This window comes from Quercus lobata, chromosome 1 (assembly GCF_001633185.2).
Source record: "Quercus lobata isolate SW786 chromosome 1, ValleyOak3.0 Primary Assembly, whole genome shotgun sequence".
NCBI lineage: Eukaryota > Viridiplantae > Streptophyta > Magnoliopsida > Fagales > Fagaceae > Quercus > Quercus lobata.
The window spans coordinates 33,274,697-33,390,045 of NC_044904.1; the positions used below are offsets into that span (position 1 = coordinate 33,274,697).

The 115,349-nt window shown below is 34.8% G+C and overlaps 3 protein-coding genes across 5 annotated transcripts; 1 reads left to right on the forward strand and 2 right to left on the reverse strand.

The window, feature by feature from the left end:
• Positions 1 to 13,921: 13,921 nt before the first annotated feature.
• On the forward strand, positions 13,922 to 20,198 carry LOC115987856 (methyl-CpG-binding domain-containing protein 7-like). The gene is made up of 7 exons (XM_031111467.1): positions 13,922 to 14,202; positions 16,044 to 16,172; positions 17,354 to 17,467; positions 18,536 to 18,652; positions 18,746 to 18,880; positions 18,968 to 19,191; positions 19,913 to 20,198. The coding sequence occupies exons 1-6, from the start codon at positions 14,014 to 14,016 to the stop codon at positions 19,175 to 19,177; spliced, it is 894 nt and encodes a 297-aa protein (XP_030967327.1). The 5' UTR covers positions 13,922 to 14,013; the 3' UTR covers positions 19,178 to 19,191; positions 19,913 to 20,198.
• A 3,857-nt stretch (positions 20,199 to 24,055) lies between these two features.
• Positions 24,056 to 31,084, reverse strand: LOC115987836 (protein ALP1-like). 3 transcript variants are annotated; one of them, XM_031111443.1, is made up of 3 exons: positions 30,650 to 31,084; positions 30,376 to 30,546; positions 24,056 to 25,444 (listed from the first exon to the last, which is right to left on the reverse strand). In XM_031111443.1, the coding sequence occupies exons 2-3, from the start codon at positions 30,503 to 30,505 to the stop codon at positions 24,399 to 24,401; spliced, it is 1,176 nt and encodes a 391-aa protein (XP_030967303.1). In that variant the 5' UTR covers positions 30,506 to 30,546; positions 30,650 to 31,084; the 3' UTR covers positions 24,056 to 24,398. The 3 variants fall into 3 exon arrangements, with proteins under 3 accessions (XP_030967303.1, XP_030967316.1, XP_030967310.1); XM_031111456.1 differs by having other exon boundaries at positions 30,376 to 30,549; XM_031111450.1 differs by having other exon boundaries at positions 30,638 to 31,084.
• A 34,154-nt stretch (positions 31,085 to 65,238) lies between these two features.
• LOC115987868 (protein UPSTREAM OF FLC) lies at positions 65,239 to 69,653 on the reverse strand. The gene is made up of 4 exons (XM_031111475.1): positions 69,272 to 69,653; positions 68,759 to 68,828; positions 67,732 to 68,673; positions 65,239 to 66,260 (listed from the first exon to the last, which is right to left on the reverse strand). Exons 1-4 carry the CDS (start codon positions 69,501 to 69,503, stop codon positions 66,089 to 66,091), a joined length of 1,416 nt encoding a protein of 471 aa, XP_030967335.1. The 5' UTR covers positions 69,504 to 69,653; the 3' UTR covers positions 65,239 to 66,088.
• Positions 69,654 to 115,349: the final 45,696 nt, after the last annotated feature.

The following is a 115,349-nucleotide window of genomic DNA, read 5'->3' on the forward strand; positions in this document are numbered from 1 at the left end:
ACTGGATTAATTGTATTCAGGCTACAATCATGGTAAAGATTGTTGTTTTCAGTCATGTTAAGTAAGTAACAAAGAGAATATTAAAAAAAAAAGTAAGTAACAAAAAGATTTGAGTAAATGAAACTCATTAATGTAAACCTAAAATTTGAAGAACTCATAAAAAGGTCTGTAAAGTTGATTATTAAAATTTTAGAATTGTTCATTTAAATTTATTTCGAACGTGAGTTGAGATCAAGTTCATCAACAAATTATATTATATGTTCAAGTTTGTTTTATTTTCTTATCAAACAAGCTCAAGGTTGGTTGTGGGTTCCAGTTAACTCAATTAGTAAAATCTCTTATGGTTAAATAAGAGATCTCGGGTTTAATCTCCGTCCACACCAAAAACAGATCGGTATCTTAATCTAATGATAAAGAGTTATCATTAGGATCAGTGTCTTGGTTGAAACTCTTTCTAAAAAAAAAAATTAAAAAAAAAAAGAAAAAAGGCTCTGTTAGGAACCTAGTGGTTCCTAATGGGGATGGATAGAAATTGTAGGGGAATTGTAGGAAAATTGACTTAATTCAAGGTAGTCACCTTCCATAGAGAAATTTTAAGAGAGAGAGAGAGAGAAAATGCACTAAGCAATGAGTATTCTTCAATGATATCTAATGTTGAATTACAATCAAGTATTTATAGGAGACTAGCTCTAATGTCATTGACCCACATGGCTCAAGATAATTGGCTAGTTAATTCAACATGTGTTCTATGAATTAAGCCATGTGTTAAATGAGCCACATGTGCTCAAATCCTAACTAACACTTCATAATCTCAACTAACTAGCTAACTACTTAACTAAAAGGATTACACCAATTATTTCATATTATTAACATTTCCCTCCCCTTGAAAACACCTTGCCCACAAGGTGTTGTTATGAAATAACACCTTCATGAGGGGAAACCAGCCACTAACCCAATACTCTAAAGTATCTTGAACATTGAACACACCAACTACTTCCAAGCACCTTGTCACAACCCATAACTTGAGCAAGTAGATTCCATCATTAACTAAATCAGCAAAAGAGCACCAAGAAATCTTTATGTCATGGCCTTTCTTGCTATCAAATATCAAGTCTCTGACCATAAACTTCCAAACAAATGACCACCCATGCAACTCACATGGGTAAGGAGATGATTGTCCACAAACTGCAAATAATGCAATAAATGGATCTAGCTGATCACATTTTCCAGAAGCTGATATTGAGGATAGAGAGAATTTCTTGAGAGCGATTCCTATATCTTCACAACCTTTAAGATCCCAACTCACACCCAAGTCTTTATAAAAATTATGATCAGCTCGATTATGGAACCCATCATTTATCCCACCGCAACCACCATGAAAAGAATTATCTAGTTCAAATTCAATTGCATTGCCACCAATGTTTGTGGTTGTTAATTTCATGCCTTCATTCTTGATTACATGAGCAGCCCCATTTATTCAAGTATGAGTTTGGCCACAATCAAACACCATTGGATCACTCGTATTCACACCAACAACAACAACTTCATGCGATGTAGATTCTTAGATCATCATCACCTTCTTTGTTGGTTCTTTGGACTTAACTTCAAGGACAACGTGTATATGGATATCATCATCCACTTTAACACAAAAATCAATGTTTCGGCTTGTAACAACAACAGTAGATTCTTGGAACTTAATTTGTTCTTCGAGTTCCATCGAATCAAGAGATTGTAACTCCTCTTCTGTCATGTTCTCAAGATCCTCTTGCAATCTTGAGAGCTCTTCTTTCATGACCTTTTTAGATTCAACCAAGACCTTGACCTTTTCTGAAATATCCTTGACATGCTTTGAAACTTTGTTTACCATTTGCTGTATTTCTTTCAAAAGTTTTCTCCTGTCACCATTGCTCGTCTCAAGATTGACAGCTTTGATATCACTTGTTAGTGGTTCCTAATAGGGATAGATAGAAATTGTAGGGGAATTGATGAGAATTGTATGAAAATTGACTTAATTCAAAGTAGTCACCCTTCATAGAGAAATATTAGAGAGAGAGAGAGAGAGAGAGAGAGAGAGAGAGAGAGAGAGAGAGAGAGAGAGAGAGAGAGAATGCACTAAGCAATGAGTATTCTTCAATGATATCTAATGTTGAATTACAATCAAGTATTTATAGGAGACTAGCTCTAATGTCATTGTCCCACATGACTTAAGATAATTGGCTAGTTAATTGAACATGTGTTTTATGAATTAAGCCGTGTGTTAAATGAGCTACATGTGCTCAAATTCTAACTAACACTTCCTAATCTCAACTAACTAGCTAACTACCTAATTAAAGGGATTACAACAATTATTTCATACTCCTAACATTATGTTATGATCTTAGTGTCTCACATTAGTTAAGTGTAAGCTTAACCATGTGTTTATAAGCTCTTGGACACCCTTCCCTTGTAAACCGATTTTCTAGGGTGAGTTCTACCCATGAGTTTGTAACATTTGGTATCAGAGTCAATCATCACCTCGATTAATCGAGCATAGCTCACTGAGTATGGGATCAAATGAGTTGCGATTTTGTGGTCAGATCCTGGAAGGGGCAACCTAGAGGCTAATTTAAAATTACTGATATTTGAGTGGAGCCACTAAAAAGAGAAAGGGCTACCAATGGGTCAATGTTGCTAGAGTGAGCCGTCGTGGACGTCGGCTGCGGAGCGTGGTGATATGTTATGATCTTAGTGTCCCACATTGGTTAAGTGTAAGCTTAACTATGTGTTTATAAACTCTAGAGCACCCTTCCCTTATAAGCCGGTTTTCAAGGGTGAGTTCTATTCATGGGTTTGTAACAAGCTCGAGGTTGGTTTCTCAAAAAAAAAAAAAAAAGCTCAAGGTTCTAGTTTGTTCACAAGTTACCTTTTTTTTAGAACATGATTCACAAGTCACTTGATTAACTTGGTTCAAACACCATCTCTCCATTACCCACTATTTATTTTTTTTTTGCTGAGAACCTACTATCTATCTTATCTATATAAAAAAAAGTTACTTTAATTATTAACTTTTTCTTTCCATATATAGTAATTAATATGAAAAATAAAATTTTAATCCATTCACAAATCTATACTAATAATTAAAAAATAAGTTATAGTTTTATATTGTTTGAGTTAATTAGATAAAATGATTTTCGCTTGTAAACTTATAAAAATTCCATTTACCAGCTTTGTATGGTTAAAAATTATATTTAATCTTTTGATATAAATGGACTATTTATATTATTAGTAAATTACAAATAAAAATTTAATATCTTATGAACTTGTCTACAAAGTTACACAATCCAATATCAAATCAACATGTTTATATTTTTATAAATGTATACATTCAAATGTATAATACTTAAATTGGGCCTTGTACTGGTGAGCTTGTTCACAAAGATGTTATTTTGTTTGAGCTTAACTCATTTATATTAGTTGAGCTTAAATTTGGGGCTTAAGCTTGGCTCCTTTTCTAAGAACATAAACAATTTCTTTACCCAAGTTGGGTCTGAATGTTTATAATAAGCTTAGTTTATTTATAGTCTTACTCAGAAATACATTTTTAATGACTATACTAAAATATGCCTAAAGCTGACTACAGGAAGGAGATGACTTCAATCATTCATTCTTGATTTGAATGTATACATAGGGGGGAAAGGATAAAATTGATGATGCCAAAATCTTCAATAAGTCACTAGTCTAAATCTTGAGATATGCCAAAAAGGGAAGAGCTATTGAAGTGACAACCATGGTGTGCCCCAATAGGGGAGCCTTCGATACTTAAGTTAGCATTTATGTATTTTTTTTTAAAGAAGTGATACGTCTACAATATTTTCATAATACTTTCACAACAAATTCTAAGTGGCAGATTGTTATGGGTTTTTAATTTGAATCCATCATTGAAATGACTTTCTTACTCACTAATAACAGCCTGTAACAACTTAACACATGATTTGTTGTAAAAATATTATGGAAGTAACATTTATCTTTTAATTTTCTTATGGAGATAGAAGTTTTAGGGATTTTTTTTCCTACCTATTTGTAGTTACCCTTTCTCAATGTATAGGAGTGGTGGTGTAAACAATTGCCTTGATTGGAGCCATTATCTTCATTATGGCCATAATGGGCCATGATGAGGGGAATAATGGCCTCCATTATGGATTCAATAAGAATTTCCTTAATCGTGAGTTGTGAGTGAGATTTTAGGCAATAAATTACTCCTAATCTCAGGAGTTGCTTGGATTTTCTCATACCTATTAAAAAAAACCTCACATTTCTTTAAATGAAAAAAAAAAAAAAAAAAAAAAAAAAAAAAAAAAAACTCTCACATATTACTTTTGCTCATATATACAGCCTATGATATTCAACACTATATGGGTTCCAGTTAGTTCAATTAGTAAAGTCTTTGATGGTTGTATAAGAGATCTGGGGTTCAATCCTCGCCTATACCAAAAACTGATTGGTGTCTTGCCTCCCACACCCCACAAGCATCTATACTTGTGGAGTGAATATTGCTCCAAGGATTTTTAGCTTTATTAATATTAATATGCGTATTTGTGATGACAATAAATTGACATAATCCTCAGTTCTCAAATCTATAATTACGTTATTAAAATTCATATAAAAAAAATTTAATATTAGTAATTGTATATATATATTTTTTTGTGTGGCTGAATCCTCAAATAAATTAATTTCGAAATGACAACAACGTTATGTACCTCCAGTAAAAGTTGTACTGCTACTATTTAGTCATGCGTTTCTAATTTATTTATAGTTTATACCATTAAGCTTGACCCACTGATAGAGATGGGAAGAGAAACTAGGCCCATTTGGTAGAGTTATTAAACAACTCATTTTCAGTTTTTAAGCAACATTATACACTTTTTCGTCCGTACGTATTTCAAAAAATTACAAATAACATTATTCAAACTCCTCTACCAAACGGACCCTAAAATGTCCAAAAGCTCATGTGTGACAATTTAGCTAATGATGCATCTTTAATCTTTATTTTATGACATCAAGCATGAGCCAACTGAGAGATAGGAATATAAGAAATATAAAATCTCCATTATACTAATGACAGACCAACAACACCACCTAAAGATGCGACTTAATAGTAGAAGTCTTTATCCTAACACTCAAAGATGATGGTACACATGCAATTATCCATTACCATTAAGTGACATGGGATTGATGAGTCCACATACCGGAGATCTCATTTTTTATTTAGTAAAAAAAATAAAAAATAATGACCGACCAACAACAGTATCGTTAGGTACCAACTTTCACCTATCAATAATCATGGCGGTTAAAGGACTATATTTCCTCATGAGAGTCGTGTGCTGCTTGTGCTAGACACGCATGGCGGCTTGAAACAACATATTTGATTTTTTTTTTTTTTTTTTAACTCTAAAGAGTAGTGTTTGTTGTCTGCTGAAACAGGCTTAAGTTGATATTATTTTAGTCAATTCTTCCCCACGATCTCTGTACGTACCTTGGTCTCAAAACATTTTGTTTCACATTATAAAGTCCTGTGTAAACCCTTGCGCACACGGTGATTTTTTTTTTTTTTTTTTTTTTTTTTTGAGAAATCTTGCGCACACGGTAATGTTAACAAAAATTGAATCCAATGAAGTCAAACAAGTACCAAGTTTTATATATAGTTCCTCTTTCTCATATATGTCACATATGATCCAACCGTACATTGCAACCGTAAGCAGTGATGCTCGATCAGCTTAATTGAGGCATGCCCCTTCGTGCAAGGTAGTTGACATGGTCTAGTTTCTTACTAAGCACTTCGTTGAACGCAGATATATAGAGATATATTAGTCAATTTAATCACACACCTTACCATGTACTTGCTTGGTTCTAGAATTTATATTTCTGCGGTAACATGCAGAAGTTACGAGAATTCAGACAGGATTGAAATCCCGCATTGTGCAATTGTATTAATATTCGGATTAGAATTTAGAAGTTAAAAAGTTGACTTTATATATATATATATATATATATATTTTTTTTTTTTTTGAGAAAGAATTTTAACTTATGATGTCCGATCTTGATGATAGTTTTTTGTCATCAGATCAAGATATCAATCGATTTTTGGTGTAGGTGAAGATTGAACCACTTATCTCTTATTTAACATTCAGAAACTTTACCAGTTGAGCTAACTGGAACCCACAATTGCATGAGATCTAAATCTAAAAATCTTGACGGCCCCAAAAATTGAGAGTAAAGTTTTAAAATTCTGATTATTCTAATTTCTATTTTGGAACTAAATATTTTTTATATATATATTCTATACTATTAATAATAACAAGATTCCTGGCTTGGTTTTCAACTTTTTGCATATTAAAATACCCTCACACAAATTCTTAAACTCTCTAAAATATCTCTATCATTTATTTAAATAATTTTGAATTAAAAAACACAAACTAGTTAAAAGAGTAATTTAGTTTTCCTAAATTTTAGGTTTTTTTATTTTATTTATCTTCTCGATTCAACCTAAAACTTAGGACACTATCTCTGTCTCATTTTTAAATATTATTCCACATTTTCTTATCACTTTCTTTAAAAAACAAAATACACACGATTATTTATATATCACTTTTAAATATTATAACACTAAACCAAAAAAACAAAAAAAGAAAATTATTGCACTTGCGAAGTGCCATTGATGAGTCTAGTGTGTGTGTGTTGAAAATACTTTTCCCAACCACCACACATTTTTGGTGCGATGGTCACTCCACAAGTATAAGTGTTTATGAGGTGTGAGGGGCAAGAGTCAGGGTTCAAGTCTTTAGGAGGGAGCTTCACACACATATACACTTAGATTAAGGTAGAGTAAAATTTTTATCTTGTGTATATATATATATATATATAATTTCCCAAATTTTTTTTTTTTGAGAATGTACTTTCCCCAAATTAAATGAATATAATATGTTTATATATTATCCCCTTAAAACCAAATATTAAGGAATTCAATATTATTATTATTAAAAATAAAAATTATCAATTAGCTCATATACCCGATATTAATTGGTACAACATTGTGGATTGAGATTTGGCGTAGGTCTATTTAACAATGTAGTAACACTTTCATGGTTGAGACTGAAATTTAAGAAGTTCATTTTTAATCTTAACATTTGGATGAAAAAAAAATTAACCTATTAACTTTTTTAACTTGTTAACTTTTCTCTCTCACATCAAAATGGTAATTCCCATATGTTTTGCCTAGTATTTTTTTTTTTAATTTTTTTTTTTTTAATTTTTATGCAAGATAGAATTTCTACTATAGCCTAATCTAAGTGTATATGTATGTGAAACTCTCTCTTGGAGACTTGAACCCCAGCCCTTACCCCCCACACCCCACAAGTACTTATACTTGTGGAGTGACCATCGCACCAAGGGTGTGACTCGTATATAAATTGATATTGAACGATACCACTCCATATTTTAACAACACCGATAGGATTGACGAAATTGTCTACAGACGAGATAAGCCTTACTGACAAGACCATCCCCCAGTGAAGGGCCTAACCCCTACTCATGTCACTGACGAAGACAGCTAGATCATTCAATGCCACCAATAACGCCTCGGACGGTTATAGGACCAACTGTACAGACCGTTGAAAGCACATTAAAAGCTCCATTACAAGGCAGGAGGCGTTACCAAAAGAAGACATTAACATCACAATGCCAAGCACAACGGCTAGAATCCAGAGCAACATATATAAAGCTCCCTACACTGCCACCACAAGGTACAAAGAACACATAGATACTCTAAAACAATAGCGATTGCCATTTTACTGTTTTGTTTCATTTTACAATATACTCTCCCGTTCTGACTTTGGCATCGGAGGCGCTGTAGCAGGCACCACACCGGTGACCATCGTTACGGAAGCAGTCCCGTCAACTTCACAAGCATCCAGGTGAGGATTTGGATCCATCTGGGCACGTTCGATTCGATTGACGAAGTCGCGCTTCATCAAAGGCAAAACATGGAATTTTCTTATACTGATTTTGGTAACAATTTGAAAAATATCAATGGAACCGAGTACAAAACAATATTTAAAAGATTGATCTTACCCAAGCCAACAAAAACACTCCTAGTTCTAGGCAGATGTTCTTGTACCCAAGCTCTCTATTCCTACTATGAACCAGTTGCACTAGCCGATATTCTTCAATAGCTTTCCATAAGTTGAGATGCCAACCAAATCCAATCTATTGGAAACTTCAAGGCCACTTGAAGGTTTGGGATAGTTTTTGTGATTTCCTAGTCCAATTCAAGACACACAAAATAAAAAAGAGTGTTTGATTTGGGTCTCCCCTCAATGGTTTGACAATTTGGAGAGGGTGAAAGTATGGAAGCTACAAGGGATTCGGCCCAATAGGAATTGGGTAGTCTTAGCCTCCTCTCTAATTTTTTAGGGTTTAATTTTGTAGATATAAGTGTCACAAAAGAGACTTGATTGGATAAAGGAGTAGCAGAGAAAAAATGAAATTTGTTCTCGCCAATGAAAAACTAACTCAAGCCAATTTCAAGCAAGTTTCAGGAAAAAATTTCTATGTAATTGGGTTTCAAAGTATGTTGAACTCACCTGAAATTTCTGCTTGACATGAGAATTTTTATTTCAATGAAGAACCAGTATCAAAACTAAGTATCTACTAATCCCTAAGAAACAGAGCACCAATGCAAGAAACAATAAAATTACAACTTAATTGCTAATTAGGTACATCATGGATTCATGATATGATGATACACCCACCTCATCTTCTAGTTTGAGAGCAAAGCAGGGAGAACCCCTATTTACACCAGTCATCACTGATTTTTATTTTATTATATTTTTGTTAATAAAAGGTTTTTTTTTTAGTAAATAGTAATACTTATTAGAACACACACGAAAATAGTAATAATAGTGTTTTAAACCGGATTTATAATACATTACATAATCAGAATACAACTACAAAAGGGTTTAACCTTTGTAGTTGTAGACTGTGGTTATAAACAGCAAACACTAGACACACACAACCAATGTGGGATAAACATCCCTATATTTTTTTTGAGTAAACAGTAATACTTATTAGAACACACACAAAAATATTAATAATAATGTTTTAAACCGAGTTTATAATACATTATATAAGCAAAGTACAACTACAAAATTATCTAACTTTTGTAGTTGTAGACTGAGGTTATAATTGTTAATAAAAGATTAATTATTAAAATATAGATACCATTTCTAATGTTTGAATTCATATAATGTATTATCAAGACTTTTTAAAAATATTCAATTTGATCTCTAACCACAAACGACACTCACATCATGACTATTTACCCAAAATACTAAACCAAACGGGCACTAAACAGTGGCGGCTTCAGGAATTTTGTCCTGGGTGTTCCTGGACAAACTGGAACAGTAACCTACCCTATTCCACTTTGAAAAAATTTCGGGTCATTTCGGTCATTTAGGGTGTTTCGGGACATTTCGGTAAATACTGGCCGAAATTCAAGATTTGGCCGGCATGAAGTTTGTGCTTAAAAAAAAAATGTTCTTAAAACCAAAACAAATTTGTATTCTGTACACTGAAAAACCTCAAAAGGAAAAAAAAAAAAAATGAAATGAACAAAGATACTTGTGGGGCCCAACAATTCGTGGACCAGGCCCATTTGCCCTTAGAGAGTCCGAGGGCCCAATCCGAGGAGAGCTGTGGCCCAAGCTCCATGACGCAGAGCACAGACCAATTTTGGGAGGCAGCCGAGGACAGTCTAGTCCTCGGCAGGCCCATAATCCGCCCAGAATAAAGGGATAAATTCGTAAGGAAATCCAAAATACCTTGGGGCGATTACCCTAAATACCCTTCTGGATAAGGCCCAATGCCTGACAGAACCGTACTCTGCAGCTTTATCAAGTCATCCCCAACAATTCCGGGATTAGACTGATGGGACCAATGTCAGTATTTGTAAAGACTGACCCTACACGTGGACGAAGGACATCGAATGCACGCTAGTATAAAAGGAGAAGTAAGTGAATCTAGTAAGGGGGGGGAGGAAAAAGAAAGACTTCATGAATAAGATCGCCGGAACGATCCATGCACAGAACGGAGAAGGTCCTCCGTTGGACAGCCGGAAAGGATCACAAGGGTCCTCGGATCAAGTTCGAGGAGCCCATTCTCAGAAGTGGCAGCATGGCGGGGCTTTAAACGTTTAGGCCCAGTCCATTTTCCACAGGGACCTTTCTGAAATCCAGACCGGACCATCGCCCCGTGACCAAGTCCAAGCTTTTCAAGCCCACTCTCTACAAATCGTATTGTGAGGGATCTCTCCCGCGTGAACCCAAAAATGTCACTGGGCCGCGCAGGAATTGTGTCCTTACAATACTTATACAATAAACTATAAGTTCATTTGAAATATTAATAAAATTATTAATTATTGTTATTTAGTTGTTTCATTAGTTTGTTTGTCTTTTATAAACTATAATTTATTGTATTGTTGTTTCATAAATTATAAAATTATTAATTGTTGTTTATCCTAACATAATTTAATTTGTTTGTCTTTGTTAATGTATTATTTAATTAAATTATTAATTATTGGTGTTTAGTTGCTTCATTAAATTTTTTTTAATATCTCACCCCACACCACACGAACCCATGACCCCATCTACCCCCCACTCAACAGACAAGATTCACACAAGAGGAGCCAATCAAATAAATTCACAAATCACAATAAAGACAAACTCACCAACACCAATTGACCAACACAGTGACACACCAATGGATAAAGTCAAAAAAAAAAAGGGGGGCAAATAAATTGAATAATTATAAAGACTTAAAGACTAAAGAGAGAGAATCAGACTTAAAGACTAAAGACTTGAATAATTATAAGAGCTCTCTCTCAGATCACAGTGGCACAGTCCACACTCAATAGCAAAACCCAAAGATTAAGAGAGAAAAAGAGAGAGAAGTAAAGTGTAAAATACCTTGAGGGAGGCCTGACGGGCAGCGCCGCAGGCTGCGGCAGCATGTCGAGGCGTCAGAGGTGAGGAAGGATTCGAGGCCAAGCGTCGGCGTCGCAAGCTCTAATCCGATCGGACCAATCTCCGATCTTCGATGCCCGATCCAAGCTCAGTTGCTCGAGTTTCAGGTGGAGGCGCCGTTGCTGTGTCGCGCCTATGTGCTTGATGATGAGGTTTCAGGCGGAGGCATAAGGCATTGTTGAGGTTTTTTTTCTTTAGGTGGTTTTTGATTTTAGGTTTCTGATTTTAATCGGCGGACGTGTATTCGTATTGGGTTTTGGTTGGTTGGTTGGTTTTTTTTTTTTTTTGAGAATACGTTTGGGTTAGACCTGTTGGGTATTTAGTTAATAATGTATTTTGATTTAAAAATTTGGTTGGGGGGTTTTGTTTAGGATTGATGTTGGGCTTTTATTTTTGGGCTTGCTTGTAACAAATTTTTTTTTTTTTTTTTTTTTTTTTAAGATTTTAGTTCAAAATTTGTTTGGCATAAAAATTTTGAGGGTGTTCTTGATTTTGCTTGAGGGTGTTCCTATTTTTATTTTATGGGTAAACAAATAATAAAATTTAAATTATTATATATAATTTTTTTTTTTTAGGTTAGGGTGTACCTGGGAACATCCTGAACCCAACGTGGCGCCGCCACTGGCACTAAACCCAGGAACACCCTGACCCCAATGTGGCGTCGCCACTGGCACTAAACCAAACTTCAGGAGTAATTTTTGTATTTTACTCTAAAAAAATCAAATATATTTCTTAAAATCTTTTTTTTTAATTATTATATTGATCACCATTCCTTTATTTGAAAAATACGTTTAGAGGGTATAAATGAAGGCTTTTATATCATCTATATATATATATATATATATATATATATAACTGAAGCTTTTGAAACTTCCATAATTTTCCACGTCAGCACAATATTAAAAAAATAATAATAAAACAAAAAAAAATAAAACTAAACTTGATAAAGGGTGAAACTCTATCTCTTTAACAAATCCAACTTAAACTAAAACTCTTCATTATCATTATCATTAGGACTCTCTCTTATACATATAAAGCAAAGTAGTCCGAGTCCCACTCTCTCAACCTCTCCATTGTTTCCCTGCGGAAAACATGAGGAAAAAACAAATTATATATATAATATTGATTTGTTTACCTATGACAGCCATAAGGATTGTGCGGAAAAAAAAAAAAAAAAAAAGGCTCAGGAAACATGATAAGAAGAAGTTTCTTCACACTTCACTTGGTCTTTAAGTCAAATTTGTTAAGTCGGCATCAACTACAATGACAGCGGCCACAAAAAACTGGACTTGGAGCTCACTGATTGATGCACACCGTGTTGTCTTCACCGATTGTAATGGGTTTCTCACTTTCTCTTTCTCTTATGGAAATTTTTTTTTTTTTTTTTTTTTTTTTTTGTACAAAGAGGTTTCTCACTTTCTCTTTCTCTGATGAGTGGTAAAAATATTATAAAATAATAAAATTTTACCACACGTACATTGTCTGCCACACTTTGGTTTTGGTGTTTTTCTTTTTATCATTTCCTCTCTCTCACTCTCTCATATTGTGTTTGTAAAACTTTGTAATTTGTATGATGTTAGTAAAAAACAATCAATTATATTAAATATATATTTACTCTAAACATAGAACAATTTGTATCTAAACATTAAAATAGCATGAATTTCTTATTAAAATAAAAAAGCTTCAATTCAATCTTGGAGTCCAATTAATTCCTTTTGATTACATTGTAAAACATATAAAAACAAAAGTTGTCATAAAAATAAATTTTTCTCGTAATGTTAATATGATTATTTATAATCTTTTTAGTATTATGAGGTTTGAATACTCACTTAAACTTATTTATGTGCCTTGGATAAATTTTTAATAAATATTATGAGTTATTTTATTTTTGCTTTATTTTTTAAATTATTTAATTATTAATTGGTTTGACCGATGGCACCACACGAAAACCCTCTATGTCCTTTCTTTTGTTTCTACAAACTCTTTGTCTTCTAGGTATGTAAATTTCTCTTCGTAGCTTTTCTTTCTTTTGTCTTTTATATTTTTACTTTTATAGCCCATGTGTTTGTTTGTGTTCTTTCTTTCATATTGTTAAATGATCATGGTGATGAGTTTTGTTCATATTAATTTCAGAGATTATTTCATTAGCTATTTCTTGGCTTATATATATATATATATATTATAAATTATAACTTTGTAATATGTAATTATATTAAAAATTTTGTATTTATATATTTCTCTCTTATTCACTTTAAAAAAAAAATCTTTTTGATATTTTTATTAATTGATATTTTTTATTTAGCAACTGAATTTTTTATATTGAGGTTAGGAATTTGTGAGATTGAAATCCTACTTTGCAATCAAAGAAGAAGAAAAAATTAATTGTTTAAATATTCTTACAAAAATCAACGAAAGTTATGTTTGCAAAACATTCATATACATCTTAGAAAAATAAATTAAAAATTGTGCTCACTTAACGTTCATTCCCAAAAAAGTTACAATATTTGCCGGATAGTACTTAAAGAGTTAAAATATTTGCTAGATAGAACTTAATTTATTATATAAAATTTTATAAAATAATTATATAAAATAATTTGTATATTATTAATGTTACCTCATGTTTCTAAGTATACTATGCATTTATGATATGATGATTGTTGTAAATAAACCGAAATTAAATAATATTTCATATACTTAATAGTTTATGCACGGGTCAGCAACTAGTATTTTATTAAATTTAATCTTTTTTATTAAGGAGGACAGTGGTGAAAACGACACCGTTTGAACACCCGAAATCACAGTTTTTCGTGGAGACTCGAATTAACATATAGTATCAGTGACACACTTTACTCACACGCACACTGACGCTCTCGTAGTCTCGTGTTATTATTACTTTTTAGAAGAGACGGAAACGGTGATAGCCACGCCAGGGCAGCTAAAGTGACAGCATTCCCCCAAAATGAGGGGCAAATCGTCACCGTCGACGCCGACTCCACTGCAAATGCTGAGCCCACCCGAATCAGAATCAGATACTACCAAAAGGGAATTGCAGATTGCCTCCACGTCACCCTTCAGACTTCCCGATGATTGGTTCGTTGAGTTTAAGACCCGTCGCAATAACACCGCCTCCCCTGGCCGTGTCGACAAGGTACTCTCTCTCTCTTTCCCAATCGCATTTATTTATTTATTTTTATTAATGTAGGGTTTATTTAGCTTTGTGCTTGTTGGAATTGCCTGCCATTGTTAATGATGTATGCATGGTACGATTACATGCATATTGATTGAGTGTATTTGGGATATTTTAGGGTTTAGGGTTTTAGCTAATGTTAATTTCTTGGTTCATATTGTTAGATCCTTTTGCTGATTTTAATTGAACAATGAATGGAAATTTTGTTATTGAATAGAAGCAATGCTGGTCAAAGCGTGCGCATACGTAGGGTCTCAATTAGAGCGCAAAGTGCAAGCGCGCGTCTGATTGAAGTAAAAGTGCACATTTTTCAGATATAAAATTTAATAACTTAACATACAGTAAAAGTTTATATCAAAACTCAAAATCTGTATTTTTTTTTACCTGTTAGGTAAGTGCAATTGTATGATGTTTTCAAGTCGAATTTTACTTAACATATTTCAATTCTTAAAATATTTATAGTTAATTGAAAACACTTAACAATGTATAATAATCTACTTATAGAAAGTTTAAACATAAATATTTTATATAATTCTCTCTTGCTTAAAAATGATAGTTATATCAAATGATGTATATGGTTCAATCAAGATACATCTAAAAATCGTAGACCAAAAGGCACAAGAGTAGTAAATTAGTCTTGTTTGTGTCCTTTGACATGTAATTAAAAAATTGTTTATGAAATACACCACCTGAAGAATAGTGGTTGTATGGTAAATTATGGTCCATGTCATTTCTTTCAAGATGAAGCAATTAATTTTAATGATTTGTATCTTTTTTAGCAATAAAATAAGCAAGTGCACCCAGGCGTGCTTTGTACTTCTTCAAAAAGTGCCAAAAAGCGTGCTTCATAAAATGAGCTTTTCTTGGGCCAAGCGAAGCGCTCAAACCTTGCGGCTTTGAGCTTTGAGCTTTAAGCAAGCCTAAGTGCGCTTTTAGCAATGTTGAATAGAAGTTTACCATATATAAGACTTAAGAGCCCAATTGCTCGTAGATCTTTTTATTTTTAAAATTTTAATGAAAGCACAAGAGATATAAATACTGGTTGAAGTTGTTGTTGTGTGTGTTATTTGTATAAAATCTAACAGTACTCATCGTTAGCTCAACTGGTACTTCCTTCTCTCATAATTATGGGATGGAAGTGAAGTCGTAGGTTCAAGACCCTTTGGGTGCGTGGTAATTGTAACTTTTTTATTTTTTATTTTATTTTTTATGATAAGTAATTGTAATTTATTAAAATTGGAAAAGCATATACAGGAAGAGATTTGAAAAATAGAAAGAAACAAAAGAAAGAAAGGAAAGCTAAAAGATTAGTGATACAAGTGCAAAGTGTCTAAAAACTCCATCAGAGAAAACGTTGAGATGGTGGAAGAGTGTGTCGCCCATTTGAAGAGAGTTAGTAAGTGTAACTTACCAATAATAAAAATCTAACATACTCCTGATATTCTAGTTGTTATTTTCTTTCAAAACAACTTTTAAGACCCATATTGTTTGAACAAGGCATCAGCTGTGATGACAGTTCTTCTGCCATATATCATATGGTGTTATTTTCTAGCTGCCTGCAATGATATAGAAACTGCAGATATCATGACAACCTAAATCTGCATGCGTTTTTTTTTTTTTTCCTCTCTCTCTCTCTCTAAAATGAGATTTTTGCAACTCTGGTCATTGTTATTATCCCCCTCCCCTGGCCCATCCCATCCCTTGGGATAGGAATGTGTCTCTTAATTTTGAAAGTTGAATATTAGGGCTGTTTCTTTGGAAGTTCTTTAACTAAAATTGATAACGCGTCTGATATTGCGCAGTATTATCATGAGCCTGGGACTGGACGGATGTTTCGTTCTCTGATAGCTGTTAAGAGATATCTAACAGAAGAGAATCAATATACACCTACACCTACACCTGAGACAGTGAAAGCAGGAAATGAAAATACTGTGAGTTCTAAAAGTTACTTTACTTAGCAGATATGGATAAACAAGGATTCTATTAATAAAGGACCTTAAATTTTGTTGATTTTTTGCTTTGTGGATATTGTGGGTTTTTATTTTTTGAACTTTTGGTTGAAACTTGCTCACTCCAGATAAAAAAATATCACTATTGTAAATGCAGGAAATGTACATGCTCATCTTTCTATCCAGGAAAAACAAAACTATATTTGATCATTAGTTTAGCATATAAAGTACATGATGATGGGGCTTTACTTTTTTTGTTTCTGGTAACATGCTCTTAAGTATATTACAAGCCAAGGGAATTGTTGGTGAAAAAAGATTGTTTTTTGATAATTATATGACTTACACACCCATACAAGATTGAAAATTTGAATTCATGCTTCACCCCTTTCTTAGGGAGGGAGAGGAGATGCCTCCTACTTTTTCTTAAATCTGTAACCCGCTCTTGTGCTATACTAATTACTAAATTTTACTTGAGCTATTTAGTGTAGTGGTGTAGGCAGGGAATTTGTTTGAAAGGGCAGGATGGCTTGAGGGGTCTATCGTGATCATAAACCATAATAAACTTGTGACTCACCATAGAATGAGTTTCATTCAATACATCTAATATGTTGATATGTAACTTGATTTGATGTTTCTAAGCACTGGACCCATTTTTCCAAAATATAGTCCGAAGCAACTAACTTTCCCTTTTATCTTGTTTCTTTCTTCTTTTGCCATGGAAGGTAACACAAATTAATTATTTGGCCCATTTAAATGGTCTCTTGTGATGTGATGCCCTTGCTTTGAAAGATGGTCCCTAGATTAGGCCTTAGGGTTTGACCCATTTTAATATGATTATAAAGTAAGTCCGTTCATGTTATGCATTTGAATTTCTACTGTTAAGCTTAATGGCTAGAACTGGGGAGCATAATTGAAGGGCATGAACTCTAAAACAGATTAAAATTATTCGAACATTAACCAACTGGGTCCCTTTCAATCCCTAGGCACCCATAGCAGTTAGGTGTGAGAGACCAGCAAGTTCAAACATTCTTTAAGTCAGATAGATTATTATTATTATTTTTTTTTGGGGGGGGGGGGGGGGAACGATTGGTAAAAAAAGAAAGGCTTAAAGTGCCCAAATTATGAAGGTAAATTCCTCAATAATAATGCTGAAGCTGTTGCAGATGCAAATCGTGGTCCGCACCATCAAGAGCACCTCACACTTTAAGCTGCCTGATGATTGGGTCATTGAAGAAAAGCCCCGTAGCAATGCCAACTATGCCGGTATCATTGACAAGGTACTTTTATGTATGTATTAATGCACACTTATTTATCTATAAGGTAAATGATATGCTTTATGTCTTAGCAAAATGCTTTATATATATGTTGTAATTTTGTTACTACAGAATTCTGGATATGGGTTAATTTTTGGTCACTTCACTTTTCACTGATCTTATATGACCATTTGAGGGGAATTTAGTTTGGCATTGAAAAAACTTTTGTTTGCTTAAAGTGTCTAGTGATGAAAAAAATTTGCTGGGAATATCTCAAATTATGCAAATGAATGTGAACAATTTGGATCTAGATTTGTGTCTGAATTGACTTCCATTGGACCCCAGGGAAAAAATTTGAGGTCAAAAACTGCTGTTTTGCTTACCATTGTTTTCTGTTTTCTTAAAAAAAAAATGAATGGAAGACAAGGTTTAAATACCTCTTTATTTATCCTGGGTTGTAATCTCTAGTGTCAAGTACAATGACATTGGGCTAAAGATAAGAAAGTGATGCCATTTCCGAAATTTTAAAGGCTTCCCTCAACAAAGGAATTGTCATCCCTATTTAATAAAAGAGCAAGACTTAGGTATAATACTTAGGTGCTGTTCCTTAAGTTCACCTTTTAAGATTTTGCTATGTGGGTTTTTTCTCATGGGATGGAAATGTATTTTTTAATTAAGTAGCCACATGACTCAATCTTAAGCGGGGAACGTAAGGAACAGCAACTAAGGTATTGTATCTAAGTTTTGTCCATAATAAAATATTCTTGCTAAAGATGAGTTTCTAATAAATCCTGTTCTGGGCCTTTCAATAGTTGAGGGTGGATACCATAGTTGCCTTCTTATGCTAACATGCATTGTTTATCCAATTATTTCGTATTGAACATTTATTACATGCATTCCTCCAAAATCTATGGCATATTGTACTTTTGGATGATCCATTGTCCTGAAAGGAAACTATATAAGTTTGGTTCCAGCATACCTTCCTCTTCTTGCTTGCACTCACAGGCTTCACAGCTACTTTGTCCATAATACCTTTCATTAATAGATATACTTCTTCAATCATGAAATGGAAAATGTTATCTTTTTATGCAGTATTATATTGAGCCAGGGACTGGGCAGCGGTTTCGTTCTTTAGTAGCAGTTGAGAGGTACCTAACACAAGCAAATGAAAATACAGCAACACCCAAGGCATTGAAACCAGGCAATCAGGTTAGTGTGGGTTTAGTTATTGTTACTGCTTAAACAAGAATTTATTTTCACTTCTGCAATTCATAACTGTGTCTATCTGTGCTTCTTTTCCAGACTTCACACTATTGTGGTTTACGGAAAAAAAATATTTCCAGTGATATATATTCTCTGGATGTTCTTAGCAAGGACCTAGAAGATGAAGAAGATACAGTTATGTTCAAGGCGTTGAAACTGAGCAATAGTTCAACAGTGAGTTTAAAGATTAATTATGGTAAAACAAAATTCTGTTGCCGTTGTATTATTTTATTCTGTAAAAAAAATTTGTGCCTTTTGCAGCCTTCAAAAAAAACTGCTTCTCGGAAGAAAAATAATTCTAGCAAGGGGGTTAGTACTTCTGCCAGCCCACCTGAAAAGATAAATTGGGTTCTGTCTGGTCCCGGGGGGCTTATATGGAGTGCTTTCATGGATGAGTCTATTGTTCCTGAATCTGAAAAGCAAAAATGGTCTGAGACATTCATCACAACCCTTCAAGACAGGAACTTTTAATGCACAGTTTTGAGGTATTACTGTTTTAACAGAGCTGAGTTCTCATAATGGTATAATATATCTTTTGCTATCTTTGCCTATTGTGGCATACTCCTTTACACATTCATGCGTATTGCTAATTCTTGGAAATTCGTGAAAGTTCAATAATTTGTTAACAAAATTCTTGGGGATACAATTTTTATAAACATCCTCATCCATATGAAAAGTGAGAAATCTAACTCTCAAAAGGTTAGATTTTTGCATGTCTTGTCTTCATGACAATTACTAATATGACACTTAAACTGTACTTTTCATTCAAAGAGAAACACAAAGTTAAATCTTTCTTCTTCTTCTTCTTTTTTTTTTGGGGGTGGGGGGGTTGTTGCAGAATGATTATTTTTCAACCAAAAACATGTTTATCAATGTTCAAGGGCATTTTTTTTCATAATGATGAGGCTAGTATATTACACTTACGTGGCTTAATTTTTTAAATTTGTAGCCGCTAAATGATTAAACATAAATACAATATTGTCTTGTCTTATATTTAATCTTGGTTTACCTCCCAGGGAGGGGTCCAAAGGGCCCTGCCTTTATGAGATTTGACGTCATCAGGAAAAAAAAAGTCTTATACACAGTATAAATTTTAATTATAAGCATATCTAAATAACAATCATTTTGAACTCAGATTTTAAGAAACTCATTTTTCATGGGATGACAATATCTCTTATTCCTTCAGTTATTTATTTTGTTTTGCAGTAATGACCAGCAGAGGAGGAATACAAAAATAATGCATGATGCAGGAAAGTTGGTTATCAAGTATTTGATCAGCTAGGTCCAGATTAATCTTAAGCTTAAATATCAGTGTTAATATGTGTAGATAAAATTTCTAACTATGCCAACCGTTGTATAAATTGGCTGTTTCCTTTGCTGAAGGTAGTGATAATGTTTCTGTCCATCTCAAAGATAATCATATGCTTGGTGTGACTTCAAACAAATTCTGAGTAAAGAAATGTTAAGCATGCCTGTCCATGGATCCATAGTAGGATTGGATGTACTATCAAAAGTAATAGCAGAGCTTCTTGTGATGAGCTTCCACTAATTCTTTTGATTCTTATTCAGTTTAACAAAAATCCTGATGGACTCGCCCAACCATTAGATAAAGCAATATATGTTTAAGCATGTGGAAAAAAAAAAAAAAAAAAAAAAATCAATTTAATGAGAGCATGCAACCCTTATCAACTTTAACCGGATTATGTATTAATTTATTCTTGATGAATTTTGAGCTGATTTCCACCAGTTGTATTGCCCAGTAACCAACTTGTTAATAAGCTCTGGTTCAAATGCTACTCCCTCGTACTACAAGAGTGGGTTGATGCAGATCAATTTTTTGAGAATTTAATGGTCTCCTGGTCTACACAATGGGCTGACTTCCCTTGGGTTCAGGCCCTTTATAGCCCAAAACTCAATGCTTTAAATCAATGGCATAACGGGTAGGGTGGCATTAAAGGAAAATTATCTTATGAGACAGTGCTATGATACATCTCTGTCTCATAGCATGTGGGATTTAAACGTGGAAGGTCTCATAAAACCGTCTCATAAGATACTCTCTCGGCATTAAATTTGGTCCAACACTTGGTGAAAGTTAGTTAATTTAGCCCATAAAATTCCTTCTTGTTGATAAGAGTGAAATGCGATCAAATTTTCTCTAATATCAAAAAACGTGGATTTTAATTTTTAAGGGAAGTGGCCTACTAAGCATTGTGTGGCCCATATGTGCAATTAATCTCTGATTAAAAATAAAAACAAAAATAACAATATATATATATATATATATATATATATATATAAAAGACTAATGGAATTAAATTTCTGTAGGGTAAATTTTAGCTAGGTCGAGCGACCACAATAAAGTAAGTGATCATGGCTTCATTCCTACCTGGTAGGAAAAAGAAAAGAAATTAAATTCTATATTTCATATAACCATTGCATAATATACTTTCTAGAGTGTGAGTATATGCTGAAATTTTTTTTGTCAAAATAAAAAAGTAGAGGATGGATTTTGATCATGAATCTCATGCAATCGGTACATGCATGTTAGAGTTATTTTACATCTAGTTGTAATGTAGGTAGTAGGACACCACCTTCACGAAGAAAACTTTCAAGATTTTGAAGGGAGTGTTCCTCTAATTTGATCCATGATCGTGATTGTGTAAACCCTGAATTGGAAAAGTTTTGTTAAAAAAAGGAATGTGCATGGGAATCTTATTCTATTTTGATTTTATATATGCATTCTGTAAGTGGAATAAATGATCTATTCCCCTCATTAATTGAAGAGAAATTACTAGAGATGATAATTTAAACCTGCCCCCATGAGTACCCTCCTAGCATAGCAAATAGGATGAGAATAGGAGTTAACTCCCACCCCCCTACCCACTTTATTTATATTTAAACAACTAAAAATATATATAATTTTATAGGTTTTTAATAAAGCATATATATGTGCTTTTAGTCTTCAAGCTTTAAATTTATGATGTTTGGTATTGTATTATTTAATTTATATTTTGATGTAGATTTAAATTGTTTATATTGTCATATTGTTATGTTTGAATTGTTTTTTGTATTTTTTAATACTTGAATTATTGTGTTGTTATACTTTGAGTTTGAGAATGTTTTGTAATGCTAGAACTTGTTTTTTTATGTTTTATGAGTTTGGATGTAACGTATGATATATTTTAAATAAAGTTTTAACAAATCATACAAAAAAATTGAGTGTGGCGGAGCGGGTACCCAGGCAGGTGAGGAAAAAACAACCGAAGCAAGTGTGGGCCAAAGTAGGGAATAGGAAGATTGTAAAAAATTTTACAATTGGCCTCTCGGGTAATGCACTCGTTTTGTGCTTTGATGCTATAATATAGCATATATAAGTCTTAGAGCACTAGCATTGAAAAATGCTAATGCCATATTTATGTTCTTTTTAGCATTTTATGGTTCAAAATGTGCTGCATCAAAGGATGCTAAACACAGGAATTGTAAAAAATTATACAATTGTGCTACAGTACAATTCTATCTTTAGAATTGTACTGTAGCACAATTGTAAAAAAAATATATATATTTTAATCAACCCATAATTTCTCTCTCCTCCCATAAATTCTGTAATCTTCTCTCTCTTCAGTCTCTCTTTCTCATCTGCTCTCTCTGTTCTCTTCATTTTCATCGGCTCATCTGCTCTTCAAGCACCGGTCACCGCTCCGTTCTCACCGTTCCGTTCTCTTCATTCTCTCAAGCACCATCTCTTTCTCATCTGCTTTTTTTTTTTTTTTTTTTTTGGCTATGACCGGGGCTTAAAAGAAGTGGTGGGTATGGCTGAGGTGAGTTGTGGGTCACGGAGATCGGAGTGGGTCATGGCGTGGGTCACGGAGATCGGAGATCGGAGTGGGTTTTTGGCTGTGACCGGTGTTTTTGGTTGTGGTTTTTGGTTGTTTTTGGCGTGGGTCAGGTGTTTTTAGTTGTGGTTTTTGGTTGTTGTTGTGGTTTTTGTGCTTAAAGGGTTGTGGGTCGTGGTTGGGTCCGGGCTTTGGGTCGTGGGTGGGTTGTGGGTCCGGTGGGTTGGGTGTGGTGGTTATGGTTTTTGGCTGTGACCAGTGTTTTTGGGGCTGGTTTTTGGTTGTTTTTGGCTTGGGTCCGGTGTTTTTGGTTTGTGAATGGGTTTGCTCCGGTGGGTTTCAAATCGGCGGTGTGGTTTCTGATGGCTTGGGTGGTGGGTGTGGTGGCCGTTGTTGGCTCTGGTTTGATGGATTGTGTGTGTGTGTGTGGCTGTGTGTGGCTTTGTTGATGGGTCTGTGTGTGTGGGGTTCTGTGAGATGAACCAATGCTAGAGGTTGAGGGAGGCTGAGGAAAAAAAAAAAAAAAAAAACGGTTGGAAAGCCTAGGAAAGTGGAACTGAAAAAAAATATTGGTTAAAAGGAAATAATAAAAAAAGATTAAAGAATAATATTTTAATAAGAATAGAGTTTTAGGATGTGGGAGGTATTGTAAAATGGGATGGTATAAGTAATAAAGTGGCTTTTTGGGATGGTATAATAGTATAGGATAGCATTTCTCAATGCTAGTGCTCTTAGAAGACTAGATACTGATGCTCTTATCCTCTTTAAAAACTAATGGTAAGAGCCGGTAAACATGATAATTATATCGGCAGAGCCCATGCTCCGTGTGTATATATATATATATATATATATATGTACACACATGTTCATTTTCTCTTTTTCTACGAGAGTACCGCAAATGACATAAAACTGAACTAAATTTCTTAAATTTGAATATTACTTCTTTTTTCTTTTTTAGGGGAGGATATTACTTCCTTGGGTTCTTTTGCTCCAAAAAAAAAAGAAAAAAGAAAAAAGAAGCCTTTATTGAACCCAATGTTCACAATTTTTAACTATGATTTTTCCTTAATGCCATAGCACAGAATATGCCTATAGACACACACACACACACATCTGATGTTCTTTTCTAAGTTGATATTTCTTTTTGTAAATCTGAGTTAGCTCAACGGTTCTTCCCTTCCCCTTCAAGCAACAATATGTATTGTCAATGAATTATCAGCCCTTTAATCATTCGTGCTTTGAGCATTGATGCTGCAACATCCAATCTGCAACTTCCAATTGAAGCTTGGTCACTACCATCAGGGCAGCGGTGAAAGTAGCTTCTGTTAAAGAAAATGGGGACAAGATTGGGCACAAGAACCATAGCCTCCCAAGTAAAATTGCTCCGGCATGGTTAATGAATTCTAATACTTCCAGGATCAAGAGCATCAACAAAAGATAAAGAAATTGAAGAAGCTTAATTGAGCCTCATTTCTGTCTAATCACGTGCACCAATAATTGAAACAGAAACATCACATTCAAAAAGATAAAGATATGAGATGGTCATAATAAAAATACATGGGGAGTGCCAAATCTCTCCAGCATATTTATTGGACACGTCCAATAATGGAGCAATTTTTTTTTTTTTTTTTTCTAATACAAAATCTCGAGCTCTCACTTTGGTTGTCTCAGCCTGTCATCTGGTTCCTTCTTGAGTCTTTGCCAGTAATGCACTGTCTTCCTTAAATAATTTACAAAAAACAAATAAAATATGAATTCAACTTTATATTTTTCAGGAGATCCTGACCCAGATGCTCCTCATAAATTACAAGACAGCAATCTTTAACCAACTAATTCAGAAATCAGAAATGGAAAGTTGATTAAGGTGGCAACCTTCCAGACAAGTAGAGAGACAGCCTATCTCTCATATGAATACCCTTTATGTCCTCAGTTCCACAAACCTGTTGGTGGTAACCTGAGTCATGGTCATGAGACAAAGGTACTTCGTCCTGCGCCTCATCTTCCATATCAATAACAATGTTATGAAGCAGGCAGCAAACAAGAATAATCCTCGGCAACCTATGTTTGTCAGGCCTCCACATCACTCCTTGAATAATTCTCCACATGTCTTTCAACCTTGCCAATGCCCTGTGCGCCACCATCTGAGTGGCATGATGCCGCCTATTGAATTCAGCTCTTGACTCAGGGAGTTCTTTCCCTTCATAGGGGATGATAAGATAGGGAAGTAAAGAATAGCCTAAATCCCCGATTATGTATTCCCTTATTTCTGATCCTTCGGGGAGCTCTAAATTTTTCCCATTCAACCTCTCTCCTTTATCACATAGTTTGCAGAAGTTTGAACTCTGAAACACTAACCAGTCCTTCATTTTTCCTGGCCATCCAGTGACTATGTCTCGAAACCTCATGTCTGGGTCTACAACTGCCTGCAACACCATGCTATGGTTCTTCTCAGGGTCAAGCCACACATTACTTGTGGGGTCTGATGCAGGCAAACACATCATGATATGGGTTGTATCGATCACACCACAGCAATTAGGAAGGCCACGTATTTTCTCAAATTTAGATTTTATTTCTGTCATTTCCATTTCAGTGGAAGGCCACTTCAAGTGGTGAAGCCCCCTCTCTTCCATGGATTCCACAAAACGCCAGGTCACTTGGGAGACAGTTGAGTGGTTCAGCCCAAATGAATCACCAATTGTCACTAGTGACTCACCAGAGCTAAGTCTTCTTAAAGCTACAGCAACTTGATCACATAAAGACAAAGGCTTGCCATTTGTAAACATATAATGTGCAGACTTAGCCATCATATCTTCCTTCACAAGTGAACATATGTAGTCAAAGGTTTTTCTGGATATCTTAAAAACAGATTCAAACCTATCTAAACCCTTTGACGGAGATTGAAGACCTGCAGTGAGGACCAAGGAAGAGAGAAATTTACTATTTTCAAACAAGCAGTGTTTAAATTTGGTTCAAATGCTCTCTGTAGAAATTAACAGTAAATCACATGCAACCAACATTGTCCTCAACTACACTTAAGAGAAGACATACGAAACATATATATACAAATAATTTTAAAATGAAGTATGCGTTTGGATTAAGATTAAAAATTAAAATTATTTCACTATTTAGCTTATTTTTGCTACTATTCATGAGCTCCATTGCATTTTTTGGACTATTCATGGGCTCCATTATACTATTTCAACTAACTTTTACCTTTATCTACAATACTTTCAGTAATAATTTTTCAGTTTCAGCAAAATAAGAAGTATCCAAACACACCCAAAGTGTACAAGTTTGTATGCTAGGTACACCAAAAGGGATTCCCAGAACTGATATTAATGTAAAATAAAACAAACAAACTGGTTGAAACTGATGTAGATAGTATAATCAATTAATGGATTAGTTCAGACATGATTTGTTTTGACTTTTAAGCATGCAAAACAACAAAAGGTGCAGACAACTAAGAAAGCATTATAAAGAAGATTGACATGGTGTGATTGTTGAGGCATGTTATAACATAATTTTTTTTCCCTCATCACTCAACAACTAAGTTGACATTCATTACAAGGTAAACTTGCAGGTATAACATTTGGCTGTTACTCTGGACTAACCAAATTTCTATAGTGAATTCATTTCAACTTATGCAAACCCAGCCCAAACTTCTCCAAAAATAAAGACATAGTTAAACATACAGGTAAGTGCCAGTTCTCATGCTAGGCTGCACATACAGGTAAGTGCCAGTTCTCATGCTAGGCTGCTCTGGGGTTAAGGGATCAATAGATGAGAAACATATATCCATCTACAAAAGTATAAAATGTGTGATGCAGGTTGAATGGGTTTCGTTTTCTTTTTCACCAAGGTGAAATTCTCCTCCATTCTAAACATTGAAGGAGAGATTTTTAAACAGCTTCTTTCAAAAGAATTCAAACTTGAAAACCATAAGGTGAAACCATGCATTCTGGCTGCTGACAACCAGTGTGGTATAATCAAGTATACCTGGGTTACTGTGAATATTCCAGTTTTTGTACATGATGAATCAAAGGGATCATTACTCAATATTATTTAAAGACTTCATGACTTTTAGAGGTACAAGTACATACCCATACAGTTCTTGGGCAGAGGATCCAAATCAGAGAACCACCTGTCTCATTATCTTTTATTTTATTTTATTTTATTTTTCTAAGTACCCACCATATTGTCCATTATCATAAAAAAGGCTCCAAATCTGTTTTGGAAGCCAGTGAAGGGATGAGAAATAATTCGATTTTCCTTGGCTCTCATTATTTGAATCACAGGTAAGGAGATGAGAAGGAAGAATGAAAGAAAAACTTTTAACATTTCAAAAATAAAATCTCAGTAATTTTCTTACAATGAGTTATGCACACCATTTCCCAGAGGGTACAATTACTTTGCATAGACAAACAAATAAATAAAAAAAGTTTAAGAAAGAGAGACATTTAAAAGAAAGTCTCTCTCCCTCATTTTCCTACCATGTTTTCCCTTTTTCTTCTACGAAGTAACATAGCAAATAAGTTTCATAACCTATATGTGCACCAACTTTAAGATTACTGGACTTGAATTATTAATGGTAAAAAACATCAAGCAATGCAGAGTAGGAGCTAGCTCATTTCTAGCATACCAAGAGATAATCTCATTTGGAACCATCAGTTAGTGTACTAACACTTACATGTATACTATATCAATTTTTTTATTCCATGTCAAATTAATTTATATAAGCTTATATTTTCCTAAAGTCTTTTAAAATTTCTCTAATTGTTCATTTGATTTCATTGATTTCTGTGCATAAATGTCACTCTGTGTGTATTCAATTGCAATAATTTTAACTCATCAACCTCATGTAGCAGTTTGCCCTATATACCTGCCATTTATGGCTCATTGAAAGTTTCAAATTTTAGAACACCACCAGTTTCTTGTCAATTACAAGCACAATCAAAAACCCATATTTATACGTTGAAGTTCTTTACAATCTTAACTTTTAGTAAATCCTTGAAGCAATTTTATAAGTTCCAAACTTATCAAAAAGGAAAAAAATACAGTATAGTGCTGCACTTGAACATTAGAGCAAAGATGTTGAATTGGTTATAGACTCAATAGAGAATTTTACTCTAGCTGAAGGTTATTGAGACCTCATCAGTGAGCAGCTAGTAACTGAATGCCAAACTGACATATTAAAATTTACAAGTCCTATAAATGTGATATACCACACAACATTCTATAATGTCTACAGCTGCTTTGTCATATTCACTCATGTTATGTATACATACGTGACACTTCTCTTCCTAGAGACTATTTTAGGTTTTATCTGAATCTACACTTAGGATTCACCTGAACTGGAATGGGATTGGGTTCTTCATGGTGTTTTTCTTTTCTTCCTTTCTTTGGTTGGAGTAATGAGCTTTTAGAGTCATCACTTATCAGAATGTAAATGGGGCACAGTGCATACTGATTTCCTATGGTTTGTAATGATGATGATGATGATGATGATGATGATGATGTGTTCTTTTTCCAAACCACTACCCAAGAAATGGTGGCAAGGAAACATATTCAAAAGAAAAATCAGGTTCTTGACAAATTAGACTAATATAATTTTGACAATTATGCTACAGACAACTTAAAATGTATATTTATCAGCACTTATCAAAAAAATGATATTTATCAGCAAATGTAAAGCATATAAAATAGTTGTTCCTAAATGCCTCTACCTGCCCTATGTGCCTAATGAATGAGCATTTTCATTGATGATACAAATCTTAAGATATGATCAGTAGGACATCTAACCGGTGAATACATATCAGAGATAAATAAATTTTGAGACTCCAACAGCATGCATGAACAAAAATACCATTATAAATATTCTTTTAAAGGCTGACGTCATAACTGCCTATAAATAAACCAACAGCTAAAATTCCAAGCAAAACAACCCAAAAATGAATAGGCCAACCACCTCTACTACAACAAACAAGGTGGCTTATTTTTGGCACCAACATTAATGAATAAGTGAAGATGAAAGGATCCTCTCAAAAAAAAAAAAAAAAAAAAGTGAAGATGAAAGGAAAAATTCTTTAGCCAGTCCTGATATCCCTTTGACCTTTGTGCATCAGAACTGAACTTCCCTCTATGAGTAAAATGTTCCATGTTAAGACACATCAATAATATTAAAGTTGTGACCTCAATGATGCCATTCTCACCATTATAAACAAATTGGCTGATCTATTGGCAACTAGAAAGGCAAATACTGCTCTATCTTCTTCATTAGAAAATCTTCAAGTAGGTCTAAGTCTTGCAATCTTTTAACTAGTTACTGACTGCCTCTTTGTTTTTGGACTTAAGATAGAATGACAAGTTTTCACAACTTTATTGTAATGATTGGATGCTTAAAGGCCTAATGGAAACTACTAATATTCCAAATCAAATTTCTGTATGATAAAAACTTCCTCTTTTTTGGAAAAGCAAAGATCTAAATTTGATGAAATATTTAATAGATCAATCCAATATGTATGATGTATTCTTGATTTCTCAACCATCACCTCAACACATGGAAGAACAGAAACCAAAAAAGAGTTTGAGGGAGCATCCTAGATCATGGTAATCATCAAAATTGTTGTATACAATGGACTACACTATTTTATAAATGCCTCATAAAATTAATCATTCATTATACCATGCTTTAGGGAACAAGACCAGAATATCACCAACAAACAACTCCTGGCTGGTATTGTTAGCAAAGACTTTCTCTTGTCTACATAAGCCATTCATTCATATTTTTTATGTTTTCCTACTCCATTGCTACAACTGCATCTTTACAAGCAGTTCCATCATTTAGTAGCAGAGTGCCTATTGATTTGCCACTGCAAGTGATGGTCATAATAATATTTACATGCAACTCAGAGGCAAAATATCTGAGAACTTTATTTTGGTTTTTGACATAAGACCTAGTAGTAGTGGTTTATCAAATTTGCTTTGAAAAAATAAACACTAAACTTATATATTACAGTGTTACACAACAATTTGATAATTTGGACACCTTTTTATTAAAGAAAAAAAAAAAAAACTTAATTTCAAACCTCCCATCACTTTGGCAGGGGATTTAATGGAAGCAGATTAAACTGAGCATGTATCTGCAGGGTATTATGTAATGACTCTCCACAAGTAACAATTCAAACTGCAATCATCCAAATATGGATTTGAGAATTTTTTTTCTTTTGCTTTTTCCTGAGCACCATATAAGGGAATTACATTTGTTTCATAGTAAAATAAGATTATTAAAATAAATAAAAAATAAAATCTCAGTTACTCTCAAATTTTCAACTGCTTGACGTATTCAAAATAAATTATATAATTTGACTCTTTTCGTAAAACCAATAAATAAACTACCTAAAATTATATGTCCTATAAAACAATAAGAACAAATAATCCAAAGGCATTCTTCAATAACAAAGATACCATGCGTGCCCATTAATATATATAATATAGCCTTATCCTTTCCCACGTTCACTAAGACAATAAAACCAGAATGTTAGGTAAAAGGGACGACCTCAAAGTCAGATTAGGGATCCTTCTTACATACCTAAATGTATCTGTGATATTTCAGCATATAACTTGTATGATAAAAAAAATAAAAAATAAAAAATAAACCCAATTGAATAAGCCAAAATTAAATTCATCCAATGAACCAAAATTTCATCAAAAAACTACATACCCATTATAACAAGAATGATCATTAAGAACAACATCAACATTTTTATAGCTGGACAAGAACAAAATAGAAACAGTAAACCAAGTAAACAAACAAACATAATCTCTAATGAGACATACCATTAATTCTCCTTGAGAACTCATCCCACCAATCTAGAGGTCCCTCCTCTGGGGACCCAGAAGCAGAAGCATTCTCTTCATGCTTCTTCTCTGTCTTTTTCCTCTTTCTGAACCCTCTAACAGGACCCATCACCAAAAACAACCCAATTGAATCAAAACCCAGAAACCTAGCTGCTTCAAAACAACCATAAAATCAGAACCAAAGAAACTGTACAAGAATCACAGAAAAAAAAAAAAAACCAAAACCCATTAGAGATATTACACTAATATGTACCACAAACACAGCAAGATCATGAAAGAATGATGACACAAGTAGTAGTGGCTCGTAACATGCATAGAAGACTGTTACTTGCAAGTGTGGTAATAGCAGGTGTGTTTGTATGTATGGGTGTTTGAACTTTGAAGCATGCAAGAAGAAAATAAAAAAGAAAGAGCTTGATAATATAGGAAGAGGAAAAAAAAATAGAGAGAGAGAAAAAAAAAAAAAACTGTGTTGCTACATATGTGGGTTGGTGATGGTTTAAGACAATGTGATAAGAGAAGTGAAAGACATAGACATTGGTACTTTTTAACACACAGAGTATCTCTTTCTCAGTTTATTTTTAGATTTCCACAGAGAGAGAAGCTCTCCCTTGCTTTTTGAGGTTTGCTAGATTTGGTTAAAGTTTTCGGCTTTCTCTCAAATTTATGAAGAAAAACAAGGAGCATCTTCTCGTGCCACAAGGATTATTATTATTATGCATTTATGCATAATAATATATATATATATATATATATATATATATAAATGTATGTGTGTACAATAATAGACTGAATAAAATTAAGGACCAGGTTAACTGAAATGACATATATACCATTATATTTTCTTTTTCTTTTAGGTTTTTCCATAAATGACAACGAGGCTGTATTTCAGTTTTACATGGTAAGAACAAATTTTCCCACCCAGGGCAAATTTGGTCATTTGAGGAAATATCATAGAACCTGTGGCTTTATTATAATTAATAAAAAAATTGATGATTATTTAGTGAGAAGGGAGAGAGAGATAAAGGGAAAAAAGAAAAGACACTGACTGGTAAAAGCCTAAAAGGAAAGAAAAGAAGTTGGGGAGAAAATTGGAAAAGTAGTTATCAAATTAAAGTTAGGGTTAATTATATTAAGTTGAACCAACTATTACAATTTTTTATTTTTTTTTTGGAGAAAAACAACTATTACAAATTTAACAGCTAATAATTGAAATCTAAGCTTTAAAAATCATACCAATTAAAACCTCCTTCAAACCTAAAAATTATCACAAAGTCAAAGCTAAAAAGTAAATGGTTTAAATTAATATGATTTTAAAATTCCATGATTTGATTTGACTAATGAAATTCCAACTCAATACAATTTGGGACTTAAGAAGATAATTTTTTATATTTATTTAAATTTTAAATTTTATTTATTTAATTTGTTATATTTGCTTGTTTAAAAACCATTCTTGCTTTTTAAGATACAAGATTGCTAATATTTTTTGTATTTAGTTTTTATTAATATCATTTATCAAGTTTTTAGGAAAATTGATTTTCAATGATTATCCGACATATTCATAACAAACTTAAAACCTTTTTTTTAAAAAATAATTTAGGGTTTCAATTGTGTTAAATTTCTAGTGCCCAATATTTTGGAGACCTTCCGTAGATGGGAAAGAATGCAAAACTGATATATTTTATCATTCTCTAATTTTGAGATTATTTTGTGTACAATTTTGGGGACATCTATTTGTTTAATGGAGGCCTTAAAACCTTTTTTTTTTTAAATTGGGACAAGTGGGGCCGAAATGGCGTGGGCCTTGAGCCGCCACTGACGAAATTACACAATTTAAGTTATAACAATCTTAAGACGTTATGGTTTAATTGAAAAACATTTAAAATTGTGAGGTTTGATTTTAAACCACCACTAAAATATATGATTAAAAATATAATTTACCATTAAGTTTGATATAATGATCTTAAAAGATTAATTTTTATTTAAAGAAAAGTAGCTGCTAAAGAAGGTAGTTTTAAGGGTTTAAAAAAAACATAATATGTTCAAAAAATTATAATTAAAAAAAAAAAAAAAAAAAAAAAAAACACTAAACTAACAGAGTATTAGTTCAGTGCATAGGCCATTGACAAATCATTTGCATAATCCTACTTTTGATTTGAATAACCTCACACATACTAATTTCACTACTCTCTTTCCATTTTTTTTTTTTTTTTTTTTGAAAGCCTTTCAAGTTTTTTTGAAAACTTTCATTCATAAAACAGTCAAGAAGATACACTGAAGAAAAACAGAGTACAAGCTACAGAAAAACAGAGCATAACAAAATAAGAAAAAAGCAACAACTTAGACCACGAACAAAGCCAAGCTTTAAACCGTTCCTTCAGCTCTCGCCATGTCTTCAATCCAAACAGGTATAGTTGAAATCCAGACCTGTTCCTCAGCAGATTGTTTTGCAAGCTGTGCAAGTTCGTGGGCTATTTTGTTGCCCTCCATACTGATATGTCTGATTCTTGCCTCCTAGAAACTTGGAAAATTTTGCAGATAGCTTTTCACAATGTGGCCAATCACACTTCTCACTTCCTTAGCCTCAATAGCTTGAATTGTCTGCAATGAGTCCCCTTCAAAAATGGTCCTTTCCAAGCCCATGTTTTTTGCTAAGATCATTCCTTGTTCCATAGCTATGGCTTATGTTTCCTCCACAGCTATTCGACCCGATAGAGGAAGACATTTTGCTGCTACCACCTTTCTTTCCCAATCTCTAATTACAACACCCACTCTAGAATGGCCATCAACAGAGGGAACAGCCCCATCTACATTTATTTTGAATAAACCCACAGGTGGTGGAGTCCATGCTTTCTCATTTCTCTGAGGACTATTTATATCCCAGCTCCTTGTTCCCTTGAACTCCTTTATCATTTGGATTGCTGTCTCCCAAATGTGATCCTCAGAAACACCATTTCCCTCATGAACAATTTGGTTTCTATTATACTAAATCATCCAGGCAACACCAAAAAAGATCTCCATGTCCCCCTGTGTTCCCTTTTCTAGCAAATATAAGGCCAAGTCCACAATCTCCATGTTGGTTTCATTCAAACAGATTGGGCATTCATCCCATTTGCTCCACACTCTTTTAGCAGCTTCACAGTAGATGATTGCATGCTCAGTTGACTCAGGTTCCCCACAACAAATAGGGCAGGTAGGATCCACTTGAATTCCCCTATTACTCATATTCAACATAGTTGGGATGGCCTTCATGCAAAGTCTCCAGGCAAAAACTCTCACTTTGGCCGGAATGTTTAAGTGCCACATCTTTTTCCAAAGTGGGGCACATACATCCCCCACTGAGGATTCACCTCTTTCATGCTTTTCTACAATTTCCTTAGCCAAAAAATAAGCACTTTTCACCGTGAAGATTCCTTTTTTATTTCCCACCCATATTAGTTGGTCCTCCTGTGGGTAGTGAGGGATTGGGATGCTTAGAATTTTCTCCACTTCAAAACCAAGAAAGACTTTATCAAGAATGTCCTTTCTCCATCTTCTAGTGTCTTGATCAATTAAGGCCGATACCATGGGGAAATCTCCAAAATCTTTCCTTGGGGAAATGACTTTATAAGTCATTGGGGTTGGTAACCATCTATCATCCCATATATGGATTGTCTTCCTATTTCCCACTCTCCATCTTGTTCCTTGCTGAAGAATCTCTATGCTCTTATGAATGTTTCTCCAAGCATAAGATGGGTTGCTGCCTATGCTTGCATTTAAAACATCCCCATTGGGAAAATACCTTGCTTTGTACATGCGCGCCATAAGCGATGTGGGATTTTCCAACATCCTCCATCCCTGCTTTGCCAACATAGCCAAATTAAAGGCATAAAGATCCCGGAACCCCATTCCCCCTTCTAACTTTGATTTGCACATTCTTCACCAGCTAACCCACGCCATTTTTTATTCTTGATTCTTCTGCCCCCACCAAAAGTTCTGCATCATCCCCTCAATATCTTCACAAAGACCTTTGGGAAGTAAAAAACACCCCATTGTGTATGTGGGGACAGCCTGAGCAACTGCTTTAATAAGGATTTCTCTTCCTCCAATTGATAACAATTTCTCTTTCCAACCGGTCATCTTTTTCCCCACTCTCTCCCTGACTTCATTGAATATTTGCTTCTTTGATCTCCCAATCATTAAAGGTAGGCTCAAGTATTTTCCTGGCTGTACATTCTGCATTGAGCCCAGCACATTCTTCACCCTTTCTCTTGTTTCTTCCTTAGTATTTTTACTAAAAAAGACCGATGACTTTTCTGTGTTTACTTTTTGGCCTGCTGCTTCCTCGTATTTGTGCGTAACTGTGCATAGCTCTCTGCTTTCTTGCTTCGATGCCTTGCAATAGATCACACTATCATCGGCAAATAAGAGATACCCAATTGTTGGGCTGCCCCTACATATAAAGATGCCTAAAATCTGCCTTCTCTTTTCTGCCTCCACAATCAAAGCCGTTAGCCCTTCTGTACATAAAAAAAACATGTAGGGAGATAAGGGATCACCCTGGCGTAGCCCCCTTGTAGGGGTAATACAACCATGGGCCTCACCATTTATGAGAACAGAATAGGAAACAGAGTTTATACAGCTCATAATCAAATTAATCCATTTATTATCAAAGCCCATTTTTGACATAATTTTTTCAAGAAAACACCATTCCACTCTGTCATAGACTTTACTCATATCTAATTTAATTTCCATATACACCTCTTTCCCATCCTTTCTTTTCTTTAGATAATGCATTATTTCAAAAGCAACCAGGACATTGTCAGTAATGAGTCTACCTGGAACAAAAGCACTTTGGCTTTCGGAAATGATGGAGGGGAGAAATGGTTTCAGCCTATTTGCAAGAATCTTTGACACAATTTTATATGAAACATTACAAAGGCTTATTGGTTGGAATTCACTTATCTTTGTTGGAATACAAAGCCTTTCAAGTTTCCACACTCATAATTGAATGCATGCATTATTTGGATGAACCGAAAAATCTTTTCCCCCTTCTAGATGATCAGGAGTGCATTTTGTTTTTGATTCTTAGAATTGCCCCAAAAATACAATGTATTATCAATACTTCATCTCCAATTAAAAATACTTTTTTTGCATCAAATTGTATGTCATCTTTTATAAATAATACCGGGTGACTGTGGTACTGGTCATAGGCTTTTTATGTTTGGACACACCTTATGTATTTATCTACCAAAAAGCACAATAAAGTGTATACATAATAGCGTTTTTCGCGTTTTCTAAAGGTACCTTATTCTTTTAAGATGATAAGAATAATTTAAAATTTGTAATCTTGAACATAGTAATTTTAAAAAAAAAAATCACCTTATAATGTTTGAAGTAGATGTTGACAGGGGCGGAGCTAGGATTTTTTGTTTGGGGGGGGGGGGGCGAATTTTGGTATTAATATATTAGTTTTAAGTCAAGATAAACTATTGTACACACACGTAAACGTACATATACAAATATAAACATTAATATTTTGATACTAGAGTAGATCATAATTTATAAATATTGTACATAAAATTAACAACTTTCAAATATATATATATATATTCGCAGGAAAAAATTGGCCTTTGCCCTTTTTAAAAAAAACAATCCAACATTTTGCCCCATTTCCAAACTAATTAGGGAAATGCCTCTCTTTTGAAACTCGATAATCTCAAAATCGAGTTATTAAAAAAAAAATTCTAGAGCCCTATAGTGGCGTTTTTAAGGAGCCTATAATGACATTTTAAGGACATATAGTGACGTTTTGTATCTCGAGCTCCTTGAACTCGAGTTATATGTAAAAGAAAGAAAAAAAATTGCATGTAACTCAACTTCATGGAGATCGAGTTACAAAATGCTACTATATGTCCTTAAAATGCCACTATATGCTCCTTAAAAACGCCACTATAGAGCTCCATAATTTTTTTTTATAACTCGATTTTGAGAAAATCGAGTTTCAAAAGAGGGGCATTTCTCTAATTAGTTTGGGAAATGAGGCAAAATGTTGGATTTTTTTTTTTGAAAGGGGCATTCGCCCATTTTCTACTATATTCGCAAGATAATTTTTTAAAGAAACTTATCATCTTTTAAACTCTAATGAGTATACAAAAGCTATATAGTTTGATATTAAATATATACAAAAAACGAATTAAAAAAAAAAAACAAAAACTACCTTATCTCTATAAGACTATAACTACTAGAGCAATTGACAAATTCTTTTGGTTTTTAAGAGAATTATTGGACCAACTCAAACATTTAGGGGGCCAACTTCTATTTTTGTAGCTAAATATTTAAAGTTTTAATACTTATACATAATATAAAATAATTTTTTTTAAATTTTGGGGGGGCCATGCTATAGCTCCGCCCTTGGATGTTGAGGTACCCTAAAATGGTTTATATATCATGGTGGACTTTTTAAGGCTCTTTGACAATGTCAAAAGAGTAAGTATTCAATATCTTCCGAGCAATGTTCCCCTCTCTCATATAATAATGGGTTCTATTAATTAAATTCATGATAAGTTTTACCATTTATGTGAAAGAATGAAGCATTGCTCCATAATATTGAATAATTTTTCATCCTAAACTTACACAAACCGTTCAAACACGAGGCAATTTATGTCATTCCAAGGCAATGATGAAGTGCTAATGCTGTGTCTATAATGTACAATTATGGACAACAACAACTGAAATAATTCTTTCAATAATAAAGAATTATCCAAAATTAAAAACTTTACTCTTACAATGTGATTGGATAGTTTGGAAGAAGAATATAGTAAAGGGTGGGGGGAAAGTGAATGGTTCCCTTCCCCTTGGGAATGGTTATCCCCCCTTTTTTGATTGTTTTAAAGTGGAATCTCATTAACACCGCACATCCTTAGTATGATGGTCTCTCTACAAGTATAAATGCTTGTGGAGTGTGGGGGGTAAGGGTTAGGATTCAAGTTTTCAGAAAGGAGTTTTACACATACATACATTTAGATTAGATTAAAGTAAAATATCTATCTTGTAAAAAAAAAAAAAAGAAGTGAAATCTCATTAAATAATTTAAATTATATTTTAATTACATTAAATTTGGTTAAGTGTCATTCAAACTATATTTATATGCTCTAATTTGGGTCAAGTGTCCTCCAATTAAAAATTCTATTATACTTCAAGCCCATTTAAAAACTAACCCAACCCATTTAAAATTAACTTTGACTTTTCTTAGCTAAATTTATTGTTGATTCAAGTATAAATTTTATGAAAACTCTCACCATATTCTAAAGGGGGAAATGGTTAATTTTTAATATATTTTTATAAATTATTTGAAACTGCAAACACTAAACAAATTAATTGTATTACACTAACAAAACTATGTATGTAAATATGTAAACAAACTCTTTTTTTTTTTTTAACTAAAATGAAACAATACAAATGAACAATTTGCATATTCTAGACAATGATATCCTTCAAAAAAAAAAATTCATAAATTTTAAAATGAACATCAATAGTAATAAACTTTAGGTACAAAGGTTTAATGCGTTGTCTAAACTATGATTATTCAAGCTATAAGGGTCATATTTTTATGTATTGACATATCCGAGATCAAAACACACTTTACAAGTATTTGAGTCTTAGTTTCTAGTGTACACTTATAAAAAAGTGGTATTATTGAAGAAACAAGACTGCTCAACAAAAGTTGAAATTGCAAATTCCAATACCTCCTCAATTCATGTTGATCTATTGAGAATTAATGAAACTTGATACCTGTCTCGATAGATCTCAACCTATTGAGCTATAGGATTTCTAATTTAGCAAGCAACATTTTATTTTAAGTGGTTATTTATTTATGGGTATGTGTAACCTAATAGGAAAGTCTGTTTAAAGGTCCATTAAGCTCCTATTTAAATAAGGTGGTAGAAACAAAAAGCTAAGGCTCTTTGAAGCTTTCATATTGAACCTTAGCCTCCAACTATTGAACTTGTGAGTTCATAAAAAGAAGAAAAAAGATGTTGTTGAGACTCTTGTGTGCCTTTGGGTTCTATACCAAGTAAAGTCTCTGGTACCAACAGTTGAAAATCTTATTAGTGTTTTGTGTGAAACTGCTGCAAAAAGTAATTACTGTGGACTTGTTGCTATGAAGAAAACCTTCAAGAAATTCTTGGAGTCATTTGGAGGTCCCGGTTGTGATTTTAGGTGTGTCATCTGTGAAGATGTTTATATATTAAAGAGTTTAGAGGTTCTAATGTGGTAGAAGGTTTCTACTGTAAATTCTTCTACTGTGACTGTAGAGTTTAAGGACAAAGGTTTTGTATTAGATTTTAAACTTCTCTTTACTATTGTAGATTGTTCTTTAGGAAGGTTTCCCCCAAGTTTTTTTTACTGTAAAACTAGTTTGTTTCATTGGGTTTTCCTGAGTCGTCATATCTTGTATTATTTACTATTCTATTGTGCATGATATTGGTTTATTTATTTAACCAATGACTATTCATAATAAATCTAATTAATAACTCGGCCTTAAAACTAATTAATTCTATTAACCGGAGTCTAAATTTCTCAACACAAATTATTAAAAGTTGGTTTCTTCTTAAAAGGCAATAATTTGTGTAAGATCGCGATTTGGCTCCCTAACCCAAATGATAAATGAACTTAGTTCCAAAAAGCCCAATACAATGAATTTGTAGAGAATGGGTTAGAAAACCGGGCTTCAATGAATCAATTAACAACTAAAATGGATTCAGATGACAAGAAAGTGTAGAAAGAGTAGTTTAAACAAAAAAAAAAAAAAACTGTCCTCGGCGAAGTCCGAAAAGATTAGTTCTTATATACTTCTCTCAAAGTTGATTAAAAGTTTAGTTCTTGATTTCTACAGTCTTTCTCTCTTGATTTTTTCTCCTCTCTTACATCAGGGGTCTCTTACATTATAAATCTCCCTCTAAACGATCTTGGCCCTCCACTTGTTGTTGTCCAAGCCACTATTTGAGTACTTGTCCCATCGAACACCCTCACAGGCCCTCTGTGAGTTGGGGCGACCAATGAAGCACTGTTCAGGGGTCTTCTCTACATAAATACGGCCAAAGAGTTAGCTACAAAGTATTCAATACGGTGGCAGCAGCTTTTTCTTAGATATTTCTCAGCTCCCACTCTATTCCATACATTCACAGTGCATATCCTTATCAATAGAACTTCCTGTTTCTATATCTGGGTAATAGAACTCACCTTCTGAGCCCTTCTTTATTTAGCTGAGGAGATACTCCTCCTTGACTTACCTCTCCCAGTTGTTACAGTCATAACTTACTAATGAAGTTCTTGGTCTTACTCCTCCCTCACTGTTGATCTATTCTTGGACCACTGTGCCTCCTCAGACAAGGCCTAAGGTCCAATATATATTTGGGCCTGTGTCCCCATAATAGCCTCTCAAAACTCTGGTTTTCCCTTCCTATCCGAGGAGAAAAGTGGGGTTTTGAAGTTTGAAAAATAAATCCCACATGTTCCTTTGATTTCTACACGTGAGAGTGTCATTTCACGTGTCCCATAACTATTCTTGATGCTTCAAAGCTCGCGATGTCTCATTAAATGCTCGCGATATCTCATTAAATGCTCCAAGCGCTCTGTTCCTCGTATCCTACGGTGAGATGTAAATGATACGACTAACATTTCTCCTTGAAATTTGAGCGGGATAACTCCCACTCAATTCCACCTTCTATATAAGGCACCTGGGGGAATCATTTTTCCTCATTTTACAAAATCTTCAAACTCTCAAGAATTCTCAAACTTTCAAGCTTTCAAGAACTTCCCACTCTCCCTACTTTCAAGAAGTTCTTGCAGTGTCACTTGTTCACTTTCCTGTAAGTTTTCGTATTTTTAGGCTCTTTTCTCCTCAGCCAGTCTCCTCGGCCCTCTATTTTTCGTTTCCTTTCCTTAAAGACTTCTTTCTTTCCCCTTTAACCTGCCTAGATGGGTAGATTTAAGCATCTTGTAGACACTCCCGCCGGTATGGAGGGTTTCAGGCCTAAGTACCACATTCTGCAGGGGGTAGCCCTGCAGTATTGTGCTCCAGACCAAATAGTCATAGATAGGAAAGAAGGGGAAGTTGTCATTCCTATGATCGCTTTCATAGAAGGAGGAATGACACTTCCCATGGGTAGGGTGACCCAAGACTACCTAATCAACCACAGGTTGTGTCCACACTAGTGCGGTCCTAACCTATTTAGGGTTTTAGGTAGTGTAAATGCTCTCAATGAGCAGATGGGCTTGGGACTCACATGGCACGACATCATTCACATGTACGGGTGCCATTCACTTGCCAACGCGGGATATTACCTCAAGTCCCGGTCCACCATTGTTAGGCTCGTATTGTGTCTTCCCATATCCAACAAGAGCATGAAGGATGATTGCTTAATCGCCTCTAAGGCATGGCATGACAGTCTTCATTGCCCAACTCAAGAGGGAGAGCTAGGTGGGGTACCCTAGGTTTAGGTCTATTTTACTTTGAAGCATGGGCAATAGCCCTGCGGCTTCACTAATCCTTCATTTTTTGCATTCCATTCACTTCTAATGGTGATTTCATTATACTGACCATTGTTTTGGTCCTCGGATGTTTTTGCAGATAAAAGGCACGTTGCTCCCAGACTTAGCCTGGTTAACGTTGTGAGTCTCAACAAGGTGCTAAGGCCCGAGATATTCATGAGTGAAGACAGGCAACTGCGAGCCGTCCACTTGTTACTTGACTTCGAGCCCTTATCCAATCTATTCCAAGACATGGGCCAAGTAATAAGAGCCAGTGATCCCAGACTAGCCCAAATAGACATTTCGGTGCCTGGCTTCTTAGCCCAAGAAAACCTACTACCCGTTGAGTTGCCTTTCCACTACTCTCCTCGTGAGGTAGCAGCCCCGAGGGAAGAAATAGCCTCCTTACGCCTATCCTTGGAGTCTGAGATTGACCAGTTTCGCCTCGAAGAAGAAGGAGAGGCGCAAGAAAGGCCTATGGAGCTTTCGGACTCCGAGGGTGAACTTGACAGATCCTCAGCGGCTCACTCTCCCAGACTTATCATTACCAGGGTGGATAGTAGCTCCGAGGAGGAGGAAGAAATGGCCTTGAACTTGAGGAAAGGCCTTAAAGACATCCTCGCCAGGAGTAACAAAGGGTCATCGTCTAAGGAGGCCCCGAAGACTCAGCTTCCCCCCAATCTTCCCCCTCCACCTCTTCCTTCCCCGCTCGGCCTGCACCCCAATCCAAACTTGCAAAGGAGAAGAGGAAAGGGAAGGACATCGAGGAGGGGGAGATTACCCGAAACAACAGAAAGTCACCAATGATAAAACGCGGGAGTCCTCAGTGGAGAGTAGGGAGGCCAAGCACTCGGCCAATGTATGCCATCCAACTTGGAACCCCAAGTTGGAATTGGATACCATGGCATTGCCCTGGAACTCCTCAATCAAGGAATTCCAGAGAGGCCATGCTTATCATGTGGCCGAGACTTCGGAGCACCCCCTCTTGCTACCTAAGGACATGGAGCCCTTGAAGAAAGTAAGGCAGCCTAAGCTTTTCTTGTCCCTGAAGAGGGATCTGGCCATGGTAAGGCCCTAGGCACACCCTACTTGTTTCTTTTCCTTCTCTTTTGTTTTGTTTTTAACATACTCCTTTGTTGCTATTGTGCAAGCTATCCAAGAAGTTTCCATGGCCGAGGAATGGGTCAATGACGCCCGAAACGAAGCCAGGGTCGAGGCCTACAGGGCCTTGGGTGCAACTGAACAAAAGAACAAGGAGCTTGATAGCAAGCTGGTTGTTGAGGAAAGGGCACGTCTGAGTGCCGAGGCAAGCTTAAAGAATGCCAAAGACTAGGCCAAGGACCAATGTAAAAAGCTTCATCTCACTGAGATAGAGCTGGCCACCCAAAGACAGCTGGTCCTGGATCTTAAAGCCTAGTTGCAGAAAGCTAAGGATGTAGCCGAGTGGCCAAGGAAGTTTCTAAGGCCGCGGAGACGGCATCTTACGAATGTGGGGTGTAGGAAACGGAGATAAGGCTGGCAGACGAGCTGGCGAAGGTGTGCAGGGATTACTACAAGGAGGTATGGGCCGAAGCGCTCAACCGAGCAGGGGTCCATGCTACCTCCAAGTGGAGGAGCGCTGAGAACATTTTTTATCCTAAGGGCATCCGAGAAGTTCTAGCGATGCTCCCTCTTCCTACTGCTCTTCCTCTCCCTCCCCTTGAATAGCTCTCCACCATCCAAGCCCTTTCCCTTGATAATGAAGTCTCAACAGGGGCGGGCAAGACCAATGATCAAAACCAGGGGACTGAGGAGCCAAGGGCAAGGAGGCTGTCAAGGGGGGTTTTCAGCCCGAGGATAAGGACAAGGGTAAGGAGGTCTAGCCACCGACCATGGCCAAGCACTCCAAGGATGCTCTCACGATTAAGGATGTGGTCTCCAAGGCTAAGGATGCTAAGTCCAAGTCCAAAGCTGGTGATATCAAATCTAGGTCAGTTAATCCCAAAGAGGACCCTCCCCAAGCAAAGGCGTAGTTATAGGATCTTTTTACTTCCCTTTTTTGTACCTTTTTCTTTTCTTTTCTTTTTTTGTTGTGGTAGTTCACCACTGTTTATAATGTACCTTCCTTTTGATCAATGAAAAGACTTCACTTTTTATTTCACCTCTGTTTATTACCTTTAATCTCTGATTGATGTAGTTATTGTGTTGCCTTCTGGTAAGACTTAGGGTTGATAACTATGCTTGGTAATTCAGATAAATTAAACACAAATAAATAGTAAAGAAAATGATCATAAATTTGTACTGAGAACCAGGCCCCTAACAGGGAAGGCTGAATCTTATGGAGATGGACAAAACGGTTAGTAGAAAAAGATCTAAGGGAACAAACATAGTCCTGGTTCTGCCCAATACTTATGAAAATAATCAAGGATATTTGTCTACCCAAAGTAGGAGGTCCAAGAGACCAAGCATAATAAAGGTTCCATTGAACACTTAGTGAGATGGATTGAAGTATTAATTTACTCAAAGTATGCGGTCCAATAGACCAAGCATGACTAAGTTTCTGTTTAATACTTAGTGAAAAGAACTGAAGTATTAATTTACCCAAAGTATGTGGTCCGAGTGACCAGGCATGACTAAGGTTCTGTTTAACATTTAATGAAATGGACTGAAGTATTAATTTACCCAAAATATACGGTCCGAGAGACCAGGCATGACTGAGATTCTGTTTAACAATTATTGAAATGGGCTAAAGTATTAATTTACCCAAAGTATGTGGTTCGAGAGATCAGGCATGACTAAGGTTCTGTTTAACACTTAGTAAAATGGACTGAAGTATTAATTTACCCAAAGTATATGGTCCAAAAGACCAGGCATGACTAAAGTTCTGTTTAATACTTAGTGAAAAGAATTGAAGTATTAATTTACTCAAAGTATGTGGTCCGAGAGACCAGACATGACTAAGGTTCTGTTTAATACTTAGTGAAAAGAAGTGAAGTATTAATTTACCTAAAGTATGTGGTTCGAGAGACCAAGCATAACTAAGGTTCTGTTTAATGTTCGAACAAGCAATGGAACGTGTAACACATAATGTAATAAACCAAAATATGGTAAAGGAAGCTTTCATTAATATTAATACCTTTTCAGGTTGCTTACATTTCACGGGCATGATACAATGCTTTCGTCTAGATCCTCAAGATAATATGCATCTATTCCAGCCACTGAAGTGATGCAATATGGCCCTTCCCAGTTAGGTCCTAACTTTCCCCAAGCTGAGTTCTTTGTAGTACCTAAAACCTTTCTTAACACCAAGTCCCCAGGTGCTAAAGGCCTTAGCTTCACGTTGGCGTCATACCCTTGTTTGAGCTTGTGCTGATAATATGCCAGTTGGACCATGGCATTTTCTCTTCGCTCTTCAATTAAGTCTAGGCTCTTTCCTAACAACCCATCATTGTTGCTTATAGTGAAAAAAATCATTCTCAGTGTTGGGGATCCGGTCTCTAGAGGAATAACAGCCTTGGCTCCATAAGTCATTGAAAAGGATGTCTCTCCTGTCGATCTATGAGGTGTGGTCCGATATGTCCAAAGGATATGCGGCAGCTCTTCCACCTATTTTCCCTTCACGTCGTCCAACCTCTTCTTGAGTCCGCCCACTATGACCTTATTAACAATCTCAGCCTGTCCATTCCCCTGTGGGTAAGTTGGGGTGGAATACCTATTCGTAATTCCCAGATCACAACAATACCTCCTGAAGGCTTTGCTATTAAATTGAAGTCCATTGCCTGAGATTAGTGTATGAGGGATCCCAAACCAAGTGACAATGTTTTTTCAGACAAATCTCTTGGCATCTATGTCTCTGTATTTGCCAATAGTTCCGCTTCAATCCACTTGGTGAAGTAATTCGTGCCGACTAATAAATATCTCTTATTCCCTGCTACCTTAGGGAAAGGTTCAACAATATCCAAGCCCCATAAAGGATTAAGGACCCGACAAAGGATTAAGGACCCCTCCTGGTTAATGGATGTTTGGGGCAAATCTTTGGTACTGGTCACACTTCTTCACATATTCTTGTGCTTCCTTTTGCATGTTCGGCCACCAATATCCCTAGGTAAGGGCTTTGTGAGATAGGGATCTGCCTCCTGTGTGGCTTCCACAAATCCCTTCATGTAACTCAAAAGTAGCTCTAATGCCTCATGGTGTATGCACAGCAAGTACGGCCAAGAGAAAAAGCATTTGTACAATTTTTGGTCATCGGACAACCAAAACCGAGGAGCCTTTCTTCGCACCTTGTTAACTTCTAAATTCTTCGCGGGCAAAATATTTTCCTTAAGGAATAGCACTATAGGGTCCATCTAGTTAGGCCCCACCCTAATTTGATGGATGTAGATCATCTCTTTCGTCACCTCCGTAGGCTTGCACAAGTCTTCAACAAGGATGACCCGAGGCAAACCCTGTGCCGAAGAGGTTGCAAGAGTGGCTAGAGAGTCAGCATGCATGTTCCCCCCCTAGGGATATGTAGCAAGCTAAATGACTCAAATCCTAACTGCAGGTAGGATTGGCAACGGGCTAGGTTTTTGCATACCCGGACCCGACCCGCGGGCCAAGACCCGCGACCCAAACTCGGCTCGATTATTAATCAGGTTTTTTTTTTTCCAAGGCCCAGACCCACCTCGTTAGGCCCCGCGAGCCCCGTTTAGCTGCTTAGGCCCAAATCTGGCCCGACCAAAATTTTTTTTAAGCCCATTAAGATTTTTTTGTATTAAGATTTTTGGCATTTGGGCCACATTATATGGTAGCCAAATCATATGTAGCCAAATCAATCCAAATCAGAGGTTAATCATAAATCAATAAATCACTTGTTAATTATACATCTATAAATCAATAAATCACTTGTTAATTATACATCTATAAATCAATAAATCATAAGTAAAATCACCAGCTAAACACAAAAATAAAATAAATCCAACAATTCCAAGAACTAAGTATCACAGGTCCAACAAGTTCAAGAAATTAAAAAGCTACAAAACAAATCCCACAAGTCTAAGAAATTAAAAAGGCTAAGAAATTACAAAATGTCTTATCCTCCACAAACCAACAAATTAAAAAGGCTAAAAAATTACAAAAGGCTAAAAAGGCTTAAAATAATTACAAACCAATAAATTAATCCAACAAGTCTAAGAAATTAAAAAGGCTACTAAATTAATACAAAATGTCTAATCATCCACAATTGTGACAACTCCCATCCTCTTCATTAGGCTCTCCATCATCAAGAATTGATTGAAGTATACAATCTCCAGACATAGTTGAAGAACCTACAACAACAATGAATTAAAAAATGGAATAAACTTCATCAAATTGTAATTAGCAAATATAAAAATAAAATTTTGATTTTATAAATAGAAATTAGACAATTGCTAATCGTTGATTTCACTCCATAACCAATTCTGAGCACACATCATTGCCTTTATAATCTTGGGATGTAGCTTACTATGGTGTGGACTTAAAAGTCTCCCACTAGTGCTAAAGATAGATTCTGAAGCAAAAGTTGTGACAGGAATGGCTAAAATATCTTTTGCAATCCTTTGTAAAGTAGGATACTTGAGACCATTACTTTTCCACCATCCCAAAATATCAAAATCTTCACTCCTCTTCAACACTCCCTCATCAATGAAATGATCAAATTCCATTCTAGCACTCCCATGTTTCTTTAAACTACTTGAACTATTGTTCACAAACAAATCAAAAGATGACATTGCCCCACTCAACCTAAACTTCATTTGTGCCACAGGGTTGAAGTACTTGCAGGAATATGAGAACTTCCTTCATTATCTACAAGGAACTCATCTATATCTCCATACTCATCAAGCAAATCATAACAAAGATTCTTAATTTTTTCAATCTCCAAATCAAAATTATCACCATAAATGTTAGGATAATAAAACTCCAATAACTTCATCTTATATCTTGGATCTAAGATAGCAGCAACAACCATAACAACACTAATATTAGCCCAATAAGAATTAAATTTAGCAAGCATGCTTTCTGCCATCATACTTATCATCATATTTGAAGACAAATTCCATTCATTCAATGCAATTTTCAACTCACACACCAAATTAAAATACATATTAGTTGTGGGGTATTTACGACTAGAGAAAAACTCAGTCACACTATGAAACAACTCCAACCTCCCACAAATATCTTTGGCTAACTCTCAATCATAATCATATGGAAAACAAGTATAAGATGTTTCACATTTAGCCAAACGCGGGAAAACATTTTTATAAATCAATGCGTAGAAAACATTAAGTAAGTTGAATTCCAGCGAGTTTTACAATCTAAGACTAACTCTTTGGTGCATTGAACACGCAATTGACATGCATTTTCTTCAAATTTCTACCTCATTTTTTGTGATCCAGTCCAATAAATCACACTATCACGAATCCTTTCAATACCATCACCAATAAGAGACAATCCATCTTGAACAATCAAATTCAAAATATGTGCAGCACACCTCATATGCAACATAGACCCACCCAACATAAGAGAACTAGTATCAAGCTTATTCAAGAGAAGTCTTATCATGGCATCATTAGTACTACAATTATCAACAGTTATTGTGGACAACTTCCTATCAATGTTCTACTCTAAAAAAAAAATCAACAAGGATTTCAGCAATGACATCTTTCGTGTATAGAGAAGGAACATAAACAAACCTAGAAAAATAATATAAATAATTATAACATAACTCAATAAACATTCAATTTAACATAACTCAATAAACATTCTAAATGTAAAGTCTTTAACATTCAATTTATAGATAAAAAAATTACATTAAAACCCAGCTTTGCAACGTCCAAGTATGATCAATAAAATGAGCGGTAATGACTATAAAACCTCTCTTTTTGTTACTTGAAGTCCACATATCAGTTGTAATTGTCATCCTACTTCCATTCTTGTCTGTCCTCTTCAAAGCTTTCTCCCTCTCATTATCATAGATTTTAAGAATGTCACTCTTCAAAGTATTTCTTGTGACAAGTTTAAACATAGGTTGAGGATCAGTCACAAATTCTCTAAACCCAATGTGGTTAACTATTGAAAGGGGATATTCATGTAGGATGACCATACGAGCAAGCTTATTCCTAACTCTAACTTGATCAAATTGGTAAGTATTCAAACTCATAGTTCCATCCACCTTATTTTGTTGTTTAATTAAGACTTGTTGTCGCATATCCCTTATATCTTTAAACTTCATCCGTGGACATCTTGCTAAATGATTACGCAAATGAGTTGTACCTTGACTAGACTCACCCAAGTAAAGTTTGTTACAATGATGGCATTGGGCTTTAAATTTTCCATCAACTTTCTTCCTTGTAAAATGAGCCCAAACATCTAAGGTAGTCTTTCTTTTTTTTTACTTGTATCCAAGTCCTCATTTGTAAGCTCTTGCTCTCCCTCTTCCTCTTTCTGTTCTTGTTCCTCTACCTCTAAGTCTTCTCCCACTAAGTCCACCATCGGGGATTTTAGATTCCTAATTGGTTCAGAAGTTTGGAAGTTAGAATCAAAACAAATTATCACAAATTTATTATTACACATACTCATTGATTAATAGGCACAATTTCATAATTACACAAATTCACAAATTCTATCAACGCAATCTTAAATAAACATGATTAACTACAAATTCAAACACTTACTCATTGTTTAATGGTGATCCTGAGGGTGAGCTGCCAAGCGACAATGGCGAGGGTGATTGTGAAAATGGCGAAGGAGACCGCATAGTTGACAAGGGACAACGTCCGGTTCTCAAGGGAGAGCCGTTTGGCGAGGAAGAACCAAATTTGTTTGTGTTTGTGTTTGTGTCTTCCATCTCCGTTTTAGGCTATGCATTCCCAACAAACACAAAAAACAATAAACAATTTCTTCCATTAAACAAACTATGTAGATATGAAGGGAAAGAACAGGGGAACAAAATGCTTTGAGACTTGAATCAAGTAAAAGATATTTGTACAAAAATTCACTACCATATTTCACACTTAGTTTCACTGATTTCAACATCCCCAATGTATTACTTATCATCAAATCCAATCCTAATTACCAAAACAAACCCAATAACACCACAAACACCTTAACCCATAAACCAAACCCTCACCCACCCAAAAGCCAAATAAACATTATTATCATCACAACAAATTCAATGAACCACCACACAATCAAAACCTTCCAACAAATTTTAATGAAACACTGAAAAAAAAAATCCAAAATTTTAAAACAAAAACCGGACATTTTGCCTCTTTATCAAATCCAAAAATCGCAATGATAGATCATACATTTTTCCTCTTTATCATCAAAGAGTGAGATCATATAAAAAATCTTTACAAATCGGACAACAGAGGAAGAGCGAGGTGTACCTGAGGTCCTGAGGAAGAGCGAGGCCGTGAGAGTGAGAGTGAGAAGGCGAGGCGTGGCGTGACTGTGTGAGTGAGGGCGTGTGCGTGAGGCAGTGATTGAGAGTGAGTGAGGGCTGTGAGAGTGTGAGGCCTCACCAACCAAATCAGACTACTTTCCAAAAACTTAGCATTGACATCAAACAGAGGATAAGAGCCATAAGCAACAACAAATTTTATTCCTTATACAACTTTTGTTTTTTCTTCTTCTAATAAGAAGCAAATCACCTGTAGTCTTTTTCTATTCACATACCAAACCAACACAAAGAACTGAAAATTGAAAAACCCAATTCACATATCGAAAAACCGAAACAAATGAGATAAGAAAAGTCTGCAAATTTTTTCTTACTCGTAACAAGATAGGCAAGCGAGACAAAGAAAATGAAGATTGAAGGAAGGAACACAACCATCCATTGATGTTTTATTAATCTGAAATTTAAATAATAAAAAAATTTATTTTTCCATTATTGAGAAAAACTCCATTAAAGCAACTATCTAGCTTAGTTATCCTACCAAAACTGAAATTTCTTTTTGCAAAAATTATAACTTCCAAAATAATATTCACAAGATCATCAAAATTCAACCAAAACTCACACACACATACAAGCGTAGAACTACTATATATAGTGAACAAGTTGGTACCTTTAATGATTTGCTACCACTTTTGCACAACCATAAACCATGAGAAGACGGTGAAGGTGTGGTGGGTCGAGAAAATGCTCGATATAGCCTCGAAGTGAGGGTGAGGAGGAGAGGGAGGCGTGACTGACTCAGTGACTGAGGGAGTGTGGGAGTAAGGGAGAGGGTGTATCGAAGTGACTAAGCTGAGGGAGAGGGAGTGTCGAACTGAGGGAGGGATGCGTGAGGGAGTATGGGAGTGAAGGTGAGGGAGTGTCGAAGTGTGGGACTGAGTTGAAATGAGGGAGAGGGAGTGTCGGACTAAGCAGGGAGGATGTTGAGTTCTGAGTTGCTGCTGAAGAGAAATGAGGGATTAAGGTTAGATTATAGGTATATAAATAGGGTATTTTTGTAATTTCAAGGTACCGGGTTTTTATCCGGGCCCGGTCTCGGGTCGAGTCTCGGGTTTTTTTGATAAAACTCGGACCCGCTTTGGGTTTTTTTTTAAAAAAAAACCCATACCCGACCCTATTTCTAATCGAACCGGGTAAAACCCGGCCCATTAGGGTCGGGCCAAGCCGGGTACCTACAAGTCGGGCAAAAATTGCCATCCCTAACTGCAAGTGCCTAACCTGATTCAAATATTCTTGCATCCTCACGTCCCTAGCTTCTAACTCCCCTCTCACTTGGCCTACGACCAACCTCGAATCTGAGAATATCTCCACTGCCTTTCCACCCATTTTTTGAACCATAGCCATCCCCACTAGTAGAGCCTCATATTCAGCCTCGTTATTGGTAGTCGAGAAACCCAGTCTCAAGAATTTCTCAATAGTGATTTTCTCAGGAGATATTAGAATTAACCCTACTCTGAATCCCCTTTGATTTACTGCACCATTAACGTACACCCTCCAAGATAATGGCTCCTGCAGTGAGACCATGCTAATTGATTTTCCATCCATGTTCTGTCTCTCAATTCTTTCTTCAGTTAGGGTTTCAGCAAACTCGGCCATCAGATCAGCAAGGACTTGACCCTTGACAGAGGTGTGAGGCATGTACTTGATGTCAAAAAGCCCCTATGATCGTACCCCACTTGGCAATCCTCCCTATGTAATCAACACTCCAAAGGAGAGATCTAAGTGGGAGTTGGGTGAGGATGACAACTATGTGTGATTGGAAGTAGTGGGGGAGCTTACGCGTAGCTTGCACCACTGCCAAAATGGCCTTCTCCAATGGTAATTAACAGACCTTGGCCTCATGTAGTGACTTGCTCACATAATAAACTGGCATCTGTACTCCACTATCAACTCGTACAAGCACTAGGCTCACTGCATGGTAAGCCACAGCAATGTAAGCAAACAAAATCTCGTCTACCTTGGGCCTGGACATGATGGGTGGCCAAGAAAGGTATTCCTTTAACTGCTAGAAGGTCAGGGTGCACTCCTTGGTCCATTCAAATCCCTTCCACTTATTTAACAACTAGAAGAAAGGCCTACACCTGTCTGCTAACCGAGAGATGAATCGGTTTAGGGCAGCAGTCATTCCTGTCAATTTTTGGACCTCTTTAGGATTCTGTGGTGGCTGTAAGTTGTTGATTGCCCTAATCTAGTTAGGATTGACTTTGATTCCGCGGTAGGTAACCATGTATACCAAGAACTTTCCTGATCCGACACTGAAAGAGCACTTAAAAGCATTAAGTCGAAGCTTGTGCCTCCTTAGGATCTCAAAGATATTCCCAAGATTGTTAATATGCTTGGATTCCTGCTTACTCTTAACCACCATGTCATCTATATAAATCTCAATGTTTTTTCCTAACCGCAACTCGAACATCTTGGTCATCATCCTCTGATAAGTAGACCCTGCGTTTTTTGGACCAAAGGGCATCACTTTGTAGTGGTAATTCCTAATAGAGGTGACAAAAGCTGTCTTCTCTTGATCATCTGAAGCTAAAGGTATTTGGTGGTATCCTTGAAAGGCATCCAAGAAGTTCATCCGAGGATGGCCCACAGTGGCACCGACCAACTGGTTTATTCAAGGCATGGGAAAAGGGTCTTTGGGGCAAGCTTTATTCAATTCTGTGAAGTCCACACATACCTGCCACTTCCCGTTCTTTTTTTTTTCACTACCATTGTGTTAGCCAACCATTCAAGGTAGAAAACTTCCTTAATAGCCCTGGCCTGTTCAAGCTTGTTCACCTCCTCATTGACAACATCAAAATGCTCTTTAGATGAGCGCCAAGATGGTTGCTTCCTAAGCAGGACAGTTGGGTTGACATTCAAATGATGGTAAATGAAGTCTGGATCCACCCCAGGAGATTCATAAGCACTCCATGCAAATACGTCAATGTTCTTCCAAAGAAACTCTATCAGCTCTTCCTTCTCTTGAGAAAGTAGCTGAGCCCAGACCTGAAAAATCTTCTACAGATCATCACCTACAACGATTCTCTGCAAGTCCTCATATTTCAGCCTCTCGGCTATCTCCTATGTAGGCAACACCGGAGTCATTGATTACTATAAGCTCCTCTCAGCAAAGGCCGAGGACTCCATTCCCGACTGGTATGTTATCGTAGTGATCAAGTACTGTCTTGCCATGAATTGGCTCCCAACCAGCTCCTCAATCTGGTCTCCAAATGGATATTTTACCTTTAAATGCAGAATTAAGGAAATGGCCCCGAAGGCGTGAAGCTAGGGTCTTGCCACAATAGCTGTGTAGGGAGAGTAGGCATCCACTACAATGAAATTCACCTCCACCACCTCTGATTCTACTTATATGGGCAATCGGATATGGCCCTTAGGAATGACAACTTTGCCGTCGAAGCTTACCAGAGGTGAATCATAAGCTGTTAAGTCCATAGGTATCAAGCCCAGCTCGTTGTATAGATTAGGGTAAATAATTTCTACCCCACTTCCTTGATCCACTATCACCTTCTTAACATCATACCCCCTATCTTGAGGGTAACCACCAGGGCATCATCGTGTGGCTGTATGGTTCCCAATTTATCCTCCTCAGAGAAACTCATTGCTGGTCGATTTTCCACTCTGGCCCTTTTCAGGTCAAGTTTCGAGTTCTCGGCAGTTAGTCGGGCTACAGACATCACCTTGGAGGGGCGAGAGCCGGTTCTCCCTAAGGCCACGAAGATGACATTAATGGTGCCTAAAGGGGGTCTTAAAGAAGCATTCCCCTGAGCCCCTGATCCCACTTGGTCTCCTTGCCCTTGGACCGATACAAAAACTGTTATAGCCTTCCATCTCTGACCAGTTGCTCCAGATGATTCCACAAGGTTCTACAGTCCTCAGTGGTATGTCCTCGTTCCTTATGGTACTGGCAATGAAAGTTTTGGTTGTGTCTTATGGGGTCTTCTCTTATCTTGTTTGGCCATTTGAAGTATGACTCATTCTTGATATTCTCCAAGACTTGATGTACTGGTTTTCGGAACACCATGTTAACCATTTGAGGAGCCGTGGGCCTAGATTACCCGGCAAAATCCCTTCGAGGTCTATTATTGTTATATCGGTCCAACCTGAAGTCCCTCATCTCCTGAGGGACAACCTTAGCCTTTCCCTTCCCTTGTTGTTGGCCTTCCTCTACCCTCTTGTACTTATCTATTCGATCCATGAACTGGTGTACACTAGTAGCAGATTTCCTAGTCAAAGACTTCCTCAAACCATGCTCGGCAGGTAAGCCGGCCTTGAAAGTTCTGATAGCCACATCGTCAAAGTCACCATCTCTCTCGTTGAACATCTCCCAGTATTTGTCTGAGTACATTTTTAGGGTTTCCCCTTCTCACATGGCCATGAATAGTAGAGAATTTAAAGGCCGAGGAACCCAATTGCATGTAATGAAACGAGATCCAAAGGCTTGAGTGAGCTCCTTAAAGGAGTCAATGGAACCTACACCTAAGCCATCAAACCACCTTATTGCCACAGACCCTAAACTAGAGGGGAACACCTTGCACATCAAGGCTTCATTGAGAAGAAACTAAAAAATGAAGTGGAGGAGCTCAAGGCAGACTCCATTGAGAAGGAGACCCATATCACTCACACCTTAAGGTGAAGGTTCAAGGGTTTACTTTGTCTATGAAGATGGCTCAGAAGGAAGCCGTTGTAGCCTTCATCAAGTCAAACGAGTTCAAGAATCTTCTAGATCATCATTATGCTGTTGGCTATGAGGACTTCCATTCTGATACCAAGGAGGCCTACTCGGAGATGGACTTTAACTCCTTAAGGATCCCCACTGCCACAGAGAGTTCCCTACTTCCGACAAGCTCTGAGGACGTCAACGTGATGGACGATGCTTCAACTGAACCTGCCTAGGACGCCATTGATGATAGCAAGGATGACCCAAAGTCCAGGGGTGATGCCCCCAGTGGTTTATCCCAGTAATCTATTTCTTTTTTAGAAAAATTTAGTTACTTCAGTTTGTTGGAAGTGCCCACTATTTTGAGATTTACTTTAAAATTCATTCAAGTACAATTTCCTCGTCCAAGTTTATGGATGTGCAAAAAATACAATAGCCTTCATTGGCTTTAAATAACTCAAGGGTTTTCGGACAATGGTCATCTACCCTTTTTACATTTCATGAATGAATATTTACTTTCATTTTCATTCTTCATTTAATGTTGAACGTGTTATATGCTTTATGTATGGACGAATTTCCTTTGTTTACATCATCCATATTATCTCTTATGGTTTTAAGTGTGGTCCGTCCACTCATGAAGGCATTTATCTTGTCTATGTTTGAATGAATTTTTCAAGTTCAACATTTTTACCATTCTTTAAATTTTACAAGTATAACTCCTCTACGAATGGTATTTTCTATTGCTAGCTTTATTCATCTGTAGATTTGACTTATAGCTTGCACTATCTCTCATTCATAGGCTAGACGGTCCTTTATTCATCTTTGAAGAAGTTTCCAGCACTTTACTCGTCCAAAGATTGGACTGTTTGGATGGTCAAATTCATCCATGGATATTTGAGTATTTTTACGTGCATGTTTTTCCTCGTCCATTGATTAGACAAATATACCTTAGGTTTTACCTCGTCCATTGATTAGACGAATATACCTTAGGTTTATTTTTCTTTGCTTCATCTTTATTTTAAGGAAAGCTTATAGACGTTACATCCCTACGTCTAGAGATTTTACTCGTCTTGGGCCTTTAGCCTTCTTGTGGATTAGTTTGAATGAAAATAACATGAAAATTAGAAATTCACACAACATTATATACATTGGGTTCCAAACTATATATACACAACATAAACACCGTCCACAAACATGGTGCATGCTTAGAAGTTAATGCCTTTAGGGAATTAAAAATACTTATGTACAAACAGACTAAGTTCATGACTTCGTCCATCACAAATTTGTCCATAGATAGTGTACAAGTTGGAAACTAATGTACTTTTAGGGAATTAAAATATTAAAACCTGTAGTACTAGCAATAAACATAAATAATATGAGTAAAGTAACACATAACTCCAACTTTGTCCACGATGATGTTCGTCCAGGCTGATCCTTTACTGATAGTATATTCTTAGATGCTCAACATTCCAGGGGTGCTCTAACCTTCGTCCATCTAGGGCTTCCAAGTAATATGATCATTGCCTTTTGCAATTGATAACCCTGTGGGGTCCTTCCCAATTAGGCCCCAGTTTTCCATGGGCCGGGTTTCTGGTTTCCAAAGAAACCCTTTTTAGGATGAGGTCTAGCCATAAGATTTTTGCATCTAGCTGTCCTCTGCTCTACATCCATCCTTACCTCGTCTATTAGATTGAGGTTAAGACAAAGTTGTTCTTCATTCTCCTTATCCTGATACTTCATCACCCTGTGGTTGGCCATGTGCACCTTTGCAATTATGACTGCCTCACTTTCATAGGCTAGTTTGAAAGGAGTTTCCCCTGTGGCGATCCTCACAGTCCTCCTGTAAGCCCATAGAACACCTAGTAGCTCGTTTGGCCATACTCCCTTTGCCCCCTCAAACCGAGTCTTGATGATTTTCAACAAGGATCGGTTTGCTACTTCTGCTTGTCCATTTGCTTATGGGTGGAGGGTGAGGAATAATGAAGAAATGGTGTAACCCTTGTGGATGAGTGCTCTTGCTCTTGAATGGTTTCCACATGCTTCTTCGTGAACTTCTCTTAATACATAATTTGCTTCGTCTGGAGCTAAACACCTTAGGTAAGGCTAAAAAAAGCCTCTTTTGTACAGCACCTCGTCTATAAGGACATACATAGTTGATTTGATCCTTAGCTTTCTGGCCTCGTCTCTTTCTTCTGGAAGCCTTCCATCCTTTAGGTAAGTTATTATCGGGGTCATCTAATTCCCTTCACCTTCTATCTGCTACACCTTTGGAAGATCTATACTAAGCATATACTGGACTTCATCAAGCTCGTCCACTGATCCATCTGCTTATGCTTCCTTTGCTAAAGTGTCTGCTTCCATATTTTCCTCCCTTAGGATTTGAAAGAAATTGGCTTCCTTAAATTCCTTAATAAGATGTTTCACCTTATTGAGGTACTTCTTCATTTGTTCTTCCTTCGCTTCACATGTTCCATTTACTTGACCTATGATCAACAGAGAGTCTCCTTGGACGACTACTGACTTTGCCTCTAAAGACTTAGCCAATTCTAACCCTTTAAGAAGGGTTTCATACTCAACTTCATTGTTGGTTGTTTGGTACCGTAGACGAGTTGCATACTTCAACTTGTCCCCTTCCAGGGATTTTAATATAACTCTTATTCCTTCTGCATATAGTGTGGACGACCCATCTACATGGACGACCCATGCCTTAGCTTCATTTCCCTCATCTAAATCATCATGGCTTGGAGTGAACTTTGCAATGACATCTGCTAGAGCTTGAGCTTTTATTGCATTCCTGGGTTGATATCTGATATCAAACTCATTAAGCTCTATAGCCCATTGGATTAGTCGTCTTGCGGCTTCCAACTTGTTCATTGCCAACTTTTCAATCATTGGATATCGTCATTTTGCCCCCCTTAGTGCTCGGCTTGTATAATACACAGGCTTCTGCACTTTCCCTTCTTCCCTGATTAATGCTAAACTTACTGCATGTGGGGATACTACTAAGTATAAATACAACTCCTTACCTGGTATGGATGGAGTTAGTAAGGGAGCTGTGGTAAGATAAACCTTAAGATCTTTGAAGGCCTTTTGGCACTCGTTCGTCCATTCAAACGTCTTCTTAAGTACTTTGAAAAATGGCAAACATTTATCAGTAGCTTTTGAAACAAACTTGTTTAGAGCTGCAACTTGTCCAATGAGGGACTGGACTTTCTTAACATTTTTTGGTGGTTCCATGTTCAATATTGCTTGGATCTTATCAAGATTCGCTTCAATTCCCCTCTGTGAAACCATGAAACCTAGGAACTTTCCTGACGAAACCCCGAAGGCATACTTACTTAGATTCAGCTTCATGTTGTATCGTTTAAGTGTGTCAAAGATCTCCTATAGGTCGTCTAGATGTTTCTTCTCATCCAAGTTCTTCACCAACATGTCATCCACATAAACTTCTACATTCCGTCCTATCTTTAGATGAAACATATGATTGACCAACCTCTAATAAGTTGCCCTCGCATTCTTCAAACCAAAGGGCATCACTTTATAACAAAATAAACCTTAACTGGTAATGAAGGATGTCTTCTCTTGATCTACCTCGCCCGTCTTTATCTGGTTATAACCTGAGAAGGCGTCCATGAAGCTTAATAATTGATGACTTACTATTAAGTCTACCAATTAGTCAATATGTGGCAACAAATAACTATCCTTGGGGCAAGCCTTGTTCAAATCAGTGAAATCTACACACATCCTCCACTTGTCATTAGCCTTCTTGACTATCACCACATTAGCTAACCAATCCAGGTAATAGACTTCCCGAATAAATTCTACTGTGGTTAACTTCTGGACCTCTTCCTTGATAGCATTATCTCGCTCAGGAGCAAAAACTCTCTTCTTTTGACGAATAGGCTTAGAAGATGGATATACATTCAAACAATGAGTAATGACACTTGGGTTAATTCCTAGTATGTCTTCATGACTCCACACGAAAATATCAATACTCTTTCTTAAGAATTGGACGAAGTCCTGCTTCGTCTTCTCCTCCATACTTATTCCAACTCTGATAAACTTCTCAGGATTATCCTCTTCCAATACTTCAATGGGCTTTGCAACAAGCCTTATTTCTTCTATATTCATCGTCTGCACATGCTCATCCATAGCCAACATGGCTAAGTAGCATTCTCTAGCGGCCAACTGATCTCTTTGTACTTGCCATATTCCATAGTCTGTTGGAAACTTGACAGATAGATGGTAGATAGATGTTACTGCCTTCCAATTGTTTAAAGTTGGTCTTCCAATGTAGCGTTATAGGAAGACAAACAATCTACGAAGGGGAAATTTACTTCTTTGGCTATCTATTATGGATACGCTTCTACCACTATAGCTAAAGTAATAGTGCTCACTGGTTGTACCTTCATTCCTCTAAATCCTACTAAGAGGGAATTCACTGGACGAAGTTAGTCTCATCCAAGCCTCATCTACTGGAAAGCAGGATAATATAGGATATTTGTTGAACTCCCATTATTTATCAACACCCTTCTAGTCATGCAATCTGCAATGAGCAAAGTTATGATGATGATTGCATCATCATGTGGATGATGAACCCTTCCAGTGTCTTCATTTGTGAAAGTAATGGCCTGCTCATCTGCCCACCTCGTCCTTAGTGATCGTCCAGAGAGTTGGATGTTCTGCACCACCTTCAAGTAGGTCTTCCTTAACTTATAAAATTGCCCTGCTGAAGTTCCTCCTACAATAACTCTTATTTCTCTAAATAGGGGCCGTGATGGCTCTTCTATCTTTCCTTTCAACTTCTTGTCCTTATGATCTCATCCAAGAAAATTTCTTAACTTTCCCTACCTGATGAGATTCTCTATCTGCTGTTTTAAGTCATAGCACCCATCTGTGTCATGCCGGTGATCCCTATGGAAGTGGCAATACTTATTTTTATTATGCTTATTGGGATCTCCCTTCATCTTCTCTGGCCACATTAAGGATGGATCATCCTTAATTTGCATAAGCACTTGATCAAGTGGAACATTCAAGGGTGTGTAATGCTGACCTCTTCCTGAAGATGAAACTGCCTTCTTGTTGTCTCTATCCTTCTTCTCTCCTGTTTGGGCCTTCTTTGAACGAGGGCCTTGTTCAGGATGATGTGGGAGGTCTGCTTCCATTCATTTTGCTCTCTTCCTCTTCTTGGCAATAATCGCATTTTCTGCATTCATGAAGTTTTGGGTTGAATGGACGAGTTCAACCATGGTTTAAGGTTCTTAATCATAAAGCTTGTGAATGAATAGGTCTGAACTAACTCCATTGTGAAAAGCTGTTAACAGCAACTTATCAACCATCTCGTCTACCGTCAAGACTTCCCTATTGAATTAAGTGATGAAGGACCGCGAGCTCTCATTATCTCCTTGCTCTATAGTCAGTAGGTTGGACGAGGAGCGTTTATGCATTTGTCCTCCAATAAAGTTTTTAACGAACACCTTACTCAATTCCTTAAAAGAACCAACAGTGTTCGGTGGTATCTTGCTAAAACATACTCATGCTGCCCCCTTAAGGGTGGTTGGGAAAGCCTTACACATTATCTCATCTAGAACTCCTTGAAGGTGTATTGTGGTCTTGAAGGTTTCAATGTGGTCACACGGGTCATGTGTTCCATCATACGAATCCAATGAAGGCATTTTGAACTTGGAAGGTAAGGGATGACTATTGATGGAAGTTAGGGGAATCGATTCGATGAACTAAATCATCTACATGATTCGTCCTTCTCATGTTCTCCCTCATCTCGTCCATAACCTTTCTCATTTGATCCATTTCCTTTTCCAAGCGTGGCACCCTACGCGATGCTGTCCCCCTTGAGTGGTTCTCGTGCTCCACATTTTCTCCTTCTTTAACTTCTTGACTCTAAGTCTGCCCTTCCACGCACCTTTCATGGCGCTGCCTTCTTTGGTTTATCACTCGAGTCAACTCTTGATTCTTACGGGTTAACTCTGCCATGGCGGCTGCCATGGACTATATTTATTGAACGAAAGGTGGTTGCATGACAGGTGTTGACTGGCAAGCATAATTGGGGTGGCTAGAAGTGTTCCCACTCTCCTAATGGCCTGGACTAGTGGCCATTGACCTTGTCCGTACCATATAGCCTTTTGTGTAAGAAAGATAAACTGTAAAATACAAATTTAACTTCCGATAAACGGTGCCAACTAATGATGCACAGAAAATCAGTAGGTTGAATGCTCCGAGGTTCAGTGGGCTAGTCATTGCTTGGAAGGCCTGAAAAGAGAGAAACACAAAATCAAAGGTGATCGAGATGAACCAGCCAAGAACCCTCCGATGCTTAAATTAGTTTTCCTCTCTAGAACTCAAGAATTCTAACTTTAGGAGTAATGGACACTTCCTTTCATTTGATGTGGATAAGTCCTTATATAGTGAGCTTTAGAGTAGTTACTTGTTTGTTAACTTCCTCAACATGTATGGAAGTTAGAAGGTTCAAACTTAGCTTCCACAACTGCTATAGAAGTTAGAAGATTTAATCTTATCTTCTACAACTGTCATTAGAAGTTAAGAACTTAGTGGGAAGTTAAAGCGATGAATAAGGATTTTGCTTATACTTCAAAATAGTACAATGTGGTTCAAATTATAAGCTTTTGTGCATAAATTCATTCTGAAGATTTTCTAAGTGTTGAGGGGTCATCTAGGTGTTTCCATGCTGGACGACCTTTTTATGTTGGACGACCTTTTTATATTAGGACAACCTTTCTAGACTTGGACGACACTATGGACGAACTGGAGATGGCTCAATTTTTGGTTCACCATCAATTCCAAATATAAATAATTTCTTATATAAAATTTTAAAAAATAACCATATAAATAAGTAGTGCACACCTATAGATTATTAATATATGCATTTACTCGATTGGCATATTCAATGAACTAATAGTACAACTTCAATGCAAATTTTCCTTAAGTGGAAACTTAAATGAAGAGAATTTCAAGGAATGAGCTGAATGGTAAAAGCTTAAGCTATTACATTTGAGGTTTCTTATTTTTCATATATATATATATATATATTTTTTTTTTTTTTTGATTGATTCTCCAAATTTATTTATCCTTTATTCCTCCAGTATAAATATACATCATTTATATTTTTTTTAAATAAATTTTGATGTGAATCTCACTGCTTAGCGTAGTACAGATGAAAATTCGAAGTCTCTACATTTTGGCATGTAGTCTTCCCTTTAAATTGACAGTTACCAAAATTAATTTAACTAAAAAAAAAAAAACACATTGTGTGGGTCTGAGGAAGCAAAGCCTGCAAGTGCTTCTTTTCTTGGTTGGGCTTGGGCCTTGTGTTTTTAACTTTTTCCTTCGGTCAAAGCTTGGGCTAGTTTTTAGGTGGAAGGTCGGGTAATTGTAATAAAAACACTGCCATGGACCATGGCAACTGTGAACTTCGGGCTTAAATTTTAAAAATATACAACTAGCCGAGGCCATCAACAACAAGCAGTTACAGAAAATCGACGATGTCAACAACATATTGTTATATACCCCTCCAGGCCGAAAACTAAAAATAACCCCGGTAGAGATAATTCAGGACAAATTTTAATTACAAAACTATTTGTAATTTTAAATTACAATCTTATTCAATATCTTTTTATCGAATGTGAATTTTGATAAATCCACCATTGGATTATATCTTCTTCTTATATCCTTCATGCTTACAATTTTTTTAGAAAATTAAAGTTCAATAGTAATGTCATCAATAAATTGTTTAAATTGTAAGTTTTTGTAGTTTAAAATTATGCATTAAATATAACCTTATAAATCATATAGTAAACAATATCCGATTGACACAAAATTTGACATGTGTATTAAGAACGTAAAAAACATGTACTTTAATGGTTAGATTTCCAAAATATATAATAATGTTTATTTTATTAAGTAAGGTTGTAGCCTTAGGCTACAACTAATTTTGTAACTAAATTTTGTCCATTAAATTAAGTTTTATTTAGTGTGCGTTTGGCATTGATTATTTTTGTCAATTTATTTTACTATTCAGCTTATTTTTGCTACTATTCATATGTCCCACTGCATTTTTTGGTATTATTCATGGGATTTACTGTACTATTTCAGCTAATTTTTACTTTTATCTCCAGTACTTTCAGCAAAAAGTTTTCAATTTCAACTAAATAAGTTGTTCCCAAACAAACACTTCAAACAAACACTTAGTATTTTGCTGAAAGTTGGTTAAAATATACTCTCTCTTTTTTCTTTTTTTCTTTTTTCTTTGAAAGTATACTTATGCTTGAAAAAAAGTAAGAAAAAGTAAGATATATATAAAAACTAAATGTAAAACGAAAAATAGTTGGCAACAAACAAACACTTTTAGACATTAATGTTCTAGTACATAAATAGATAAAAACCAGTTTTTCAGAGAATATTTGAATCACTATTTGTATTTTGTCTAGATTTTTGTAGCTCATTTGCAGTGCATATTCTCCTTTACAAGGAAAATCAGGATTTAAATTCCCTCTCTCCACTTTATATGTGTGTGTGTTGTTGTTGTTGTTGTTGCGTGTGTTGTCTCCACTTTATATGTGTGTGTTGTTGTTGTTGCATGGGTTTGTTAATAAATTTTTCTTTTAACTTTTTATCTTAGAATTTTCCTCACCTATACTATATACAGCTTATTTGCTAAAGGTGAGAGCAAAATGATGAAAGCAAATCTATAATGCTGAACGAGCAAAATAAACCCTCAACCAAAAGTTACAATCAAATGGGCACAAAGTGGAGAATGTGAATGAGAATGTAATAAAATACGGGTTATGCTGATACATTTATAGGCAAACTGGCACTGGCAGATGATATGCACTCATTTCATTCTTAAAGAGATAGATTCTTAGCTTTTGACTCAATACATTTTATAGCAAGCCAAGCTCCAGGCCTTTCCACCTTTATTACAAAGAAAATTGACACAACCTCTATCACAATTTCAAGTAGGAAAACATGGGCCCTAAGAACCTCTCAAGCTCAAGGTCACTTTGCCAGGAGTCTTGTAACTCAACTAGTTCGCACATCGCAGTGTTTCTAACAAAAATATCCATATTCAAATCTCCCCCACCCCCAATTATCGATTTATCAACAAAAAAAAGCTCAAGATCACTTTAACTCTAAATAGCTAAAGCATATACGAACATTCTCAAAAGCCTCTTTATTTCTTACGTAAATTTGAAAAAAAAAAGAAAAAAAAAGACAACTCTCTATTTTAATTACTCACTTTTCAAGAATAGTGCTCCAACAAGAAAGTATCTCATGTGCTTGTTCCATGAACTAGAATTATAAGACAATTTTCACCATCTAACAATCTCTATGTCATTATTTAATTCATTATTTTTTTCCTAAATTTTTATTTATTTATATTCTTTCTTTACTTCGTATTGCACTATCATCCCCTCCAGCAGCAACATTTTTGTCGTGGTCATCCCCTCCAGCACTAAGGTCAAGCGGTACAAATTGGGTCAAATTAGCAGCTCCATTATTATTATTAACCAATAAGTTGCCTGTGCGATGTACGGATAATTTTTTAATATTTTATGTAAAACGGTTTTGGATAATGTTGTACGTATATTAAAAAAAAAAAAGTATACTAAATTAGAGTAAAGAAACATATACATTTTGAGATATTAAAAATTACTCCATCCGTCCCACTTTGTTTGTCCTGTTTGAAAAGTCAAACTTTTTAAGGGAATATCATTTATTGTCTTGTCTACCTTTTAAAAATGTATAAGTTTCCAAAATTACCCTTAAATAAATTTATCAAAAAATTGAATTAGTAAATTAATAGGGGTATAGTATGAACATTAGTAAATTAATAACTTTTATTTTTAGAAACAGGACAATATTTTGGGACATCCCAAAATGGAATAGAGGACAAACAAAGTGGGACGGAGGGAGTAATTTATTAGCTTCACTGCATATTTGTAGCCTTCTTAAGGTAAGTTTTTTTTTTTTTTTTTTTAAAATCACGAAACCAAAAATAAATGTAAAAGAGTAACAGGACAATGAAAATCAACTAATTTGTGTTGTGTTCACATATTTTATACTATGAAATAAAAGAATGCCCAACTCTCTAATTGTTTTCCACTTATCGATAGTGCGACATTAAGACATGATATGGACAAGTGTGTATGCATGTGTCTTATAGATGATTTAAAATTAAACCATAGTAGAATATGGCTTTACATTGCGCACCAAATATTCTCTCCACTTATATATCAAAAACAAAAACTAACTAACCAAATTACCTAAACTTAAATCATATTTAAGCCCCTAATTTAAAATAATAATAATAATAATAATTAATTGTAAGGGTTTCAGTGACTTAATGGTGGTGGAAGACCAGTATAACGGAGGTAGTGATCCCTCAGATTCCTCTTTCTCTCTCTTTCAAATGTTTTAATGTTTTATTAGTCTCAGGTCTTTTATTTTTGGTAATATATAGTGAAATAATGCGTTTTATTTAACAGTTTACAATATTTTTGTGTCTCTCTATCTCTCTCTAGAGCATTATCTCGTTAGTTATTACTATTAGTCCTCACTTTTTAAAAAAAAAAAAAATACTAAAACAGTGGGTATGCATAAAGACATGAAGAATAATGAAATGTGTGGTGTAAACTTAGGCAATTAATGAGATAACAGTAAAATAAATTAATGTGAATTTTTAGGTAATAGTAAAAAAACTTAATGAAAGAGGTAAAACAAGCTAAATGCAAAATTAGAGTACCACTTAACAGGACCTCATGCACTCTTGCATAAAGTCTCTGCTTTTATATATATATATATATATATATATTGATAATTATTTTGTTCTTATCATTTATGTGAGCTGAGGATTGTGGGTTGTCTTGATTGTGTCTCCATGTGGACAATCAGTTTGGTTTTTTACTATTTTGGATCGATTTGTAAATTATTGTTTGTGACTGTTGGCGTTGAGCAAAATGACAAATTAAGAAATGGCAGAGCTATGGTGGCTCTGAGTGAATACAGTCATGTTGCAATTTAGCCTTTCCACATAGCCGCAAAAGAAAATTTTTAGAGCTAGAATTTGGGGGTGATACTCTGTAAAAAATTGAGTGATGCTTTAATGCTGCCAAGCTGCACTACAACTGTGAAAATTATGAAAAAATTTATGTTCTTGACCGATAGAGGGACCTCCACTCTCAAATTACAGGCAAAGTTGTAATAGAAACAGATTAGAGGTAACACCTCCCAACATTGCTGGACTTGAACAAGCAAACAGTGAGGCTTTTGAATGTCATTGATATCATCCTTTTAATTCTGAACAAGGATCATCTAACCCACAATCAATATTTACCAAACATGCCTCAATATCATAAATGGAATGGTTCTATAAAAAAAAAAAAAAAAAGTTACTAAAATTAGTCTCTAGTTAGTAGTTAAAGACTTACAGGACCTTCCCATGTATGCCAAATGCACAATTTGCACAAACTCACCTCACCAATCTCCATACCATGTCGGGCGCAAGGAACCAAATTCAATCGTGAGGTCACGTGCGTCCTCAAATACGATGTCACCAAGGTATGTGACAATACCGAGGCCAGAGTTCTAGTTGTAGTACTTTTTTTGATGAATAGTTCTAGTTGTAGTAGTATTTCACATGCTCAAGTCAAATTACATATAGTCAAAAAAGTAAACATTAGGGTTAGTGCCAATCACCGAAATTAAGGCCAATTTTAATCCCCCGCTAATACCAATGCACACAATTTTTATCCAAGCCCAAACCTCCATACCTGATGACAATCAAAAAACTTGAACCTAGAGCACTTTTTATTCTCCTAAACATTCACTTTTTCCCCTCAATCTATGTGCTCGACTTGCCGTGACTTGCAAAATGCACACACCATGTATTTCGCATATCCTTTTTCATATCATACATTCTTTTTCAATAAATTTTTTTTTTTCCTTTTCTTTGGCTCTTGTTCTTATTAGTTTTTTTGGTTAGAAAGTACGAACCACAATACACAAAATGAGCCTTCAACTTTAATAAGTTAGACCTCACTCCTCTTGCTCACTTGTCGACTACTACTACTACTACTACTACTGATACAAGAACCATCATTGTTACAATCTTTCTTCGTTGGCTGTGTCTTTGGTTTCCTCGGTATGCATTTTGTGCGCACTCCCTCAATCTCTTCGTCCGCCAATTGCAACTGCGAACTCCTGCAGATAATATTATTCATGTTAAAATTTTATAACTATGTAATATAAAGAAAGCATTAACATGATTCTTTCTAAGCAAAGTCTTTATATTAAAAACCCAGAAAATAAAAAGAACAAGAAAGCAATTCAATATCAAAACTGTGTACAATAAGTCAACTCATCAAATTAAGAGTCAATAATTTGACTCTGCCAATGTGAAAACGAGGTCAGCAGCTACAGGGTAGAATGAATTCATATTCATATCTACTGGTCCCAACTGAATCTTCTCAGTATCATAGGCGGCCTCATAACTGCAAGACGTTAATCTTAGGGCCCCACGGAGTGGGGATGACAAGGTATAGATGTGCTCAATTAATATGAGACGGTGAGTATTAAATACAATAGTAATTTGATAGAAAACTGACACACAGTACACATTATCAAATTGCTATTTTTGTGAATCAAACTGAATTGGTAGCTAGCTGGCTATTTGCAAATCTCCGTACGAATCTCGCTTGCAAATCAAAAGCAGGCCAAAAGGGTTATCAGAGAATCAATGCCATCACTCATCAGATCAGACCCAGAATCCCAGGCAAAGGTTGAAGCTTGTAAGCAACTAGCAAAGTACTGGAATTCTGGGTCTCTCAAGGAACACATTACAAAATAATTCATTTCAAAACCATTTACATAGTTCAGAACAAACAGGCCGTTTTCTGTGAATTTCCCTTCCAAATTTTTGTTATAATGCAACTTTAGTAACATTTCAAAGCTTTTTTTTTTTTTTTTTTTAAATGCTAACTGCATAGAAATATTTGTTTCTATTCAAATCCTCACCCATCTCTAAATTAGCTAGAATGAGCAATACGCATTGTGCTATGACAAAACAATTACAATAAGACTGTCCTAATTAGCAATTGATTATGCCAATTACAATATTCATATTCCTAAAAACAATGATAATACCATAGTAAAAACTAATGTGTGACATATTTGAATTCAATTTTGATGTTTTCCCCCACTGATTATGAAAACAGCCACAAAAGTTATTCACTTGTCTAAAACACACGCAACCTATTTTACCAAACCGACAAACTTCCGTCAATTACAACTTGCCACCCCAACATATTATCGAAAGAATGTAATTTTTTACGGCAAACTCAACATTGCTCACTAGAAGTAAATTTATGTAAACTAACTTTATTTCAACACTAATCACCTCAAGGATTCATATTTCTAGTGATAGAAACTTATCAACTCAACAATATTATTAAGGGTTTTACTAATGTGTGAAATGTGTTCCGGCTCAAAATGGTAATAATGCGCGGCTTAAGTCACCATAGTGACATAAAACGTTAACTGTGTACAAGTCATACTCTACAGACTTACAGCTAAGATTACCCAATAATAGGAACACTGTGAAGCACATGATTCACAAACAGACAAATAAAACACACATGAATAAACTCAAAGCAGTAATCAAAACGTGACATACCGGTCTGCATTATACGAAGATGACCTCTTCAAATTTGGAACCTCCGCATCTTTCTTGTTTGTCTCGATCAAGCTCCCGCTAAAATACTCTTTGTCTTCCAATTTTAACCCCGGGAAATTAGGAATTTCCGTCAGCGCCCCTACCTCTTTACCCAATTGATTATTATTCCGTGCTCCGCGGGGCAACCTGGATTTATAGTGCCCAATCAACGAGAACCCTTGATCCTTAACTGACGTGGCACCACAGTCCTTGAACGATATCGAACCGCACGAGATCAATTGCATCAGAACCGTCGATGCCTTCATTCTTCCGCTTGGGAAATTCTCAGCCGTCCGATTCAAAGAAGAATTGTCCTCATTAGCGCCAGGCGGGCCAATCACCAACCGTCCATCAGCTTTCATTAATGATTCTAGGGTTTCGGGGCTTGAATCAGACGGCGGAGGCGAAATCTCGTCCCTACTCAGCTCCGTACTTTGACCATGGCATATTTCGCGTTGACTTTTCTCTTCGCGAACTTGTTCGTCATCTTCGTCTTCTTCTTCGATTTCTTTCGCTCTGACTGGTCTGCGTCTCCTTCGCTTGTCCTCGGTCTGAGTCGACGCGTCGGCGGCAGCGGCTTTTCCGGCGGACTCGCCGGAAGACGACTCGGCCTTGTAGACCTTGTACTCGTGGAGATCGATCGAGCTCCACGACTGGTTCCTTCGCCTCGTTATCACCGCCGGAAAATCCGAATCCTCGCCGGACTTGTTCGTCTCCGGCGGTGGTGGCCTCAGAGATCTCGACGAAGATGAAGACGTTGAAGGTGTCATCGTTTCGTGGAGCTTAGGGCTAAGATTGAGTTCGTGAAACTCCGAGCCTTTGAGAACGTATTCTTGGCCGTGAGCTGGGTATATGAAATCGTTCTCTGATAAATCGTGCCAAACGAAGCCGTTTTTGTAGCTCCTGAATCAGAAATCAAAAACCAGATATGAAACTGAAAGTAGCAAAGTAATTAGATCAAACAGCATAGATAGCGAGTGAGTGTTACCGTTTCGACGACCAGGAATACAAGTTAGCCATTCCCTTGCCTCGGAGGAGATTCAAGCGGTTAATTACATCTGCGATAACATAGTAAATTAGAAAATCTGAAAACTGCACTCGAAGCTCACTGATTCATCAGAATGAATAACACTAAGCCCTGTTTGGTTACCGAGAAGCAATAAGAAAATTGGAATCGTAAACACTGAAACCGACAATGTAAGCTTATTTTAATACTTGTCTCGTATCACGAGGCTCAAATTTAAAATTTTCTCTCTTATTTTCTTTCTTTCTTTCTTTCTTTCGTCAAGTTTTCTCGGCAGCCAAACAGTGTAAAGGAGTGTAAAAGCTTTGACTAGCACGAGGCTAAAGCAAACGAAAAAAAAAAAAAGCAAGGAACTTCAGCTCACGAGAAAGCAAAAAAAAACTTTGCATGAGTTTTCTCGGCAACCAAACAACAAACAAGTAGTTCAAAAAAAAAGAAGAAGAATAGTTTTTTTGTAGAGTTGTGTTTGAATTTTACCTCTGAGATAGAGACCTTCAGGAGAGGAAAGAGGGACCTCGATGAAATGAGGATGCTCGAGCTGTCCATTCCTGGACAAGTAGTAAACGACGGGGACCGATCTTTTCTCACTGGTCTTATTCGCCTTAGGCTCGGTCCATACAATGGTCCTTTCAGGGCTGCACTCTGATCTGTCCCTCCATTTTTTCGGGTTTTGGAGCTCTGTTGCTTTTCCTCTTGCAGCCACAGCCATTTCCTTTTTCGTTTTCCTAAGAACTGTTTGGTTACTAAGAAAGGAAAAAAATGGGGGGGAATGTTCAAGCTAGTGTTGAGGCCAGAAAGTTTTGAAGAGGGAAAGAGGAGTGGTTTGTAGTTTTATAGGAAGTGTGAATAAGGGTCCAACTTTTCGGATATACAAGTAAATTTGCCCTTATAGTTTATTAGCCGACCTACCTCTTTTTTCTTTTTTCTTTTTCTTTTTTAAATGAATGAAAAATCTATTAAATTTAATTGAGAAATAATGTACCATATGAACATAATCCACATCTAGGAGTTTTATCCAGATTTTACTTAATTTAAAAACCTAAACCATGTGGTCAATTCTGATCATACCGAATCTAAAGAACTGTAGAAAATCTAAGTATAAAAATTAAGTGTAATGGCACAATAGCTGGTAACAATTTATCCCATAAAATCTATTGTAAAAAAAAATTTGTAAGAATATAGTGTAAAATACATGATTTACTCATCAAATTTTAACATGCTATATTATTTTATCACATATTTAAAAATAAGTATAACCACATCTAATCAATTTTAATATTCATAAATAAATCTAACCAAATTGAGAATTTATTAAGATGTTATTTAAAAAAAAAAATTAAATGTTATTAGGTGTGGTAAAATGTGTTGAATTTTAAATAAAATATTAATATAACAATTTCTTATTGGATGATGTAAAATATAGATTTTACCTCTCATCCTTATCAAATTGTTAGTCAGATAATATGAATTAGAAATATTTATTATGTTATGAAAGTATTATGAATGAATAATTTCTCTATCAATTAAAATATGCACATATTTCCCATCCAAAAAAAAAAATTTACATATTTTTATATCATTTTTATAAATGCAAATCTCACCATATCAACTCAATAACGATGAAATGGATTATAAAATTTGATGAGTCCTAAACTAATATTTGTTTAAACTTTAAACTTGACTAGTGGAAAAATCTGAACCATCTTTGTTATTATTTAATTTACAAAGAGTTGAAATTGTTAGAAATCTTGGGTAGGGTTGAGTGCAGAGAATCTAAAAGTTAAAACCAGAGGGAGGGAGAGAGATTCAAAATGTGGATGCCGCAGACAACAGCTACCAAACAAGATAGGGCCGTTTTTATTTGGCTTCAGTATTTTACAGGTTATGTGACAGTATAGTTGAATTATTTTATGGCTGGACAGAGATGTAGGGTCAAAACGCCGTCGTCGGAGCTTGACCTCTGCTCTCGATTATGGGTTATTGCAATAATTTTTTTTTTTTTTTTTTTTTTCTAGAGGCTAAGTAAAAGTAAATATCTTATAAAAAAAAAGAAGTAAAAGTAATTTGAAAAGGGTAGAAAAAAAAGCAGAAAAGACTACGCTCTTTTGAAATTGCGAACTTGGTATCTCTAGCTAGGCTTCTAGTTTTAGTTTCCTATAAAGCTACAACCATTATACAAATGTCAACAGAAATTGCAAGCAAACATTAAAGTGAAATAAAGAAATGATTTCTACCAAAAAAATAAATAAAGAAATGATGGTTGGTAGACACCTTTAGCAGTGCATTCAAAATTTAAGTAGACTCTACAGTCTGCAATCACATAAGTGTGTATAATTTTGCACGATAAAATATCTTATGGGACATTTCCCTTCATGTCTGCAACTTATTTGGTAAGACTATTCATTAAAAATTGGACATATATAGCAAAATAAAAATACCATAATACCTTTAAAGTTTTCAATAGCCTGCCCAATTTTCTCATTTTTTTGCCACTAAAACACTAAACATTTTTCTTTTTTCCAATATTCATAAACACAGCTCTATCAAAAAGAAGAAATATACTCCCTATCACTTCTGGCCGTCGACAGAAAATTACATCAGCTGTTGCTGGCAATCTTGCTCCACCCAGAAAAGTTCCAACAACTGCTCCAGCCTGACAGCAACATCGCGAAACATCAGAGTAAAGGTTTTGGCGATTGAACGGCAATGGACCGACTGTTTCCACCACCCACCTCACCTCTATTTCAAAATCCACCGGAAAAAAAAAAAAAAAAAAATGTGATTAGATATGGTGAGAATATTTTGAAGTCACATTTTTGGTTTTTTTGTTATTGTGTTGTATCATTTCTTTGCCAAAGTTCATCAATTTCTTTTATTTGTAGCACTATTTTTTTTTTTTTTTCCAGTTCGTCAAATGACCTCCTAAAAGGAACCCAGTTTCTTCATTTCTAATTAGGGCCTTATTGAACCTATAGTAAGTTTGTTAAGTGACTATTCCATTTTTTTTATTCATTTTGAAAAATTCCATTGGTTGTTTTGTTAAGTGACTATTCCATTTTTTTATTCATTTTGACAAATTCCATTGGTTGTTTTTTAATTTCTATATTGTCGCCATGTAGGACCTTTGTTTTTAATTGGAGGATTTGATTCTTGATCAACAGGTATGAATAACTAATTTTTAATAATTCATTCTCATTTATAATATAAGTTTTGATGAAATATTACATATATATAAATAAAAAAAAAAAGGTATTTGAGGAAATACAGTAAATACTCTGTTAGTATTTGAGTTAAGTGGAAATTATAATATTTTGATTATGGGTATGATGCCCAGTTGAGTGTGTTGTGTGTTTATGGCTAAGATACAGGAGCATTGCCCCCTTCCCTTTATCTGGGCATCATAGTATTTACTGTGTGTTGTGTGTTTACTATCTATGATTTCAACAAAGTATATGAGTATTAGTATATTTGTGTTTACTATCTCTGTGTGTTTATAGCTAAGATACAGGAGTATTAGTATATGTTTTTTTTTTCTTTTAATTTTTTAAAAGCTCCCCTTTGTCTTTTCTAATTGTTTCTATGCAATGCTTTTTCTTTTCTTGTTTGTGTTAGACCAATGCAATGGAGTTTCAAAGAAATGTTATTGATGTGGCTGAGAACAATGATGGAGAAAAAAATGAGAATGTCATTGATGTGGATGAAGGCAAGGATGAAGGAGAAAATATTGAGAATGTAACTTTTGTTGAAAGTGGTGAAATCAAAATAGGAATGCAAGTGAGTTTTGAAGTAGAAGCATATAACATGTATAATGAATATGCTTTAAAGAAGGGGTTTAGCATTTGTAAAGCAACTAGACGAACAGTAAATGGTGTTGTTAGGCAAAGAGAATTTGTGTATTCTAAACAAGGTTTTAAAGAATTTGAAAACCCTTTTGATGTGAAAAAAATACAATCATTTAGAAATAAGGACAGGTTGTTATGCTAAGATTCGGTTTGATGTGAAAAATGATATTTGGACTGTGTCACATTTCAATGATATACATACGCATGAATTTGCAAGTCCTAAAGAAAAGTGTAATTTGCAATCAAGTAGAAAGGTGCATAGTAGACATGGGAATATACTTAGCAATATGGTTGGTGTGGGTATAAAAGCAACAAAGTCATACTCCTTTTTAGCAAAGGAAGTTGGTGGTGCAAATAATCTTGGGTTCTTAAGGCAAGATTGTCACAAGTTCTTGCAGATTGTAAGAAAAAAAATAATTGAAGCTGGAGATGGGCAAAGTATCATTAATCATTTCAAAAAAAGGCAAAGTAAAGATCCAATATTCTTCTATTCAATGCAAGTATATCAAGATAATAGAATGACAAGTTTCTTTTGGAGAGATGGTAGGTCAAAATTAGATTACGACTCTTTTAGAGATATTGTTATTTTTTATACTACTTATTGAACCAATAAGTACAACTTAATTTGTACACCATTTGTGGGGATTAATCATCATTGGAACAATATTTTATTTGGTTATGCATTTCTAGTAAATGAGACTATTGAGTCATTAATTTGGTTGTTTGGGACTTTTTTTTACTACAGTGGGAGGTAAACAACCAATATCCATTTTTACAAATCAAGACCAAGCAATGGCAAATGCAATTAAGGAGGTTTTCCCTAAGTCCCGACATTGACTTTGTTTGTGGCATATTAGTCAAAATGCCAAAAAAAAAACTTGCTGGGCTTTATAGCAATCATGATTTTCATGAAAGTTTCAATAAATGCTTATATGGAAATATGAATGTAATGGAGTTTGAGCCAACTTGGAGTGCAATGATTGAGAAGCATAAGCAAGAAAATAATGATTGGCTTAATAGGTTATACCGTGTTCCAGAAAAGTGGTGTCCAAGTTTTAATGTAGACTTCTTTTCAGCAAGGATGAAGTCCACCCAACGGAGTGAGAGCACAAATAGTGTTTTTCATAAAATCATGAAAGCTTCCTTGCTGCTTAATTAAATTAGTGAATTTTATGAGGAAAAAGTGGCACAAATGCGTCAAGAAGAAACAAACGAAGATTTATGTTGCAAGAATAGTGTACCTGCAAAAGTTAACAAGTAAGGAGGTATGTTGAAGCATGCTGCTAATGTTTATACTATTGTTTTGTTTAAAATGTTTGAAGATGAGTTCTCTTTAGGTACAGGATTGAGTTATGTCGAAACTAATCATCATCATGATGAATTTACTTTTTCACTAGTTGGTGGTGATAATAACAGGGTGCATATTGTGCATTTTAACCGATCTAATTTGACTATTTGTTGTGATTGCAAGTTATTTGAGACTTTGGGCTTGTTATGTTGCCATGCTTTAAGGGTGTTTCTTGTGAATAATGTGAACATGATACCGGACAAATATATATCAAGTAGATGGAGAAGAGATGCAAAGAAGATGTTGACTTATGCTAATTCATGTCAATTAAATGATAAATCTACTCATGCATTGCGAATGAGCGAGTTAAGTCATATGGGGTATAATCTTTTTAATAAAGTTGCTTTCTAGAATGAGGTGACCACATTTGTCAAAAAGAAGTTAAGTGAAGTGATATGGGAGGCTGAACAGATGATTATGGCTATGAATAAGGTAGAAAATGTTGGTAAAGAAAGTCATCAAGAAGATCTTACATATGATGATGATTTACAAATTTGCTTAGTTGGTGATAAACGAATTCTTGATCCACCACATGTGAGAACGAAGGGGGTAACCAACAAAAGAATAAAGGGTCTATTAGAAAAGGGAAAGAAAGAAAAAAGTTAAAGGTGCAACCACTTCTCAATTTTCACAAGCTAGTTCTATGATGCATGGTAATTTTTGTTCTATTATTTCAAATATTGTTTTTCTTAGTTTTATCAATTAATTTTAATTTTGTTTCTATTCCTCTTTGGCTAGGAGAATCTGCAACCTTGTTTTTTCCAACTGAGATGTGTTGTGATTACCCTATGGTTAGCTCTACAAGAATGTTGAATCAAGTACTTTCTATAACTGAAGTTCATCATATTCTTTTATTTATTATTATTTTTAATTATGATATTTTTTATGTAGAACTCTAACACATCAAAGGATGACACAAGACTTTGAAGAATCTTAGACAACTTTTATGACAGTTTTTTGTGAAGCATGTTGGATAGTTTTTTTTCAAGATAAACAACTTTTTGGATGGCTTTATGCATAGCTTGTAGCCGCTTTTTGGATGGCTTAATGCATAGATAATTTGTAATAGCTTTTTGGACAATATTTGTGGCTGACTTATGAAACTATTCCAATAGCATTATGCACAATTTGTTATAGCTTTTTGGACAATATTTATAGCTGACTTATGAAACTATTCCAACTTATAGTTGCTAACTATACACTTATCATATATCTGAGAATGAATATTTATTTCACTACAGTCTTTATGGTTTTATTTGCCATTTTCTTTTCCTTCATGTGCAATTTGATTGTAGCAGTTTTTCAAATAGTATTTGACTATTTGTAATGGACTAGTGAACTATTCAAGCAGTTTAAAGGTTTAGTAATCAAAGTTCACAAGTTTTGGTTATAACAAATCATTCTCAAAAATTTATTTAGCGTTCTCTTGAATACTGATACTTGGTTGCCAAAACAGGATATATGAACAAAAGAATCTTAGTTATAACTACATTCTAGCTTAAAGATCATTTTTCAATTCATGTTTTTATCTTCACTGTCATTTTCAACGTTTTAATATAGTCAAATTTACATCCTTACACAAATATATTAGTGTCAATTGTATTCATATGCCTCTTTAAAATATAAAGAGGTGAAAATTGCTAAAGACAAATGCCACAATTCATTGGACATTATAGAAATCCAGTATAAGAAGTTAGAACATTTAAAGTATAGACATCTCAAGTGATATTGCCCAAAAGCTGTTAAATTTATTCATTACAAAATCCATTCGGCAGGATGTATTACATATGAGAAGCCATTTCACAAGTCTATACATGAATAACCATTCTATGCTATAATAACAAATTATTTACTAACTCAAAAAAAGAAAAAAAAATCATTTACAAAAGATTTGCTTTAACAAATCTAAAAGGAAAAATTTTCCCAACAATTTCCTTCTTAATGTCTTCAAGCTATGTTAAACAAATAGACTTTAAACAATGATAGCTTTTGAGCAACTAGAGCTTTAGCCTTAGTCCATAAAATTGTAGTTTTGCCAAGAGTGTTGTCACAACATATAGGACCATGTTTGAAGCTAGATGCCGATCTTGCAAGTATCCTACATAATAGTAGACAACATCAAAAGTTAAGCAACCAAAGCAGAGAAATTTTCAAAATCCAAAAATTCAAAACTTTAATGGTTGGAAAAAGAAAAGACTTTAGTGAGATCAGTTTAGAGCAAAAATAAATCACGCTAAACTTCAACCATGATTCCAAGATTAAGTTCTTTCTATTAAGTTTAAGAGAGTACACACCAGTTCAACCCAAAATTGAAGAAAGAAATTAAAGGTGATATTTATGTCTATAGTTTAGGATTAAAGGATGATATATATGTATATAACCAATCAGTTTGAAGGTGGCAATTCAGAGGCACCAAAGGCAAGTAATGGAAAACCAAATCCAAATCCTCCACGTCCAAATCCAAAAGCCCCTTTGAGATCTGCTACCCTAAGTCCTCAACTCAATCAACAAAAACCACCAAAGTAACACCAATTGCAAACCAAACACTAGCCACCAATATTAGTAGTAATAAGCAAACAAATGCAACTACCACTCCATCAAAATTCACAAACCAAAGAGAAATTCATAATAATAATAACAATCCAATTCAACAAAATCCAGAACCCAATCCAAAACCAAGGAAGCAATCATGTTCACTAAGTGTGACGAGGGGTCCAAAAGCGGAAGTCAAATAAGAGAATACAAAATCAAATTTTATACCTTATTCCATTTTCTCTTTATTATGAGTGTAAAATTTGAATGAATTTGTAAGTAAAACAACTTTGTGTTTCCCTTCAATTTTATGACATAGCAAAAGCCAGACATAATATTGTAACCCAAATAACATCAAACGCCCACCAGTCACCAACTTTGACATTCACCAACCCAAACTCACAAATTCCATAAAAAAAAAAGAAGACGAAAGAGTTGCCTCCAGCAACCAGCCTGCCCTTGGTCATCGACACATGCACACCCAACTTGGGTTTCATACCCATTATCAAAAATCTTAAAATTTTAACAATACTTTAATCAAAATCACAAAATGAAGCGAATTGAAAAAGAGATGGGATCAAATTACCTTTAGGTTAGCAAATCCAAGAAAAAACTTTTCGGAATCGTTAGAGACCGTGGTATTTGTAAAATGGCAGAGTATAAGTGGAAAAGATATAGGTTCTTTTTGTGGTGTCGCCGTCGGGGTGGAGCGATCATCGGATCGTCACCATCTGGTGGATTACCATCGGCAGGAACTGGAAGAGACAGAGACCATCAGCTGGAACTGGAGAGAGAGAGAGAGAGAGAGAGAGAGAGAGAGAGAGAGAGAGGAGAATGAAATTTGAATTTTGAAAAACTCAGGATAAATAAAACTTAAAGGAGCTAGCCGGACTATTGAAATTTGTGAGGGTATTATGACTTTAAGGTGTTACATGTGTCCTATTTTGATTGGAAAGGTTCACCAAATAAGTTGCTAACATGGAGTGTCCCATAGGATACTTTCTCATTTTTCACATTTAAACTTGAAAATTAACCGGTTTAGTGAGTTGAGAAAAGTGTATGAATTTACATTATTAGTGTATGTATATGAAACTCATTCTTAGAGACTGGAACTTTGATTTTTACTTTATCATGCTAAGGTGTGCAATGATCATATAAATCTATTTTTTAATACTTCTTTACTCATATACATAAAGAGAGGTGATTTGATAAATAAATAATATTTGAATAAAATGTAATATAAAATAAATAATTTGACGTGAGGGTTTTTGAAAAGTGATTATGTGAAATAGAAAAAGTAGACTTTTATGCTAAAATAGACCCCAAAAAAAAAAAAAAAAAATTTGCATGGGTTTATGTGGATCCTCTAAACAGTTTAGAATAGTTTATTTTATTGGTTTTGTTTGCTTAAATAATAAATTAAATAAATATATAATTGTATCTAAAGTAATAATTAAAAAAAAAGTGTATATAAAGTTATTATAAAGTGACCTGAAAAATAAGTTGGATTTTAAGTTGATCTAAACACAAGCATACTTATAAAAAAAAAAAAAAAAAAAACACAAGCATAGATCTGCAAGAATTTTTGATGTAGATGGTATCTGATGATGCTGAAAGTACCACCAGTAAGTCACACGGTCCTCGCACACTCCAAATAGCACCTGCACAGCAAAAAGAAAGGACCTAACAGAGAGCACCGGTGTGGTACCGGTCAAATACCCTCCAAAGGTCAAGTCAGAACTATTCACACTGCTCTAGAGTGCTAGAGAGGGTAAATTATGCGTACCTTGGTTCGTGAGGGTGCTTGGTTTTTATAGTAGTAGGGCTTGACCCCTTTTCCTTGGAGTAGAAGTCTTTTCCTTATAGGAGTCTCCTTGGGCGTATTTTGCGGGATCCTTTCCATATAGGAATCCCTCTTAGGTTTCACGAAACGTGGAGGACAAGTCATTTACTTATACATGCAAACATGGTTAGCAAGCATTCTTTGACTAGTGCCGTCAGTCTATATTGTGCCTTCGGTCTTCATACTGTCAGTTTCAGGATGACTTTCAGCTTTATTATCCCGTCGGCCTGTGGTGCTCTTCACAACTTCATCCTGCCGTCAGTCATTAAACAAAGGCTGACGGCCCAGTAGGTACCGTCACCCATATCTCTTACTTAACCAATCTCTTTTATCCTTATCAGCATCTGCTCAAGGAAATGCAATGCCTTATTTATATGAACTGGAAAAAAGATTTTGACTTTCTATCAAACGTGTCTTCTATATATGTATATATATATATATATATATATAGCTTCTTTTCAACTTTCAAGTGGTAGAAAAAGAAAGTGGAAAATTATTATTAATTGATATCAAAAGGCTTGAGATTAGCATTTACAATCATTTTTAACGCATGAACTAATAAAGAAATATACAAAAAAAGAAGAAGAAGTGATTCCTATCTTTATTTTTTATTTTCAATTGTGCTTTTATAATTGAAGATTGATCATTGAAGCCAATTGCAAGACGAAAGCTAAACTTTTTAGTTTGATTCTTTACTATCATAAAGGGACAAAACAAAAGTGTTGATTGGAGTTGCATGAAATGAGGAAAAGAAAAGCTAAATTGTTAAAATAATCATCTCTAGAGTCTTGATTCATCATGTGAATGCAACACTTTTACTATATATTAGTACACTTTTTATTTCATTTTTGACGAGTTCTCTATGGGGAATCCCTCCTTTTCAAACAGTTTCTAAGAAAATTCAAATTCTTATGAGTTGACTACTCATTCTTTATTGTCTTAAACCTAACTTTGACTCTAAAGCGTGGATTGCGTTCTTTCTCTCCGCAGGTTTAAAAGTACTGGGTTGCAAAAAAAAAAAAAAAGAGTACTGAAAATGAACCGCCACTCCACGTGGCCAGCCTTCTTTCCCTCTCTCATTCCATCAAAAATCCGAAATTTGAAGAAAGACCCACGACAGATTGATTGGACAAATTCAATCAGAATGATCAGGCCAAAGTGACGGCTATGATTACTCGGAGATACTTTTGTACGTTCTAACCTAGAGCAATTCTACATAAAAATTTTAAAAAATAAAATTGATAATATTTTTTGAGAAAGATTTGCTACGAGCTGAGATACAACCATTTTTTAAAAATGTATACGTGTCAATGTTTTAAAAAAACATTTGTTTAAAACTTTTGTTAATTCACTTATTCTTACCCAGCGACAAGCATTGATATATATGCATTTTGTAGGATTTGCTACGACTTAAAGCCTGTTTAGATTAAGAGAGAATGAAGAAAAATGAAGGACAGTAAAATAGAGATAATTAAAAAGATGTTAATTTTATATTAAATCAACTTTACTTTACTTTACTTATTCTCTCTTCTCTCAATTCAAATAAATCATTAGTTTGTAGTAAATCTTTCCCTATATTTTTTTTCACTAGCTTGACAATAAGATTTTTCTTTAAAAAAAAAGTAAAAGTTTATAATTATTTAGGACCTCAACTAATTTTATATTCATTTTTACAACTATTTTTGTTGTAAATTTTGATTATTGTGGTTACTTTTACACTAGTTCACTATTTTTTTTTTCTACCACTTGCAAACAACTATATCATATAATTGTAAAAATTGGTATAATTTACTCGTAGTTAAATTATTTTTCAAAAGTTTACCCATGTGAAAAATATTACGGCATTGCTTTTTAACATAATCTGCAATTGGATATTCCCAAATCTTTTAGGTGGGGTTGGTCTCCCAGTTGTGATTTTCTCTGCATGATCTGATGGATCAAGTGAATGCAAGAGAGTGAGGAGCGTAGAAAGAAAGGGGCCCACTAATTTATATAGGTTAGAAAGTACTTAACCCCTGAAGTTCCAACAATGAGCGAAATTGGAGGTTGGAGCTATGTGATTTTTAAAAAGATTATACTCGTACTTGGCACTGCTAGTGTGATTTTTCAAACGTTGGGTATTTGAATAATGGTCGGTTTAGTCTATGTTTTCGGCAAAATAGTCCAAAAGTTCAAACATGTCCCCATACGTTTAGACATGCACTCGCACGTGGAAGTGCACACGCATTGACCAACAAGTCCACAAAGGCACTGGCCAACCAGAGTTTTTAAGGCCCCACGGCCATGTTATTGTGTGTGTTTAATTCTTTCCACGAATCAAGTGACATAGTCCTAGTTGACCCTAATTTATGTAGGTTGTTGGGATGCAATTAGAGCTCCCAACATAGAATTAAACAAAAAATTGATAGTAAAAATTTCCTTCTCCCATTATAACTAATAAAAGTCCGGTTAATATATATCCTTAGAGTATATACTAACAATTTATTTCAAAATTTTTTTATTAGGAATTGAAAAAGTTATCAAAAAGTTTGACAATTTTTTCAATTTTTAATAAAAATTTTCCTAAAATGGGTTACTAACATATTTCCTAAAGGCATACGTTAATGTACGTGCAAGTTAGATTTGAATTTATATGGGACAATAAATAAGTTATCTAACAATACATCCCAATGAAAAAGCTCATGAATGACAAAAATGCAAGTTTTGACATCATAATGTCTAAAGAAGAAGAAAGTGATTGCAAAAATATAAAGTGGACACAAGATATACATGGAAAACCCTAGGAAATGGATGAAAAACCATGGTTTGAGCAAGAAATAATCATTATTGCTTTGTTCAGCTTTGTATTGTATGGAAAAAGAAATAACCATTGTACAATAAAGATGTTCTTCCTTAAAAAATAGACATTGGTTTCTACCTTACTTTCTTATTAACTTTTTGCTCTCTTCTCAAAAGATCTACTTAGGTTTTTACCCTAAAAGTCCAGCTGCATGTTCCTCTTATGATCTGAGGAATATGGCTAAGTACAAAAATAGGTGTCCAGTCATCATTTTCTTATTTTGGACATTACTACAGTTGGGGTACTATTTGGTGACTGGATGAGAGTGAGTACGCCAACATCAACATTGTGGCATGAGGGTAGGTGACTTTGCCATTGCCTAGGGAACTCTTGAGCAATGAGATAGACATTAAAAGTATTGTAAGTGATACAGGTGTTTTTGAAGTGGTCCAACATGCACTCAGCCAATAAGGGATGTTTCTATAGTTGCTGACCTTAGGAGGTTACTATCTCCCTTTTGTGAGTGCTATGTTAAATGCATATCTTACTTCCTTCCCAAGACAGTCATGCCCTTGGTACGGGCTAAGGATAAAATCTTGTAACCAACATTTCCTCTCCTTACTCATAGCCACTCCACGTGTAAGGTCCAGATCCAGTCACATTGACACTCTCCCATGCCTTGGTTGGTGTACAATACAATATTATAAGTTTTATAACTTAATTGACATCTCTTAGTAATTTTAATGAAAATATTCAAGTTTAAATCCTCTTACACTCTCATGTAATAATAATAGGGAAATGCTAACAAGTGCCCTTAGGGCATTGGTTAACAATCAGTTTTAAAAAAGTTTTGACATCACTTTTATAGGAAATGAAAAAAGTGTCAAAATAAAAATGAGAGGTGATATTCAATTTAAACATAAATATGCAAACCACTGAAAGATTATGATTTTTTGGGGTCTGAAAACAACAACCACGCTAGCTTTCACAATAAAGGTTGTATAATTGTATTATACTATTATGTCTATAAATTTTCGAAAGCCCAAACCTCGACAAAAACTTTGTTGGCAAAGTAAGTACTGATTTTTCAAAGCTAAAAGTCTGCTCTTTGCATCCTTTGAACTACGCAAAACTTTCTCCTATCAAAAAAAAAACTACATTAAAACTTTCTATGAGGCTCAACCCATCACAAAATTTTGGAAGGTGCTTTGAATATGACAGCATATATAAAGGTATGGACTGAGCAACAAACCTAATCATTGTGACACGCTCAGCCCAAGGCAAGCGTTTGCTAGGCCAACTATTTAGCTTGGCATCAACTCTCTACTCAAGATAGAAAAATCTTTTGCTTTCCTTCTGTTTAGTATTCACATCTAGGATGGTATAAAAATTATTTTATCATCAAAAAACCTACTTTATTAATTATAATAATCTATTTTATAATATATCTAACATTTTAATTTTAATTTTAATTTTTACATATAACCCAATAAAATAAGATAAATTACACAATAAAATAATATTAAGGGGTAATTACACATAACCCACCTGTGGTTTGAGCGAAAATCACTTTGCCTATCCGTGGTTTGAAAAGTATCACTTAACCCACTTGTGGTATGTTTCCAACAATCTCTGTAACCCACCTCAAGTCCAGCCGTTACAAAAACACTTCTTAACCCCAAAACACAGCATAAGGTGAATCAAAACACCAAAAACTTAGAAACTTTTTGAGAGAGAGATATGTGGTGAGATCAACATGTTCTTCGTGGTTTGGAGTGTCTGAAGGGGGAGAAAACACAAGTTTCGCAACATCAAAGCTAGGGGGAGATTGGGTTCACCATCGTTGGAGCCTTCTCCGTTGGTGCTGCCGGGATGATTGGTTCGTGATTTGTGAGGTTTTAGTTTGAGGGAACTGAGTTTTTTGTTGTGTGAGGTTTTGTTTTTAGATTTTAGAATTTTGGCTGAAACTGTGTAGGGATGGCAATTTTGCCCTGCATTTCTTAACCCACCCCTCCCCGCTTTACCCCACATTGGTTTTCCCCGCCCCGCAAAGGTGGTGAGACGGGGATAGGGCAAGATTTAGCCCTGCACCACGGGGCGGGGCGGGGATGTGTATAAACTTTTTAGACCCACCCCGCCCCGCCCCACCTTATCCCCACCTCGCCCCACGTTGCTAAGGGTTATAATTGTAAATTTTTTATACCCTAAACCCTACTATTTAAACAAACATATCAATATTAGTTTATTTTATTCTACCTAATATGGTTCTCTACCTTTATTTAGTTATGTGTTATACTATGATATTTTTTTTTGTGATTGTCTTGTTAAACACTTAGATATATTATTCAATTTTTTTCTAAAAATTGATTTGATTTAATGGAATAAATTTAGTTGTAATTTCAATTATATTTTTTATCAATGAAATGAGTTTCATTAAAAAAGTTGTACTAGTTGTAGGGCAAATTAACAAAAAGAAGAATTTTACAGGGTGGGGCGGGGCTTCGTGGGCCCCAAGGGACAGGGATGGGGTGAGAAAGTTTTTCCCGTCATGCGGAGCGGGACAGAGATGGGGCAAGACAAAACTATACGGGGCGAGGATGAAGACCCCATCTTTCGGCCCCGCCCCGCCCCATTGCCATCCTTAAAACTATGCCGTTTAGGGGGAGGTTTTTGTTTTAAGTTTAGCCTTGAAACTACATAGTTTTGATGCATGCCAACTCTTTGCTTGGTCATCACTAAAACGACATAATTTTGAGGTTGATTTGTCAAAAATAAAACACATCGGTATGATGATGTGTCACTTAGGGCATGTTTGGTAGACTGTAATAAACGTCGTAATGTAATAGTTATTCCTGTGGTTTAGTTATTCTTTAATTTGGTTATATTTTTATTACAAGGAATAGTCATTCCTTATGAATAGCTATTCTTCAAAATGAGGAATAACTATTATTCTTTAAAATGTTGTATTGGTTATTTCTTAGTAAGTGCAATAATTTCAAAACTTAATATGTTTTAAAATAAACAAACTTTCCATATACATATAACAATTATAAAAATAAAAAATCATAAAAATAACACATATATCTCTTAAATTTAAAAATAACAATTTTTAAGGAAATATAATTGTATGAGTAAGATATTTCCTAAAATAAATGCTAAGTTTCATTTTAATGTTATAACTCACAACCAAACTAATGAATATGTTTAGTTATTGCATTAAAACACACTTTATTAATAGTAATAAAGATTACAATTTTTGTCGTAATCCCTATTCAGTGTACCAAACGTACCTTTAATAGCATAAATTAACCATGAGGGGTGAATTGCTAACGAAACCAAATTTCAAGGTGTAAAATCAATTTTTCTAAATTTTGGGGTGTAAAATCCAATCAATCCCAAATTTTAGGGGTGTAATTTGCAATTGAGGAAGATTTAGGTACAATACTTAAATACTGCTCCTTAGGTTTCCCTTTTAAGATTTTGCCATGTGGATTTTTTCTCATGGAATAGAAGTATATTTTTTAGTTAAGTAGTCACATGACTGAATCTTAAGAAAAGAATTTAAGAAACATCACATAAGATCCTATACCTAAGTTTTGTCCTTTGTAATTTACCAATTCTAAAATTACCATACATAACAAACATGATACATATAGTATATAAAAGGAAAAAAATTAATTATTACAAAAACATAACCCCTTTAAAGATAAATTTTTTATATAGGCATTATGTGAAAGAAGGACATAGTACATTGAATACAATAAATAATTTCATCATAAGAGCACAGGAGAGAAAATGTCTCTTTCCCTAATCCAATTTTGTTGACTTTAACATCTTCAATTATGTCGTTTTTAAGTTTTATACATTGTTCCTATTAGTATGTGTGGATTAAAAGTGGGCCGTTTGAAAAAAAAAAAAAGTTAAAAAATCTATTATATATATATATATATATATGAGACAAAATGTCCGGGTAACCAAAGTCTATATATATAAATATATAGAACAATAATTAAGTACATTTCTTAAATGTTGTTCATTAAGTTCTTATTTTTAAAATTTTGCAATGTAGATTTTTTCTCATGGAATGAAAGTGTATTTTTTACTTAAGTAGTCATATAGTTGAATTTTAAGAAGAAAATCTAAAGAACAATACCTAAAATACCGTACCTAAATTTTGTCTATATATATATATATATATATATAAAAGAGGGCCATTGAAAAAAAAAAAAAAAAAAAGTTAAATAGTAACCCAATTGTGGAAGGGTGGAAGCATGGAACAAAGCACTGGTTGAAAGCCCCAATGGGAACCAAGTCAGATGATAAAGCCCATGTGAAATTCATGGGACACCTCCAGAAATGGGCAATTTTGGTGTTTCTCATTGCTTAATTTATTGCATAAATTGGTTTCCCATACAACACCTGTACCTTTACCTCAAAAAAAGAAACATAGACGAGTTGGGCTAGAAAATGTTGCCCATTAATTTCGACTTATATCCATAAACTACTCTTTGAGTTGGGCCAAAAAATGTTGCTATCACTGCTTTTGAAAGTTTACTAAGACCCCAGTCTACCAAAATGGGAATAAGATCCCATTATTTTCTTGTGGGCTTTTTGGGATACTTTACTCTCTTAAAAAAGGGCAAACACTTTTACGTTCTAATTTCTCCCAAAGGATTTCCTCCAAATGTTGGGCTGCACGGAGGTTGAGATAGGGCCCAAATATAGTGGCAACTTCAGTTTCGACTTCTGAGGTATAATTTGCTGTGAATCCACAAAAATTTGTAACAGTTCGGACTATGGGTGGGTTTACTTTCTTTTCAAAAATTAAAGTTTTTAAATTTTTAAGTACCAAACCACTATTATAAGTGAAATTATTGAGTCCACAATATTATGTCCTGCTTCACGTAAAGGTAAATCTCATGGAACTATACAATTTCTTTTATACATTATTATCTGGTTGACAAAAACTTTTAGCTTATTTATTTATTTATTTTAAATAAAATTTTAATTTATTATTATTTTTTATTATTTTAATAAAACTAAAATTTTTGAAAATAAGTTAGCTTTTATCTTTTTGTTACATGTAAGGACGCGATTCGTGGCGGACCGTAACAGTGTCGGGTTCGCACGTAAAAAGGCCCCTAACAATATCATTTGTAGAGCGTGGGTTTGGAAGGCTAGGCCCAGGTTGACAGGCGGTGGGTTTTTCGCGATGTTCATACAAGTTTAAGTTTTCCTTCACCCCTAGAGTCTTTCTTTTGGAGGTGGGCTGGGAGGTTCTGGTTTTTAGCCATTTTTCCCAACCCCTTCTTTAGGTTACTTGTTTTTCCTTTTATCTTTTTCTGTGTTCATTGTCCTTCGTCCACGTATAGGATCAACCTTTCCAAGATTGATACTTGTCCCATCAGCCCATATTCAAAGTCGTTGGGGGTGGTTGTAAAAGCCAAAGAATGCGGCTCTGTCAGGTTCAGAGCATTGAATGGCAGTAAGGGCAGCTTTCCCTGGATATTTTAGATCTTTCTTCCTAGTTTTAGTCCTATACCGTTTTTACCCTTCTTTCAGGGGGGACTTTGGGTCTGCCGAGGACTGAGCTGTCCTCGGCGGTATCCTAAGGCTATTTTGTCGAGTTTGGGCCATAGCCCTCCTCGGCTTGGGCCTTCGGATTCTCCCTGGGTAGATGGGCCTGGCCCATAAATCATTTGGGCCCCAAAATAGCCCCTCAAAACCCGGCTGTCCAACCTCTTGGTTGGAAAGTGAGGTTTTGGTGATGCCGAACCTCTTCCCACGGCCCAATCAATTTGGCCTATTAATAATGCTGACGGCTCTTCATCTGTCCAAGAAATGCGTTGGTCTATGAGACAGTTTTTGATTTCGCGCTTGATGCGCTTTTACCGTTTGGGTTTCCCAAAACGTGCTTTTAATGACCACTATTTACGAGACTACTTTAATTCGGTGGTTTGTTTTGATGGGGTGGAGAAACGGAACCGGCATGTTTGTGTTGGCAGATTCCTTTGGAGATCTGAACCTATTAAATGTCTCCCGCTCCACCCTCTGTATAAGAAGGAAAGGAGGAGGTTATTGTTTTTGTAAAGAATTCCTTTTCATCCTTCTGAGATTTGAAATACTTGGCCTCCCCTAGGGTTCATTTTGCCCACTGGTTCACAAACTAAATCGTGATACACTTTATCATAACAACGAGTGATGCAGGAGCCAAACCCCTCCCATAAACGCCATGTTCCAATAAAGCTCATTATGGCTCGATCGGGACAGGGATGGCGAAGACTCAAAATCAACCTCACCCTTCTTTCAGTCAAAATCCGAAGCAGGAACTTGTCACGTCAAACTTTCGGCGTGACTGAGTCGAGAACACCTATCATCAGTACCAACCGCTCTCCTATGAGCATACCTAGTATGGCTCTAGTGTGTTGGGAGTCAAGATCGAGGCAGGGACTAAATGTCTCTACTTCTTTCTCTCTTCCTTCACTGGTGCTATCCTCCGTCTCCCTTTCTTAGTCTTCCCAGCACCAGTTCTATCCTGGTGCTTTCACTTCTCCCTCTTTTACTCCTTTTTCTTTCTTTTCATCTCTTCTCTCTTCTTCTCCTCCTTCTTTACTCATGTCCTCCATCTTCTTCATTGATTTCTTCCTTACTATTTCCTTCTCTTTCATTTTTTTTTTTTTTCAAAGAAGGTTCTTATCGTAATATGAGCAGTATTGAGGCAGAGATTGGAGAGACTTTGAAGACGAGTTTAAAAGACGCCTGCCAGTTTACTTATCTGTTCTACGGATGTAATTGTTGCTTAGGCAGTTCTCATTTTGTATAGGCTCGTTTGAGCCCTCCTTTGTACGTTGTAATAATTTTTCGTATTAATAAAAATTGTTGTTATTTTATTTCGCATGTTTTGTCTCTATGCCTTTTCTTTTCTTCTTTTTTTTTTTTTAAATTCACAAACGCTGCTCGGCACAATAATATAGCATCTAAATCAATGACGAATAAGACCAAAATGCTTGATAATAAAAAGATGTCGCCATAACTTTAATAAAAATGCTTGGCACAATAAGGCCGACCAGTGAAAAGTAATACTTACCCCATGCTAGCCGAGGAGTAAAACGAAGGTTTGATGCCGTGTGAGGAATAACCATTTGAAGATATCTCACCCACCAAATGAACAGCCTTCTTATACGACTAAATGCTGGGGCGTTTCACCACCTTCCTCACAACTTTATTGGTCTTAACCTTTTTATGGTGTTTAAGCCGTGGATGAAGTGACCTGACATTTTTATCAAGTAACCCATCTTACAAAATTCAAACCTTTCCTTGTCCAAGTATTTGGTTTCCCCATTGGCCTGGGTCCGAGGACCATACAAGGCCTTGGTTTTGTCCAAAACTTGTGATTTTTTCGTTTTTGTACTTGGTTTCCCCATAGGCTTGAGTCCGAGGACCATGCAAGGCCTTGGTTCTGTCCAAAACTTGTGATTTTTTCTTTTTTGTACTTGGTTTCCCCATAGGCTTGAGTCCGAGGACCATGCAAGGCCTTGGTTCTGTCCCTGGGCCCATATGCTGAACGGGCCTGGGCCGCGAATTTACTGGGCCCACAAATTAAGAGGTATTTCCATAGTCTTTGATCACGCGGTACTTTTTGGCGTCCCAGTGTTCGAGGTGCGCCTTCTCGAGACTCCTTTAACCTCAGGGCCGCAGACGACGTTGGAAATCGAGCCAGAGACGTTTTGTCTGTAGCGTTCCTTGGGACGCTGCGTGAATTAAATGCCACCGGTTTACTTCTGGGTATAAATGGGATAGGGGGTCACTTCACTTGCACATGAACTCTCCTGTTCCCTTCAGAACCATATTTCTTCCATATCCGCGATCTCTCTTTCTAGTGCCACTGCCTCAAAGCAAGATGTTTGAGGCGTGGATAGGGATGAAAGGTCTCCGCCTGCTTCAGAGGCACCGAATCCTCAAGGTGATATGGTATGGACAAGGATGGCACAGATTCAAGCCAGTCCTCCGTCTTGACAGGAGGTAGATGGTATTCCTCCTTCATTTAGCCAAAATCCGAAGCAGGTTCTGGTCATGCTAGATTTTTGGTATGTCAGAAAAAGGAATTTTCGCCATCAGCGCCGTCTGCCTTGTAGCAGGCAAATTTTTGCGGGGGCTCCCCAACTTCCGGCTCCCTGCACCATTTCTGTAGATGGTGTTAGCCTGAGGTAAGGTCCCCTGCACCTTTTCTTCACCGGTGCAGGCCCCAAGTTGGGTTCTTTTGCTGCCTGAGTTATGGGCGTGCAAAAGCATTGAGGAGGAATAAGGTCTCGAGGCAGTAGCCAACTTCTCCTCTGTGCCACCTCCACGGCTTTATCTTCACTCTCTTGTATTTTTCGTTACTTACGTAGTTAGCTTCAATGTAGGCTTTGTTTCAGCTTTTCATTGTACACTGTACTGTTCCTTTGTCTTAATAAAATATGTGTCTATTTCTCTATATATATCTTTCTTCTCCGTAACCACTACTTTATGCATGAATATTAAATATAAGCTTACCCTTAATGATATTCTAGGCAGAAAAATGCCTTAACACAGATTCCTACTAGTTTAAACTTACAAATATTATCAAGCATAACAAGGTTAATCATCAATAAATTGAACTCTTGGAACTAACCGGGATAACCGCTGAGTGCTGCGCGATGCATACTAGAGCGATGTCCGAGAACGATAAACTCTAAGTCATTCGTCCGAGAGGGTAGCCGAGTAGCGAGGGACTTCGGTTGTGCTTCTGGGTAATATGTTACGCCGTATCGCATCAACCCTTTTGATACTGGGGATCTGGGGGTAGACCGAGGAATCCGCGCAATCAAGGTATTAACCCATCTGTTAACGCGGAGTTCTTTTCGGATGGATTTCGAGATTTATGTGCCATAGTTTTTTTTTTTTAGATAGTTGGTTCCTCATCCAGGTAGTTGGTTTCCCCATAGGTTTGAGTCCGAGGACTATGCAATGCCTTGGTTCTGTCCAAAACCTAGTTTTCCTCATCCAAGTAGTTGGTTTCCCCATAGGCTTGAGTCCGTGGACCATGCAATGCTTTGGTTCTGTCCAAAACCTAGTTTTCCTCATCCAGGTAGTTGGTTTCCCCATAGGCTTGAGTCCGTGGACCATACAATGCCCTGGTTCTGTCCAAAACCTAGTTTTCCTCATCCAGGTAGTTGGTTTCCCCATAGGCTTGAGTCCGTGGACCATGCAATGGGGTAGTTGGTTTCCCCATAGGCTTGAACCATGCAAAAACCTAGTTTTCCTCATCCAGGTAGTTGGTTTCCCCATAGGCTTGAGTTCGTGGACCATGCAATGCCCTGGTTCTGTCCAAAACCTAGTTTTCCTCATCCAGGTAGTTGGTTTCCCCATAGGCTTGAGTCCGTGGACCATGCAATGCCCTGGTTTTGTCCAAAACCTAGTTTTCTCTTTGTGTGGGATCTTGGCTTTATGGGAGTTAGCTCCTCAACCAAGCCCCTAGAGTTTATCCATACGATTAACGCTATCAAGTGCCTAGTTTGCTCTTTACGGGGGACCTTGGCTCTAAGGGAGTTAGCTCCTCAGCCAAGCCCCTAGTCAAGAAACGTAGCCCCTAGCAGAACTTTATACTAGAACTCTATAACCAACGGTTAGAAATAACGAAAAAACTCTATCGACCCACATCCTATACCTACACACAAGCCTTCCCCACAGACGGCGCCAATTGTAAGGACGCGATTCGTGGCGGACCGTAACAGTGTCGGGTTCGCACGTAAAAATGCCCCTAACAATATCATTTGTAGAGTGTGGGTTTGGAAGGCTAGGCCCAGGTTGACAGGCGGTGGGTTTTTCGCGGTGTTCGTACAAGTTTAAGTTTTCCTTCACCCCTGGAGTCTTTCTCCTGGAGGTGGGCTGGGAGGCTTTGGTTTTTAGCCATTTTTCCTAACCCCTTCTTTAGGTTACTTGTTTTTCCTTTTATCTTTTTCTGTGTTCATTATCCTTCGTCCACGTATAGGATCAACCTTTCCAAGATTGATACTTGTCCCATCAGCCCATATTCAAAGTCGTTGGGGGTGGTTGTAAAAGTCATAGAATGCGGCTCTGTCAAGTTCAGAGCATTGAATGGCAGTAAGGGCAGCTTTCCCTAGATATTTTAGATCTTTCTTCCTAGTTTCAGTCCTATACCGTTTTTACCCTTCTTTCAGGGGGGACTTTGGGTCTGCCGAGGACTGAGCTGTCCTCGGCGGTATCCTAAGGCTATTTTGTCGAGTTTGGGCCATAGCCCTCCTCGGCTTGGGCCTTCGGATTCTCCCTGGGTAGATGGGCCTGGCCCATAAATCATTTGGGCCCCACATTACACATTTAGTGTAAAAGCTACCAAAAATTGTATGTTCTAATAGACAATATACAAATAAGCTACTTGTTGATATCTTATTTTGTGTCCCTTAGTTTGCATGCGAAAATGCTAATTTTACCCCAAATGTCAAAATCCACATATTTCACATTATGGCTGCTCTGGTGTGAAACAACCAAAATACATTTTTGAGTCAAAATTAGTCTGACTTAACCAACAGTCAAACAACGTCTACATATTTGTCAAACCTTCTTAATTTTCATCAATACCCATAATTTGGAAAGCTTTTCTCAAGTTTAACTTTGGTCGACCTAAGTTAGTTCAAAATTAGCAAAATTCAACATTTTGATTGGGATAAAATTGAGATTATTTTGAGTCATCAAATTCCCTTCAAAATGACTATTCACGGGCCTTGATTGGATCTAGAACGAGCAAATTATCGTATAAACATTGAAAAAATTGCCAAAAACACTAACCCAAAATTTAAGAAAAAAAAGTCTTTAAGTTGTATTATAATCCAATTTCAAATTTTCAATTAAATTATAATCAAAAGACCACAAATTGGCCCAAATGAGGAGTTGTTAGAAAGGTCTCATCATGAGTTACAACTTGACATGATTGGATTGCATAAATTACACTCAATATATATATAAGCTGAAGCGTAGCATTTATTGTTATTACGCTCCAGTTGAGTAACATCAGCGTCTACGTCATTATCCAATTTTTTTTCCAATTTTTCTATAATTTTTTTTAACATTTACTCATTTTTTTAATATTTACACTTTCTTTAACATTTCTCCCTCCCTTACCTTTTCATCTCTTCACTACCCTCTACTTTAATATCACTCTTCATCTTTCCCTTCATTTTCCCTTATTTTGTATCTTCTTATTCACACCATTTACTATAGATTTGTCATTCTTTCTTCCATTCTTTACATAGTTTTCCCTCACAAAAAGGTTATTTCTCTCCCTCCCTTTCTCTCTCTCTCTCTCTCTCTCTCTCTCTCTCTCTCTATAAATTTTTTAGTTGATTTTTTTTTCTTGCATCCCTACTTTAGGTTGATAAATTTTTGTATTCTTAAGAACTCTATTTTTGGTTGATGTGATTAAATTTTGTAATTTAGGATGTTAATTTTTTGTTCTCTTTGATTGTTGATTTACTCTAATCGATTAATTTTTAAAAGTAATCCTAATACGTTAATTTAGTACAATAACAACCTTCATATTCAATAATTGTTAACTATATTTTAATTTTAATCTTCTATCATGAAAGAAATGTGGAAAATACTCGAATTGAAGGAATTCCTCTACAGTTCAAGGAGAAAATACCGCTTGAAAAAAAATCATAAAAAATAGAAGGAAAATCAAGCAAATAATATCCTTGGAATGGGAGTTAGATAATCAGGTACTCTACATTTTTTTTTTCAATACCATTACACCAATAATATATTTAGTTTTCAATAAACTTAACAAGAAAGTAATTTTTTTTCCTTTTATATTGTAGGAAACTATATTAACATGCCATGCAACAACTGAAAATATTGAAACAAACTTTGGATGGTATTATATCGGATGCACAAAGTGCAACAAAAAAGTTAAATCTGAAAATGATTTTTGGTGCAACCATTGCAAAATAACTCTGATTTTCCAATTCCAAGGTAGAATATAAATTATCAATTTTACAATCATAGAATATATGTAAACATAAAAGTAAATTTTTTAATAAAAAAATTTAATCAAATTAAATATTTATACATGTAGGTATAGAATTCAACTCAATGTTGATGATGCAATAGAGTATGCTGTATTTATTTTGTTTGATAAGGAAGTTGGAAAACTACTTCAAACAACAACAAGAGAATTAAAAAAAAAAAATGTGCAACTGTAAGACCATACAATTAGCATATATGATCTTTTATTTACTTTGACAAGAATATGCTAAATTATATTTGCAGGGGCAAAGGCCCAAAGGCACAAAATCATACAATGGGCCTTGGGTCCCATACGGGAAGATCAACCACGTCCGAGGAGAAGACGTGGGGGCCAAAAGGGCTCCCAGCCTAGTTCTTGTAGGCATGAAGACATTTAAAGGGCAGTCTGAGGAGAAATGTCTCCTTGGACGTGATGAGTATGGCTTAAACATGCACTTTGCCTACTAAAAGGACCCACCCCAATGGATTTTAGTAACAAGGACAAGTCCCACAGACCTGTGGCAAAGAAGGAAACGTAAGATGTTTAAGGAGAGGCTGCAGCTGCCACATTAAATGCATTGCAACTACTTTTCTGGCTGCATTAATGTGGAGAAGACTTGGGTCCCATACGGGAAGATCAACCACGTCCGAGGAGAAGACGTGGGGGCCAAAAGGGCTCCCAGCCTAGTTCTTGTAGGCATGAAGACATTTAAAGGGCAGTCTGAGGAGAAATGTCTCCTTGGACGTGATGAGTATGGCTTAAACATGCACTTTGCCTACTAAAAGGACCCACCCCAATGGATTTTAGTAACAAGGACAAGTCCCACAGACCTGTGGCAAAGAAGGAAACGTAAGATGTTTAAGGAGAGGCTGCAGCTGCCACATTAAATGCATTGCAACTACTTTTCTGGCTGCATTAATGTGGAGAAGACTTGTGAACTGTGTTGCCTTGGCTACCACAACTCACAGAAAGATGGAGGGGGTGTCCGATGGGACAAGTACTCAAATGAGGGTTTAGATAATCAACAAGTATAAGGTCATGATGGCTTCAAGGAGACTATATAAGAAAGGGAGTCCTCATGAGGAAAGGGACCAAAAAAGGAGAGGAGAACAGAGGAACAGAAAAATAACTGGAGACTTAGAGCAAGAACTAGCAAACATCCATCCCATCTCTTCGGACTGAGAATATATGGACATTGACAAGATTTATTTGTGTCTAATTGTTGTGTAGCCCAACCTTAGCCACTGTCCATTTCGCTAAGACCCAGTTCTATAGCCCATTCTCTACAAATTCATTGTTTCTGGGCCCCTTGGACCAAGACCCCATACTTGTTGGGCTTGGGCCCTAAATTGAGACCCTACAATATTCAATATTTAATTCTATTATAAATTATCCTTATTTTTTTCCAAATAGTAATCTCTAATAATAAAAAAAAAAATAGTTTCATGAGCAAAAGCTTCTTTCAGTATGAATCCTACTATATATTGATAATACATATATAACACAGCTTGAGTTATAATAACATTACAAATATTAATAATAATAAGACCATCCTAAAAAAATTATCACGCACAACGCAGGGCCATGACTAGTTAAAAAAAATATTACAATAGAATCAAATTGGAAATTTGGGATTAAAAATTTGTTTTGACACTACGTTCAAAAAGCACACAACTCACTTAATATGCAAATTAGATCAAAAGTGGAGAGCTTCAGAGAGTAGATGTCATGATCTTTCCAACGGTAAGTTGTTCAGTTGTTTGAGCCAAACGGAGGAGGTTGGAAGAGGCAAAAAGCAATGTTGTGAAAATAGGACAAAACTAAGGAAACCTACAAAAGTGACAATTTTGATGCTTGCTTTGCGCTCAGATTCTTAATGGGTAGTGCAAAATTGATCCAAAAAACTAGTGCATTTTCTAAGTAGTAATGTTTGTCTACGTCCTAGAACAAACGGTTTCTCAAGTTATTGCCTGGTTTGTGAGAAATATCTCCTAGAAAATTGATCAAGGGTTCCAGCAAGAAGATAAACTGTTGGACCAGACCATTTCCAAGACCAGTAACTGTCTACACAGTGCTCTAAATGACACAAAATCAAGAGCTATACAAAGTATGCAGTGAGATCTTTTTGATGATAGTAAGAATGCACAAAACAGAACATGGTAAGACCTCCACTCAGAGAGCACCAGAGTTAGTAACTTTAAACTATCAAATCTGGACCAAGCAAAACCCATAAGCTGCTGAGAATTGGACCCATAAACCTTTGTAGAGACTAACTCCCCCCAAGGAAGGTGCAGTGAGGACTTAGTCCCCACGAAATATTTAGGCCAGATCCTAAATTTAAGCGGCCTCTTAGCTGCATGCAAACAAGGTTTTGGATGCTGGAATAGCAGAAGGTCCTTTCTCCATTATTCTTTCATTAATTCAAAGTCTTCAAGGGTAGTATAATTATCAAATCCTTTTGCAAATTCCATCTCTAATTTGAATTGCATGTTCTTTGATTGAATTATGCATATGAATGCATGCTTTGATTAGTGAATTTGCATGGGCTATTAATGAGTAATATCACATGTTTTTACATGTTCTTTGACTAATTTGTTTCCATGCATCATGCATGCTTGATCCTTCAATTGATGCAAGTTTGCATGACTATACACTACAAGAATTTTGGTCTTTTGCGACCAATGTTTTAGCGACAACCAAAAAGTCGTCACTATTAGGCATACATTAGTGACGATAATAAATGGTCATCGCTAATAAGTGTATTGTAGCGACAACACTAGGGTAGTCGTTAATAAGTCATCGCTAACTCCATGGAGGGAATTTTATTTACTTTTGGAAAATTGAGGGAAACTTTTAGCGATGACAATAAATTTTGTTGCGATGACATTTACGTCATTAAAATAAGGTTTATTTTAACGACAACATTTATCGTCGCTAATAATTATCTTTAGTGACGACCTTATGTTTCATCACAAATATGTAGCCAAAAATATATAGTAATTATATTATATGTATGCTTTATTTATCAATGATGACATATTAGTGGTCACTATTAGAAAGCTATTAGTGATGACACACCATGTTGTCGCAAATATATCTACCTAAATATAATGGAGGGTTAAATTTTCACTCTCAAAAAGTGGTGGGAATTATTGGAGGGAAGCAGATTATATATTAGCAATGAATTAGGTCATCGCTATAAGGGATCTTTTAATGAAGACAAAGATTGCCGTCGCTAATATGTGGCTAAAACAATTTTGATATAATATGATTTTTGTTTTTTATCAAATCCTCCAAATGCCTCTTAAAATATTTAAAATGACATAAATTCGTTTAAAATATTTGAAATGATTAAAATACCATTAAGCTCATCAAAATGACCAAAATATTCCCAAACTTATATAATGACCAAAATAAACTTGAAACCTCCAAAGTAACTTAAAACTTTCAAATCAGTTAAAAAAAAATAAAATGAGACAATGAAGGGCTTGTTGCTTCAAAATACTCTCAAATCATAATGTTACCCATTTGAAACTTGAAATCGATAAAATAATAAAAATTGAGAAAGTTTTGATTCCACTCAAAATACTGACAAATTCTCATAGTTATCAAAATGTGAATTGTATTGTAAATCAATTTTTGATTTTTCTGTATCATGTGTCATAAGAAAGGTATTAGTCAATATTTACCAAACTAATAATTTCATTATAAATATATGAAAGGTATATTCATTATAAATTCATAATATATTCAACTAATAACCAATTCAATCATCAATTATGTAATAATATTTACCAAAAGTAAGTAAATAAATCAAATTAAAATATACTTATAACATACATATTCAAATTAATTAAAATCAAAAGTGATAATACATGATATATGAGCGAAAATAATAATTTTTTTTTTTTTTTTTATCATTTTGCCTAATCAACTTTTATCTAAGTTAATGTTAACATGATGTTCATCATCTTTCAAAATTATTTCTTTATTAACATTTTCTAACAACTACTCCAATATCCAATAATCCATTGAAAACCTTCCCACTGAACCTAATTTCACAAAGTCTAGTAATCTCGAAACCATCTATTAAGTTTGATCGGGTTTGACCAACTTTAACTGTGCCTTTTTCTAAATCTAACAGTTTGATTGTGACCTTAATTTACTAAAATTAATATTTCATTACATTCTTCAAATCCAACGGTTATATTTCAAATCTAAGTATAGCGTGAGATGGACATGTGTTGTGTATCTGCATGGCTATGTTCTCTCAATCTGACCATCTAATCGGTCTCAAATTTCACCAACACCAACATGTCACCATACTTTTCAATCCCAATGATCAAGATTTGAATATGAATTTCACAAAGTCTAGTGGTCTTGGGACCATCTATTAAGTTTGACAGAATTTGACCAATTTTAACTAAACTTTGATCGCGTTATTCTCTAAATCTAGCCGTTTGATTGTGACCATAATTTACTAGAATTATTCTTTCATTACACTCTTCAAATCTAACGGTTAGATTTCAAATCTAAGCATGGCGTGTGATGGACATATGTTATGTACCTTTATGGCTATATTCTCTTAATCTAATCATCCAATTGTTCTCAAATTTTACCAACACCAATATGTCACTATACTTTTCAATCCTGATGATCAAGATTCGAATATGAATTTCACAAAGTCTAGTGGTCTCAAGACCATCTATTAAGTTTGACCAATTTTAACTAAACTTTGACCGCGCCTTTCTCTAAATCTAGCCGTTTGATTGTGACCTTAATTTACTAGAATTATCCTTTCATTACACTATTCGAATCTAATGGTTAGATTTCAAATCTAAGGATGGCGTGTGATGGACATATGTTATGTACCTTTATGGCTATGTTCTCTCAATCTAATCATCAAGTTGTTCTCAAATTTCACCAACACCAATATGTCACCATACTCTTCAATTCTAATATTCAAGATTCGAATATGAATTTCACAAAGTCTAGTGGTCTTGGGACCATTTATTACATTTAACCAGGTTTGACCAACTTTAACTAAATTTTGACCGCGCCTTTCTCTAAATCCAGTCATTTGATTGTGACCATAATTTACTAGAATTAACATTTCATTTCACTCTTTGAATCCAACTGTTAGATTTCAAATCCAAGGATGGCGCATGATGGATGTGTGTTGTGTACCTTTATGGCTATGCTCTCTCAATCTAACCATCCAATTGTTCTCAAATGTCACCAACATTTTTACTGCAAATTTTAAGTGGTAGGTTATTACTGGTTGTTATTGTTGGGGCAAAAAAGTAATGTGAGTTTTAGGTTCAAATTTGAACCAATAACAACTAACTATCTATGATTTGTTGTGAAAATATTGTGAATGTAATACTTCTCATAAAAATATGTGTATTTTTTTATTGTCTTTGAAAACTTGAAATACACACTAGGTTTAGAATAAATTAATTTAGTTTCTATATGTAGCACTTCTCATAAAAAAAATTGTGTGTTTTTATTATCTTTGAAAACTTGAAATACATACTAGATTTAGAATAAATTAATTTAGTTTCCATTTAAATCAAACATGCAGGGCAATAGTACAGTGGTTAGTTCCTACGTGCATTAACTTTGCTCATGTTTTCTAATCCCCCCTATTGCTCATTGATAAGATTTTTGTCAGCTTCTCTTCTCTTTCTTCTTTTTAAATGTATTTTGGTGTACCGTATCTGAAGTTTTTTTTTTTTTTTTTTTTAAGTAATAAAAAAAGAAAAGATGTGAAGTTTGTACTTATCTTAGATGTATACACACAAAACAATAAAGCAAAATATAAAATTATTTTATTCAAAATAAATTAATAAGATGCTGAAGTTGGAACTTGAAAAATTAAAGTAAGGTGAAGCACTGAAAAAGCACAAAATCAGTGCCAGGTTTGATAAGAAAGTCTCCAAGCAAACAATAACAAGACAATACAACATTAAAAAGAAATGGTAAATAAAGCCACAAATCATGTAAAAAATTATTATTAGTTTTAATTTGAATTTATCATAAAAAAATTAATTTTTTATTCACTAATATTTATTAATAATAATCTATTATTTAAAATTTATTGTAAAAATATTGTAGTAGGAATTCTCAATTGTAATTTCTTAGGGGATGTTTAATAGAGGAGTTTGAATAATGTTATTTGAGTATTTTTGATATACGTATAGATGAAAAAATATATAAATGTATTTAAAATGCTCAAAAAATTACTCAAAATAAACTATCAAATGGGCCTTTATTCTCTATATTATTTTGCCGTGATTAGCAAAATGGTATTAAATATATTTAAAAAAAAATTAATTAGTCAAAGAAGTGATAAAACCCAAAAAATGACGGACAAAGTTTAGCTACAAAATTGGTTGTGACCTTAGGTTACAAACTCACTTAATAAAATAAATATTACTACATATTTTGAAAATCTAATCGTTAAATTACATGTTCTTTACGCTCTTAATACACATGTCAATTTTTGTGTCAATAAGATATTATTTACTATATAGTTTATAATCTTATATTTTATGTATAATTTTAAATTACAAAAACTTGTAATTTAAAAATTTATTGATGACATAGCTATTGATCTTTAATTTTCTTGAAATTTTGCAAACATAGAGGATATAAGAAGAAAATGTAATTCAATGGTGAATTTGTCAAAATTACCTCCAATAAAAAGATATTGAATGAGTTTATAGCCTAAGACTTCAACCTAGCTAAACTTTGTCCAAAAATGACAGCCTACTTTTACTGTTTTTTCACAACTCCCAACCTAGCTTTTAAGTTCTTCACTCAGACACGTTAATTAGCTTCCCATTTTTACTTATTTAGTCCTTCTTCTAGTGTTTAAATAAAAAAAATCTGGGTCTCTTGCTATCAAAAGTCCACCTTGGTCATTGCATTCAATGGGTTTGAGACATCCCATCATATTTTATAGTAGCTATAGGCTATATAGGAGTCTTTTGGCTGAATATTGCAAAATCTAAAATTTATTTACGTTATAGGTATTGTTCCAACTTAATTGGTGAAACGAGGAAAGAGAGAGAATTTCGGCAACAGTGTTGCCAAAATTTAACAAAAGTAGGAGAGAGAAAGAGAAAAAGTTGGAGAGAGAAAGATTTTGAATTTCGGCAACGCTGTTACCGAAATTCCTCTGCCCAAATTCCCTGTCTAAGCTAAAAAAAACCAATTGCAGCAATGCCATTGCCGAAATAGGGAAAAAAAAAAGAAAATTTTTTCTGGTAATTGTGGCAATGGCATTGCCGAAAATGGGAGGGGAAAAAAAATTGAATGGAATTGTGGCAATGTCATTGCCGAAAATGGGAGGAAAAAAAAATTGTTGTTGCTGAAATCTGGGGAGGAATTAAAAAAAAAAGGTGTTACATTCCCAATATTTTTATAATACGTTCATAACAAATCACAGGTGATTAGTTATTATTAGTTCAAATTTGATTTTAACACTGAGATTACTTTTTTAATACAACAATAATAACCTGCCACTTAAAATTTGTTGTAAAAATATTGTAAAAATTGTGTATACCTATCATTTCTTAAAAAAAAAAAAAAAAATAATAGAATTGTGGCAATGGGAGAAAAAATTTTCACCTATTTCGGCAATACCATTGCCGAAAATGTGAGGGAAAAAAAAAAAGAATAGAATTATGGCAATGGGATTGCCGAAATAGGTGGAAATTTTTTCCACCTATTTTGGCAATCATATTGCCACAATTCTATTATTATTATTATTTTTTTTATGAAATGATAGGTACACACAATTTTTACAACAAATTTTAAATGGCAGGTTGTTATTTTTGGATTAAAAAAGTAATCTCAGTGTTAAAATCAAATTTAAACTAATAATAACTAATTACATGTGATTTGTTGTGAAAGTATTATAAAAATATTGTGAACGTAACACTTTTTTTTTTTTTTTTTAATTCCTCTCCAGATTTCGGCAACAACAATTTTTTTTTCCTCCCATTTTCGGCAATGACATTGCCACAATTCCATTTAATTTTTTTCCCCTCCCATTTTCGGCAATGCCATTGCCACAATTACTAGAATTTTTTTTCCCTATTTCGGCAATGGCATTGCCGCAATTGGTTTTTTTTGGAGCTCGGGCAGGGAATTTGGGCAGAGGAATTTCGGTAACAACGTTGCCAAAATTCAAAATCTTTCTCTCTCCTACTTTTGTTGAATTTCGACAACACTAAATTCTCTCTCTTTCCTCATTTCACCAATTAAGTTGGAACAGTACCTATAACGCAAATAAATTTCAGATTTAGCAATATTAAGCCAAAAGACTTGGCTATATAGGCTATATTATGTAGTCCACTTGGCCATTGCATCCAATTTTCAGTTCTGACTTATGTAAAAGAAAAAAAATAATAGCTATATAGGCTGGTAAAATAGTAGCTATAGGCTTTAACCAAAAATAAATAAATAAATAGTAGCTAATACAGCTGGGAAGCATTAATAGTTTATATTCTTAAGGAATTTTTTAAGTTCTCACGTCTCATCTTTGCTCCCCAAATCTGTAAATCTCAAGATTCAAGCATTATAGTTTATATTCTCTACCTATCTTCTTCTTTATTTTGCTGCTCAAGTCTGTAAAGCTCTTCTCTTTTTATCTTCTTTTTATTTTTACCACTTAGAGCCATGCAAACAGCAAGGGCAAGAGGCGGATTTGCACAAAATTGGGGCGGATTTGCACATAATCTATCTCATCTTCCTCCTTAATGCATCCCAAATGGGTTCTGTCTTTTTTTTTTTTTTTAATTTTTTATTTATTTGCTTTTGATTGTAGTTTAGAAATACTTGAGAGAAAGGATTGTTTGTATTTGGAGGGAAAATGGGTTAGGAATGGGCCAAAAATTATATTTGGAGGGAAAATGGGTATCAAATTTTTTTTTTTTTTTTTTGGTTTTGACTGCAATTTAGAGATGTTTGAGAGAAAGGATTATTTGTAGATGCGTGAACACTAATGAGGGTACGATTTCAGGAATGAAAAGCCATGATTTTTATGTATTCTTACAACAATTACTTCCTGTTGCAATTTATGGATATTTTAATGATAATATACATACAACATTGATTGAATTTTGTTTATTTTTTAAGGACTTGTGTTCACGAACATTGAAGTTAGATGTCTTAAATCAAATGAAGGAAGACATTGTTGTGATTTTATGCAAAATGGAAATGATATTTTCACCCGCTTTTTTCGATATAATGGTACATCTAGCTCTTCATTTACCTCGAGAGGTAGAGCTTGCAAGCCCTGTTCAATTTTGCTAGATGTATCTAATTGAAAGGTTTCTTGGTAAATTAAAGCGGTTTGTATGAAATAGAGCACGTCTAGAAGGGTCAATTGCTGAGGGATATTTATCTATTAAATGTTTGACATTCTGCTTCATGTATCTTCTAGAGATTGAGACAGTATGGAGTTGTGAGGAGCAGAATAGCAACAGGTGCCAGGGGGAAAGAGATGTAGGCTTGTCTGTTTTTTCACAACCAGTACGTCCTTTAGGAGCAGCAAAATATTTAAGACTTGGTGATATGTATCTCACACAGGCTCGATCGTATGTGCTCAACAATTGCTCAGAAATTGATTCGTACAAAATGTAAGTGTTTCATTGAATTTTTTTTTTCAATTTACATGTTACTTAGCAATAAAATGAAGTGCTTATATGTTTTTATTATGTAGTAAGTGTTATCTAAAGATCTATTGATTTTTTTTTTTTAAAGAAAATTTTCATGTTACATGAAAATAAAATGAAGTGTTTTTACATATTTATAATGTAGTGAGCATTATTTGGAGATCCATGGAGAAGGCATCATTGACATTGATCATAAGCATGAAGTTGAATTCGAAAATTGGTTCAAAAATCGTATATGTGGGAGTAATGTGACAAATGTGTCAAAAGAATTATATAGTCTTGCATACGGATTTGATGCTCTAGTTGCAGTTTACCAAGGTTGCATTGTGAATGGTGTTAGGTTCCACACAAAAGACCGTGAACATACTTGTCGTACTCAAAATAGTGGTGTCTTTGTTTCGGGTGAAGATGGTGGAACAAAAACTGACTACTATGGTGAGTTGAGGAATGTTTTGGAGCTAACCTACTTAGGCAATAATTGGGTATATTTATTTGAGTGTGATTGGTGGGACACTAGGGATGGAACATGAATGCAAAGGGATGAACATTGTACAAGTGTGAATACATCTCGTACATGGTATCATTCTGACCCATTTATCTTAGCATGCCAAGCTTCACAAGTTTTTTACTTGAGTGATACCAAATTGGGTAATAGTTGGCGAATGGTGCAACATATAATGCATAGAAACATGTATGATATTCCCACAGAGAAAGTGCATGAAGAAAATGAATAAGATAATGGTGATGTGGTATACCAAGAAAGTGAATGTATTGGGGTTAATGCAACAGTTCAACAAGAAAATGATGAAGACTCAACTTTGTTACATAGAGATGGTGTGCCAACAATAGATTTGGGGGACTTAATACCTGTTGATGATGTATATGTGCAACTTGATGAAAGTATGTTCATCAATGATGACTTGTCTAATGAGGAATGGGATACAAATTCCAACAATGAAGAAGAAACATATAGTGAAGACGATGTTTCAAGCTCAGATCAAGAAAAAGATTTATCTAGCAATGATGAATCTATTGGAGATCTTGGAGATGAAGATTAAGTTGAGTTTTGATGCATGTTAAGTTTTGTTAAATACATAAAGCTTTCATATCTTTTCAGCTATGGTATTTTTGAAAAATAAAAATGTTAAAGTTTTACTTGGATGTTAAAATTATTTTGTACACATTTTTGTCATCTACTTTAGTTTACCTTTACATTGGTTTATTATTTTTTATTTCAGGTTAAAATGTCGCATGCCTTAGGCTATTGATGATGTTGAGGGGAGATACTTTTCATTGCAAACTTGGTTGTATATCTTCTTGAGGAATTTGTCATTATTTTATTATTATTTGAGAGAGTAGATTTGAAAATAAATTATGTATATGATATAAAACTTGGGTATTGTTTTTCCTTATTAGTAATTGTGGGCCCGAGAGGTCTGCAACCCAGCCCAAACTCTACCGGGGCCCAGAACCCGTACTGATGGGGTATCTTGCCGAGGACGAATGGTCAGTGGCCGACGTGGCAAAGGGAATGGCTGAGGACTTATCTTGTCCTCGGCATTCCGGAGCTGTAATAGAAAGGCCCACACTGTGGTGTAGGCAACCCCCAAACAGCCCCCTCCAGGGGATGTGAACGAAATGGGGCCCATAGGGAAGCAGGGTGTGAAAGTTGGACTAAAGAAAACGCGTCCTTTCTTCAGTAAATGCACCTGCCAATACCCAGAGATGGTTGAAAAGAAAAGACGTTTGGACAGTGTGAACCTTGATCCATGCACCTAATAGAAAGTCAGATGGGACGGCTGACGGGACGGATACAGAGATAAGCTCCCGCCTGACCTACAAGTGGAGGGTCATGATCAACCAGGCCGGACTATATAATAAAAAGGAAGGTGCACCAAAAAGGGGGCGGGGGAAAAATGGCCAAAAACGAGAGCCTCCCAGCCCACCTCCATGAGAAGTACTCTAGGGGTGACGATCGTTTAACCTTGTACGAACGCCATGAAAAACCCATCGCCTATCGATCAAGGCCTAGCCTTTCAAACCCACGCTCTACAAATGATATTGTTAGGGTCGTTTTACGTGCGAACCCGACACCGTTACGGTCCGCCACGAATCGTGACCCTACAGTAATTATTGATTGAGTAGTTGTTATGCTTATACGAGTATTTGTGATTGAAAAATGGTAATATGTGGAATTATGGTTTATTAAAGTCGGATTATTATGGCAGCAACCTGATTGTCCTTATCATAAGTTCCTTTTTTTTGGCCCAATTTAAAACTCCTGTTTATAACATGCAAATAACACCTTGTCTTCTACATCATGGCAATCTATCTGGGAAAATCTAATTCACAAATGGCTAGCACGTGATCCTTGTAGAAGATCCAGCTGCTTGACCTACTCATGCTGTGAAACTTCCTGATTCATCTGCAAAATATACTACACAATTGTCTGGTATTAAAGCACATTGTTTATGTGTCATTCTACATTTTGACAAGTGCTTGCACTTTTGGAACTCATTGTTGTGTTTGTTTGTTTGGATAGGAGATTGAGAATGAGAAACTTAAGTTGGAACATGTTTAGCTTTCAGAGGAGAATAGTGGGTTATGTGTGTAGAATCAAAAATTGGCTGAAGAGGCTTTTTAAGCAAAAGAACTGTCTTCTGTTGCTGTTGTGGAGCTAAACAATTTGGCAGGTGAAGTGTCAGTACGTCCTTTAACATTTTGGTTTCGGGTTTCCTGGTCTTTAAAGGTTGTGAGTAGTCTCCCTTTCTTTTCCCTCATTTTGTGTTTACTTCTATAATTCAATGTTATTGTAAATTATTTCATGTAAGTCTAAAATTTTAAAGGTGTCATCACATGCCATTTCCTTGTAAAACCATGAAGAAGCCTAACATATTCTTGTTTATTAGAATGCTTTCCTTTTAGTTCTATCTTGCCCATAATTTTATTACACTTACCAATTAAACATTGCATCCAAATTTCTATTTCTCATTTTTATTTTTATTTTTATTTTTATTTATTTTTATTTTTGGTGGCAAAAGTGAACAAAATTTTCATTCATGCAAACTTATATAGGTATACTCAAACGTTAACTAATGTTGTGATTAAGTTTCACTCAAAATATATGTGAGTTGCTTTTCATGTATTGCATTTTTCTCTCAACATTTGAAAGGTATACCTGTACTGCAAACCTGTGGTATAAAGTAAACCATGAACCTGCTCCTAATCTTTCCAACAAAGAATATTCACCCCACCCTGCCTTCCCTAAATGTAGCCTTTTGAAAAGTAACGTTTAAAAATTAGAACCTTCTTGAATTAATCTTTTTGGAGGGAGAAAAATGAATCATTTAAAAAAATAAAAAAAATTTGAGTATATTTTTAGCTTTTGAGGTATAGTTTTGACCATTTATCATTTTCACTTTATTGTTAAATTCCTAAAGTGGGACTCTCAATTTGGAGAGGGAGTATAAAAATCTGCATAGACCCATTATCTCATCTTTCTAAAAACTAAAATCTTTTTAAGTTAATGCTTGAGATAGTTTTTTGTGTGGATGATTCAGAGGTAACCCATGTGGTTAGTTTTATACACCTTTTGGTTATAACTCTTTATTTTATACTGTATCATTGTCTTCATTTTACTTGAATTATATTTGGAAGAATCAATTTAGCTCTACTTATGAAACTCTTTTTTGTCACAATGTAATTAATTATAAATCTAAGTTGGCAGTTTCTCTTCATCCTATTTGTCATCAACAATACTAGTTTTTCATGGATATTATGAACCTTAAAACTTTTTTCTGTTCTCAGATAGCTCATCAATAACCATTTATTAGTTTTAAGTCTACTTCTAACTAATTTGACTTGCTTTACCTTTGATTTTTACTTTTAAACTAATTATAGCTTCATTTTTATCATAATTGAAATCCAATAAAGAAAAAATCATGCTATCAAGCATTGTTGTTTGCAGCTGGGATTGTTATGTGGGGTTTAACAAGGCCCTCAAAAGGGGCTTACGTGTTCCTTGGTCTAAAGTGTGTGTACAAGTTGTGCCAGCAGAAATACTGTCAAGTCTTCTTGGATTTCAACAAAATGAATGTTAGAAAGTCCTGCAATCAAGTTGGTGATAAACCCTTATAGAGAAAAATACCCAAAACCATTGTTACATAATTCAAGTCTAAAAAAAAAAAAAAACCATAACCCAATTACTTATGGTATTATATTTTGAGTAAAATAAACTCCATGCTTTAGGCAGCATTGATCACCATTTCTTTGATTTGCTCTCTTAAATTTTCAATTCCAACCTCTTGAGAGTGATGAAACTAGAATAGAGGTCAAAGATCAAACAAGGAGATTCTAGAATTGGAGTCTAGTTTTGATGTGGGACCTAATTGGCACCATTTAGAAACTTTTTTTTTGTCATTGATGAGTCTTAGCAAGATGCATAATTTGGCAAATTCAGGATTTACTAAAATGAGAATTAATTGGCTGTACCAAGCCCATGAGTCTTCTTTTTAATTTTCAAGTCCTTTTTTATTTAATAGTTCTTCTATTTCTTAAGGCCTTAGATAACCAACCAAATTCATATAGAGATTGAGAGTTTAAGAAAACTCTAGTAGCTTTTCTTATAGCTTTGTGGGTGTGATTGCAGATTGAGAGTTTAAGAAAACAGATGAACGTTTTTGACATCTTTTAATGAAAAATTAAATGAAAAAAGGAATGATGGAGAAGACTCTTTGTTATAAATGAACTTTTATAACATTTTAAATTGTTACTTTTCTTTCACTTTCAATTTAATTTAATGACTTTATTGTCTCCAAGCTATTTGCTGAAGAGTTAACTTCTGTTGGGTCTTGTTTTGAAGGTTATGTTGAAAGTACCAGTGGTGGTTCGTCTTGAAGGCACAAACGTGATTAGAAAAGAGCATGATCTCACTCTTTTGTTCAACTTGTAAGTCCAAGGTGTTTACCAGACACTATGTGAAAGAAACAAAGTTTTTATTTTTATTTTTTATAGAAGAAGAAACTAAACTCAAAGTCTGACACTTCAACTTTGGGGAGTGTCAAAGTTCACATCATTCCTGGTTGGGTTGAATTGAGGTACTTTTGATGATCTCTCTTCATTTTACCTTTTGGGTATTCCTTAATTTTGGTAAACAAGTTGTGGGTATCTTTGAAAATCAGCAACTGTTTCATGGTTTAGTTATGGGTCTCTGTGTCTTAGAGTTTCATGGGTTTGAATGATTTTTGGAGTTTTTGTTTGTTTTGGGTGTAACTGATTGGTGAATTGTAAAAATGATCTTAATTTAATTTGAGTTATGGAGTACTTTTTAAAAGTAAACTAGTTTGGAAATACTGAGAAAATTGGATATGGAATTTTAGCGGTTACTTTTTTTTCTTTTTCTTCTTTGTCTTGTTCCTTGTTGGCTCTTGTTTTATGTTTTGTTCATTGCAACAAGTTTCAACTTGGTTGCATATCTTCATGAGAAATTCGTTATCATTTGATTAGTATTTGAGTGAATAGATTGGAGCTTTTATTATGTATATGATATTGAACTTGGGTATTATTTTCCCTTATTAGTAGTTATTGATTGAGCAATTGTTATGCTTATATGAGTATTTGTGATTGAAAATTTTTTATGTGCATAGGATTGTGCTTTGATATTTCCCAATAGGTATCCATGTAAAATTCAGAATGTAAATTTTAAAGCAAAAAAAAAGTAAAATATTATTAGCGACGACAATGTCATTGCTAATATTTTATCATATCATTAGTGACGACAAACAATATCATCGCTAATATGCAATTTTTAGTAGTGATGACATGTTTGTGGTCACTTATATATTATTATCTGTGACGACAGCAAGCGTCGTTATTTATCGATAATAAAAATGTCGTTGTTAATAATAATCTACTAGCGACGACAAAAAAATTTGTCACTACTAATGAGCTAGTGGCGACGACATTTCGTCTTGGAGTCTCAAGTTATTTATGATGACAACTGTCACTAATAGCGACAACTTTGTTGTCGTTAATAGTATTGTATTTGTGACGGCATTAATATCGTCGCTAAAAAACCTTTTTGTTACCAAATTCGTTTAATGAAAGTTAGTGATGACATTTTTCGTTGCCAATATAATTAGTGACGATATTTAAAGCATTAGTGACGACTATATGCCGTCGCTAAAGACCAAATTTCTTGTAGTGATATTACCTGTGTGATTCTTGGGTTTGCATGTTCTAATTTATATGTTTGTGTATACATGAGTCATGCGTGTATGGATTTACATGTTTTTGGATATGTATATACATGAAACAATGATTCACATGTTGAAAATGTTTGGATGTGATCAGCTCTCCATGATGTTTAGTGTATTGATTCGCATACCTACCATTGTGTGATTGCTATTTTATGAGTCCACGTGTATTGATTGATTGATGATTGCAAGATGCCATCTTGGAATTCACATGTTTGTTTGGGTCAATATGTTTACTTCATTGTCTTTGATTGCAATTTATTTGATATGTTGTGTTTATATCATTTTCCTCTGATATTTTTTTTGATAAACATTTTCCTCTGGATATATATGGGTTCTCATGTCATCTTCATAGATGATATTGTGGATTCATCATTCCATAATAAAAGGCTTCATGTTTGCACATTTTTCAAAGAAAGAGAAAAAAAAAGTTTTCCAAAAAGTATTTCAAAAATGTTCTTAAGAGAGGCATTGATCCAAAAAGTCACTTGAAATTTTCCAAAGGTGTTTGCACCAAAACCATTTTAGAGTATTTTCATTCAAAAACTCATGAGATTTCAAAAAGTCTCTCTCTAAATAAATAAAACCCCCTTTTCTAAGTAAAAGGGTTCTTTAAAAAAAAAAAATGAGTTTTTGCTTTTATTTTTCTCATAAATCGTATACCACTCCCTTTTCTACAATTAAAAAAAAGAAAAGAAAAAGACATTTTTAGTTGCTCGTAATGAAGTGTTTGCATATGAATTGTATATCCAATGGAGCTGCAATATAATAAGTTTGTAAGTGAATTGAAGTTTTGTTAGCAAAACTAATAATAATAATGAAAGGAGACATTGAAAGTGGTTTTTACTTTTAGGAGATTGTTGAATACTTCTTTATACATTATATTTTTAGTGTATTCTTACATTGTTCTTTATAGAAAAAAAGAAAAAGAAAAAGAAGACCTTCAAGACTTGTTACTCCAGACAAAGAAACAAACATACAATTGGCCATGATTGAAAATTGGACTTGATAAGTAGCGGCAAACATTGCATATCATTTGCACTCACAATTAAGTGATTTTTTTTTCCTCTTATCTCCTCTCCCTTAAATATGTTATTATTATTTTTTATTTTTTAATTTCAATTTTTAGCCAACAATTTTTTCAACAGTTTCAATTCAATAGATAAAAACACTTGAAAGCAAACTTAATAATCTAAATTTCTAATCACTAGAAAAAAATTTGGAAGCAGAGTTAATTAGGGAGAGACTCATTGAGTTTCACTCCACGATGAAAAATAGATTAATATATATAAACTTGGAATAATTCCATTAAATAAAGATAAAGACATTTAAATTGTAATCAATTGGAATTTCTAATAAAAAAATAGTAGACTTTATTTATTTTTTATTTTATTTTTATGGATATAATTTCAACCTATGACGTCCGCTCCTTTTGATAATAGTTCTTTATCATTAGACTAAGACACCAATTAGTTTTTGGTGTAGATGAGTATTAAATCTTGGATTTCTTATTTAACCATAAGAAACTTTATTTGCAATAAAATAAAGAATTACAATAAAATTTTGAGATATTTGCTGCCTTTGTTGTTATGAGAGATAGAGAGAGGGATTTTTGGCATTTTGCAAACAATTTTATTAGTTGATAAGAAAACCAAACATTGAAACATATTTGGGAAATAACATCTCGAGTCTGTGTGAATCGAGTTTAATGAGGGAACTCGAGTCCACAAAAACCAAAAGGAGAAGAAGAAGAAGAAGAAACCAAAAGAGAAAAGCACTTCGGCCTCCACAGAAACTACACGATCAAATCTGCATATTTGGATTCAGGCTTGATCTAAAGAGAAAAAGAAGAATATCATAACTGAATTGGAGAGAAGAAGAGATCGGTGGTAAGCTTTTTTTTCGTTGAGCTCGAGTCTCATAGACTCGAAATGCTACTTAACAAATATGTTTGCAAAACTTGTCAACTAACAAAATTATTTGTAAAAATCACGCTAAATGTCAAAAATCCCTTGAGAGAGACGTGAAATTTCCTAAATGGCCTAACACGTGTTTAAGTCAAGGATCATTAGCATGCACCACATTTTTAGTGGTATGGAAAGCCATATTTGAGGCTTGGTATTGCTTGCGTTTCAATATTAAATTCTAGCAATGATAGAATTTTCAAAATATAAGAGATGGATAATCATAACTTGATAAGGCAGAAGGCAATGTCTCAAATCCTTTTCTATTGTTGCATCTGCAAGTGTTGCACGTCCTCGTGCACATCAAAGTGGAAGAACCTCCTACTCTCAAAAAATTATATATATACCCTGAACGTAGTACTGTTGGAGAAAAAAAAAAAAAGAACAAATAGTTAAGCTATTGTTTCTATATATATATATATATATATAAACTGTGTATTGAAAAAAAAATTATTGATAAAAAAAAAATTTATAGTTAATAAGAAAATTGATTTATATATTTATTAATGGGTGATATTGATATCTTAGTTTTATTTTTTATTTTTTTTTAGAATGAAAATGAGAATGTAGTTAAAGTGGTCAATAATGGTTGAATGCATTGTAGTGACCAATAATGATTACTTTTTTTTTGAGGGGGACCAATAATGATTGTTATTGGAAGATATTAAACATTAGAAAAAGTTGATAGATACTCTAAAGACATTGATTTAAGAAATATTTATAAAAAATTTATATGAGAAAAGAAAAAAGTAACTAATTTTTTGGGGTAATTATTGGGTACTCCCGAAGTACCATAAATGCGTATTCCCTTTTCTTACATAACTGTGAGTCTCACTAATTAAATTTATTGTGAGACCCACAATTCATGTGAGAGGGAGAGTACACATTTATGATACTCCCAGAATATTCAATAATTTTCCATTTTTTTAAAAACTTTTTATATTTCTTATGAAAGTTTTATAAAAACTTTCCTAAAATGATCCATTAACAAATACCCTAAGGGAATCAAGACCCTAGTTTTTTACTTTTGTATTTTTTCTAATAAAATAAAAGAACAAAAATAAAACTCAAAAATAAAATTTGAATAACACTTTAATACTTAAGTTATAGTGTAGTAATAAATATTGATATTATGCTATTCAATATTTCCACAAAAAGAAAAGAAAACACGTATACATGTTATATGCTTGAAATATAAAATAAAGTTAAATAACCTATAAAAATAATTAAGTGTGTATTTGAATTAGCTTTTGGTTGAAAGTTTATTTATTGAATATTGGCAAAAATAACATTGTACTAAAAAGATTATATCTTTAAAAAATTCTACATAAGGAAATTAGTTTAAAAAGCTAACAAAAAAAAACTAATCAAACTTAAAATTAGTTATAATAATATATAAAGTAGTAGGTAAAGAAAAAAAAAAAAAAACAATTAGGAAGAAAAATGAACTTATAAAAAAATTACTTAATGTTAGTAATAGATCTAAAGCTGAAAATATTTAAATTTGAGAATTACACGCCAAGTTGACAAGTAATGTTGATAGTATTTTTTTTTTTTTTTTTTTTGGTGATAAATAATGTTAATAGTATTTTCATCTAAAATATATAAAATCTAATATAAATTCAGCATACAATTATATGTTAAAAGTTCACTAAAAAAATAAAATTTAATTTAATAAAGGCTTGGTGAAAGGGTCGAGATGTGCCAAAATAAATTGAAGTAAAGCAGGCTCTCTTGTTAAGAATTTCGGGCTCAATTTTGCTGAATCTTCTAATGAATTTTAGCAATTCTTTGTATGGAAATTTATTTTATGACTTTAATGTCTGCAACACCTATTACGAATAATACCATAATGCTATTACTTTTTTTTCCCACAAAAAAATTAATTGAAAAAAAAAGGAGATAATTTTAAAATAAAAAGTCCAAATAAGGAGAAAAAAGTCCTGCACATACAAGATGATATAATGAAGGCTAGTATAGTATACATAGAAGGGTGAGGCTTGTGTCCATATCCTAGCGTGTCCAGTGGAACTGGCCACTAAGCACAAACCCAACTCTACATAGAATACTCTATTAAATAGAGCAAGAAAAGTTAGACATATTAATGAATGTCATAATAAAAGTTAAGAAGTTAAGGTGTAAAAAGTCAAGCAAAATTATTTTTCTAAGAATGTAGATGCAACTATGCAAGCCACATTTCAAGGTGAGAAAGTTTAGTCATAATAATTATTTGTTTAAAAGAAAATGAATGAGAGAAATCACATAAAAAATCTCAAAATTTTGTTTTAAGCAAAAGTGATAGTAGACTTTATCTATTTATAGTAATTTGTAGGACAAAATGGGCTTCTACCCTTTTTAGCCAAATTAATTAGCCTTTTGCCCTTCTTCCCAAACTAAATAGGGAAATGCCCCTCTTTTGAAACTTGACTTTTTCAAAATCGAGTTAAAAAAAAAAATTCTGGAACCCTATAGTGACGTTTTTAAGGACCTATGGTGACGTTTTAAGAACCTATAGTGACGTTTTGTAACTTGATATCCATGAAATCGAGTTATAGGCAATTTTATTGCCTATAACTCGATTTCATGGATATCAAGTTACAAAACGCCACTATAGGTCCTTAAAAACGTCACTATAGGTCATTGAAAATGTCACTATAGGGCTTAACTTGATTTTGAAAAAGTCGAGTTTCAAAAGAGGGGCATTTCCCTATTTAGTTTGGGAAGAAGGACAAAAAGCTAATTAATTTTCCTGAAAAGGGCAAAAGCCCATTTTGTCCATAATTTGTACAATAGGAAAGAGAAAAAAGGGACATTTCAACAATGACCTTATTTTCTTTTGTGACACTAGCAAGAGCTAGACAGCATGATTAAAATATAAAAGTACGCTAACCAAGGTTATATTAACAAAATCTCACATATCAACCTAATATTCTTAAGAATCCAAAATATTTCCAATGAACATATCCTAACTGAGTGCAGCAAATCAACCAGTTTAGCAAAATTACATTTGTAATGACATTAAAGAAGTAGATACTTTGACAAAATCAAAGAGCTACCGGAAAGAATTCTAGAATAATGGAGCTTGAAGCCATACGACTTGAGCAAAGGAACAATCCCATAATAAACTGTTGCATGATTCATCTTCCTCATTACACATCATAGATGAGAAAGGGTGATTGGGAATCTTTTCATGCCAAACAATGAAGTTAATGAACGGCCTCTAGGGATCCCAAGCCGATGACAATTAAGATTGATGATTTTCATGGAGGTAAGGGGGGTTGATTATTAATACCATATTTTAGATTAGATCTCAAAATTTTTAATCTTGTCAATTAAATCTCCAAATTCTTGCAATCAATTTATTTTGAAGCCTTTTGTCCATATTTGTTATTTCTTTATTTCGAACAATAATGAAGTAGAAAAAAAATAAGAAACTATTGATTAAATTTTGTATTTCACAAGTCATTATCATAAATCAATTTGGCAACTATTAAACAAAGAAGATAGTGATAGAAATCTTTGTTTATAAATAGAAAGTTTCATTTAGAGTGATAAAATGATAAAATTATTGTCATAAAATCAAATTTGGTTATTTAGGTGAACACAAAATTGCATTAACAGTTTCCTATTTATCTATTCCATTATTGCCTAAAATAACAAAAATAAACAATGGAGATGGACAAAGACTTCAAATTGAAGTGAATTCCAGTTAGATCAATTGGTAAAGTTTCTGATAGTTGTATAAGAGATTTAGGGTTCAATCCCCGCCTATACGAAAAACTGATTGATGTCTTGGTCTGATGATAAAGAGTTATCATCAAGAGTGGACGCCACAAGTTCAAAACTCTCTAAAAAAAAAAAAAATAACAACAAATACAATAATTTTTTCTCATCAAAAAAAAAAAAAAAAGACTTCAAATTATAATCCTCAACTCTCTCCTGAAATACTGATCTTTTCCTTTAAAAAAAAAAAAAGAAAAAGAAAAAGAAAAAGAAAAAATCATGAATAGTTCCATTCTGGCTACCTCAATGGACACGCGAATAGTTTACACTGTAGTAAGGGATTTGAAGCATCCAAACTATAATTTCTCAATTCTTTACAAAGAGCAAATCTAATATTATATATTTGTGTCTATAATCTGTTTCTTAAAGTTAAATATACTTTGACTTTTGATAAGTTCTTTTTAGATTTGTTTCATTATTATAAAATTATTTGTTAAATAATGCTAGAAATAACCACACAAGCTTTTTCATTTTAGATCCA

What these genes read in the sequence shown, in the direction of transcription:
- LOC115987856 (XM_031111467.1), top strand. Translation starts at nt 14,014, where the DNA reads ATGAGGGGCAAATCGTCACCGTCGACGCCGACTCCACTGCAAATGCTG. An exon ending in ATGCCGGTATCATTGACAAG is followed by an intron (nt 17,468 to 18,535) that starts GTACTTTTATGT and finishes CTTTTTATGCAG; the next exon opens with TATTATATTGAGCCAGGGAC. An exon ending in CATTGAAACCAGGCAATCAG is followed by an intron (nt 18,653 to 18,745) that starts GTTAGTGTGGGT and finishes CTTCTTTTCCAG; the next exon opens with ACTTCACACTATTGTGGTTT.
- LOC115987836 (XM_031111443.1), bottom strand. Translation starts at nt 30,505, where the DNA reads ATGGGTCCTGTTAGAGGGTTCAGAAAGAGGAAAAAGACAGAGAAGAAG. An exon ending in GTTCTCAAGGAGAATTAATG is followed by an intron (nt 25,445 to 30,375) that starts GTATGTCTCATT and finishes TCCTCACTGCAG; the next exon opens with GTCTTCAATCTCCGTCAAAG.
- LOC115987868 (XM_031111475.1), bottom strand. Translation starts at nt 69,503, where the DNA reads ATGGCTGTGGCTGCAAGAGGAAAAGCAACAGAGCTCCAAAACCCGAAA. An exon ending in TGAAGGTCTCTATCTCAGAG is followed by an intron (nt 68,829 to 69,271) that starts GTAAAATTCAAA and finishes ATGTTATCGCAG; the next exon opens with ATGTAATTAACCGCTTGAAT. An exon ending in TATTCCTGGTCGTCGAAACG is followed by an intron (nt 68,674 to 68,758) that starts GTAACACTCACT and finishes TTTCTGATTCAG; the next exon opens with GAGCTACAAAAACGGCTTCG.